This window comes from Rhineura floridana, chromosome 7 (assembly GCF_030035675.1).
Source record: "Rhineura floridana isolate rRhiFlo1 chromosome 7, rRhiFlo1.hap2, whole genome shotgun sequence".
Classification (NCBI taxonomy): domain Eukaryota; kingdom Metazoa; phylum Chordata; class Lepidosauria; order Squamata; family Rhineuridae; genus Rhineura; species Rhineura floridana.
In genome coordinates this window covers 97,462,022-97,565,507 of record NC_084486.1, presented here as the reverse complement: position 1 = coordinate 97,565,507, position 103,486 = coordinate 97,462,022, and the positions used below count along the sequence as shown (strand labels likewise).

At 43.4% G+C, this 103,486-nt stretch overlaps 1 protein-coding gene and 1 pseudogene across 1 annotated transcript; both read right to left on the bottom strand.

Moving 5' to 3' along the window:
- Positions 1-8,023: 8,023 nt before the first annotated feature.
- RAB6B (RAB6B, member RAS oncogene family) lies at positions 8,024-96,077 on the bottom strand. Its single transcript, XM_061636604.1, has 8 exons — positions 95,486-96,077; positions 46,110-46,168; positions 30,363-30,416; positions 25,902-26,007; positions 17,066-17,177; positions 16,710-16,803; positions 15,658-15,724; positions 8,024-9,619 (listed from the first exon to the last, which is right to left on the bottom strand). The coding sequence occupies exons 1-8, from the start codon at positions 95,553-95,555 to the stop codon at positions 9,555-9,557; spliced, it is 627 nt and encodes a 208-aa protein (XP_061492588.1). The 5' UTR covers positions 95,556-96,077; the 3' UTR covers positions 8,024-9,554.
- LOC133389791 (5S ribosomal RNA) lies at positions 72,393-72,511 on the bottom strand (annotated as a pseudogene).
- Positions 96,078-103,486: the final 7,409 nt, after the last annotated feature.

The window sequence follows — 103,486 nt, the reverse complement described above, 5'->3', positions numbered from 1 at the left end:
AGCTGCTACGTACATCTGAATTTCCATTTCATCTTTATTGTAGCAGCTGAGTCCATAATGCGTTGTAGCCTTTGGAGAAAGCTGCCAAGATGAAGCTGAAGAGATCAAAAACTGTGTTCTTTAGTGTGATTTCATTGCATTTCATCCCATTTACTTTGTGTGCAAAACGCAGAGGTAAATTTGTAACCTGGCTCACCTGCATTTGAAACTGCGTGATGTTTTTTGAGAGAAGGGGTGTTAATGTATGGACTTTCTGCAGAAGGTTTCATTTTTTAAAAAAGGTTGGAGTCAGACTAAGTTAGATGCACCTCCATCCTATTGAAATCAATGTGAAAAGTTAGTTCTGACTTCAGTGGGACTTAGGTGGAACCCAAAATAGCTAATATGAAGCCAAGTGAGGATATAAAGTCATATTCATAGAAAGTTATAACAAAAGTAATTTTGTTCAAGATATGGAAAAACTTAGTTACATATAAAATAGTTGTGCAGCTCTGTTGAGGCCAGAGTCAATCTAAAATTGCAGTTGGTTTATTGTCAGCCTGTCAAGGACTATAGTAAATGCTTGGAGATCTTGCTCTTATATGAAAAAGTATGTTTTCTCCCATTGCCCATCACTACTTGAAAGCACAGCTTGCTGCTTGTGGCTATTGAGCTAAGCCCCATTCTATCATCCACTCTTTCCCTTGAGAAAAGAACAGGATGCCATAGGTTCAGGAGCCTTTCCCCCCAACTTTGGCAACGCTTGAATAATTCTTTGTGGCAATTACATTTTAAGATGTCACTCTTACTGTATAGATGTAGACTGTAAGCAGATTGGATCAGGGCTTATTTGCTTATGTAACTCTGTAAATGTCATGTGGATGACACTACATAAATTTTAAAATGTTATAATGGTAAGGTTATATGTAAACAAGAACAAAAAAAGCCCAGTGCAATATAAACGTAAGATATTGAAAATATATGTTGCTTTTTTAAAAAAAAAAAAAGCTGGAAATATTCATGCATTTATTGTGAAGATTCTCCGTTTCCTACATGGCTAGCCATAGTTTCTTCCATACTTGCTTTGGCAACAAAGTGATTTTCTTTGGATGACATTGGTGATGGTTTTGAGAAGAATGACCTGCTTGAATAGTGAGAAAACTGAGTCGCTGAAAAACAACCCTGTGTTGGGTTTTTTTTGTGTTTTTTTAAATGCACTAGTGGATGTAAAGGGAATGATATAATAATTACTGTTACTTATGGCCGAGCTCAATTACAGCACAGGCACCATCAAAAGCTATCCCTGTGGGACTGTGTCCCCCCCTTCCCCTTTTTTGTCTACCTTGTTCTCTCGATTGGCAATTAGTTTAGTGGAGGACCCTCTCCTATGTGATCTTTGCAGATTGCTCAGGAGAATACGATGCTAGCTTTTCCTTGACAGTCCTTCATCTGAGCCATCCGTTATTAGTTCTGCCTTCTAGTTTAATCTTTTCAATTAACTCAAGGAGTCTGGTTGGAGAGGAGGGAAGGTAAGCACCACTACACTTTCCCCCCAGTGTTCTCTCCACATGTGTAAATGCAACTGTTTTCACACATATTGGATCATCACATGGAGCTGATAGTGATTCTAGCAAGTTGTATAGTCCATAATGTGAGGTGTTATCTGGTTGCAGCCTAAGACTATGGGAGCATCCATGTGCTCTTGCAAGTGATAACAAACTCTCTTGGTTCAGACTTACATCCTGTATTTCTCTTTTCCTAGTAGAGTGTGCCATTAGTTTGGCCTGCCCTCTGTTTAAACATATGGTTTGGCAAGGATAACTAAATGTATACATTAAGTCAAAGATGAGGAACCTGTGTCCCTCCAGATGTTGTTGAACTACAACTCTCATCATCCCTGACAATTGGCCATGCTGACTGGGGCAGAAGGGAGTAGGAGTCCAATGACATCTGGAAGGTCATGGGTTCTTCATCTGTGTCTAGTGACATTGGGATAAATGAAGCAGTTTGGGAGAATGTTATATACAGATTAAAACACACAGCTAATGGGGTTTCTCTGCATCAAGACTCTGAGACACTCTGGGCTAGACAGCTAGGGATGCTGCTCACATAATTAGCTATTGCATATGAGGTTTTTTCTAAAGAGCAGCTGTGTGTGTAGGGGGCAATCAAGATTGGCACCCCAGTATGCATTGAGGAAACCTTTGCCCTCAACTTGATTGTGATCTGGATGGAGGGCCCCAACAGCTTCTATTTTCAAGGAGAGGATCGCTTCCATTGTCTCCTTTAGTCTATCTCCTCCTTTGCTGAGAAAAGATGATAAAATCTTGTTCACTCTGTGCCTTGTTTCACAATGCACACATGGTGGGGGCCATACAGTACCCCTAGAGACCACTAGCAAAGTACTTCTAAACTCAACTAGGATGACTATAGCACTGCTGAACCAAATCCAAGATAGCAAAGCCACACATCTGGCTTTCTTGGCTTGAAAGAGACCAGCTGTGGGCCTCCACGTTATTAAATTTATATCCCGCCCTTCCTCCCAGAAGGAGTTGCTGAACTATAACTCCCATCAGCCCCAGCAAGCATGGCAAATATCCAGGGATAATGGGAACTGATAGTTCAGCAACATACAGAGGGCCAAAGGTTTCCCACATCTGGAATAGACTATTCCTCACAAAAGATCATGCTGCTTTAGTCTATAAGACACCATAAGCTGTATCCAATGCTGCAGCTCCTTTGACGCAAGTGGCTTCTGTGTGTGCAATGGAACATCCCCTTCTGTCCTGCTCCAGACCCCTGTGTTCCTTCAAGAACAGCTCTGGAAGGGTGAGGCAGATCTGGGGTGTGTGCGAGGGGAAGAGGGAAACAAGTCCCGTTGTGCTAGCAGAACCCTGCTGGCACAGCATTGGATATGACCCATGGCAATTTTGTTTTTTTAAATATGATTTATATAGCAAATATACAAAATGTTTTATCCTCACAACACCACTGGTTAAGTAGATGTGGAAAAAGCCCCATTTTGTGTCCCTTTTCCAGTGATTTTCTTTTGAACTCATACTATCCTGCTGCAGCTCTGCTGGAACCCAGTTTCTCTGGCATGTAGAACAACCACCCAGTTCTCACCTCTCCTCTCCTCTGTCTTTTGGGGATCTGCCAATTGCTCTTGCCAGTTTGACAATGGGCAATGGTATGTCTCCATTTGCCTAAACCTGCTTTGGCAACAGTGCCTTCAACTTCCATTGCATGGAGGCAAGAACCCCCGTCTTCACAACTAAGTACAGATTGGTTCACCACTACACACCCCTGACTTCACTATTTAAGCACAATATTTAAAATGAAAATTATTTTTGTCTGGAAAAATTCCGATTGGAATCCAGTTTAGCTTCCGCTCACGTTGACCTTCATGTGCGTATGATATAATTCTAGTCTTCCTTAGCTGGCCAGATGGTCAAATATATCGCCAGAATGTTTTCATTTCTTTTAGTTGTGCTGTGTTGAGTCCATGATAGTATTTTCTTTATCATTGTTTATTTATGAGTTGCATAATACAAAACGTCTGCAGGCGACTGATATACTCCCTCTTCTTCCCTTCCTGAATCCTACTCTAAAATAAACCTTTTTTCATCTGGGCATACAGGGTTTTGTCTGACTGGATATGGTCTGGAGATCTGCTCCTCCTATGTCCTACCTGTTTAGACAATCTTAGGAGAGGCATAGAGGAGTTGAAGGGGAGAACCTAAGTAAGCACCTCTATCCAGCAGACAGTCTGTTGTTTCTGACAGGCGGTGACAGTTTTATTTGTTAACATGGCCACTGGTGAAGCAGAAATTGGTTCTTGGGTTATAGTGGTCTTAAGTCACTACAGAAGGCTCTTAGAATCCCTGTTCTACAGGTAAGGAACTGAGAGTGCTATTTCACTCATGCTCTGCTTGTGGGCTTACCATAGACATCTGGTTGGCCACTATGGTGGACTATATATGGGCCTTTGGTTTGATCCAGCAGGGCTCTTATATTCTTAAACATGCATGAGTACAGGGCAGCTTTCCCAAACACAGTGCTCATCAGATTTTTTAGACTACAACTCCCATCAGCCCTTGCCAGACCTTACACTACCTGTATTTTCTGACTGTTCCTCCTCTCCCTAATTGTAGATGATTGATTGGATTTCTGATTGTGTATACTGCTCCAAAGAGCTCAGTGGGATAAAGTCCAATTGTCTGCAGTAACTGGATGAAACTGTCAGTAAGATGTGTGTTGCTTGAGTTTCTGAAGGCCTTTTATGAGAATAATGGAATTCTGAGGAGGAAATAATAATGGAGAGGAGGGAGTCTGCTGTTCGTTATGTGATAATTAATGCATGTATATGCCTTGGTAGGCCAGCATTACTACAGTGCTGATATTCCTCCTGTTTCTTCAGAAACTTAAAGGAGACTGATACAGATAATGCTTACAGCAACTGGAGTTGTGGTGAAGTTTTCAGATGTAAATTCCACCTGTGATATACTGCCACTGAAAAATTCTAGTCAAGAGACCATTTTCGAGAATAAGACAGTTTATTGTTAATTGGACTAACATGCTAAGTTTGTTTTTTAAATACAGCTTTATGGAAAGCGGACGTGGCAGTCTATATCCTCCACCACACTCATGAGAAACCGAAAGACCATGGCCTGAACTGCCTGCAGCCACTCAAAAATGGGTGTGATGTTTCGGCAGAGGAGGAGGAAGATGGAAGAAAGATGGAGAAAATGAAAAGGGACTTTTCAAGTGACAACTCACCAGTTTAGTTTAAGAATGTTATGGAACTTAAGTTCTTTGACAATTATCTGAGTGTCTGTGTAAAGAGTATGCCTATTCTTCCAGTGCCAGGCTTCTTTACATTTTCCTAGATTAAGAAAATGGTCTCCATGTTCTAAGGCCTAGAACAGTGGAAGGTAATGGGCAAGCTCCCAGCTGGTAGCCCACATAGCACAAAAAAGTATAATGACCCCACACGTGTGGGATTAGCAGGTTGGGAGAAGGGTGCCTTGTCTCTCAATGCCTGAAGGCAGAAGGCTTAGAGGCACTGTGAGTGTCTTTGGATATGGTTCAATATGGGAGGCCATGGTCTTTTAATACAATACACACTAAGTCAGGTGTGGCGAACCTGTGGTGCTTCGGATGTTGCTGAACCACAGCTCCCATCAGCCCCTGCAAGCATGCCCAAAGGCCAGGGATGTTGTAGTTCAGCAACATCTGGGGAGGTCCAAAGATTCCCCACACATGCACTAAATGATGTGACAGAAGTTCAAACCTGTAATTCCCATACCTATTGGTTATGATGAAGTACTTAATTTAATAATGCACTTTGTTTTTGTTATCCAGAACCCTCTCCTTTGAATGATATTAAATATGAGTGAAACTCCTCACTGTGATCTCTCTGGCTGTGCACAAAGCAAAATGCCCTCCCCTTCTTTCATACATCCAGTTTACAATAGGCCCCATTGCTCAGAGTGAATAAAGCATTATCAATTATGCCTGGATGAACTCTCAACTGTGCTGGTATCTGCTGCTTGCTTGTTTGGAACTAATTTACACAGCCAATTGGTCTGGTGGTAGCAAAGCCATTTGGAATGGTAAGGAGTCAACGGTGCCACTAGTTGCAAAGCCTTTGAAATGCATAGAGAGCCAAGTCACAGTAAGCTCAGTGTGTGCTTGATAAATCACTGGTTTTTAAAAAAGGAAATTTGTGATATTATCATGCCAACATAAGATCAAGCTATTTATATAATTTGAATGTTGGCTTAGTTGTGGAGAGCCAGTCTGTCTGTGCCATGGCTGCCATCTAGCTGTAGCCTTGCAAATGCTTGAGAGAGAGAGAGAGAGGTTAAAATTGTACCGAGTAGCCTGCTTGTTTGCATCCAATTTGTATCCACTTCTGGTCAGCCGAGCTCTTGAAGAAAACTATACTGAATCTCTAACAGATCTCATGTCTGTAGTGCTCGCATTAGTTAAGGTTTGGAACTTGGCAACAGTTGCTGCCATTCCTTAAAGCTGCCTTATGTTGCCTATAACGGCTTTTGCAAACCTTTGTAGAGCAATGTTTCCATACCTCAGTTGTCTCTTTAATGTAAAGTAGTCCATCCATTCCATTTCTTTCCCTATGGCATTACAGTAAAAGAATGCACACCTCTTGACCCCTCCCCTCCAATTTCTGTTTTGGTTTCCAGTGGAAACCATCTACATGCATGCATATTCTCAAAATGCAGCAATTGCCTTTACGAGAAGACAAGTTAAAGCCATTAAGTGAGGCCTTTGAGATCTCTTCAGTTTGTGACTTCTACACAGTGTGCACAAAATGTATTTTGTGAGGGTCTTCCTGCCAATGCATTTAGACCTGATCCTTTGGGAAATCTCCAGCTCTCACACCTGTGTCACTGTCATGACTGTTACGGCATTCTTCATATAACAAAAGCTTGGATTTAGCTCTTTTTTAATGTTTGGGGGAGATTTGGGGGGGTCTGTGTGAGAGGCTTTACTGATGCAAATAAATTGTTAAGATATCTTGAACTCTTAGTCTATGAAGAGAGCCAGTGTGGCATAGTTGTTACGAGTGTTGGACTATGACCTGGGAGACCAAGGTTTGGATCCCCACATAGCCATGAAGTTCTCTGGGTGACCTCTCAGCCTCAGAGGAAGGCAATAGTAAATACTGCTTACCATGAAAACCCTATTCATAGGGTCGCCATAAGTCGGAATCGACTTGAAGGCAGTCCATTAGTCTATGATAACTCTTTCAGGGATCTCTGGTTTTTCATTGGCAATTACCATTTGTAAGAGGTGTGTATGGTATGCAAAGAGACACTTCTATGTTTCTTTTTGGTTGTCCATTGACAAACGCATGCTGCCATTTAGCTATTGTTCTGCTCCCTGTTTTGTGTAAATGCTCGTCCATTTTGACAAGAAAAGCCCCCCCCCCCGGTTTCTTTGCTTGGTAGTAGTAATCAGCTACATTCCATGTAATTTAATCTGGCATTTTTATATTTCTGGACTAGTATCTTGCTTTGGACCTTCTCTTGACCTTTCCCTAAGTGTAAGCCATGCTTCTGTTTCCTTTTGATTACCAAATTCAAGCTGATTAGCTCATTTACCTTATATGCCTGACTTGCTTAGCATTGATTTTCTCCAACACACTTTCAGTTCATCTAGTTTACCCTTTGTAAAGTGCTCTCTTATGTTCTTACGAAGTATCCCTGCAGAAGGAAAATCTGATGGACTGTCATCTTTCAAATCAAATCAACCCCTGGGAATTTCCATACTTTTCCTCAGAGGTCTATATTCACTTTTAGATCATTGAACTCTAAAACATACAAAGTCTCAACACTTTTCAAGGCCTTGAATTATATGTGTGTGACACGACAACCTTGAAGAGAAAGCAGGAAATGAGTGGTACAAGAAGTTGAGGATGACATTAGATACAAATGAGTAAGTAATTAACTGCTGCCACAATGAATGCGGCAAAAAACAAAAGGCAGGAAGGTTATGGAAACTCTTCGAAGGATGATGTGAAAGGTAAGAAAGGGGGAAAAGAGGAGAAAACAGCAGGGTAGATGATGAATTAAAAGAGAGTTGACTTGGGCAGGAAGGAAAACTAGACATTTGATCACTCATTCTGGCTGCAGGCTACAGTTAGACAAACTAAAGTGTACATGGTACTAGTGTTTCTCTATGGCTACCAATGAGCAAAAGAGATCTCCCAAGTGTGTGCTGGTATGCATGTGAGGGTTTGTGGGATTTTTTGGCTATACAGGAATAGCACGTACGTAGCACTATTCCATCATGAAGAAAACAATTCAGTTATCACATAGTAGTGATCATTGTGACATTTCCTGTAACTTAGGCTAAAAGTTGAACTAGAAAACATCTAGGAACCTTTCGCTGACTGAAATGACCATGAGGTAACATGAGATCTCATGACAGCCACTCTTTCTGGAGTACTTCCAGAATATGACTACAAGCGCTACCACACATTGATTGACAACATCTGGAGATATGTCTCCGTGCATTTTTTTCTAGCTTCACATGTATCTGAGTTTAATTTATTGAAGACATGACAAATCACACTTTCTCCCCAACAATAACAAAAACCTTCTAGACCCAAACACTTCACCAACTGTAATTTTCCACAACTGTTGTTGGTTGCAAAGTTATAACAGTGGGAGATACCAAGCATCTATATTGTGCATGGGTGTGTATACATACACCTCCACAGTTGTGTGTGTCATTGTATGTTTTATATCAATATAAAACATGCATACACATGTTACAAAAATTAAATACATTATCGCATTTTTGTTGCCAAGGCAATCTTCATTTCTTCAGAGACTGGCTCTTTTGCTCTTTGTTCACTCATGCAGAAGTATTCATCACTTGTAATAATGATCAACCACCATGAATAGTACAGTTGGCTAAAAGTGAGGTGACCCCAAGAGAAATCCTCTTGAAGTTACAGTAATTGACAATTTTGGCTTAATCTTGGCTACCATTTTCAGTTGCTTCCTGAAAGAAATCTGCTTGTAACAATAAACTTAGAAGACAGCCTTTAGATAACCTTTTTATCTTATTTAGCTAAACTTTTTTGGGGGGGAGGGCAAACAATTTGAGTGCTCCTATCCAATTTTAGCTACAAAATGGCAACTATAAGGGAGTGTGGTGGCTTTTGCAGGGAATAAAGGCTATTTCTGGGCCAATAATCCATGTAGACAGCAATGCCATTGGTTTCACATACACGCTATTGCGTATATATGTAGTGGCTTATGGTAGCTAGTGTGACTTTTAAAAGTTGACATGCTTAGACTGCAATACAAGTGAAGGTCTTAAAAAACAAGTAGCTACCTATAGAAGTGCTAAAAGGAACATCTCTCACAGTATAGTAAAATAACACATGACACATGATCTTAAGCTGTGCATGCACTATAGATCCCTATGCATCTGGGAACTATGGAGATGCACTGCCACCGTGATGAATAAAATTTATCTAGTTGTAGCTCTCCTACCTATCCATGGCCATGTAGTCAGACATTTCATTGCACACTAGTGGTTGCATGCTTTGCCGGCCTGTCCCTGGAGTATGAATGGTATAGTTTGTGTTCAGGCAACCAATCAGGTGCTAGTTTGCTACAAGATACGTCTACAGTTCATGCCAAACATTAAAACTAGCCGGCCTGTATAATCTTGGGGTTTTCTCTGTAAGTTTACAAATATACAATTTAAAAAAAGGTACCCAAAAAGATGTAAGTCCCCATGGCTGAAAGTTGTATACACACAAAGTGGCTTGTTTAAGGTTCTGAATTGTTTTGGCATTTTTAATAAAATACATTATATTACAACTAAACCAGAAAAAAAAGAAAACAGAACCAGTGGTTGAATCATATATTCTGATACTTGCCACCCACCCCCTCCCTTTCCTGGACACAGAGAGAAAAGAAATCCTCCCCATTGAATAACTCAATTCATAGTATTAGGAAGCTAACCAATAGGAAGCAACACAACAAGCGTGTGGTGTCAAATGGAGCTGAGGAATCCGGCACTTTGCATTAACAAGAACACCCTCCTTCGCTGGCTGGTGGTTCCTGTGGTTTGTCCAATTTAATGTCGATCACTGCAGAAAAGGGTTAAGGGAGATAACAGGCAAAGGCAGAACTACCTGGTTTATGCTATGGCTAGTGTGTGTCACTCCCAGATAATTATCAGTAAGATGTCTTTACCAACAGCATCAAGCAAGTCAATGGCAGCAGCTAGCTTCAATACCATAGGCAAGACCAGATGCACTCCACGTCACAGCAATACGTAAGTAAATGATGACAGAGGGACTTTCTGATGCTATTCATAAAATACTAATACTTGTAGAGAAGCCCAAGAGGACAGACTACATCTCATAAATATATTTCCAGCCTACTTCTAACATATTAGGAAAACTGCCTGTAGTCACTTGGTTCCCACTCCAGAGCTAGTTTAATACCAATAGTACTGTGACGAGCTCCTGTATATTGATATTGAATTGTATATGGAATATTGAACACAATGTAGGGTTGATTTTAAACTAATAAAAAACTTCAAAAATATTTTTTAAATGTTATTAAACTCTTACTTTTATAGTTTAATGAGGCAATCCTTCATATGAATGAGGGGGAAAAGATGAGGTTGGGAATTGATTTTGTAGTCAGGTGTTATGTCTGTTTTTTTTAAAAAAAAAACCACTAGTGGTAAGGGTTAAAGTGCACACCTATATCTCATTGCATATGTGAGTCTCCCTGTCTTGCTGTGAAGGAGATATTAGCCAAAAGCCAATGAAAGTGAATAGCCAAACATGGGCTGTATCTAGCCCAGCAGCTATGCTAGTGCAATGGAACTTCCTTTTCTGTCCCCTCCAGTTCCCCATGCACCCTCAAAATCAGTTCTAGAGGGCTAGGGAAGGAGAGGAAACGCACTAGCAGCACCCTGCAAGTAGAGCATTGGAGACAACCCTGTATTTCTCCAGGCAGCGCTCTAAATACAGGCAACTTTAATGAATTACAGAAAGGACTGAGCACAGAGGTACTCTGTGCAAGTGCCCACTCCCTTAAAAACATCCAAGCCAACAAATGTATTAAAAGCATTTGGGTGATTCTGCGTGTATAAACCTTCATGCTGTCTTGGGTGTATAAAAATGTATCACTTGACAGACATACTAAGACTCAAGATGAATTCTTGCCTCAAAGAGCAGAGAATTGAGCCCTAAGGGCTCAGAGAGATGACATCACATCTCTGTCTTCCTTAATCAGTTGCAGACGGTCTCTCTCCCTTGGTGCACGGCAAGGGCCAAGCCCAGGCAGCGCTCTCTGCATGTGGCGCTAACATATGTAATATATATCAAACTCAGCGCAAGCCCCCAAGGGAGCTGACCTTTCCCAGCACAAGAGGCAGCAATTAGGGTAGAAAACGGCCGTCAGTCACATCCAGACACCCTTTCTCTTCTGCCACAGTGGTTTGCAGGCGCCATGTCATTTTTTTCTTCTTCAGACAGGCACTCACTGCTTTTGTTGCATATGGCCTCTGGGGCAATCAGGGAGAAAGGCTCGCCAATTGTGCAATTGCCCTTGCCTCTCACTGTGTAAAAGTTTACACAACCACCAAAATCACATGGCCTATATACTTCAGGTTTAGGGGGTGGAGGTTGTATGTCTGAATATTTCCCATAGCCAAATAAATAAATAAACCTTTCAATATATAAATAGCACATTTTGGAAAATGGCTAGGCTGAACTCTTCTCCATGTCATGGTACAGTAGTCATTTATTGGGGAGAAGGTTTGTGTTTTAAGAAAAACATTCAGACATGCAATCCCTTCCAGATAGTATTGCCCAGGCAAAGCTTTACCACTCCCTCTAACTGCCACTTATATATAAATTGGCCAGAAGAGGAGAAGAGTGTAGCTGAGTGGTAGAGCACATGTTTTGCATGCAGAAGGGCCCAAGTTCAGTGCCTGGCATCTCCAGATAGAGCTGAGAGAGAGACCTGCCTGAAATCCTGAAGAGCTGCGGTCAGTCAACATTGTTCTGAGCTAGATGGACCAATGGTCTGCCTTGGTGTAAGATGGTTTCCTATGTTTATAAGAACTGGAATACTCTCTAGTCTTTGGCTGCATGTGCCTTAGTGCTGACATGTCTCATGTTATGGCATATACAGCAGGGGGGAAAGGTGTCTAGAAATAAGGTATCGGGAAGGAACACCTAAACAGGAGAAATAAAGGGGGGGTCAAGACAATTTTGTATTTAAATCAATTTTGTATCTAAATTATCTGTATACTTATTTACTGTAAGTGACAGAGAAGTTTATGCTATGCTGGACATATAAATGATGTACACATATAAATAAAATCCAAGACGGTTGGTCTAGATATCCATGGGAAAAAACTCAAGGCACATGAATGAGCTCAGAGGGTGGGAGGGTTAGTTTTCTGCTTTTGAAATTGGGTTCATACAGGCTGTCCAAAATTGGAAAAAAATCCTGATTTATGTTCCATCTGCTGAGGAAGAGGGCCTACCAGCAGATAATGTGAGAAGCTCCTGCATTTTATTTATTTTAAAATAAAATAAAAGGGCCACTCTGGACGGGTGATTTATTGTGGATGTATTCTATAACATGTTCTTGATACAATAATAGCGCATTAGTGGTAGATTTATTCTTCTTTAATTTGTTTTGTGATGCTTCTCCAGTGCTACCACGTTATTGCTGTCTGGAGGAGCAATAGCACAACAAAATGGGGGTGAAATATACCAGAATATTTGTGACATTTTTACGGGATTTCAGCAAGAAGTTACAGGATATGCACTGATTAGAAATGAAGCAGTGTGACCTTCCCAAAAATCTCTGCAGCAGGATTGTGTAGGACCACCCCGATTGCACCATAAGCATATATCATCATGAATGCACAATAAAAAGGATGTCTGGAGGGTGCCAAACACAAGCTTGATAAGCAGATCTTCTGTAAAAATAAAGCAATCCAACATTGGAAATTGAAACTTGTAGGAAATACTCAAGATTATGAAGTTTATAATTTAGTGAAAACAAAATCATACAAACTTTGGCCTTGATTTGCAGCCCTTCAAAATGACTGACAGCCATTAATAAGTGTACCAATGTGAGAAGGGAAAGACCAGGTGCTAGCTAAGGAAGTGTAATTAACATCTAATAGCAACGGCAACAGATTAAATTAGAATCCAGGAGCAAGCACTGAACAGCATACTAGATCCAAAATTAGATATTTTGGAACTATTTTAAAATGAAGTTGATGTCATCATTCATTCTCTACTTCTGGACCTACGAAGCTCACTGGGACTCTCATCAAGATCATTTCTAAATCACACAGTTAGCAGTGAAGAAAAGCTTTTCAGGGCAGAAGGGGATAGTTATATGGACCTCCTGCATAACCTAAGCAAGGGAACATCTGGGGACATGGCATGAGCTGTCATTGTTTGGCAAACATTCCCTGTGTAACCATTACTTTTTATTTCCAGCCAGCCTCAAAGGCAAAGGCAGCCATTACTGCTGTGTTTAATTTAGAAACTATGAACTGCTCTGTAATAAATAACACTTAATTGGACCATATTCATTAGTCCTGCTCTGTGCTGATGCTTTCCTTTTGTGTGTTCATTCCATAATTGGAGAAAGGGGATTCTGGATTTAGTTTAACAAGACCATTTGTGTCTTGAAGAACCATCACAACAGGAAGGGAATAGCTGGTGGGTTCTTACATTTACATTTGCCCTCGGACAGCATTCCAGTACAAGGCAAAGAAGTCATTGAGACAAAATGTGTATTAGAGATGGGACATGGCTTGCATAACCTCAGTTTCTTCCAAAAGGAAAGAACAAACCAGACAATCTGAACCATTTTCTATGCATCACTGATTAAGGTTTTCTGGAGACACAGAACTCTCATTAGAGTAGACTCCAATATGGCATCAATGAATGGGCTTTTAAATGATCCATTTCAAAGCAGGTGCCTTCCCAAGTCCATGAAGTTCACCACAATAAGGAAATGGAAATGGGCTGCCTTCACGTCGATCCCGACCCATGGCTACCCTATGAATAGGGTTTTCATGGTAAGCGGTATTCAGAGGGGGTTTACCACTGCCTCCCTCAGAGGATAGTCCTCCCCAGCTGGCTAGGGCCTGCTCCGCTTGCCACAGCTGCGCAAGTCAGCCCCTTCCTTGTCCGCAACTGCCAGCTGGGGGGCAACTGGGCTCCTTGGGACTATGCAGCTTGCCCATGGCACGTAACCCCTGAGCCACTCTGTGGGGGTGATCTTTTGCTGGCCCTTGACACCCAGGAGACACAAGCAGGGATTTGACTCTGGACTCCCAGCCAGGCTCTCCTCCCTACTGTGCTATACCCAAACCAAATTCTTATGAAACTGGAACCATGAGACTAACCTAGGGCTCTTCATGAAATGTTTACTAATGAATTGAAATAGTTCATACCCAGCTAGCAGTGAAATAATTCCTTCTTTATGCAGGGATATATAGAGCTATAGAATCTCAATGTTAACAAAGGTTAATAGTTCTACACCAAGGAAAGTGGAGTTCTTATGCCCTGTCTAAATCTATCCCCAAATGAGCAAATTCTCATGATCTGCTTTGGATTAAATTCTGCTTTGGTAGGAACTATGTAGCTTTCTGAAACCCTGCCTAGTGCCAACTGGAAATCCTGTGCAATCTCTCTTCTGAGATTTTACTAGGCCTTCTTGCACATTTTCAAGCCTATCACTGCCACCCATAAGGCCTAGAAACATAGCTTTCATTTAACAACAAACAAATGAGATTTTCAAGCTGCCATGTAACAAAATCTGTTCAGTCCTGTGTGAGTGTTGTTTTCAGAGTGTGTGTATACTCTGTTCAGCAATAACGACACCCTCAAAGTGATACGATGCATTAGATAGCTCTTTTTAAGTTTACTTAATACAATTTATGTTTTCTTGAGAGAAGACAAGAAGAGCATCCAGAAGCCTCAACATCCTCACCCTAAATGTCACAGTAAGCAGCCCAGAAGGTTCGCACTCTTCATTAAGTAGATGTGACACCACAATCTAGAAGAGTCAGGAGAGGCCAGGAATTAGCAAGCAGTATTAGGAGGAATCTGGCAGTGAAAACAGGTAGAATGATTCAAGATATTAATATGCCTCACTCCCCATTAGTGCACTGAGGATCAAGGCTTTGCTGTACCTTTGTTAGGTGAGGGGGAAGAACAAGAACCCTTTAAAGGAGGTTCCTCTTCAGTGTGAGATGTGATGCAGGACTGTTGAAGGGTTTGGTACTTCAGAAGCTTACAGTTTTAATACTGAATGAAGTTTCGGTAGCGTTAGGTATTGCCAAAAAAAAGAGGACAAAAATAGGCACAGATTTGCACATACTAATTTATATGAATAGATGCATATTACTTGCTTGCTTAATTAATTATTATAATTTATAATAGAATACAATTTTGCCAGAGTGGGCCAAGTGACCTGCTCTGTCTGCTGTCCAGGTGCTAACTGTTGATGGGCAACTTCAAGGCCCTTGCTCTCACTTCTTATGTTATTTAAAAAAAAAAATTAAGCCAGACTTGATAGGCCAGTCCTTCAAATAGAGGACTGTCTTCTATAACGGTAGGACACGTGGCTATCCTAGTCCATCCTTGGAGGGGATGTGTATGGAAAAGTGGAAGGCAGGGGTGCTGAGGAGGAGAGAGAAGCTTAAATTCATCTCAAAGTCAGATTTTAAATCCAAGCTGGAGAAGAACTTTTGCTGATGTGATGCTTGCTCTATATTGAGGTGAGCTTTGCAAACCCACCTGGATTTGTCTTCCAGACTGTGCTTGGATAATGTTTGGATGCTGCACTAATTGTAACACTCTCCACCCTGATGATGGGGGCTAACGGAGGAAGGGAGAAGCATGCCACTTTTAGAGGCAGGAGTAACCTGCACTAGGCCCTACAGATGTTACTGGACTACAACTTCCATCAACCCCAGCCAGTATCTCAGGGATGATAGGAGCTTGAAACCAACAGTCACTTTTACCTTTCTCTTGAGAAAAGAACCTTATTTATCATCATCACTTGCAAGATCCTGGATGGGAAGGGTTGCTTGAGAAGCAAATCTTAATTAATTAACAAAGGATACTCCCTTCTTTGCTCTTCTCTTGGACACTCTCCATCCCTGGCAGAGCTGAGGCAACGCGTCGGAAGAGCTAAAGCATCATGTAGAGCATAGACAACAAAGGCAGACAGAAGGATGGATCAATGGGCAAGAGAAGAAATCATTGTTTTATAATTAGAACTTTCTACTGTGCATCCAAAATGCAACTGAAAACAATAGCAAAATATTACAGTCCGTGTGACACAACTTAAGGAAGCCCCAAGCCTTCTTCTATTAATACATCAGCCCAAGAATACAAGAAACTGGAACTATTCAGATGGGTTATTAGTGGAAAAGGGAAGCTGTTCCATTGTGTCTGTGAAAACAACGGTTGTGTATAATTCCAATTTTCAGGCAGGTTAAATGGGATGACTTGAGGATCAATAGAAAATGGGGGGAGGCTAGCCAGATTGGGGTTGTGGCATGGGGGGGAGCCTTTTAACCTCTTGCCTCTGCCATGGTCCTGATTGGAATTGCCCCCTGCACTTGCTATTCACATTGGGAGGAAAGCTCCCATTGTGCAGGGGGCAATTCCAATCAGGACCATGGCAGAGGCAAAGGGATAACCCCCCCCCCATGTCACTATCCTGATCTGGCTAGTCCCTTTCCCATTTTGGCTATTTATTGTTTTCTAATCAACTATGCAAGGACAAATGTCATGTCTAGTTTGACCCTGAGATGCAACTAATTACTGCTGAGAACAAAGAGAAATGAACTCTTCATAGATGCTATCAGTGATAGCAGGCTGGAAATGCCCACCAAAAATCTCACCATTATCAGTATAATCTGCTGCCACTTGAGGCTTCTTGATTCATTACTCCCAAAAATGGAGTCCTCTAGCTTGCCATCTACTAATGATCAGACACTTGTAGCCCATTTGTGTGTGAAAGTGCATATGCTGCCCAATCTTCATGTAGGGAAAAAACATGTGCCACATGACCTTCAGAAGAGGGCCTGTAGCATGCAAACTGAACCCAGAGTATCTGGCTAGGATCTTGACAGGCAACCCTCCTCATTCAGGGACAAAGGCACCTTACCTGTTTCACATTGTATCCTGTCTTCGCACTTGTCTCAATAAACATGACATTCAGTTCTTTAGCTCTCTGTTCCCCTTCTTCAATTGTTATCTGCCTAGGGTCAGATACACAGAAGAGGGGGAAATGGTAACTGTCTCAATGCAGCTGCGAAGGAATAAGGAAATGGTGTTTTTTTAAATAAATACACATATATCTGTGAAATGGGAGGAAAGAGAAGTTTTAATAATGCCACCAAACTGAGTCCTCTTCCTTACGGGGCCCAAGGGATTCAGAAAGGGTCAATGAAACAGGAGACAATGGAATATCTCTTATGGTATGTGGCTTAATGCTACCCCCTTCTCAACATATGTATTTACCTCTTGTCGGCAAGATCTGTTTTGTTGCCCACTAACATTATGATGACATCGCTTCCTCTTTCTGTTCTGACATCGTCAATCCATTTGGATGTCTGCTGGAAGGAATTGAGATCTATGGGGGAGAAGGAAAACAAGGAAGGTGAGTGCAAGGCAAAAACCAGCCCTCCAGTATGGGTGATAGTTTAAAAAAAAAAAAAAAACTTCTGAAAAGTAGGGATGTCAGAGCATTCAGACAAAAATGGAAAAGGAAGCAAAAATTGCTGCAGTTCATCTGTGGTCAGGAACGAAAATCAATCAAGAGAAATCAATTTATATTTGTTCACATTGCTGTTAAGTATGCAAACGATACATAGTTAATGACTTTTTTTTACATTAGTTTGACATTTCCTTTACATTGAAATGAACATAAGTAACATAAGTTATGTAAATAGTTGTTTATCTCACTGTCCACAAGTGACATAAGTTATATAACACAGTATTTGGTGGAAACGGAAGTGCAGTGGAATAGAAACAGCGCCAATTGTGACAAATACAGGTTGGAACAGATATTGCTGCCTTCTTACATCCCTGCTGACAAGAGTAGTTAAAACTATAGTAGGGTATACTCTCTGTTAAGCTGTTGAATGAGTCTGAAAAGGTCTGTGTGACTGACTCAAAGGTGGGAAACCTTTTTCCTACAAAGGGCCATTGACCCATGGGAACAGAAAATTGGGGGCCACAGCCCATAGTGAGTGGAGTCAGAGGTGATGATAGGCAAAGCCAGGGCCAAAAGTGGGTGGTGTTTGCAGCATTGCAGGTTTATATAGGTCTTTCTTTCTCTGGGTGACCCCATTCTTTCTATAGTTCTCTACCCCTTAGGCGTCTTACTCATGTGCACATACACACAAGCACAAAGCAGAAGAGGAATCAATTACCAGAGAAGTAGTCTGGAGACCATTAGCAGGCTTGCAGCATCTAGAGAGAGAGATGGCAACGAAGGCCATATGAAATTAGACCAAGCACTACATACAGCCCTTGTGGTCCCAGGGTATAAACTGAAAGCAAACGAGGCCACCAGCTTACTAAGCCAAGTAGGTCTGAATCTGGCCAGTACCTGGGTGGGCAACAGGCTAGGAACCACATGTAAGCTGCTGCCGTGGGTTTCATGATGGAAGAAAGGCAAAATGGAAGAAAAATAAATAATAATAAATTATGCTAGGCCTAACTGGTAGAGTACAGGAGCAGAGAAAGGCAGGGCCTTGAACTTTGGCTTTCTTCTCTGCTGTGTGCATGGCCATTGATGTAAAGTAGGGCGATAGTCTGTAGTGGCTGGTGCCCATTGGGAATGGTAGGGCAGAAGTCAAGGAGGGCAATAGTAGATGGAGCCAGAGCCAATGACAGGAGGAGCCAACTAATTCAGCTTTTGTCTCCTACAAGGGCAAAAGTCAGATTAAGAGCAAGGAAGCAGGCAGCCAGGGCCACCCTCTGGACTGGTTGTAAGTAAGAAGGCAAGTGGACTTGGAGAAATCAAGACTGTGGTGGGTGGGGCAGTGTCCCATTTGCCATAATGAACTAGCCTTCACTGGCCACAGCGGCATAATGACCATGTCTGACTGGACAGTCCCAAATTCAAATTCCCACTGAGGTGTGAAGTTCCTTGGGTGATCTTTGGGCCAGTCACTCTCTCTCAGCCTAAGCCACACAGTGGTCTTGTGAGGATAAATGAAAAGAAGGTGTGCACAATGGCCTGAGGTTCTTGGAGGAAGGGTGAGAGAAATGCAAAAAAACGAAGTTTATCAATAGCTTTGCAACCTCGAGAAGTGCTATAAACTGTTGTACCTGCCCTGGGACCTCAGAGTGAAGGGCAGGGTTTTTTTAAAAAAAAATTATTATTATTAACAACAACAATAATAAATGGAATGTTTTAATGAAGATGGAGAGGGGAGGGTATAAAAGTGAACTTAAGGAAGAAGCATTAAAACAAAAGATACAATGGCAGATTATTCCCTTCCCGGCTGCAGTCCTGATGAAAAATGTTCCTCAGAAGCTGCTATTTGTATTGAGCAGAAACCTCCTATTTGTGCCAGTGGGGAAAATTCCCCTAATGCATATAACAGTTTCTCACTGCTATGATCCTGAGAACTATACCCTCTCCTGACTGCTATTTGCATTTTTGAAATGTGCACATTAAATGCTAACACATTCAACAATCACATCTAATTTACCCTCAGATATTTATGTCAGACATGCATCCTGCACATTAACTCTTTTTTCCTCAGTTATGCTTAGAGAGCTCATTTCTCTCTCCTCTCCTCTCTCTCCTCGGAAGGGTATTTGTATAAGCATCCCACCACAGATGTCCATCTCACAGTGGTAAGGAGAAGGGGGTTTCTCTGTCATGGTACCTACCTTGTGCAATGTTCTCCCCCTGGAGATCAAGTAAGTATCTGCTGTTGGGTGCTTTCCCAACAATTACAAACAAAGATAACTCTGCATCCCAGCTTTTCCTGCTGGTTAATATCAGCTCCTGACATTTCTGGCTACTGTAATTGATACAGATGTCTTACTATTGTTTTATTGCAGGGCTGGGGAACTTGCGACCCTCCAGATATTGCTAGCACTACAGCTCCCGTCATCCCTGACCACTGGCCATCCTGGCTGGGGCTGATGGGAGGTTGAGTCCAACAACATCTGGAGAACCACAGTTTCCTGATCTTTGCTTTTTTGTTTAATTGATGCGAGTTTCATTTGTCTATTTTGCTATGCATTGTTGGCAGTTTTATTGTTCCATAAACTGCCCTGGTATTTCTTTGAAAAGAGAGGCAGCATACAAATAATTTAAACATACAACCCATTTCCTTCTATCTACAGATTTGACTGTATAGATCATGAAAAACTATGGAATGCTTTAAAAGAAATGGGGGTGCCACAGCATCTGATTGTCCTGATGCACAACCTATACTCTGCACAAGAGGCTACTGTCAGGACAGAATATGGAGAAACCGATTGGTTCCCCATCGGAAAGGGTGTGAGGGTTGTATTTTATCACCCTATTTGTTTAATCTGTACGCAGAACATATCATACGGAAAGTGGGATTGGACCAAGATGAAGGAGGTGTGAAAATTGGAGGGAGAAACATCAATAATTTAAGATATGCAGACAATACCATACTCTTAGCAGAAACCAGTAATGATTTGAAACGAATGCTGATGAAAGTTAAAGAGGAAAGCACAAAAGCAGGACTACAGCTGAACGTCAAGAAGACTAAAGTAATGACAACAGAAGATTTATGTAACGTTACAGTTGACAATGAGGACATTGAACTTGTCAAGGATCAATACCTCGACACAGTCATTAACCAAAATGGAGACAATAGTCAAGAAATCAGAAGAAGGCAAGGACTGGGGAGGGCAGCTGTGAGAGAACTAGAAAAGGTCCTCAAATGCAAAGATGTATCACTGAACACCAAAGTCAGGATCATTCAGACCATGGTATTCCTGATCTCTATGTATGGATGTGAAAGTTGGACAGTGAAAAAGGTGGATAAGAGAAAAATCAACTCATTTGAAATGTGGTGCTGGAGAAGAGTTTTGTGCATACCATGGACTACGAAAAAGACAAATAATTGGATGTTAGAACAAATTAAAACAGAACTGTCACTAGAAGCTAAAATGCTGAAACTGAGGTTATCATACTTTGGACACATAATGAGAAGACATGATTCACTAGAAAAGACCATAATGCTGGGAAAAACAGAAGGGAGTAGAAAAAGAGGAAGGCCAAACAAGAGATGGATTAATTCCATAAAGGAAGCCACAGACCTGAACTTACAAGATGTGATCAGGGTGGTTCATGACAGATGCTCTTGGAGGTCGCTGATTCATAGGGTCGCCATAAGTTGTAATCGACTTGAAGGCACATAACAACAACAACAGATTGTTTTCTGAATAGACACCTCATTGGCAACACTTTCAACTGAATTTTTTTGCCCAGACTAACAAACCATGACCGGAGGTATCAGCACACCACTTTTGCCTGCCCCCTCCTTGCATTTTTGCCAGGAGAATCTGTTGCCAATTAGAGACAGAGTTTAGTGTATCTATAGCAACCAGAGCACAGGCAATCCATTAAAGAGGGACATTTTTTAATGAGCTACTCTGCTCAGACTCAATCAGCTGCCCAGACCCGACCCCTCTGTGACTGCTTCAGCTGCTTGAGCCAGTAGGGACCACCAGAGGGAAGCAGATCCACTTTTCTGTCACTTTTCATTTCTTCTTATATTAATTGCAATAAGGACCATGGTAAGTCAGATTAAACAGCAAGAGGTGGCTACAGAAAAGGTTAGAGTGCTCTTGTCAGAGTGTAGCTTCTGGACCAGAAAGATCTGAAATATTTTACTTAGCTGTTCCATCAGTTTGAAGACTTACTAGATTCCTCAGGAGTGAAAATCTGTGGCTGCTGTATGAGAGTCAATGGTTTACACTGTTTTACAGTGGTTCCCATCCTACCTTCAGGGATGTTTTCAGAGAATAGCATTGGGTGATTGTCTTTCAGCCCCCTGGCAGTTGTACTGTGGGGTGCTGCAGGGTACCATTTTGTTCCCATGCTGTTTAACATCTATATGAAGCCCTTGGGAGCGGTCATCAGGAGATTTGGAACAAGGTGTCAGCAGTACGCTGATGATACCAAGCTCTATTTCTCTGTAACATCTGAATCGGGAGAGGCCATGCAAACCCTGGACTGGTGCCTGGACTCGGTGGTAGGCTGAATGAGGGCCAATAAACTGAGTCTGAATCCTTGCAAGACGGAAGCTCTGTAGGTTGGTGGTTCCCGAGTTCAGATAATTGGTCAGTTGCCTGCTTTGGATGGAGTCATACTCCCTCTGAAAGAGCAGGGTGGTAGTCTGGGGGTGCTCCTGGATCCATCTTTATTGCTAGAGGACCAGGTGACCTCAGTAACTAGGAGTGCCTTTTACGAGCTTCGGCTGGAAAGACAGCTGCTGCCGTTTCTGGACCATGATAGCCTGACCACTGTTGTGCATGCACTGGTAACCTCCAGGCTGGATTACTGTAATGCGCTCTATGTGGGGCTACCCTTGAGGTTGGTCCGGAAGCTGCAGCTGGTGCAAAATGCAGCAGCTTGACTGCTCACTGGGGCAGGGTATCACCAACATGTCACCCTGCTGCTGAAATAATTGCACTGGCTGCCCATTAGCTACCGGGCTAAGTTCAAGGTTTTGATTTTGGTGTACAAAGCCCTATATAGCTTGGGACCAGGATACTTGAAAGATCGCCTTACCCCTTATATACCCAGTCGATCACTGTGCTCTGCAGGTGAGGGCCTCCTGCAGATACCATCTTATCAGGAGGTCTGTTCCTCACAACACAGGAAGTGGATCTTTAGAATAATGGCACCTACCCCTTGCTATTCCTTCCCCTTAAATATTAGACGGGCGCCATCTCTGTTATCTTTTTGATGCTTACTGAAGACCTTCCTCTTTCAACAAGCCTTTTAAGTAGAGACGTTATCCTAATCTGTATCTGTGCTGGAACTGCTTTTTAAGATGTTTTGTTTTAATGTTTTTAAAGATGTTGTGTTTTAATTTAATGTCTGTTTTATGATGTTTTAGAGTTTTAGTGTTTTTGTTTGCCACCCTGGGCTCCTACTGGGAGGAAGGGCAAGATATAAATTTAATAAACGATAACAACGTGGTCCAAGGGCGAGAGATTTGGATTTGCCAGTGTGGTACAGTGGCGAAAGCAGCTTTTCCCAACTGGTGCCCTCCAGATGTTTTTGAATACAACTCCAGCTATATGGCCAATTGATGGGAGTTGTAATCGAAAACATTTGGTATGCGCCAGGTTGGGGAAGGCTGGGTTAACGTGTCTCTTTACAGCTCTGGAACCAAGATTCAAATCCTTACTCAGCCATGAAGTCCACTGGCTGATCTCAGACCAGTCAGTTCCTCACCCTCTAGCCTACCTCACAGGGTTGTTGTGAAGATAATATAGGGGCAGAGAAACATATACACCACCTGATCTTCTTGGAGGAAGGGTGGGATAAAAAGAATGCAATAAACATATATTTCAACAAATGTTAGATCTAGGGGTCCTGGGTTTGAGTCCTGCCTGTGCCAGCCTCACTTTCCCTCTGTCTCATTTTCTCATTAGTAAAATAAAAATAATAGCAATTCATCTCACAGGGCTGTTGAAAAGAGCACAAACAAGTTAAAGCATCTTACAAAAACCACAAGTGCCATGAGTTGACAATGTGCTTTTATTTGATTCTAAAAACTATTGTGGTGAAAACAATAAATAATGGGTTGTATTCAAACCAAGTCCTACCCACAGTAGATCCATTGACATTAATGAACCCAAGTCTATTAATTCAATGGGTCTGCTCTAGCACTGAATATCACTCATTGTTAGTGACATATTGGCTATAGGTAGCGGGGGAGTTTTAGTAGAGGCATCATAATCTCTAAAGCAGGGATGAGGAACTTGTTGCTGGGCTCCTGCTCTGGTCATCCCAGACCATTGGCCATGCTAGCTCGAGCTGAGGGGAGCTGGAAATCTGGAGGGCCACAGGTTCCCCAGCCCAAAAGGGACTCAAAAGGGTGGTTATCAAACTGCTCTCTTTTGGTTGGCATCTACATAGGTAAGAAGTCTTGCCATTGTCTCCAATGAGTCAGTTCATTCCTTCTGAAGAGGACTACCAAGTCACCATCCATCAGCCAACACCCAGAAACTGCCTGTATCAGAATTTCTCAAAGCAACATAACAGGGAGTCCAAATTTTACAAATTGAATGCATTATAAAACGTGGCCAGTTACATTATCAGCCAAGCAAAATTGGAGAGTAACATTACCTTTTCAGTGTCTAACCAAGCCAGAGATTATTTATGTAACCTACTACTCACTGCAATTTATAGGTATTTATAGATGTGAACACTGCATCAGTGGAGTGAGAAAGAGGAATTTTAATGAGAATATATTAGGAATCCATTTGATCAGGATACGAGAACAAGGAGAGTATCCTGGTTAGAGCAGGGATGGGAAACTTATTGGACTACAACTCTTATCATCCCTGACGACTTGCCATATTGGATGGGGCTGATGGGAATTAGAGTCCAACAACACTTAGAGGGCCACAGATTTCCCATCCCTAGATAAGAGCATTGGACTAGGGCAGAAGAGACAAAGAGGCTCACTGAGTGACGCTGGGTCTGTCCCTCTCTCAGTTCAACCTACTTTTCTGGGTTGTTGCAAGGAGAAAGTTAGGAGAGATGGGGGAAATCATGCACACCACTAGGAGCTCCTTGGAGAAAGGGTGTATTCCTGAAGTCCATGCTATCAGGGCCATTGCTAATGTGGCCTAAATGGCACCACCCACACCTAGAGGGAGGAATCAGCAGGCTCAGGGAAACCCCAAGGTTTAAGCAAGTATAGAAAATCATTTTTTTTAAAAATCTAAGGCTGGACCCGCCCCCCCATAACAGCTCAATAAGGATAAAGGCTACAATCTAAACCCCTAATCAGCTATGCATGTGTATATATTAGGGATGGGTGAGAATTTCAATTCAGTTTGCATTTCAAGCCAAATTTATCAAATACACACTTTCCGAAACAATATGAGAACCAAAACACAGCCATCCTTTTAAATTCGCACATTCAGATTTTGTGATGCGGTTCGCTACCAACCAATGTTTACAATCACTCAAATATCAGGGGAAAGAGTACATAAAAATGAACATATGAGAGAAAATAACATGCAAACATGCATTATAGGATGAGAAATGGCCTACAAAAATTTGCACATTAGTCAAAACTCCCTACAAAAATAGGTTTATTAGAAGAAATTCACACTAAAATGCTGGAGGCTTTTCATGCGGATTTTTTTTTAAAAAAAATTGCAGACTGCTGCAGAAATGTAGAGAACTGAATTTAAGATGGGGAAAAAAGGGAAACTGAGAGAATTGAAATTGATAGATCTTTCCATTAGGGATGTGCTCAAATTTTGCAAAATTTGAATTTGACACTGGATTCCCTATTTATTCGCTTTTTTGTTGTCGTTGTGGATTGGTTTTTTTTCCAGAGGTTTTCTGTGGCTGAAAGGGATTTTAAAATCACTTAAAAATAAAGATATGAATATCAATATTTTCCTCAAAATATCGATATTAATATTGCTATTTCATTTAAAATATCAATTTTTAATATATATATATATATGAAAAATAGTATTTTTGAAAACACTGATATTAATATTGATATTTTGTGGGAAAAATCAAATCAGTATTTATAGCAAACAGTGAACATTGATCCCTGATGAAACAGTGCCGGAAGGAAGTTCAACAGAGCGAAAATTGAACTGGCACCAAAATGCGAATCCCATCCCAACTTTTCATCATAGATAGATAGATAGATAGATAGATAGATAGATAGACAGACAGACAGACAGACAGACAGACAGACAGACAGACAGACAGACAGACGGACAGATAGATAGAATCACTAACTTTTTAAGGCAGTCAATTAACAGGGGTGCTACAAACAACATGTATTCCACTTGGCAATTGTTCACAAAAGAGCACAGCAGGTCTTAGAAAGAAAATTTCTTCATATAATCTTCTGTAGGACAGAAGCAACTCCTTCAAAAGAGAAGATATTGCAATGGTGGGGAGAGAGGGATGGGGTGGGAGTACAGGGTATCACTGGTATGTCAGTTTGTTACATAGTACACCAAAACGTGTGATGTGTTGTGCTACAGGTGGCCCTAGTGGATGATACTGAGCTGCAATGGGCAATCACAATGTCTTCCCATGCTTCCCCCATAGGCCACATATCCAAACTTAACTCACTTGTGATGTCATAGACCACCACGGCTACTGTTGAGTCTCGAATGTAACTGGGGATCAAGCTTCGGAATCTCTCCTGGCCTGCTGTGTCCCAGAGCTGCAACCGCACCTGCCAAGAGGGGATGGCAAAGAGTGGCAGAGGAGAGACACAATTAGGAGGAGAAACAGCCATGAAATACAGGAAGAAGGGAGAACAGAGAAGGAGCAGAAGGAGTATCCGCTAACTATTAAGCCCCCTGAGAGGTTTTTTATTTTAAATCAACAATGGATAATTCTTCATTTTTTGTCCTAACTTTCTGATTATACAAGGTATGGGGAAAATACCATGCAAGCTTGTGTGATGTACACACTAGCCCTTTTCAGGTGTTCAAAGGAGATGCATACCAGGGCTAGTGAACGGGATCCAGCTGGTGGGCTAGAACCTGGAGTCCTCTAAAACCTATGGGGTCACTTGCCAGTCAATTACCCAATGTGATGATGTCAGGTGAAGCATCAGTGGGGAATTAGGCCTGGCTGGGGTCCTAATGTGGCACACAAGGCCTTTTCCCACAAGCCATGCCCACCTGCCATCATATATAACATCAAGTGCAGGGCAGGTAAGGATCTGGTTCCCTGTCAAAAGCAGAGACACCGTGGATCAGCAACACCTGCAAAACACTGTGCCTTTGCCTGGGCGCTTTGATTTCAATTTGTGTGGGCAATGGAAAAAGTCCACCTTTGACCTATGCACATTCAGTAGGATGTATGGGGACAGCAACCACAGTGGGTACATCTGTATGTGCAGATGTCTCCCCCTCATGTGCATTCAATATACCTACATTGAGCATCTGAAAAAGGCTCCTTTATAAAACTTGTTTGGGAGTCTTGTGAACAAAAAGTATGATATAAGAAAAGGAGACAACAGGATAGTAAGGTGCAAATTGAAGGAAATATTAGGAGTAATAGTATGGCTTCATCAAATCAGCAGATTAGGCCATGCTACTATCACTAGGGGGCACAACCTTGTTCCACAAATAGGGAAAATACAGCCAGTGGTTGCTGTCATTGGATCCCACCCAAAGTAGATCTGCCTAAATTACATGATTCTAGCCAATGGACTACTCCAGAGAATTATGAATATGAAAAGCATAACCCAGATTTCCTTCTATAATCCCAGGTCTAGGGATCAACCACGTAGGACAGAGTTGAGTCTTCATTCACCTTCCATGATCTTTCAACTGAGGCTGCCAACAAAGAATTTCAGCTTGTGCCATTTATGATGGATGCTTCCGGAAGCCAGAATGTTTTTGGAACCAAATGGAAACGTCAACATTCAACTACATGGTGGAAGGCATTCATTCGGTTGAGATGGATTGTGTGGGATATTTGAGGCCACATTTGCATTGATGCATGCCCACAAGATGAAATTTTCATTGACCTGTGACTTGCGGTCTACACCCACATGCACTATGGGCAGGACTAGATAACTGTCATAGACATGATTGACATAAAGTACAATTGAGCAGACACATTTGTGACTAAGAGAAAAAGAAGAGTGCTAAAGATTAAAGAGCTTTGTCAGAGGAATATTTGGATAAAATTGGTTTGGATGCTGGTAATCTATTCGATAGTACATTTGACTTCATCATTTCCCCTAAAGGCACAACTGGTTTGGGGTATCTTTGGGGGGGGGAAAGTGATGTAAATGAAGAGACCCATTCATATTTCTGCCACTGGGTCAGAAATAAACCCTTGGAGAGCCCAAGGAAATCTACTGGTGCTTTTTTTCTTTTCCTCAGCTCTTACATCAGTCAGCCTGTGGCTTTCATTAGAGCAATTGGAAAGGCTTGGAAACAACCCATTAGGCCGGAGATGGATGTTGGAGAGTGCATTAACACTGCACGAGATAGTTAGCTGCTACTTATTAATGCAGCAGCTGCTGCTTCCATCTTATTAAAGCTAACTCCCATCTGTGTTGACATTGGGTTATCCTTGCACAAAGTCCCCCCAAAATCCATAAATCAAGACTTTTTTTTTTTACAGTGGGTTCTCCAACCCCCCTTCCCATGTCATTTCCGAGAAGGGAAGAGAAATGGTAAAATGCATGCACTTAGGAAGGACTTCCTAGGAGAGGGGATGACTGCCTGTCCTTGAAGAGACTGCTGTTCACAAATTTCCTGCATACAGAAGAGAAAGTAGCCCTGCCAGGGCAGTACCTTCCTAGCTTAAAAGCAAAACAGCACAGAATCACACCCTCTCTGCCTGAGGAGCTGCTGCCAGTCAGAGTAGACAATACTGGACTAGCTGGATAAATAGTCTGACTAAATACAAACCAGCTTCTTGCATTCCTAAACACAACAACCCCTCTTAAGTGCTGCAACCCCTTCTCTGCCTGATCCACGTAAGGCTTTCAACAAAGAGAATAAACTCGCAGGCATGCCTACAAAGATGGTCCTCACGAGTGGAGCACCTCCAAAGTGGTCCTGGTGGACAATAATTATGTTAGCATACCCTCTGAATAGAGCCATTGCCCAGTGCAATGAAAAGAAAGAATAATGCTTTCCCAAGGGCCAGCTTCATCCTACACTCCTAGAAACATGCATGCTACACCCTCCCGGCACTGTGTGCGTCTGGTGCCACAAATCAGTGCGGCCAGTATAGGGACATGAACTTCAGTTTCCCAAAGTGCTTAATATATGACAGAGGCTCTCACACTTGTTATGAATTGCCCATCTATGTGAAGTAACCTCAACATATATCTCCTGCACTTGCACAGTGGTTAGAGAAATGGTTTTAAGACTGTCTTGGGAAACCCTGGGGTTCATTGGAAGCTTATTAGAGTCAATCCCGGGTTCAATTTGTTTGGGGAAGGGCTGTGTCTCAGTGCTAAAGCATCTGCTTTCAATCTCTGGTTCAGTCTCTGGCATTCCCGGTTAGGACTGAGAGAGACCCCCTTAGAAACCTTGGAGAACTACTGCCATTCAGTGTAGACAGTACTGAGCTAGATAGGCCAGTGGTCTGACTCAGTAGAAGGCAGTTTCCTATGCTCTCCATGAGGTGGTCAGGAATGGCAGAGCTTCCTTGCACGACAGCTTGTCCATCACTACTACTCTTTCCCTGCAATGTGCAACTATATGGATGCACTGGGTGTGTTTAAGGTCACACACTCCATTCAGGTGGGGAAAACAGTGAGGTTCAGTAGGCCTGGTCAGTGCCCCGCATGAGCCAGGCATGCACCTAAGAACATGTCTTGTCCAATCCTCTGCAACACACTGCGATTTCAGTTCCGTGGAAGATGTTCAGTGGTTCCTCGGCAGGGGAGCTGATATAAGAAGAGATGAGTATGTTTAGCCTGGAGAAGAGAAGATCAAGGTGGTTGTGGGAGTGGGATGGGACACATGATAGCAATCTCCAAATATCTGAAGGGCTGTCACATGCAAGGTGCAACAGCCTTATTATCTGTTGCTCCAGAGGGCAGGACTAGAACGAAAGGCTGGATATGGCAGGGAAGTGGATTTTGAGTAAACATTAAGAGAAAGTTTCTAATGGCAAGGGCTGTTCCCTAACGAACAGACTGCCTTGGGAGGCGATGGGCTCTCTTTTGCTGGAGGTATTTAAGCAAAGGCTAGCCAGCCTTCTGACAGGGATGCTGTAATTTCATCCCCCATTGTAGATCCTGCCCTGAGCAGGCGGCTGGACTAGTTGACCTCCAACTCTATAATTGTACGAAAAAGGTTTCTTGCAAAACAGAAAGGTTGAAAACCACCAGGATAGCGAGGTTAGACAAAGAGGGGTGTCCAGTTCTCTGTTCAGGATTAGGATGGAGCTCAGGCATAGGAACCAGTGCTTTTTTTTGTGATGGTATCCATCGGTATGGAGTACCAGCACCTCTATGTTGTTGTTGTTGTCCATGGCAGCCATTTTGTGCTGGCACCAAAACAAACAAACAAGCCAACAACCACTGATGGGAACCCTTGACTGTGTACTAAGACTATGTCATCAGCCACTGATATGAGAGCTCTTCAGTGAAGCTTCAAGTCTCTAAACTCATATTTAGCCAAATCCATAGGGGAGAAAATGAATTTGAGTCTTGTGGCCAAACTCCATGAGCCTTGTGGCCATCACCTACTACATACGATGCACAATTGTTGCTAGAGAAAGATCTGTCCAGCCTTTCCAGTTCCTCTTCCTACAGACTGAGCAGGTTGTCTATGGAATATCACACAGGGGAAGAAGAGACCCGTGTGGGAAGAGTCTGATTCCAGCCCTCCTTAAAACACCCCTGCCCTTAAAAAGATAAATGATGCTCTGGTGAAAGGTAAACCATTGTGCAGATATGAAAAAGCATAGGCAGATCACTCGCTTATCAGTTTGGACAATTCAGAACACGGGTTTAGCTCCAAAATCTCCTCTGCATTTGCCCATTACTACTGTCTGAATACGTAGCTTGAAAATGTCAGCTCTTCAGCAACTCCTGCCACTTACTGTCCGGTCTTCCAAATACATGGTTTTAGATAAGAAGTCAATTCCAATTGTAGCCTGTGAAAAAAGGGAGAAAAACGCCAGAACAGTTAGCAGATGTTCAGAAGAAAATAAGTTTAAATTTATGCACCACGACTGGGATCCAGAGAACTATTTCAAGTGGACTCAAAGACTTGAACATTCCTAGTGGGATTTGGGGGTTACCCCATCCTGCTTTGAATAGTAGACATCCCCCACCCCACCTCATGTCATGTAACAGACTGATTTAAAAAGTCCATTCAGTTTTTATTTTATTTATTTATTTATTATTTGATTTATATCCTGCTGTTCCTCCCAGCAGGAGTTTTAAAAGATGTTGCTGGCTGCATGGGAGGTTGAAGGTCCAATGCCCCCATGGATATGGCACAACTAGATGCACAGCTTTCTAGATCTCATCTCACATGCGTCCAGTGATGTTCTTCTTGAAGTTGTTTGGTGGATAGAGACCACCTCTCTGTTAGCTCCCTTGCACTGATTTTAAATATCACAACAATGATGCTGTACACCATTTGTACAGCCTTACCACCATTTCTTCACCATATAGAGTGCCATTCAGGTGCCAACACAGGGTTTTTGCCATGCTTCTGTCAGATGTAACCAGGGGTGTAGTCATCCGAGGTCTCAGGGGGTCATAGATCCATTACTTTTTTAGAAACAGGGTTCCAGCCAGGTCCCTATGTATGAGCTAATCAGCTGAAAAGAGAGCATGTTAGCCATTGAGAAGAGTCCTTGTCCTTTTGTGCCGATTGGAGCGTAAGTGGAAGGAGGAAAGTCAACCACTGAGAAGACTCTTCTCAGTAGGTAATACACAGCCTCCCTTTTTATGCTGACTGGTTCCTAGAGATGTAGTGGAGTGTGGCCTCGCAAGATGATAGGGAAAGCAAAGGAGGTGAGGGAAATTGGAAAAGGGGGGGTGTCTGTGAGGGTGTGTGGCATGACTATCATGAAGGAACTCTGACCCTCTGAATTTGCCACTACACTACTGGATGAAACACACAATGACACTGGTTCTTTCTTTATTATTTTGCCACACTGACTGTTCATAAGATTTGATAAAGATCCAAATAGACTCTCCCATCACAGATGCTTTTGGTCTTTTCTCTGTGATTTCAGAGAACTGCAACTCTAGAATGCTGGGTGTCACCCACATATTTATGGATAGGCTAAAATAGTAGTAGGGAATCTGTGACCCTCCAGATGTTGTTGAACTCCAACTCTCATCAGCTCCAGTAAGGATGACCAATGAATAGGCACTATAACATTGTGGGATCAGTTCACTTGAAGGATTTCCTTACCCCATATATACCCACTAAACTGCTTTGATCTACAGAACTGGTACATTTTACAAATGCTACAAAATGTTTGTTCTGCATTTGCAAGGAATTGATCTTTTAGCATGGCCGTACCTACACTTTAGAACTCCCTGCTCCTTGACAATAGGCAGGCATCTTCGCTGTACTGTTTCATCTCCTGATAATATTTTTTTTTGTTTCGCCAGCTATATAAAGCTAACAGTATTTTAATATGTGGTTTTATGACATAATGTATATTTTAACTGCTGATTTTATATTTTCCCTTTTTTTAGACTTGTTTTAACTCTTTTATTGATAATTTTAATGTATACTTTATATATTATTATTATTATTATTATTATTTCATTTGGAAGTTGATGCATACCCAACAGTATCTAGTTGATTTACAAAAAAAACCCACACAATAAAAAACAGTGAAATGTAAACCACAACAGAGGTTTTTACAAGTAAATGGTATACAAATTCTGTTAAATAAATAAAATAAAAAAGATATAACTCCCCTTATCTGTGCTAAAATCAGGGCCGGCACCAGACTACTGCAGGCCCTTGGGCACCAGACAGCTGTGTTCATACATGCACTTTAATACACCTGGTTGTGCCGCCTCTTGCATCATCATGCATGCCTGTCATTACCCAAGATGGGGGGGGTATAAACACACCCTTGCTGCCATCCTGGGTGATGGCAAGGCATGTGTGCTGATGCAGCAACACCCCCATCGCCATCTTGGGTAATGACAGGCATGCAACAATGCAACAGGAGGTGCAACCAGGTATATTTACATGTGCAACACCATTGATATCGTGCACAAGCATTACTTGTGTCTCCTGGGAGAGTAGAGCTCCCTCTCCACCATCCATTTATACCCCACAACCTGATGTTGGCTCCACCCTCCTACCCGCAGGGCTCCTGCAGCCAGCTCCAGGGGCCCTTGGCTACTGTAGGGGCCCTCTGCTAGTGCCCAGCCTTGCCACCCACTGGTGCCAGACCTGGCTAAAATATCTTAGTAGTGAAAGCAGGATTGTTTTATTGCAAGATATAAATAACCTCTGAATAGCTGTGGTGACTGAATGGATGGTGTCACCAGTTCACCAGAGGATACTTTGCTCTAAAATGCACCCAGCATGGCAAATTGCGTGAAAAATCTCTGTGGATTTACATAGTGTATAAATATTAGTCCCTTTCTATTAACTGGGGTCATGTTGATTTCCATCCAAGGGTGGAAATTCCACCAGGGCATATGACAGATGAGCTCTAGTGCCCCTATGGCTGCAGAGCTGACCGTTGTAATTAAAAGGAGCTGCCTCCAGAGCTCGGGCACTGAAAAGCTCACAGCTCCGGGAGTTTGGATTTCAAGTCACATCTGCTGCTGGGTTTAGTTGATTAATCAAACAGTATGTACTGCAGTTTGCTAGGGGGCATCCTCTGCAGAGGGAACTGGCCAATATTTAAAAAGCAACACAGCACTGTCTCTATAGAGTCTATATAGTTAGTCCTGTGCACTGAGCTGAATTTGGCTAAGTGCTTGGGAATGCGAAAATAAGAGAATCTATCCATCTTCTACTGTCAAAATCATACTCAGTTATGTGCTGCCGAGCGATCAAATTCAGACATCTGGGAGTGCCTTCTCGATTACAAGTGTCACAGCAGAAAGGCAACAGTAAACAGATGGAATCCAAATGTCTGCATATCTACATATGCACAGCACCCAGCACAGCCTCTCTTATCCTGCCCTGCCCCTCGTAGCTGCCGAAGAGCTACATTTTGACACAGCAAATGAGGGAGGAAAAACAAGGTGAGACTCCCCAGTCTCTGCGTGAGAAGGGGGGGCATAAAAAGTCTTGGTCAGAAGGATTACATTCCTGCTTCTTAGATCTTCTGTCCATTGCTGCACATCTATCGCAGCCAAATGGGGTTCTCTAGGTCTCACTAAGCCTGTTGCATTTCAAGGGGGCTCAGTGTTTGCCTAATTCTCCTTTGACAAGCTCCCATGGCAACAGAGAGACGTGTCAGCATGAATACTGGGTAGCTGCACATTCTTCCACTTAAATATTAATGCTCACCTTATTTACATACTCCGCTTTCCATACTAATAGAGGGCAAATGTTCAACTTTTGGGGCCCGATGATATGGGCTTAAATCATCAGCGAAGATGAAAAAGCAGGAAGTGAGATGTGCAATGTGACAAGTGTATGAATGACAGAAAGAAAACAGCCTCCTTAAAACTTATGGGAGACAGCCCACCTGAGTCCCTAACCCAGTCTTCCCCAACCAGACGCCCTCCAAATGTTTTAGACAATAATAAATAATAATAAATTTAATTTTTGTGTCGCCTATCTGGCCGAAACCACTCTAGGCGACGTACAACATTAAATTCAACAATACATAATAATACAATACATAATAAAATACAATGCAGTCAACAATAACCATTTTAAAAAGCGGCAGTACAGGGCCATCAATAGACAATTTTAAAACAATATAAAGAAATTAGCCCACCCCGGGGACCCCAAAGGCCTGTCCAAAGAGCCATGTTTTTAAGGCTCAGCGAAATGTATCTAGGGAAGGGGCATGGCGAAGATTGAACGGGAGGGAGTTCCAGAGAGTGGGGGCCGCCACTGAGAATGCCCTCTCTCTAGTCCCCACCAACCTAGCTGTTTTCGTTGGTGGGACGGAGAGAAGGCCCTGTGTGGCTGATCTGGTCGGGCGGCTTAGTTGGTGGTACTGGAGGTGCTCCTTCAGGTAAACTGGGCCGAGACCGTATAGGGATTTAAAGGTTAAGACCAACACCTTGAATTGGGCCCGGAAAACAACTGGAAGCCAATGTAGATGAAATAACACCGGCGTGATGTGATCACGGCGGCGGCTGTTTGTAAGCAGGCGTGCCGCCGCATTCTGCACCAGTTGTAGTTTCCGGACCGTTTTCAAGGGTAACCCCACATAGAGCGCATTGCAGTAGTCTAATCGAGAGGTGACCAGGGCATGTACCACCAGTGGGAGCTGATGAATAGGAAGGTAGGGTTGCAACCTCCGTATGAGGTGTAGTTGATACCAAGCTGCCCGGCTCACTGCCGAAATCTGAGCCTCCATGGACAGCTTGGAATCAAGAACAACCCCGAGGCTGCGGACCTGATCCTTCAGGGGCAATTTTACCCCATTAAGATTCAGGTCAGCAACACCCAACCTTCCCCTGTCACCCACAAGTAGCACCTCGGTCTTATCAGGATTGAGCTTCAGCCTGTTTCTTCCCATCCACCCACTCACGGATTCCAGGCACTTGGACAAGGTCTCTACAGCCAACTCCGGTGAAGATTTAAAGGAGAGATAGAGCTGCGTGTCATCAGCATATTGGTGACACCGCAGCCCAAAACCCCTGATGATAGCTCCCAGCGGTTTTACATAGATGTTAAATAGCATGGGAGAGAGGATAGAACCCTGTGGTACTCCACAAGTGAGGGGCCAAGGGTCTGAAACCTCATCTCCCAATGCTACCTGTTGATGCCTGTCAGAGAGAAAGGAACGGAACCACTGGAAAACAGTGCCTCCTATTCCTAATCCCCCCAGGCGATCTAACAGGATACCGTGGTCGACGGTATCAAAAGCCGCTGAGAGATCCAGGAGGACAAGAAAGGTGAATTCTCCCCTGTCTAATGCCCTCCTCATATCATCTACCAGAGCGACCAAGGCTGTTTCAGTACCATGTCCAGTCCTGAAACCCGATTGGTATGGATCTAAATAATCCGTTTCATCCAAGTGTGCTGACAACTGGTTAGCCACCACTCGCTCAATGATCTTGCCCAAAAATGGCAAATTCGAAATGGGGCGAAAGTTGTTCAAAACTTGGGGATCCAAGGAGGACTTTTTTAGAATGGGTTTTATAATTGCCTCCTTGAGGGCCGGTGGCATTACACCCTCCTTCAAGGATGCATTTACCACCGCCCTGATCCCTTCGCCCAATTTCTCCTTGCAGTTCATAAGGAACCATGATGGGCAAGGATCAGTCAGACAGGTGGTAGGCTTCACCGTTGAAAGTACCTTGTCCACATCCTCAGAAGGAAGAGGCCGGAACCGATCCCACTGAACCGGATTGCAACTGGTTAACTCTGGATCCTCTACTGCATCCACAGCGTACAGAATCGAGTTCTTCAGGTGTTCGACTTTATCGGCAAAGTGCCTTGCCAATTTGTCACAGGAAGCCTTTGAATGCTCCAAGGGTTCCTGAGCGACTGGACCGACCAGGCTTCGGACCACTTGGAACAGCTTCCTGGGACAGCACTCTGCGGATGCAATAGAGGCAGCAAAGAAATCTTTCTTTGTTGGCTTTATTGCCACCTGGTAGGCAGCTATTGCTGCTCTAACCTGTGTTCGAGCATCTTCAGAGCGGGATTTCCGCCACCGGCGTTCTAGTCGTCTCACCTCCTGTCTCAGACTTCGCAACCGAGGTGTATACCACGGTGCTGTCTGAGTTCTGTTCAGGGGGAGAGGACGTTTCGGAGCCACCCGGTCTAATGCCCTGGTGATTCCCTCGTTCCACTCCGTCACCAGGGTTTCGACCGGACGACCTTCAGCAGGTTCCAAATCCCCAAGCGCAGTCAGGAATCCATCCGGATCCATCAGGCGCCTGGGGTGGACCATTCTAATAGGTCCTTTACCCCTGCGGAGGGTGTGTGGCATCGAGAAGTCAAAATTCACCAGATAGTGATCTGACCATGACACGGGGGTAAAAGAAATGGCCCCCAACTTCAGAACACTCCCCACCACTCCCAGGACAAATACAAGGTCGAGAGCATGACCGGCTACATGGGTGGGCTCAGTGTTACTAAGGTGCAGTTCCCAGGAAGCCATGGTTTCCAGGAAATCCCGAGGGGCTCCAATGAGAGTGGTCTCAGCGTGTACGTTAAAATCCCCCAGTACTAACAGTTCTGGGGTCAACGTTCGCACATCCGAGACCACCTCCAGCACAACAATTCTCATCATCCCTGACTACTGTCCATGCTGGCTAGAGGTGATGGAAGTTCTAGTCCAAAACGTCTGGAGCATATCGTATTGGGGAAAACTGTCCTAACCCTCACCCTGCAGCCATCTCCTTACAATTCTTGCCCTCCCTGCTTTAGGGGATGCAGAAGAGTTGGAATCAAAGAATTTGCTGGATACACAGTGCTGGATTCTTGAGGATCGCAGCTTTCCTTTTAATAAATGCATACCGTTTCCCTGGGAATGCTCTGAGAGGATTCAGATGATGGAGAAAATGTTCTCAAGTGGGAAGACAGAAGGCCTGAGATTCCACAGAGAAAGAAAAGGGATTTTGGGGTCCTTGTATTGATTTGTTTTACAGCTACCTGAAGGCAGATTGAGTGGGATTTAAGGAAGAAAAGTGTGGAAATCAGGAAACCAATGAAACTCAGTATCCTGCAACTCCCATCAGAAAAGCAAATAACCTTTTGAATTTCAAGGCCCCTGAATCAGTAGCAGCAGGCACTTGAAAAGAGCAGCAGAAAGGGCAACAACAAGAAGGCTGGGGAAAGCCAACGGCAGAAGGCTAAGAATGAAACTAAATTGTTTCCCTGAACTGCTCAAGTGGAAAGAGGGTGGGAGGAAGGCAGGCCATATAATATTTGCAAGCCATCCATTTAATATGGCAGGAGTGGGGAACTGGATTTGGCTGGCAGGCCAGATCATAATCTCCCTTACCATGTGGGCCACTTCAACAGGTGGGCGGGACCACACACTGATCAGTCACCTGAAGATGTCCAGTGAGAACTTCAAAGGGGCTCACTGTCCATGACAATCAGCACGACAGTGAGCTGAGCTTTGTCTAGTTGCAGGTGCAGTTTAGAATCAAACCATGCCTGCAAACTGACATTTTTCCTTTGCACACTGGCAAAACTATTGGCAAAGCTGGTCTGCAGAGGAAAAATGTCAGTTTGCAGGGCAGCTTAAACTTTCTTAGTAGCTTACAGTGCAATCCTAAACAAGTCTACACAGATAAAAGTCCTATTGAATTCAGTGAGGCTGATTCCCAGGTAAGCAGCATTAAGACTGCAGCCTTAGAGAGCTAACACATAGTGGAATCCATTTTAACACAGTGGTGAAGGGCCCAGCTATGAGCCAAGAAGCTCTTCTCATCTATCTAATGAACTTACTCTTTGATAAGTTCATATGTGGGGCCTCAGAGCATCTACCAGAAGCTGGAGACAAACCTCAGGAGATGGCTATTATCATCCTGCCCTGCTTATGACCATCCCAGAGGCATCTGTTTGGCCACCATTGGTGATACACACATGCTACATTAGACAGACTAGCATGTCAATTCATGTGTGAAATCCCTGCCAGATTAGATGAGCATCAAAATGAGCCTAAACTGGAGCTCTTTGAAGACTCTATTCAAGAGTTCTTTTTGTATTAGCGTTCTTAAGCAACAGGAATGGGCATTTTCACACACAAGGTTTAAAGCAACTCTTGCTTCAGTTTATAATGTGAAATTTCAAACCAATATTGGCCAGGAAACTCATTTATGTGGTAAGAGAGACTCCTCTGTTTTTACTTCCACATTTAATCAAGAATTAATTTAATTTGTTTAGTAAAGTTATACCTTGCCCTTCAAGGGTAAACCCTGCCACGGTGGCTTGCAAAATAGGCATACAATACATTGCAGACCATACTCAAATTTAAAATATGGTCAAAACATGGCCCTCTTCAGGCATAGAATCATAGAATAGTAGAGTTGGAAGGGTCCTATAAGGTCACCGAGTCTAAGCCCCTGCTCAAGGCAGGAACCCAAGTTAAAGCATACCAGACAGGTGTCTATCCAACTGCCTCTTGAATGCCTCCAGTGTTAGAGAGCACACCACCTCCCTAAGAAATTGATTCCATTGTTGTAGAGCTCAAACAGTTAGGAAGTTTTTCCTGATGTTCAGTTAAAATCTGGCTTCCTGTAGCTTGCGCCCATTATTCAGTGTCCTGCACTCTGGAATGATTGAGAAGAGATCCTGGCCCTCCTCTGTGTGGCAACCTTTCAAGTACTTGAAGAGTGCTATCATATCTCCCCTTAGTCTTCTCTTCTCAAGGCTAAACATGCCCAGTCCTTTCAGTCTCTCTTCATAGGATTTTGTTTCCAATCCTCCTGATCATCCTTGTTGCCGTTGTCTGAACCCATTCAAGTTTGTCTGCATCCATCTTAAAGTGCAGTGTCCAGAACTGGAAGCAGTACTCAAGATGAGGCCTAACCAGTGCCAAACAGAGGGGAACTAGTACTACACACGATTATGAAACTATACTTCTATTAATGTAGCCCAAAATAGCATTTGTCTTTTTTGCAGCCACATCACACTGTTGGCTCATATTCCACTTGTGATCAACAAGAAATCAGAGTTTAGAAAACATATGAGGGGATGAGTACACTAACTCCACACACACACCCTCTGCTGTTCTGATTGCCCTCCAGAAGATGCAGAACTTGTGGGGAGTTTTCTGTACTTGCAGAGGCTCTTGGTGCTATTTAGAACCCAGATGTTCCAGGGCGCTGAAATAAGCAGGGAGCCTCCTTGAGTACTTGTGAATTAGGGACCCTCCAATACTCACGGAGGCTCCACACGCATCTTAGAACCCAGAAACTGCAGCAGTGTTTAACTAGAGACTCAGTCTAGTGTGCTTATGCAGCGCTGCTCCTGTGATGCATTTTAAATTGCTCGTCAAGAGGTGAAAGGAAAGTTTGTTTACCTCACTTAAATTGCAACACTGACCAAGTCAGGTGACTCTTCAAATATAAAATGAGAGAGGAAATAACTGCTGAAAGCCAATCGCCTTTTGGCCTGGCTGAAACATGTTCTGTTTCAAATCGTAACCTGTAAGCATACTGCCACAGCAATGCCTCCCTTTCCTTCAGTGAGATGGTGAACATGCTCTCTAGCCCAGAGGTGTAGAAAAAACAACATACAGAGGGAAATTGAAGTGAAATGGGAACTAAAGCTGGCTTTTTTATAATCTTTGTATAACAGTCCTCCTTTATTAAGTACTGGATGTATGAGCCATCCCCCAGACGGGATGTACAAACCTACTCTTGCCTCTTGCTAGTCCTCAGTGATTTAGGGAGAAGTCCCCTGATCAGCAGAAATAGAGGCCCTATCTACACTACAGACCTCTGTAGTTTGGGAAGAGGCTGAGAGTTCTCAGTTTGAGATCCCTGCCCTCTTACCCCAACAGCTGCAGCACTGGGGGACTGTAGAAGACTTGCCCTGGGGATGAGTACCTGAGCATTTGGGTGTTTGGTTGCTCACCCCTCTGGGTTGCTGTCTCTTGAGACAGTTGAGGTCCCAGGAAAGTACTGCAAGGACTGGGACCCCCTGCCTGATCCTGGCTCCAGACAGAGGCTGCAGTCAATCTTGCAGCCTCTTGCATCAGCTCCTGGCTGAGTCAGGGGGCATAAAAGCCAGCTGCCCTTAGGGAGTCCCAAGGGCACTACCCCCTGCTATCTTTTTTTCAAACCAATCTAGAGGTGATTAGTAGTGGGGAGGCCATATGGTGCAGATGTAGTTCCTGCGCAGGGTGAGAGCCTGTGCAGTGAACTGAATGATAGGAGAAAGTTGCCAGATGCCTTCAGAGTGAGAGTCTGCAACTGGCAGAAGGCTGGCCCTCCTTGGGTGTGAGACAGAGGGGGAGTAGATGTGCTCTGTGTGAAAGATATTGAGTGGATCTGACTATTCCCAATTCTCTCAGAGGCCTATTGGAATAACTGGTTCAGGAAGGTTTTGTTGGTGGGCTCTTGATGTGTCCATATCAGGTGTTTAGGAGGAGACTTAGTAAGGAGGAATATGGGTAATGCCACCCAATTTTAGTGTGGTATGGCTATGGGGAGGTGGTGCACAACCATAGAAAACGATGGCAAGGCTATCTATGCCTTGTTCCTCTCTTCCACTCCTCTCATGGATGGGTTCCTCACTGCTCATCTGCTGTGCCCACTGGCCTGCGTGTGCTGTTATTTAATGCCAGATTGGTACACAATAAGACCACACTCATCCATGATTTCAATGTGGATGAAGATGCCAATTTGGTGTGCATTACTGAGACCAGAGTGGGTGAGCTGGGAGTAGTTGATTTGACCCAGGTTTGCCCACCTGGATACTCGGTGCAAAACCAGCACAAGCAGCAGGGATAGGGGAGAGAAGTTGCCGTAGTCTACAGAATGTCAACCTCTGTCACCAGGAAACCACTCTGTCTTGGAGCTGGCTGTGAGGGCCTGCACCTGGTGTCGGGCCAAGGAGAAAGGAAACTAGGGTTGCTGTTGGTGTACCATCCACCCTGCTGTCCATCAGCTGGTGTACCATCCACCCTGCAGCCCATCTGACTGAGCTGGTGGAAGCCGTCTCGGCTGTGGTATTGGAGAAGCCCAGAACAATAGTCCTGGGTGATTTCAATGTCCATGCTGAGGCTGCCTTTAGTGTTCTTGCTCGGGACTTCATGGTCTTTATCACAACCTTGGGCCTGTCTCAAGTTGTCACTGGACTGACACATAGGGCAGGACACACCCTCGACTTGGTTTTTGCTCCAGATGAAGGAAGGGGTGATCTGGAGATGAGGGGGTGGATGTCACCACATTGCCATGGTCAGATCACTTCCTAGTGAAGTTTAGACTGATGACTCCCATCCTCCCCTGCAGGGGTGGTGGACAGATTAATATGGTCCGCCCCCAGAGTCTAATGGAATCCACAGGATTCCTGAATGCCTTGGAGGAGTTCCCAGTAGATAGAGCAGGAGACCCTGTTGAAGCCCTTGTCATGCTGTGAAACAGCAAGGTGCGTCAGGCTCTTGACACAGTTGACCCTGAGGCCCTCTCCGGCATTGTACAGCCTGGTTTACACCTTAGTACACCTGTGAGCTGAGGGCAATGAAACAGGCTGAATGACGGCTAGAGCGCAAATGGCAAAAGACGAGCTGTGAGGCTGATCAGGCATGAGTAAAACATCATAACTGTGCCTACTGTATGGTGGTGAGGGCAGTGAAGAAGGCCCACTTCTCTGCCACCATTGCATCCTCAAGTAGTTGTCCAGTGGAGCTTTTCCATATTTTCAGGGGTTTGTTGACATCAAATCCAGAAAATGGAGTTTTAGACCTTTCGGAAGCCCACCGTGAATTGTTTGCAAGGCTCTTTGAAGGTAAAGTGCAATGTCTGCTGCAACTTCTTGGGATCAGTTTCAGTTGTTGCAGTCTGATGATGTGGACAAGTGCTTGTGATGATGCAGCCGGCAACATGTCCTCTTGACTGTTGTCCTTCTTGGCTTATTAAAGCTTGTTGAGGGGGTTTGACTGTGTGGATGCTGGGTGCGATAAATGCATCATTGTGGGAGGGAGTGGTTCCAGCCACCCTGAAAGAGACAGTGATCTGACTGCTCCTGAAAAAGCCCACCCTGAACACATTGGTTTGTGGCAACGACTGACCGGTTGCAAATACCCCCTTTTCAGGGATGGTGATTGAGAGGGCTGTGGCGCAGCAATTGCAAGTACTTTTGGATGAAACAAATTATCTTGACTCATTCTAGTCTGGGTTCGGGCCTGGTTATGGGACTGAATTGGCCTTGGTCACTCTGATGGATGACCTCTATCGGGAGAAGGACAGGAGGAGTGTGACCCTGGTATTCTTACTTGACCTCTTGGTGACTTTTGATACCATTTACCATGGTATCCTTCTGGGCCAACTTGGTGAGATGGGTATCAGAACCACTGTTTTACAGTGATTCAGATCCTATCTCCAGGGTCATTTTCAGATAATAGCATTAGGTGATTGTCTTTTGGCCACCTGGCAGTTGTGGTATGGGGTGCTGCAGGGTACCATCTTGTCCCCCATGCTGTTAAACATCTATATGAAGCCCTTGGGAGCGGTCATCAGGAGATTTGGGGTGAGGTGTCAGCAGTACACTGAGGATACCCCACTCTATTTCTCTGTAACATCTGAATCTGGAAGGGCCGTGCAAGCCCTGGACCGCTGCCTGGACTTGGTGGTGGGCTAGATGAGGGCCAATGAACTGAGTCTGCATCCTAGCAAGATGGAGGCGCTGTGGGTTGGCGGCTCCTGAGTTCTGATAATTGGTCATTTGCCTGCTTTGGATGGGGTCATTCTCCCTCTGAAAGAGCAGGTCCGTAGTCTGGGGGTGCTCCTGGATCCATCTTTATTGCTAGAGGTCCAGGTGACCTCAGCAGCTAGGAATGCCTTTTACCAGCTAAAGGTGTGGCCGTTTTTGGACTGGGATAGCCTGACCGCTGTAGTCTATGCACTGGTAACCTCCAGGTTGGATTACTGTAATGCACTCTATGTGGGGCTGCCCTTGAGGTTGGTCCAAAAGGTGCAGCTGGTGCAAAATGTGGCAGCGAGGCTGCTCACTGGAACAGGGTATTGCTAACATGTCACCCCGCTGCTGAATGAATTACACTGGCTACCTAATAGCTACCGGGCCAAGTTCAAGGTGCTGGTTTTGGTGTACAAAGCCCTATACAGTTTGGGACCAGGATACCTGAAATATTGTCTTACCCTTTATATACCTAGTCGATCACTGCACTCTGCACGTGAGAGCCTCCTACAGATACCATCTTATCAGGAAGTTCATTCTGCACAACATAGGAAGCAGACCTTTAGTGCAGTGCCACCTACTCTTTGGAATCCTCTCCCCTTAAATATTAGACCGGCATCATCTCTGTTATCTTTTTGGCCCCTACTGAAGACCTTCCTCTTTCAGCAAGTCTTTTAAGTAGAGACCTTATCCCAATCTGCATCTGTGTTGGAATTGCTTTTTAATACATTTTTAAAGCTTGTTTTTTTAAAAAAAGATGTTTTTAAAGATGTTTTGTTTTAATATATTTTAAAGTCTGTTTTTATTATGTTTTAGAGTGTTTTTAGTGCTTTTGTTTGCCACCCTGGGCTCCTACTGGGAGGAAGGGCAGGATATAAATCTAATAAATAAGTAAGACATCGTCTACTCCCATTGCTCCCCGGGGAAAGGAAATGCTAATAGATTCAAGCAGGGGTGGGGAAACTCAGGCCTGGGGGCCAAATGCAGCTTTCCAGGTCTCTCTATATGAACCTTGGGACCAGTGGTGGTTGATGGCTCCATGACACTGGGGCAGTGGAATCCACTCTGGGTTTCACTCTGAACTTTGAAAGTTTGTACTAAAACGTGGAGTGGCTCTCTCTGCCCCACTGATATGGAGCCACCCAGCACCACTGCTTCGGACTCTCTCCAGACCAACCCCTCCTCGGCCACTCCCCACCAGCCTACTTCTTACCCTCCTTACGTGTTTTTGCCTGGCTGGAATGTCTTCTTGAACTCTTGGTTGCTTCAGTGGAGGATAGAGAGGGATGTGTGAGTGCTTTGCCCACTTTTGCCTTTGGCTCTGCCCAACTCTGCTATGTCGCCCCTGGAAGGCTGCCTAGATTGAGAATGTGACTATCCATCTAAATCAGGTTTCCTACCTCTGGACTAACATCTGTGTGATGCCCCTGTAAATGTTGTACAGTAATTATGGTGTCAGTTTTGTACGGTAAATGTGGTAAGTAGAGTGAGTGAGGGGGGGAGTACATGGGTTGGAATGTTGAAGAATGCTGAGTTGTGATTGACTGAGCATCTGGGTGGTTGAAGGTATAAATGAGAGAATGACACTTGGAGGTTGGTTAGTTGTTGCTTCTGGTTTTTGGAGGGGTGGATTTGTGTTTAGTCAGGTAGTGAGGCAGGTTTTAGGACTAAGAGATATAAAGAGAAAACTATTTTATGTAACCACACGCGTGTTGACTGAACTTAAAGTAATCTTGTTTTTTCCTTGTGTTATTAAATCGATAGTTTTAGTTTAACATCATGCTTGATCCTTGGCTGGGATATTACAGACCAGAAGGGTGGGCAGGACAAATACCAAAGCTGGGAACAGTATCAATGGTGGCAGCAGTGAAGGGGTAGTGTAACAGCAGCAGGTATCCAAAAGCAACCCAGGGCTGTAATCTTTAAAGGCAGAAAGATACAGGGGGGTTGTGGCCTGTAAGCACACCCAGACACTACATAGCAATCTGTGGAGGGGACTAAAGTACAGTCTCAGGGCAGTATTGTGTTACAGAATGTCAGCTGGTGGCACCTAGTAGCGGGATTGTGAGAGATCTGTGCTGGGGCAAGCGTGAGAGATCCATTACGAGACCAGACTGCAGGTGGGGGTCTGACAGTCTGCACTGTATTTGGGCTGGCATCAGCACCTAGCCTCCTTGGGTAGCTATCAGGTCCACCACATCCTGGCAGGGTCTATGCTTCTTCTTGCCCTGGGCCATTTTAATTTTTTTTTCCTGGCCTGGCATTCCAAACAACATTAGATGGCACCACCATTTTAATTTCACATTAAGAAAAGTACAAGAGCCTGATGGATCCACAAACACTAACTCACAATAGGGGTTGCACCATTCTTGAGAAGAGATCATTAGTTTGGTGCATATGTTCCTGTGAACAGATGCAGTCTTCAAGATAGATGTTGGTATCATTGCCATTGATGATAATGCCATTTGGAGATTCATCCTGAAAGAATGGCCTCTTCTCTGCACTAGGGAACATGCTATTTCTAAGAGCACAGCATTGTTTTCATTTGAGCATATGCAATGCTGGTCTGCACATAGACCAATGAAAACCTTCTGCAAATGTGTAGACTCAGTGGCTGATGAGAGACTGGAACTGTGGCAGCAGGTCCCGCACCTGAGCAAATACATTCCCCAGAGGCTACCAGGCCTTTCTGTCTTCTGGCATGGTGCAATAGGCACCAGAGAGAGAAGGGATGCAGAGATCTCCATCCTTCTCTTGCCATACCATTTCTTGCTACTGTTGGCGTATGCTGCCACTGCCAGCCAAATAAGTGGGTTTTAAAAGGAAGCAGAGAGGCTAGGCCGAATTCAGATTAGGTCAGAAATGAGTGGAACCATTTCCCGATTTCTGAGAGAAATGGCTTGGCTTATTTCAGAGCCAATCCAACTGAAGCCATAGGTGGGTCATGCACATCTCTGGGGTTGTGACAAGGTTAAACTGGGAAAAGAAAGCACAAAAATGGTGAGGCTACATCTGTACTGATAGGAGCAGGTAGTCAAGCAGAACTATGTTCAAATTTCAACTCTGATTTGTTGTTGTTATGTGCCTTCAAGTCGATTATGACTTATGGCAACCCTATGAATCAGTGGCCTCCAACAGCATCTGTCATGAACCACCCTGTTCAGATCTTGTAAGTTCAGGTCTGTGGCTCTGCTCATTTGTCAAAGGAAGAAAATGTGAGCGTTTTGTGTGCTTTTTGCAACTTGAATTATGTGACACTGCTACCAAATATAATTTTAAACATTTTTAACTTTATTCTAGCACCCATCATGAAGTTGGCTGCATGGCTAACAAAACTCACTTGGTATGTGTTGTCAAAACTGTCATACATGAACCTTGTGATCAACGATGTCTTCCCAACTGGAAAGGGAAAAAGAACACACACAAAAACATCAGATTAAATTAAAATCATGAATGCTGAGACCACCAATAATGTCAAACTCTTCACCCAGCCATGGGGCAGATTTTTTTTGTGGCACTCAGGGCCAAAGTGGGCATAGCCCATAACATCTGGAGGACACTACATCAGAATAGACCTTAGAAGCACTTGCAATTAGGGATGGAAAGATCTGCCAATTTCAGTTCTCTCCATTTCTCATATTTCCAGTCTTAAATTCAGTTCCCTACATTTCTGTGGAAATTTGCAAGTTTTTAAAAAATCTTCATTGAAATTCTTCAGCATTTTAGTGTGAATTTCTCATAATAAGTTTTCGTACGTGGTACTGACTAATGCACACAAGTAATTTCTCATAATTAGTTATTTTACCAATATATTTGTTTTATGCATTTTCCCCAATATATGCAGTTTTTGAAACACTGGTTGGAGACTACATAGCAAAATTCAAATGTGTAAATTTTGAAGGATGGCTATGGTTCAGTGCTCATGTTTTGGAAAATGCAAATTTGACAGATTCGGTTTAAATGTGAACTGAATTGAATTTCTTCTCCATCCCTACTTCCAAGGCATAACAGTTCCACTGTCAGACAGATCAGTCAAATGGATCAATGTGGAAAGGATTTCCTGAGTGTAGGGAGTTTCAGTTCCACTGACTTAGGCATACTCAAACCCATCCCCATACATACTGTAGGATGTTTCAGGGATGTCATATAGCAACCCAGCTGGAAGCAGGTAGTACTTAAGCACCCAAATATAAATGGCCACACTTTGAGGTATGCTTTAAAAACAGTGTAGTTTGCCTAAGAATCAAGATGTGAAACTCACACAGGACAACTCATGGGTTCCCTTCAAATTAACATATGACATTTTCAACAGCTGTTCAAACAGCATGGAGATAACAGGTGTCCACTGTGTGTGTCAGCACATATGTTTTACACTGTGTGCAATGCATTGTGCTGCAGAGAACTGCAACTGCATTAGGACTCTTTGTGGCAGAGAAAAGCATGGCTCTTATTCTATGGTTCAACCTCCTCTGATGCCTCTCAATACCAGCTGATGGGAATTGTCACTGGGGAAAGCACTGTTGGACTCAGGTTCTGCTTATGGGCTTCTCATGGGCATTTGGTTGGCCACTGTGAAAACAGAGTGCTGGACTAGATGGGCCCCTGACCTGATCTAGCAGGGCTCTTCTTATGTTTTTATAGGTACACACAATATACAGACACATAATCATTTTCATAATGGGTGAAGCATCCTTAAGTACCTAGCAACTCTTAAACTCCCAAGCTACCAGACAGTGAATGCCTCCCAGGCCATTTATTCTTAAAGAGACTGGAAAGATTTCCCTTCTGAAAAAGGCCTGGGAACTGGAGTAAAGCTAAAATAATTACATTATTGCACAATGAAGGCCCAGGCAAGGCAGAGAATAAGATTAGAGGACACAGTACAGTGGAAAACATCAGAATTGTAGGAAGTTGGAACCAACGTGTTATTGTAACATGAGAAAGGGAATGTTAGATTATAAAGTAAAAAGGAGGAACTCCCTGATGCCACATAACCAGACTGACTCCAATACTGATGGTTTCTAAAAAAATATCAGTACCCTATCTTGTCTCCAAGGAGTTCAGCGCAGCATTCCACAGTCTCTCATCTAGCCACTAGCTAAGTACAGACCTGTTTTGTTAGTTTCAGAGATGGAACTACATTGGGTATATTTTACATAGGGCTTTGCATAAATATTATTGGCACTTTATAACAATATCACTTATGACAATATCATAACAATGACCAACAACAACAACAACTGTACTACGCTTTAGTTTCTTCCTTGTTTCTCACTTACATCTTATAACTAACTTTGGTTTATGGAATGATTCCTTATGATAGTTTTATTGTTGTTACTTTAGAGCAGAGACAGATAAGAACTCTGAATTCAAGAAGGAGTTAATAAAAATGCTTAGTTAACTCATAAGCTCTGATTTTAAGTGTCTTATAAGGTGTAATGGAAAGATCGAACATCTTTGCGTTGAATCTTCAGAAATGATTGAGCATTTCTCCATTTTGTTAACGTGGGAGGTAACTTATTTATTATTCTGATAATGTAGGAAGCTGCAACCCAAGTGCAGTAACATTCATAAATAGAAGAATTAACAGTATTGCTGACACTGGCTGTACTGATTTTTTTCTTAAGTCAGTGAAGCTTCAACCAAATGGATTTAAGTGAATAAGCAAGTCACAAGGCAATCATTCCAGACATATAATTGGTTTTTAGAACAATCCAAATTAGACATAGGCTGCATTTAGGTGTAAAAGCAAAACCATGTTTGATATCATGTGAACATAGTTACATAATACACAGTGGCAGACCGCAGGCTGGTTGGTGCACTCTCTTCTTCCTTCCCTCTTATTCCCTAATGTGCTGTGATGCCCTTGGGGACTTTTGGTTTCTTGGCAAACTATGGTTTGCTGTTACATATAAACATATCACTATGGTTAGCTCATGCTAAAGTTTGCTTGCAAATCAGAATCACATACACAGTCTGGTGTTACAGCTGAATGTAGCCACAGTTGTATTGTATCTTTATCACATTTTCTGATAGAGGGCCCTAGGGGTAAGAGAGGGAAAGTTTGGATTCTGGCTGCATGGGCTCACATCTTTGTTATGCAAATTTAAGCAAGTCATTGGATTTCTCCCATGTGTTCCAGTTCCTTCAGCAATGCAAGGAGGAAACGATACTGTGGCCTAATAATAGAGCGATGGCCTGGGAAAGTCTGGATTCCAAACCTAACTTATTCATGAACTCAATGGCTGGCCTAAGCAATTTTTTCAGCCAGATTTCCAGCCTTTCAAGCTGCCACGATAGTCATGTGAAAGCGTGTATACCTCTTTGCCTTTCTTCGTTATTAGCAGAACCATGCAAACCACACATATTTGCATATGCTTAATCTGCATAATTTATACCTATTGCATAGAATTTGGAGTTACCATTATGCAGGTTAGATTTTGTCTTCCAGCATACACAAACCTGATAAAAGTAGCCCTGCCCCTTAGGACAGCTGTTTTCAAACTTACAGACACACCTCAGCAGAGCACTCAAAAACTGTGGTCTCAGTGGACCATCTAATAAACACTTTTTCTTCAGTGTTGGCACCCTCATCAACACCAGTCCTACGTTATGAAAATCAAAGCCTTAGGTGATGGCCTTGTTAGCCGTTCAATAAATCTGGCCCTAGTCAAAATGACCGTATAACGAAACCACTTGTTGGGATCTCTCATTAAATGTGTTATGGGTTTGAAGGAGTTAATGGAATGCCTGGGAGTATGAGTGATGTAAGACTGCCAGGTGGGAGGGGGTGTGTGAATGAGAGTTCTAAAAGAGGTTTGAATAAAAGACAATTGGTTTGGACAGGTAGGAGTTTTGGTTGTTGGGATTTGGAGCGGAAGGAGGTTGCGTTGTGGGAGTGAGCTGGGTGGAAAAGGGTGGATTACATATTAGTTAGAGGGGGGTAGGACAGGTAGGGATGGTAGGGACAATACATCAATATACTATTATTTAACATCTTGTATTTTAATAAAGTTATGTGGTTCATTTAAATCCTGTGTGTCTGCCTGGTCACTTGTGCTACCATATGGGGGTCCTGTTCAGTTCCTGTACCTACATCCTATTGTGCTAACGGGACACCAGTGGTCACCTTTTGGATGGGACAAAAGGTGGAAGGGCTGAAGCTTGTGGTGCAGAGAGCATATCTGACCCAGGCTGAGGCAAGCGAGCCGCTTGATGGGGATTTCCTGAACCAAGCGTAGCGTGTCAGGAGGGATAATCCCTGGTGAATGGCGGGATTGTGACAGACCTCAATCACCATTATCAGAAAAAATATAAACCAAGACAGGGCCAAGTACAGATATCCTTGACTGCTCAATGTTTCCCTGAACCACCTGAATGGAGCTTGCGGATTACAGCTTCAGAATCTCTGTCACAGGAGGAATGGGAGGTTAAAAAAGAAACTGGTCCTGATCAATAGGTCATCATTCCATGAAGTAACAGGCTATTGCATATTCATTGCTGCCTGCCAAACATGTGGCTGGGCCATGATAGCTTTGGGGTGGAGGAGAGGATGTGCTCAACTACAGTCCAACCATCCAAAATAGAGGTAATTTTGCTGCCAAGGTTGACATTACTGTCCACCTACATACAGGTTGGGCAGAAAGTAGCAGGGCTGTGGAGTTGGTACGCCAAACCTTTGACTCTGACTCTGACTCCTCTATTTTTCTACTGTCCGACTCCAACTCCACCCAAAATTGCTTCCAACTCCACCGCCCTGGAAAGGGCTGTAAATGTCTTTTTAAATTGGAAGCTCTCATAGGAGCATTTTTATCGCTGCCTGAATATGCGCTGATCTTGGCATCACAGCATTTGTCTTCATCTGGGTCCTGTGTCATACATCTTGAGTTATAGTGAAATGCTCAACTACAGCTGACTTCATGGGAAGCTTCTTTGACATTTTGAATTTATATTTTAAAAAATTTGTCAATCAAAATTTATTTTGAAGCCAGAGTCGGTATCGGTACATTTCTACCGACTCAGACTCCAACTCCACCCAAAATTGCTTCCGACTCCGACTCCATGACTCTGACTCCGACTCCACAGCCCTGGAAGGTAGAATGGGATCTACTGGTGGATTTCTGGGAGATCTGAAGGAGAGCAGCAAGGATTTCTGACTCCCAATTGTTTAACAATGGCAATAACAAAAATGATTCCCTCCCCCTGAAATTACACTGCTGAATCAAAGAAAGCTGGGGTTAGGCAGGAGTGAATTTGTGTGTAGAAAAACTATAAGCTCCATTCCACTACTCAGCTCCTGGGCTCAGCATTCTTTAATTCTGTCATTTTCACCTCAGGGCTTGAATAAAAAAACAAAACAAATCTCAGAAGCTTGAAGTGTGCCCAGCACTGACCTATATGGCAAGCGTGCATGCAATCTTGATGTACCAAGACTACTGGGACATCACATGCACAGCTTCAGGGGCTGGGTGAGGGTTTTTTTTTATTTCTTACGAAACATATGGTATTTTTGTATTTTCAGAAGAGGATGGATTGAAGCTAGGCAATTAAGGTGAGAAGCCAAAACAATGAGAACTCTCAAGAACAACAGATGCCTCAAAGACACCCATGGGATCTCCTCTTCTCTTGACGCACATTTCCACATCTAGCTATCTCCACAGAAAAAACATCTCTCTATACACAACAATAAAAACAACAGGTTTCCTGATTACAAAATGCACATTAAAAAGGAAAACATTTAAAGCAAGCACTGGTTTAAGACCTTTCCCCTCTCCCCAGAGGACACATTTGTTAATTAAGAAACTTTACAATGGCATTCATCAGGAGTCTTAATTAAGTATGCTAATTCCGTCCATGGTATGCCTTCTGAAGGGATCTGTCTTTAGGTTTAATGAGCACCCTGGTGCTCAGTTCACACCAGAAGGAAAGTGAGGGTCCTTAATGGAATCTTCTCTCACACACAAACCCCTCAGAATCCCAGCAGAAGAAAGTGGGGGCTGCCTCAAAGCTACTCTGTGTGGTTGTGGCTCAAAGCTGGTCAGTTTAGCACCTAGGCTTAAGCATTCCAAGACACTGGAAAACTACAAGACAAGAAGAAAACAAGATGAAAGCAAAATGCTGCTGTATCTTACAAATAAAACTAAGTGTACAAAACAAAGAAAAATTAAGTCAGAATCCATTGTATGCATTTCTAACCATATTTATCCTAAAATAGGTATTTTAATGCACTTTGGAGTATTCTTTGAGCTGAGAACTTTATTGCAACTTTCAAAGAAGTGCAAAATCCAAAGGATAATTACATTCTAATCCCTGTATGAGACTGGGAGGTGCAAATTAGGCTGATTCACTTAAAAATTATAGACCAAACCAAAATTCTTACAGGAATTACAGGAGTAGATGGGTGTGCTCCCCAATGAACTATCTTTACTGAAATGCAGACAAGGACAGATAGTGTGATCTCCAGCAGTCATCACTACCTATCACTGAGCCTATTACCTTCTTCTGGAAACTAATAGAAGCTATGGGGAGCCCAGTTCCGTGTTTAGCACTAAAAAGGGTCATGTTTAGCACCAAGCAAGGTATAGCAGAGTCAATAAAGGTATCAATAAAGGGCAGCAAACTGTGAACAGTTTCATTTTCTATTATATTTTACACCATGGGCAGCACCATTTGGATTTTCTGCCTGTCATGGGCTTCCTCTGAAAGTAGCAAATGAACAGCAAGAGATAATCCTGAAGGGATCTCTCATTTCTGGCAACACAGTTGTCAATACTATATCTCTATGAAGCAGCCCATTATAACTCTTTAGTGGATGGTGTCAGTAACCATCTGACAGAAATGGAACGGCAAATCCCAGTTCACACTTGTGCCTTTGCAAGTAGCTAGGGGGTATCAGCATAAAGCTACATACTAGCAAGGTTTCGAGAATTCACATAGGATTGCACAGCACCAGCTGATATAGACACAGTGGATGATGGGACAAGGTGAGGGCCAAGCCTCTCTGTTTTCCAGTACGAGACTTAGGGAGCAGGATTTAAATTGGGGAAAGCATTAACACTCCCCCTGCCACTGCTCCAACCAAATTCAAATCTCTGCAGTGGTTGCTTTTAAGTAACAATGAAAATGTCAGGCCATCCAATCATAAGTCTCCTGCATCTCAGCTGGTTTGGCCCTGCAACTGGATTCAGATGTGAACATTGTCAGATGGAAACAAGAAGCACAAGCGGTGCACAGTTCCAGGTTTTGTGCTTCTTCTGTGCATTGAAGAAGAGCTCCCAGCTCTCCTGCAAAGACATACATAACCTGTTCCCACATTTGCAGCTAAAGAACATCAAGTCCTATTCCCGAAGTGACTAAACAGATGCCCCCAGGGAAGCCTATGAGCAGGACATGTGCAACAGCACTCTCCCCACTTGTGATTCCCTCCTTAATCGTAACTCTATTGTGGCTGGTGAGGTCTTCTCGCAAATTCCACAACAACAAACTAGAGACAAATTTGCAGTGTCCCCTAATTTGGATGATGTCAGTAAAGCCATCAATCAAACGAAGAACAACAAAGCCAGTGGACCTGATGGGATTCCTGCTGAAGTCATTAAAGAAGATGGGCCTGAACTTACACAACAACTTTATAAGATCATCGAAAAAATCTGGATGAGGAAAGAGATCCCAGAAGACTTTAGGGACGCCATAATTATCACCCTTTTTAAGAAGGGTGATAGAACAGATTGTGGGAACTATTGAGGTATATCTCTTCTTGCTACCGGAGATAAAATCCTTGCAAGGATCCTCACAAATCGCCTCCTACCAATCTCAGAGGATGTCCTCCCCGAATCTCAAAATGGTTTCTGCCCTTCCAGGGGGACAGTGGACATGATCTTCACTGCACAACAGCTTCAAGAAAAATGTTGGGAGCAGAATTGACCTTTATTTATTTATTTATGACTTTATTTGTTTATTGCATTTGTATACCGCCTCATAGCCGAAGCTCTCTGGGTGTTTTTCAACAATTAAAAACATTAAAAACAAATATACAAATTTAAAAACACATTTTTTAAAAAGCAATTTAAAAACACATGCTAAAATGCCTGGGAGAAGAGGAAAGTCTTGACCTGGTGCCAAAAAGATAACAGTGTTGGTGCCAGGAGCACCTCGTCAGGAAGATTATTCCATAATTTGGGGGCCACCACTGAGAAGGCCCTCTCCCTTGTTGCCATCCTCCGAGTTTCCCTCAGAGTAGGCACCCGGAGGAGGGCCTTGGATATTGAGCATAGTGTACGGGTGGGTTCATGTCGGGAGAGGTGTTCCATCAGGTATTGTGGTCCTAACCGGTGTTATATATGGCGTTTATTGATCTGACTAAGGCCTTTGAAACTGTGAATTGAACCACTCTCTGGACCATCCTTCTGAAAACTGGATCCCCTGATAAATTTGTGAATATTTTGCAACTCCTTCATGACAACATGACAGCAACAATTTTGGATAACAGTGGCTTTCTTCTATCTGGAAACCTATGTCCTCACTGTGGGAGGCTGTGTGGATCCAGAATTGGCCTCCATAACCCGCTGTTAAAGACCTTACCTTGGAAGACAATCTTACTCGGCCACGAGTGATCGCCAATGAATGAATGATTCCCAGCAACTGGTGTCCAGAGGCATACTGCTTTTGACAGTGGAGGTGAAACATAGCCATTGTGGCTAGTAACTTGTGCATTTCACCATGGCAAAGATACCAAAAATGTATCTCACTTTGGAAGATAGAGAAGTGCAAAAACAGGATGCCTAAATCTCTTTCCCTTCCTGACACTGCTCCAAGATACAGTATCATCAACAGATGCCCTCAGTACATAACAGGGGTCACCAACCTTTTTGGACTGGTGGGCACATTTCAGATTTTGAGCGTTCTGGGGCACCAGTCACAAAATGTTTGCCATGGAGGAATGGCATTACACAAAATTAGAGAGCAGTCATGACGATGCTGTTCCTATAACTGTATTTCTATATGAGAAAAAGCTTGACCTGTTGAATTTCTGCCTACTGTACAGCTATTAAAGGCACAAGAACTGTTTTTCCCCAATGCCAACCCTAACTCAAAGCCTAGGTGGCCATCATGTACTCATTTACCTGGAAGTAAACATGAAACATGAAACACAAGGAGCATTACTTCTCAGTAGACATGTATACCACTGTGCTGTAAGTTTAACTACACAGTGTTTTCTTAATGAGTCCCTGGTCTTTAGCTCCTGCAAAGCAGGAAACATGACTAAGTCTCTTTGCAAAGTTGTCACATTTGTCTTCTGTGGGGAAGGGGATTCTTTAATATTCACCCACACATTATGTAGTAGTATTTGCAGAAAATAACTTCTAGGCACTACCTGATCTCAGGCAAAGCCAGTACTAGAAAGATGCTTTAGGGGGAAAGGAAGGGTAAATTATGGAAATTCCAAGGACTAGGGGGAGAAATTAAGAGCTATAATGCAAGGTCTGAGCGAGTTATATCACTTGGAAACCTATTAACATAACCATCATCCAAGTCTACACTCCAATGGCAAATGCAGAAGAAGAGGAATTGGAGACATTTTATGCAGAAGTACAGGAAGAAATTGATCACACACCAAAACAAGATGTGCTGATAATCATGGGGGACTGGAATGCAAAAGTAGGGAACAGAGAACTAGGAATTGTGGGGAAATGGGGCTTAGGAGATAGAAACGAAGCAGGAGACAGACTTATCAAATTCTGTGAAGCCAATAATTAGTTTCTCGCAAACACATTTTTTGAGCAACTGAACAGATGACTGTACATGTGGAGATCACCAAATGGTCTATATAGGAATCAGACATGCCATTGCATCCGCTTACTGCTGACTTGTGCAGTTAACATCTGTGTTGGAGGGGAGTAATGTGCGAAGAGGGAAGCCCGTGTGTTCAACGCCTTGTGTGTTTTCCCACCAGAGTCCCTTCCGTATTGCACTGAATGAGAAGTTGTTCTGCTGCTTGGGAGGCCCACCAGATATTTAGGTTGTTTTTAACTGTTTTTAATTATGTTTGTTAAAATTGTTGTAACCCGCTCTGGGAACTTTGGGTGAAGGGAGGGTAATAAATAACAACAACAACAACAACAATAATAGATTATATAATTGGTAGCAGAAGATGGAGAAGTTCCATACTTTCTGCGAAAACAAGACCAGGAAGAGACTGTGGTACAGATCATGAACTAGTCATATTGAAAATCAGAGTAAAGCTAAAGAAGAACAAAGTAATCAAAATGCCAAAATACAATTTAAATAACATCCCAGAAGAATATAAAGATCAAATAAGGAACAGATTTGAGGCTTTAAAATTAGTTGACAAAGAACCAGAAGAACTATGGAGTGAAGTCAGAGACATTATCAGGGAAGAATGCAAAAAGACAATACCTCTAGTTAAAAAGAGAGAAAGACCTCAATGGATGACTCACGAAACTCTTAAAATGGTTAAAGAGAGAAGGAAAGCAAAACCAAAAGGAGATAGAAACACAGTTAGAACCGTAAATGCAATAATACAGCGACTAGTACATAGGGACAAAGAGAACTATTACAATAGTTACTGTATAGAAATAGAAGAGGACAACAAAAAGGGTAGAACAAGAGCCCTGTTCCAAAAGATTAGAGAAATTAAAGGGAAATTTAAACCAAGAGTAGGGATGTTGAATAATCAACAGGGGAACACACTGACTGACCGAGATGAAATAAAAGGAAGATGGAAGCAATACACTGAAGAACTCTATTAAAGTGATGCAAGGATGACAGATTCATTCATGGAGGAACCGTATGATGAAGAACCAGAAATTTTAGAATGTGAGGTTAAAGCTGCTCTTAAAGTACTTGGAAGAAACAAATCACCAGGAACAGACTGCTTAACAATAGAGTTGCTACAAGCTACTGAGACTGAATCTGTCCAAATTCTGACAAAACTTTGTCAATAAATATGGAAAACTAAACAGTGGCCCACAGACTGGAAGTGTTCAATATACATCCCAATTCCAAAGAAAGGAAATCCCAGGCAATGCAGTAATTATTGAACTATTGCCTTAATATCCCATGCAATAAAGTAATGCTCAAGATGCTACAACAAAAGCTCTTACCATATATGGAGCGAGAAAGGCCAGACATCCAAGCTGGATTTAGAAACAGAAGAGACACCAGAGATCATACTGCAAACGTATGTTGGATAATGGAACGGACCAAGGAATTTCAGAAGAAAATCACCCTGTGCTTTTTAGATTACAGCAAAATCTTTGATTATGTAGAGCATGAAAAACTATGGAATGCTTTAAAAGAAATGGGGGTGCCACAGCATCTAATTGTCCTGATGCGCAACCTATACTCTGCACAAGAGGACAGAATAGGAGAAACCGATTGGTTCCCAATAAGTAAGGGTGTGAGACAGGGGTGTATTTTATCACCCTATTTGTTTAATCTATATGCAGGGCTGGTACTAAAGGGTGGCCAGGTTGGGCACTGGCCTGAGGTCCCCGGAGCTACAGGAGCCCCTAAGGGGCCCCTGAGGGGCCCTCCGCTCCCCTTCCGTGATCCACGTCCCCCCATGCCCCCCACTTATCTGTCAGCCGGCTTTTTAGCATTGCCCTTAATGAAGATGGCGGCCGCAGCTTCTCTAAGGTACTGAAGCCGCTGCCGCCATCTTAGTTGATGGCAGAGATGTGCATGCATAGCACACACATGTGCCATCAACAAAGATGGTGGCGGAGGCTTCATTCCCCTTAGGGAAACCACGGCCGCCATCTTCATTAAGGGCAATGGTAAAGACTAGACAGGTAGGGGGGCCGTGGGGGGGCACACGGGGGCAGTGCGCACGCATGTACGAGCGCACATGCACACCCACCCACCCGGGGGCCAGGGCAAGCTGATGCCCAAGAGCCCCCGCATGCCTGGAGCTGGCCCTGTCTATATGCAAAACATATCATATGGAAAGAGGGATTGGACCAAGATGAAGGAGGAGGGAGAAATATAAATAATTTAAGATATGCAGATGATACCATACTACTAGCAGAAACCAGTAATGATTTGAAATGAATGCTGATGAAAGTTAAAGAGGAAAGCACAAAAACAGGACTATAGCTGAATATCAAGAAGACGAAGGAAGATTTAGTAAGTTTAAAGTTGACAGTGAGGACACTGAACTTGTCAAGGATTATCAATACCTCGGCACAGTCATTAACCAAAATGGAGACAACAGTCAAGAAATCAGAAGAAGGCTAGGACTGGGGAGGGTAGCTATGAGAGAACTAGAAAAGGTCCTCAAATGTAAAGATGTATCACTGAACACTAAAGTCAGGATCATTCAGACCACAGTATTCTCGATCTCTATGTATGGATGTGAAAGTTGGACAGTGAAAAAAGTGGATAAGAGAAAAATCAACTCATTTGAAATGTGGTGATGGAGGAGAGCTTGCGCATACCATGGACTGCGAAAAAGACAAATAATTAGGTGTTAGAACAAATTAAACCAGAACTATCACTAGAAGCTAAAATGATGAACTGAGGTTATCATATTTTGGAGACATTATGAAAAGACATGATTCACTGGTAAAGACAATAATGCTGGGAAAACAGAAGGGAGCAGAAAAAGAGGAAGGCCAAACAAGAGATGGAGTGATTCCGTAAAGGAAGCCACAGAACTGAACTTACAAGATTTGAACAGGGTGGTTCACGACAGATGCTATTGGAGGTTGCTGATTGATAGGGTCACCATAAGTCATCATCAACTTCAAGGCACACAACAACAACAAAGGGGGGAAAAGACAGAAGCAGGAGAAGAGCACTAAAAGGGAAGGCAAAACAGCAGCTTTTTAGAATCCCAGGGATTCCTATTGTCTGGTGTCCTAACAATTCATTTATCAATCAGAGCTCTGACTTTACTCATTGGCTAATAACACTGACAGGAAGGAGCAGGCACGCTGGCTCATTTCACATAAATGCTTTGAAGAGTATCTGCACATTTTTACCTATAGTTTTATTTCTAGGAGGACTAGAGACTTTTATTATTTTTTTAAAAAGGAAGTTCTGATTCTGGGCTACCTGCTCTGGGCACCACTGAAGTCATTTGAAGGTGCAACGGCACCCCCTGGCACATAATATCAACAAGCTGATTAAAAATGCCATAGTCTTATATTCCATTTCTGATCTTCAGGAGAAAGTGCCCACACTTCTGTAGCCAAAACATCAGCATCCACACACAAGGTAATATTAACAAAAGAAAATATTTAAGAAAAATCCTTAAGAGGAAGCACAACTTCTCCCCCAAACAGCCTGATGAGGGTTGAGTGTACTCAGGGGGCACCGAATGCCGAACACAGGTTGGGGGGGGGAAGAAGGTAGGGGGATGGAATGCAGTGGCTGAAAGAGGAGGAGGGAGGAAAAAACACATAAATATAAAAAGGGTAGAGAGAACCATCTTATTGTCTGGATAGGCCATTTCCAGCTTCATGTTGAGAGGCTATTTAAAAATGTCCCCAAGGAGGAAAGTGAGATCTGTCCATAAAAATCAAATGGAGAAATCCAAGATTCTAATGTATCTGGACTGGGCACCAGTGTATCCACTTTGCCCCTCCCCATCCCAGATCTCCAAAAGGCAGCAGCAAAGAGAAGAGTCCCTGCTTTGCATTCAATATTTCATTTGCCAACCTCTGGCAACAGCTGCCCAAGTGCTTCTAAGGATGTTTGGAAATGTATAAACCTAAGTCCAAGAGCAATTTTTCCTGACTAACCTTCCTGCTACTGCTCTCCCAGTACTCAGGAGACCAGCAGGAAAGACGGATGAAAGGACTGCAGACGTGAGCGAGGAGCAGCATGCTTTCAAGGAAGAAAAGGCAAGTCTCTCGAGGCCATGTGGGGAGAGGCACTGCTAGTTTCTTGCATTTGCATGGAATGCATCAGTAATTGTGGCTAAGGGACCTTTCATCAATTTACAGCACCACTAAAACCAATTTGATCTGGATTTTTTTTTCATTGTGTGAGATCAGCCTTCCCCAACCTGGTGCCCTCCAGATGTTTTGCACTACAACTCTTATCAACATCCCACCAGTGCTGGTTGGGACTGATAGCTGTAGTCCAGGCATCAGGAGAAAGCTATGCTAGATGTTTAGTGCTCATAGCTGTAAGATATCCAGTCCACCTGGGTCATCACTACAGAAAACAACCAAAGATGACACCCTCTGTCCATGACAGTAGAACCTCACAGGCATCCCTTTTAATAGCTAACATAGTTATTATTCCTTTAAAAAAAAGCCTCCTATTGCATACTGTGTGGTTTATGTGCATGCACAAACGCTTTGTAAACTATATGATCTTATTACAACACTGGTCACATCTGCACTATTCATAAGAGTATGCCTATATTGTGAAAGAAAAAAGATGAACAAAAGAACCAATCGAAACCAAACAATGGATATTTATAGAGCAGCTCTAGCCACTTCAGCAGAGGATATGGGCCTGGTGCGGGATCCTAATTGGCTGCTGAATTCTACAAGGCATTGCCTAATGCTTGCTCCCCGGAGATGCTCAAGATATGTAGAGCTTCATGGAGCTGCCAAACGTCCTCCCTGCCTGCCTGCCTGCCTTCCTCCTCCCTCCCTCCCCCCCTCTACAAAAAAAATCTGTTGCTTTGCAGATGATGACAGGTTTCTGGGACAAATAATGCAGAAATAGAGGAGGAAGGCGGGAAACTGTAATTTGGATTGAATGTGTCTTCCATTATTCAACAGCAGTGCCAGCCCAAAACTTTTTACCTCCTCTATTTCATGTACAGAGGATGACCAAGTTGGCAGTTTGATCTTATTTCAACACTGGCCACATCTGCACTATTCATTTAAAGCACTATGATACCACTTTAAACAGGCATGGCTTCCCTCAAAGAATCCTAGAAATTATAGTTTGTGAAGGATGCTGAGGGTTGTTAGGAGACCCCTGTTCCTCTCACAGAGCTGCAATTCTCAGAATTCCCTGGAAAGAGGGATTGTTAATTGATTGGTGGTGGCAGCAGGGCCAGCACCAAAGGGCGGCCAGGTTGGGCCCTGGCTGAGGGCCCCGCGGCCCACAGGGGCCCCTGAAGGGCCCCTCGTTAGGGTGGAGGAGTAGCACGTCCCTGCCGCAGATTGCAGGAAGAGAGCTTCCAGGCCACGCACCCGTTCGCTTGCTCCACCTACTTCTCTTGCCTGTGTTCTGCTGCTGCGCACGCAGGGCTGCCATCAACCAAGATTGCAGCAGAGGCTTCTTTAAGGGGCTGATGCACCTACTGCCATCTTGGTTGATGGCAGGCATGTGCGTGTGCATAGCATGCCGCGCATACATGCCATAAACCAAAATGGTGGGGGGGTATCAGTCCCTTAGAGAAGCCTCCGCCACCATCTTGGTTGATCACAGCAAGCGCAGCATCAAGACACAGGACAGAGGTAGGTGGAACAGGCAGGAGCAGCAGGCCCAGTCATGCCTGGCTGCTTGTGTGAGTGCATGCAGGTGATGGGGCAGGCTGGGGCCAAAGGGCCTCAGCATGCCTGGCACCAGCCCTGGGTGGCAGCTCAGTGTAGGAGAAACAGGCTGATGTGCAGGCTTGACTCTTATCACAGGGCTGGGGAAACTTTGGCCCTCCAGACGTTGTTGGACCAGAACTCTGGGAGATGTAGTTCAGCAACATCTGGAGGGCCAAAGACTCCACATCCTACTTTGTAGCAGAGTCAGAAGCCCTACTTTTGCTGTCCTGGTACCTCACAAGCTCCCACAGCCTGTGCCGCACCCATCAGTTCAGGTAGATCAGGGATAGCCAGTGTGATGCCCTCCAGATGTTGGGCTCCAGTTCCAGCAGGCTCTATGTGGTATGACCAATGGTCAGAGTTAGGGGGTGGGGGAGAAATTCAATTCAGTTTCACGTTAATTCTAAATTTATTGAATTTGGACTTTAAAAAAAAATGAAACCCAAAACATGGCCATTCTTCAAAATTCACACTTGCCTGAATTTTGTGATTGAAGAAAGCTAGGATATACATGTAATAAATAAATGAATACTAAAAACAAAGGTCTTGTGGGCTGCTCCCTCAGCTCCAGCCGTTCTTTCTCTTAAAAACATGCCAAATTCCAATCTTTCAGCATCTTTTGGAACCGTTATACTTCTTTGGTGGCCAAAGTTGAATATAAAAGTTTAAGATTTGATGGTTTGCTTTGGATGCTTATCTACGTTCTTGTTTTTAAATGTATTATTACCTTTTCTGAGCCTTTAAGTTAAGACAGAATACAAATGTAGATTTTTAAAGATGTTCCTTGTTTGACATCCAAACAACCTCACATATACAAACCAAGTTACTAGTCCTCATTTTGCAGCCTGTGCCATATGTAAATGTTTACAATCAGATTTATATAGTTTATTTATACGACACTTTTCCACAGTGAGCTGTGCCCGAAGGGGCTCACAAGAAACATCTATTTATCAAAATACAAAATATTTTCAGATATTGCTGTATTTATTACTTGTATCCATTACATATTTCTACTGTGAAAAGATAAATTTATAGCTAACTGTTTTTCAATCACCCTTGTGGGTTGGTCCAATATGTTGAAAATGGTTGTAGCAGACAGAAAGCTGCTCTTTTTCTCTGTGTTTAATAATAATAATAATAATAATAATAATAATATCCCGCCCTTGCTCACAGTAGGAGCCCAATGTCTTTTCAGTCCAATTAATTAGTCCAACCCTTGGTCAAGTAACAAATCTAAAGAATACACATAGCTATGAAAGATCACAGGTGTCACTTCAGCGCTAACATGATTTACAGATATGTAATACAGGCATACCCCGCTTAACATTGCCTCGCTATAACGTACATGCTCCATTTGTCCCCATACCCCGCTTAACGTTCGCGCTTCGCAATAACGTATACTTTATTGGCATGACGCCGCTTCCATCTAGTGGTGATTGCGTGCAGTACAAGTGAAGACAATTGCTTCACTTAAAGGTTATTTTCGCTTAAAGTATACTCTCCGGTCCCATTGCATACGTTAAAGCGGGGTATGCCTGTAATTGGTGAGGAAGGGCAAAGGAGAAGTTACACAGACTATTTCCCAGAACTCAGGTTTCCCCTTTAAGTTGCACACCCAAATGGACATATTCATAAGAGCATTAAATATGGAACACTGCTGTGCCTTTTGTACAGCAACCTTTTAGTGGAATAGATCTTGGCATGGAATTTAATGTTGACTATGTATCCTCGCTCTGCAGAAGCCACAGCAATATTGATGCCTGGCAGTAAGAATATTACAAGCAGATGACAATATGAAAATCAGCATAAAAATGTAGCAATAACTATTTCCAAGGTAGCTTGAGCTAAATAGGTATCTGTCAGTGTATCTGGATGGGAAGAGCCATAGCTTAGCGACAGAGCACCTGCTTTGCACGCAGAAGGTCCCAGATTAAATCCCCAGCATCTCCAAGTGGGGTTGGCAGAGAATCTGAAATCCTGGAGAGTCACTGTCAGTCAGTGCAGACAATAAAGAGCTAGATAGACCAACAGTCTGACTTGGTATAAGGAAGCTTCCTATGTTCCTGTATCTAGAGCCATTTAAATCATCCAGGAAATGGGCACTTGGGAAGACAGTCCTTTGGGTTTCAAATGAGAGAAGCCATGCATAGCTAGCTAGATTTAGCACAGATGCTATATATTGTTGTATGCTCCTAATGTCTCTAAGCAGTGAGAGGTATTAAGGGCAGCGCTACTGGGTTGAGTTGTCTTTGGATAAGAGAGCACTGGAGACTTAAGGTGTCCTTGCAAGGCAAAAATTGTGGCAGCAAAAAAGGCACCCCTTCAAGTAGGGAGTGAAAGTTCCATCAGTTTCAGTTCTCTCTGTTCCTCATTTTTCCAATCTTAAATTCAGTTCTCCACATTTCTGCAGCAATTTGCTTTTTTTACAAAAAAAAATTCTCATGAAAACTCTCCAGCATTTTAGTGTGAATTTCTCCTAATAAACAAATTTCTGTAGGCACTTTTGACTAATGTACACATTTTTGCAAGCAATTGCTTGTCATATAAAGCATTTTTGTATGTTATGTTGTATTTCTTTTTATGCCCATTTTCCCCTAAGATGTGCATTTTTGTAAACATGGTTTGGTTGGTGAATTGCATTGCAAAATTCGAATAAGGGCGAATTTTGAAAGATGGCTGTGTTTTGGTTCTCATATGGTCTCGGAAAGGACAAATATGATAGATTTAGCTCCAAATGCGAATTGAATAAAATTTCTCACCTTTCCCTACCTTCAAGGCAGTAGGATCCATTAGCCTACGTCAGATCCCCACAAAGAGGCCAGTTACACTGAGGTGCCTCACCTTCAACAAATTCCCTTGCACTGACCTCACCACTTCCAAACTGTAAGCTGCTCTTTGAACACCAACACATACAGCATGTATATGACCAACTCTGAGTTCTGATGAGCACATCATTTAAATCCACAGCTCTGCTACCAATGAGAAAAAACATCTAAAAATTAGCTTTTATTGCTGAGACACCAACTGATTATAATGGGCTAGTTGCCTAACAAAGATACAATCAGTCAGCAGCCCTAAACAACATCATCATCATAACAACCACCTCTCATCTGAAAGGAGAGTTACCTTTAGAACAGGGGTGGGAAACCTGTGACCCTCCAGACGTTGCTCCCATAATCCGTGATCATTGTAGATGGGAGTTAGTCAACAACATTTGGAAGGCCACAAGTTCCCTATCCCTGCTCTTAGATTAATCAGACTGAGTACCTACAGGGCAGTGTATACTTGGCTGTAACAAATCAAGCTATGTTGGGGTGGGGGATTTAAACTTTTCAACCTGAATTCTGCAAATATTTACTGATACCTGTATCAGGACAGCAGGGGGGGGAGTGCTTTGACCACTACCAGCTCTGTTCAACATACTCTGGCTTCTGCAATTTCACAGCTAACATGTTTTTCTAACTTTTTTCATGTAGTACACAAACCAGGGCCACAACTGATACCAAGTGTATTGAATAAGGTTGAATGTGATTTTTTTTTTGCAAGATCTGTATCTCAGTAGTTGGAAAATAGGTGGTGACCTTTGCAGGTACCACTGTCTTATGTGTTTTTTATGATGTTGAATTTGGTACCCAGTTACTTTTCCAACAGATTACTGTGTGAACAACGTAGATAGGTTATTTGACCCTACACCACAGTCATAACACCCAATATTACACATCTCCATCACCGGGAAACTCTCCTCTTTAAGGTGCATCATCATTCCCTAGGGCAAAAGGTGCTGTTTTTGTGCAAAGCACATCAATGAGCAATGGCCACAATCTGCACTTATGAATAAGGGAACTGTGGCTGTGTACCCCAAAATAAGAATTGGGCCACCCCAAATGGCACTTCCACACCACAAGGGGAATGTCCCCTACAGCATGCCTTAGAGTCCTACCTATTGCTTTCTTATTGTGCATGGCACTGTCAGCTATAGCAACTTTTTTTCCTGGGTATATACGGTCTAACTTGTTCATTTTCAGATTAGTCAGCATTCGTCTCCTCCTCAAACAGATGTTCGCCATCCTCTGTACTCAAGTCCTGGTTACTACGATTGGGGAGTTTGCACATATCAATGCACATGAGCCCATTATTTATGCAGACACCTTTTGGTAGCTCACACTTCTTTGTGCAGTTGCAGGCTAGCAGCTCAAGCATGGTCTGAGGCGCTGGCAGGTCCTCCACCCAGTGTACAACTAGCTGCTTGGTCCCATCTCTGACTTCCAGCCACTGCCGACAGGACTTGCTGTTCTCAGGTCCTTCTCTAAACCCCTTCTCCATGTTAATTGTTCACTGACATGCTCCTGACATGCAAAAAGGTGAAATTTCCTGTTATAGGGGGAGATGATGCCACCTCTCCCACCATTGTAATGTGAGAACTGAGAGAAGCCACAGCAGCTATATTTAACCTTTTTCACAGCAACCAAAGGCGCAGGAATCCTATTGTACATTGAATCTGGCAATACTGATTAGACAAAGAGCTGGCGTTTAGGACCAAGATGAATTAAAAATACAAAATTGGAGAGTCTGCATGGCTGAACAGACTGTGCTGATTACTAAAAATTAACTATACAGACACAAATTTAACAAATACATAAAAGGAGCCATTAGACATGCAGGAACATAAAACCACAGCTAATAAAAATTAGGTTCTTTTGTAATTTGATTTGTGGACTAAGTTCAAGCCATTCAGTTTAAATGTCACAGCAGCAATCTGTGCCAACTAATCTTTGTATGAAAGATAAAGAATATGCTGCATTCAAGTACTCCTTTGCTACATGCTAATTCAAACCTCCATTTTGGGTTTTAAGGGCAACCACAGTTTACCATGATGACCAAACTGGGCAAACTATGGTTAGTACTAACCAGGAATTGCTTTCAAATCACAATTTGAAACCGTGGTTTGAAGTATGCTTGCAAACCATGGTTCAGAGGCAATTAGTTAGTAAGGTTAGTACTCACCACTGTTTGCTTGGTTCAGGCAGACATCATAGCAAGTTATGATTACCACAAATCATGAAAAGAAAGGTACAACTGAGATTAAAGAAGGATGGAAGAGGGAGCAAGCACATGAGCCTATTTCACATTACCAATCCTCCAAACAATTATGTTAATTTAACTAATTTCTGGTTTACTTTAATGCACACAACTGGGACCTGCAACATAACTATCAATAGTCTCAGTATCAAAACTTACGTATCTGAATATTTGTGTTCTCATTTTGCACTGTACATTCCTTTTTCATTTCTGTGTTTTGCTTCCCATTCTGCTGTGAAGGTGTTTCTTTAATACACCTTGAATAACTATTGTTGAGGCATTGGCAAAGGTATAATCTTAGCACAAGATTCAAGGGAATGGTTCTGGCAATGAAAATATGTACAGAGCCAACCTCCAGTAAACTGAGAGAGGCTATTAGGGTGGCTTCCTTCTCAGGATTAATCTCATCTCAGTTTTTAGATGCTTTGGGAGCATGGCATAGTTAGTTGTAACAGCTACTTTTTCTATTCCATGAATATCCTACTTGATAGTTGATGGTAATATAGTGGGTGTTTCCCTCTAAAGGATGTTTCCAGCTACCTGTGAATTCCATTCAGCAGAACAAACACACACACATTACTCTAAACCCTTCCAGTAAAACAGACACTGGAAACAACTACATATTATGGCAGATCTATTCCTTTATCAATATTTGCTTTTGTAAACTGCAGAAAAACTGCATTCCTAGGCCACACCCACGCCAGACATTTATTCCACTTTAAATAGTCATGGCTTCCCCCAAAGAATCCTGGGAAGTGCAGTTTGTGAAGGGTGCTCAGTCTTATTAGGAGACTCCTATTCCCCTGACAGAGCTCCAATGGCCAGAGTGGTTTAACAGTCAGCCCCTCTTCCTGGAGATTTCTGTTGGCTGTAGCTCTGTGAAGGAAAAAGGGCATCTCCTATCATCTCTCAGCACCCTTCACAAACTACATTTCCCAGGATTCTTTGGGGGAAGCCATGACTGTTTACAGGGCCGGTGCCAGGGGGCGGCCAGGTCGTGCGCTGGCTGATGGCCCCTGGGGCCCTTCTTTAGGATGGGAGGGTAGCGGTCCCATTCTGCGATCTGCAGCAGTGGCTCCTGACCCTGCCACGGATCGTGGAGAGTCCCCCCCAAATACAGTCAGTGCAGGTTTACTGAAGCATGCATGCATGCATGCCCCATCTACCTCTCTCAGCCAAGATGGCGGCAGAGGCTTCCCTAAGGGGCTACTGCCCCTGCTGCCATCTTGGTTGATGGCATGCATGCATGCATAACACACAGATAATTTACAGGGACAATAGAGGTAGGTGGGATACGCAGGTAGGTGTATTAGCCTGTGGGGGGTTGGACTACGGCGCCATGGTGCCCAAGGGTCCAGGCATGCCTGGAATCAGCCCTATCTGTTTTAAAGTTAAATAAATGTCTGGTGTGGATGTGGCCCTAGTGACTGGTGAGTTAAATTTTCGAGTTTCACTAATATTTTCTGAGACAACAATCACAACATTGAAAGCTGATGATGATCAGACAGACAACTTGCAAACCTGAGATTTCCCAATATTCATTATTCGTTCATCCCATTTATTTATACCTGTCCTTCCCTCCAACAAGAAGTCCAGAGGAGGTAACATCATTAAACAAACCAGAGCTTGGAAGTAACTAGTTACAAGTAACGAATTACTTGTACTTCATTCCTTTGAGTAACAAGTGGGTAATTCATTTACATTTTGATTGTAATAGAACTAGGAGTAATTGACTACTTTTGTGGAGTAATTGTGACGTTTCCAGAATTACTTTTGGGCATTACTGGGGGGGAGAGCAGGGGGAAGTCTTCTGCTTCTCTGATTTGTGGATGAAAATCATGTGCCTCAAACTGGGCTTCTGTACAGCGTCGTTCTTCCCTCATGCTCTGTGGGTGGGTAGGAGGCAACGAGGGAGGAGGCAGAGAGTGAGATGGGGTGGAGTGGAAAAAACAATTATTTAAAAAAACGGATAGTGGTGGTGAAGAATGGAGTGGAGGGAAAAAGGGTCCGGAGGTCAAGAACATGGATAAAGGAGGAGAAGGAGGCAACAGCAGAATGGAGATAAAGAACTGTGGAGGTGAAAGATGACAACATGTTTTGGCACACAAAGTGGCCTCCACCACCGGCTACTGTGCTGCATTTGCAGTATTTTAACTTTTTTGCATCTCGGGAAAATGTTTGCTTGAGTGAGTGTCCCTTAGTTGGTGGCAGGGCAGGGTCCAGGAGGTGGTTATGTGAGAGAGATTATGCTTGCTGGCTGAGGGGGGGGGGGTTGCACTTGGTTTAACATGCAAAGATCTGAGTAGTGGCTTCAGCCTCCCTCCCCACCACCCTTACCAGTGGAGAGACCACCATTGCTATCTTATGAATAAAAATAATTATTCTACTGCCTCTGTATGTGTTTGTTTATTTTTAATGTTGTTTTAGGCTACTTAGATGTGCAGCAGCCAAGGCCAGCACCTTGTAGGCGTTTTTTTTAAAAAGTATCTGAAATGTAATTGTAGTGATTACTTTGGAGGAAAAGTAAAGTAATCAGTTACTTTCAAAGCAATTGTAATTGTAATGGCAATTACTGCTTTTTTGGGCCATGTAACTGTAATTTATTACTTTTTAAAAGTAATCTTCCAAGCTCTGAAACAAACATAATAATTTCAAAAGACAACTAAACAGAAATATCTGGCTGTAAAGATGCCATGAAAAAGCTGTAAATAAACTTTCCAACCAGTCCTTAAGATAACACCATGTTAATATGTATAACATTCATAAACATCAGTGAACAATTGGACACTAAAACACAACCCATATTTCAGCCACACACACCACACTCAAGCAGCCAATATAGATTATGCAAACAGAATGTTGGAGACAAAATCACCCTGGAGTCAGCAGAAAGCAAGAGAAGAACTAGAAAGAACCAATTACATATTGATAGCACAGGATACAAAGAGTCACCATATTCCCAAACCCCCTCATGTCCTGCCCTATGACTGTAGGTTAATACAGCAGCAGTCTGCGCTACTCTCATGCAAAACTGAAAGCTGGCCTCCAGAAATGGTAGGGATAGTAGGATCTCTCAATTTCAGTTTTCTCAGTATCTCATTTTTCCAGTCTTAAATGTTATTCTCCACATTACTGCAGCAATATGAGTGTCATGAAAATTCTTCAGCATTTTAGTACAAATTTCTCCTAACAAACATTTTTATATTGCAGTTTTGACTCATGTACACATTTTTGCAAGCAACATTCTCTAATATAATGCATTTTAATATTATTTTCACTAATAAGTTAATTTTTATGCACATTCCCCTAATATATGCATTTTTGTGAACATTGTTTGGTTTGAGAACTGCATTGCAAAATCTGCATAAGTGTGAATTTTGAACGATGGCTGTGTTTTGGTTCTATTGTTCTGGCAAGTGCACATTGAATAGATTTGCCTTTCAATGCAAACTGCATCGAATTTCTCCCCCATGCCTAAGCAGTGCTTATGACTTTTATAGCTCAACCTGAAGCATGCTCACAAGATGCCAGTTACACATTTCCTCCAGGATAGAGAGCAGGCACTACAGTCTCAGCCACTCAGTAAGCAGATCTATTCAAGAGTCAATCTGAGAGTTTAACTAGTATTACTTTAGGCAAAAACAATAACCCATCCAGAGTTTCTCCCAGAAAGGATAGTATTCAATACCCTGTTATAAGTCAGCTTAAGAAAAAATAAATCTCACTACTGGGTTTTGGGGAACTGGGGGAGAGTTATAAAACCAAAAGGTTGGCAGAAATTGTTAAAAGAGCAAAACAAATTTGGAATGTATATGTATATGAACATTCTTTTCCTTTTTTAAATTACCAGCACTTCCTAGAAAAGCCTGTCTGTGAGATGCCTAGTGGTTGGGGGTCCTAGTGCAGTTCTCAAAATAAGGCACCTTTCCCCCTCCCCAAACATGTGCAGTTTTCATGTTTTCAACTCACTTAACTCATCATTGTTTCTGCTTATTTCCTATACTGGGCCAGTCACCAATTTTCAACCTAACCTGGCTGCTGTGAGATGCCAATTTGCAGAAATTCAAGTTCTCTCTCTCTCTCCCCAATGGGCATTATTGCTTTAAGAGTTAACTTTTTGTTTTAAGTTGCCCTCATAGGTGAAGATTTTTTTTAAAAAGTGTTCAAAATTCAAATGGTCAGATTCTGACATTTTGAAAACTGATTCAAATTTTCATTTCAGTTGTGTACTGGGCACATAACATTCAGCACTGCATACACACGCACACAGTCTCACAAGACAATTCTGGCTCAAACCGATTGACGGCTACATTCTCTATATTTTAGATGTGTAACCATCAGTAGAACATAGATCCAATGAGTAAGGAGAAGGATGAGGTGGTGGTAGTAGCGGTGGCGGGCCCCTACAGCAACAAAGATGGGCAGTGGTGGCCAGGCCCAGAACTGGGGATGGTGAGAGGCCCAGCGCTGGGGATGGTGGGGGCCCCCTTGAGCTGGCCCTAGGGCCAGTGCCTGACCTGGCCGCCCACTAGCACTGGGCCTGGATGTGACTATAGGCTAATTAACAGAGTGGAGACAAAGTCCCTAATCAACAGCTTGGTAACTTGCTTAAAAGATCAATGGGTTAGAGGGAGAAGAAAACCATGTTATATAGGAGGCCAGACAAGAGTTGCCAAAAGAAGAGTCCAGGAGCCTAGGACATAAGATAACTACTGTTAGATACAAGTTCATCTCTGTCAGCTGAATCTGCAGGACAGGTTTATCTTGCTGAATATGTTGACTAGTTAAACAGGTTTGTTAGTGGGTAAAAAGTGTGGAGATGTGTGTGTTATGTGAAACTTTGTATTAAGGGTTTCAGGGTGATTTAAATGACAATTTGTGTGTCAGGGTTGTGGGTTATTTATCAGGATTGCTTCGTTGCTCACAGTGAATCAGTTAGGTTTCACAAGTCAAGACAATTTAGTTTTTATTACTGTGTAAGAACCCTGGATCTGAAGGGCGTTAAAATGTCTACTGCTTTGATGACAGGGCTTTGTTTAGAGGAGAACAACATCCAGATATAATACTCAACTTTGCTTTTACTGACTCCATAAGTACCGTTGTCCACATCTAAAATTAACTCCCAGCTTTCCTAACAGAACTACCATCCTCCCCCACTTTACTTCTGCTCTCTTCCTTCGAAGAGACTTGTGAGTTTCAACTACTATTGACCAATTTGTGAATATTGGCTATTTCTTCTCTGTTCTGACAGGCAATGCTGTAACCTGTGATCATTTTGCACTGGAAGCAATTGCACCTAACGATAACGCTTTGAATGGTGATGATAAAAGCCTATCAGATATTGAAGACTGGGCTTCCATCATGCCCTCCCTGATCAGCAACATCTTTTCCCCCCTTCCCCACTTGTGGTGAAACCTCATCATGTGTGCGTCTCACTTTGACTTGGAGGAAAATTTCCGTGAAACTCAAAACCTTGCTCACTGACTATGTCATGATTTTTAATTGGTCCTTATAAAAGGTATTAGGTTATATCCAGATTAAGATAGTTGAACTGCAACTATGGCCCCATTGAAATCAATGGATCAAATTAGTCATGATTAAATACCATTGGTTTCAAACAGGAAACAAGTGCTGCTTGGTCTGCATCCAACCCGTTATGTTTCTGTTCCCATTTGGACTTGCATAGAACTGCTACATGTCAAATAAAGGGAGTAATGCTACACAATAGTATGGTATACTAAGCTACGAATCAGGAAGTTCCCAGCTCAAATATCATCTCTGCCTTAGATAGCCTTAGGTAAGCTGCTCTCTCAGTCTCTCTGCAAACAACAGAGGGGACATAACAATACTGACTTACCTTACAGGGCTGTTGTAAGGATTACAATTAGATAATATATGTTAATTAGGTGTTGTTGTTATATGCCTTCAAGTCGATTACAACTTAGGGCGGCCCTATGAATCTTTTGGATATATTCATAGGGTTTTCATGGCAAGAAGTATTCAGAGGTGGCCTTCCTCTCAGTCTATGGCACCTGGTATTCCCAGGCGGTCTCCCGTCCAAGTACTAACCAGGCCTAACCCTGTTTAGCTTCCGAGATCAGATGAGATTGGGCATGCTCAGGGTAGTGTAGCTGTAGGTGAATTAGATAATGTATATGAAATGTCTGAACACTTGGAAATGCTATCTAATGCTATTAATACTCTTATCCCTAAATGATTGCCTTTCCAACATATGCAAAGGCTGTCAATGCCTACGGAGCCCAGGTCTCTCTGGAAAATAAATAAATAGAAAACAATGTTGCATTACCCACCCACCCCGCAATAGCAAGGGAATTTGAATACAGAAATGCAGAATGGGAATCTGACCAAACCTACCTTTGTCCCTTTGCAACTGCTAAAGGAAGATGTGTGTATAGCTATTCTAAATAGGTTTTGGGTTTGTTTTTTTAAAGCAAACAAATCTTCGCTATCTTCACTTTGAGTTGCTTCATGCCTTCATTTTAATTTTATTATGCATTTATTTATTTATTATTTGATTTATACCCCACCCTTCCTCCCAGCAGGAACCCAGGGAGGCAAGGGAATATCTACTCTTACAGAATAAATCCACAGAATAAATACCAGATTTGTTTTTAGTGGACCCCATTTTGCAAATGTTGGCCAAGCAACGTTTCCTAAAAAAATCAGGTGAGATGGGAATTTTGCACAGGGCATCCACATAGGGCCAATGAGGATTTCCCCTGCACTCCCATTCACTTATGCAGGCCAGAATCAGTATGCAGAACAAGATCTGTGCACTGGACCCAGGAAGTGATGAATATCCAATCATTACTAGTGCTAACATTTGCATCCACAGATGCAGCTTTTCAAAGCCCAGTTAAAGTGGGGAGCTGGGGGTGGGGGAGAGAATGCCACTCAGCTCTGCACACAAAACGCCTGAGAAACTGAGCAGTTACTCAGCAAACATGAAGCAAGCAGGCTATTTGTATTCCGATCCCATGAGCTGCCAGCATCCTGCTCAATGTTTCTGAAGGGAAATGTAGCCCTTAGAAGAACCCTTTGAAACATGCCTTGGAAAAATAAATTGAGCTATAAGATGCAATTCCTGGGGCTCACACACAGATCTAACAAAGTATAATGTGGAAAGGGACATAGGAACGTCTGTAAAATAAATTATGGTAGTGTTGCACTTAATGGTGCTTCTTCCACACAAAGCAGTGCAGTTGAAAGCAACACTGTTGTTATGTCCCCCACCACTGCTTCTGAAATCATAGATCTATCCACACACCAACCCAGGCAAGCTTCCACCTGCTCTCTCATGCTTTGCCTCCAACTGCACAGAGATGCAAGCAAAGCGTCAGGCTATCTGGCTCCACCCATGTTCAGTGTCTGACTTACTGAAAGGCCAGGAAGGTCTGCCCCACTAAGCTATTGCTTTTAACAAGGCAGTGGTTGATTTGAGTAAAATTGGGACAGGCTTTCATTAATGTGGATTTCACGAATCCCACCACCACCCTTTGCCCCCTTATACTGAGTCAGACCATTGGTCTATCTAGCTAAATATTGTTTACACTGACTGGCAGCGGCTCTGCAGGGTTTCACACAAGGAACTCTCCCAGACCTACAGGGAGACACTGAGGATGGAACCTGGGACCTTCTGCATGCAAAGCAGATGCTCTACCACTGAGCTACGACCTGTCCCCACTGATGTACTAAATCAAGACACTGCTTAAGAGGTGGTGATATCAGGAAGCTCACACATTCCAAGAAAAATGATGTCCCTGGTAAAGGGCCCCCAAATTAACAACAACAACAACAACAACAACAACAATAATAATAGTTATGTGCCTTCAAATCAATTTCGACTTATGGCGACCCTATGAATCAGTGACCTCCAATAGCATCTGTTATGAACCACCCTGTTCAAATCTTGTAAGTTCAGGTCTGTGGCTTCCTTTATGGAATCAATCCATCTCTTTTTTGGCCTTCCTCTTCTTCTACTCCTGTTTTCCCCAGCATTATTGTCTTTTCTAGTGAATCATGTCTTCTCATTATACGTCCAAAGTATAACCTCAGTTTCATCAATTGAGTTTCTAGTGATAGTTCTGGTTTAATCTGAACCAGATCTTGTAAATTCAGGTCTGTGGTAATAATAATAGAAAAAAAGCTGCTGTGAGACCCAGACAATTTATGCAAGCAGCTTCTGAGGCATGAATGGACATATCCACCTGGAAGATGGAGACCATGGCAGAAGTGCATGCCTCCAAGCCAGTCTGTGGCTTCTTTGAGTCCTGCTCAAGGGGAGGGGCTTGGGACACGCATCAAGGCGTTAAGCAATGCTACTGTGGGTGCTGTCCGAGGCCTGGAAAATCCTGCTCCTCATGGTGAATAATCTTTGCTCTTCTGCTGTCCAACAGCCTTCGACCTGCTCTAACACTTGTTTCTTACCCACATGCCTCTGCCGTGTTGGCAGAGTATTTCACTTAGTAACTGTGGGGCCCCAAGCAGCTACAACAAGACACCAACACATAAGACATCCAGGGGCTACAATATTGGGTAGAATAAACCGTATCTTGATTTTTGTTATGATGAGTAGCACCTTCCAGCTTCAGACTTTGTGTCTATCTCGAATAACTATTTGTGTGCCTCCACGTCCTCCTTCCACTGGAAGAATAATTGCATTAGAACTGTGGCCTCAGCCTTTGTCAAGAGAGAGCCAGTTTCTTTTCAGAAGGGAGCCAAAACCTTAGAAGAAACCCAGAGAGAATTACTGCCCCGCTGCTCTCATTGGGAAGCCTGTGAAGATGCTGAGCAGGGCGGGGGAACCATTTTTATCCATTAGCCAGGCAGTCCAGCCAGATCAATACTAGATCAAAGGTGTCTAGCAGAAGACAGTCCCTGCAATCCATCATGATGCTCTCAGGGCTCTTCAACATTATCCAGGCAGCACATGGGGAAAGCTTGGACTGACTGAATGGGGGCTGACCAGAGCGGAAAGAGACACTATAGCTGCTTTGTAGTCTATCTATAGACAATTGCCGGCTTGCAAAAGGCTCCACATTTTGAACACAGAATATCCCTTTATGTTTCTGAACAGTATCTAAATACAGCTGGTGGTAACATTCTGGTGGTGGTGCTTTTAACTTAGTGGTGCCTAAAAACCCATCATATCACTCACATGATCTGCAGAACCCAAAATGACATTTGGCTAACTTAAGAGTGGGTTCACTCGAGATGTTTTTCCAAATAGCTCCTTATTGTGCAGCCCATTTACAGGCAAATGAGTAACTTGAGTATTGCTAGATCCTGCTAGAATCGTGAATTCTGGGCCCCACTGGTGCAGCTCTTGCCAGTAATCTGTTTGTAGCAGGAGGTAAAAGCATCTCACCTTATACTAGGCTATTATTCCCCATAGCACTACCAATTTAATCTGACCAGGAGCTCATCGAGGGCCCTAAGGTGCTTTTTAAAGAGATTAAGGCAATTACAGATAATGGATAGCTAAGCCTTCCTGGCAGGAGGAGCAAAGGAGAGCTATAGCTCAGTGTTTTGTATCCAGAAGGTCCCAGATTCAGTTCCTGGCATCTGCAGGCAAGGCTGGGAAAAGACTCCTGAACAAAATCCTGGGCAGTCACTGCCGGTTATTGTAGAATGGGGTGGAGGAATTTATGCCCCTCCAGTGCTTGTTGAACTACAACTCCCATCATTCCCAGCTACTGGTCATGCTGATGGTACGGTTAGTGTTATTTTGCAGTACTGCTGCTCCTTGCTTGCTCATGAGTTGCCAGACACATTCTTCAACCTGTAGTAATACTAGTACTTCTGTCTCTTTCTACTGGGATCAGGGCTGGTGCCAGGCATAACTGGGCTCTTGGGCACCAGCCTGCTCCGGGCCCACAGTGCCATAGTCCAAAACACACACACACACAATACAGGCGGTATGGGGCTAATAAGCCCACCCGCACACTCCACCTACCTCTCATGTCGTGTGAGTGACATGTATGCACAATGCGCATGCCTGCCATCAATCAATGTGGCAGAAGGAGCATTAGCCCCTTATGGAAGCCCCTGCCACCATCTTATGTGCATAGCATGGACGGCATTCACACTGGCAGGAGGGGTAGGTGGGGCGTGCAGGTGGGCTTATTGAAGCCCATGCTGCCTATATTGGGGGGGATGCCTGGGAGCAAGCTCTCTGCGATCCATGGCAGCTTTGGTTGCAGGACTGATGCTGCTGCGGATCACAGAACCAGAGCACCACCCTCCCACCATAAGTAGGGGCTCTTCAGGGCCCAACCTTGTCGCCCTCTGGTACTGGCCTTGACTGGGATTTTCCAGACCTGTTTATGATGGCTTTTTTGCTTATTGCATTGTCCTTGCCACTTGATTTCCAAGTGAACCAGCAGCATGCCAAAATTACTATTATTGATGGGCGTGGCTTCAGTCCTACAGTCTAGTACCCCATATTTAGCCTTAATGTCGGGCAGATAGGAAGGAATCTATGGAACAAAAGTTTTATCTTTCAATGGCTGGACCATTTTCTTTAGCTATTTCTAAACTTGCACTTGCTTAATTTGAAAGCTCATACCTTTCCGCCAAACCTTCATTTTTCACTGGATACATTATTATTCAACACCACCTGGAGATATTTGAATGACAGGTGGTACATAAGTATTTTAGTAAATAAAATACTTTTGATTAAACTCCATTTTTTTAAAGATAATTTAGATAATCTGGGCCTGTACTTTTAGTCCTCGGGGTGTAATGAGTTCTGTTTTGTTGGTGTCTCCCCCCCCCCTTTTTAAAGGTTTTATGTTTTCTCTTGTATTTCTTTTTTTTAAAAAAAATATTGTAAATTACCCAGAGACATTTGTTATGGCGTGGCATACAAAGAGCACTCCTTTTTAATATGCCCTGTTCTTCACAGTTCTCAGCAGTTAGAAGCCACAAATGGAAAATGCTGTCAGTGTCGCAGATTACGGTGAGTGTTCATTAATATGAAATTAATCATGCATTCAATATCCAATTGGTGCACATCCTTTTGCCAGTAGCAAAACCTGAGCAAAGAAACACTACAGTACACCACTGTCCCCCCTACTCAGCCCACCCCAAATCGTATCCTTATCAGTAAGGAGAGTACAGAGATTTCCATTTTAAAATCATACATTTAATTAATGTTTAATATTTAAATAGTCATGTGTGGGTGCACATGCATTCATTTTTTAAGAAAAAAAGGGGAAGGCACACATAATTCTATGCACACATGAGTGTCTGGGCAGGCGCACATGGATTTACCCAAATTAAAAAAAAGATGACATTTCAAATACCACCTTCTTCCTGCACTTTACACAATTCCAGTGATATGCAGTGCAGAGTTGCATGATACAGAAAGATGATATAGTGCACTGACTGAAACTCTAATTTTTAAAATTGCACTTTCCACTGGCATGTAGCATGGAATGACATTATAAATGAAGGAGACACAGTGTTCTAGTTTATGCAGTGTGGCCTCTGAGCAGCAACTGCGCTTGTGAAAAACTCCAGCCTTGCAAATAAGGACTTCAGCGTGGATTGCACAGAACACAGGAAGCAGCCTCATATAGAGTCATTGGTCCATCTTGCTCAGTACTATTGCACTGACCGGCAGCAGCTCTTCAGGGTTTCAGGCAGGAGTCTCTTCCAACCCTACATGAAGACACCAGGGATTAAATCTGGAATCTTCCGCATGGAAAGCAAATGCTCTGCCACTAAGCTATGGCCTTTCCACATCTTGGAGGGCCACAGGTTACCTGTGCAGCCAATACTGAGGTAGATGGACCAATGGTCTGACTCCATATAAGGCAGCTTCCTAAGGTTGCAGGCCACAAGGAAACCTAGAAAGGGTATGTGTTTGTTTGAACAACTAGAAAGGAAGAGCAGAAGTACAAGAACAAAGAGAAAAGAAATCTAAAGATGATACCAAATGATTCCAGACTGCATCTTTAAAAGAGAAGGAAGAGTTAAGTAATGCTATATTATGTATGACTGAATAATGCTTTGAATGTGTCACCTGCTGTGTTCTGTCTAAATGCCAACCAGCATTACAATTAGAGATGCACCAACATTACAGAATATGTCATTTAGGTCAGTTGCTCCAAATTAAAAGTTGATGCAGCTACTAGAATGACTGCCTTAAAAAGTAGAAGCTTTCTTCAAAATTTAAATGCCACCCAGACACGCTTCGCTCTTCAATGGGGGGGAAAATGCCCCTGCATTGATCTATGCCCCAACTTTTCCTATAGGCAACGATGCCTACATCAGCGGTACCCAAACTTATCCCCCCATAGACCCAAGCCCAACACCAGCAGGCAGCTAATTTGGGCACTGGCCAAGGGCCCCTGGTGCTGAGAGGGGCCCCTGCTACTCAGGTTGAGAGAATGTAGCTCCTGCTGCATGAGCCATGCTAACATCAGGTTGCAGAGCATGCACCCCGTGACCCATTGTGGACACAGATCGCGGAGTGGTAGCCATCCTCCTAGGTGCCCCACTGCCGCTGGTGCGGGCTAGCTCCACAACATCCTGTGGTGGCTCTGTGATGGTGTGTCAGCATGCTGTGCACGTATGCCTGCCATCACTCAAGATGGCAGTGGGGCAGTGTGTATGCACAGGTGTGCACACACAGCACACTAATCCGTGATGCAGCCAGACCTACTTAAGCCCCCGAGGGCACCTGCAGGCTGATATTAAAGGTCCACTGCAGGCTGGTGCCAGCCCTGCAAGACCACATGAAAATTACTGAAGATCTTGGCAGACCACCTAATGATTTGTCTGCCTATTGTAGCAATAGTAATGTGCTGTGCTAGATGCTGTATTATTTTTAGTTTTAGCTTCTTTTATTTCTATTGTATTTTATTGCATTACCATTTGAATTCCATAGAACTCAGATTCTATTACAATAGTATGTAACATAATAAATACAATAAAATACAATACATACAAAATAAAAGCAATAAAATACAATTAACATCAATATTATTTAATGTGATGGATGATTTCCAGCAGCTCAGGCTGCAACCATACCTGGTTATCACTATCCACAGTCTAGTCACATCTCTAAACAAGTGCTGTTACACAGCGTACTTGGTGTTGTATTGAAAGACTTATTGGAAACTGCTTGAAACATATTGTTGGTACCACCCCAATCTGAGAGCGGTGAGAGATCCCCAGGGGTCCCTGCGTTTATCCAGTGTTTGGTTTCCTTGGAAAGAAGGTCAGCAGAGACTGTGGTGTCTTTATGAAATATGGTTTATTTATTTACACACATTCCAACCTGAGCTTAAGATGGAGGGGGTTCAAAGCATCAGCAGTCCAATCGCTTGCTTTTCCATCAGGCTTACAGGAGGCACCCTAAAGCCATGGTGCAAAGCCAGCCTCTCTGCCTGCCTCCAGTTCCCAGCCTTTCCTCAGACTCCATTAAAAACACAAGTCTCGCCCTTAGGCCCCAGGAGGGGAGGGGGGCTCTCCTGAAGAGTTTCAGTAACAATAGGATATCCCTGGCCCAGTTAATGGACACTTGATGGGCCCATTAACTCACCTGGCCACTCTGTTAGACTGACAAAGGAAACTCATCTGACCAGTGGAGCTTGTTTCTCATCCTCAGGTGCAGGGTTCCAAATCAGAGGCTGCAAGAGGACTCGTAGAAATCATCCATCTCAACCCCAAACCCATAATAATATCTTGCTGCCAGTTTTGAAACCAGACTGGCTCCCAGTTTACTTCAGAGCACAAGCCAGTGCTGGTTTGTTTGTTTGTTTATTTATTTATTTATTGCATTTATATCCCGCCTTTCTTTTCATGATAGAAATCCAAGGTGGCTTATATACGGTTCCCAGGCTGTCTCCCATCCAGGCACCGACTTGACCACTATAATCAGTGGTGGCTGCATGTCAGTGGGACAGTGGCATCTGCTCAGGGATTTAGTCTGAACTTGCCAGCTGGGGGGCAACTGGGCTCATTGGGACTATGCAGCTTGCCCACAGCTGCACAGGTGGCAGGGCACATAACCCCTGAGCCACTTTAGCTGGCCCTTGACACCCAGGAGACACAAGCGGGGATTTGAACTCACAGACTCTGGACTCCCAGCCAGGCTCTCCTCCCCACTGTGCTATACCAGCTGTATGCTCTAAACAGTGCAAGCATTTTTATTGTGGATACTGCAAAGGATGCAGTTTTGTGAGTGCAATGGGCTCTTATGAGGAATCACTAGTAGTGGAAATATTCACAAAACAGACACTCTTGCCACCTCAGAGCTGCCCTATTTTGTGATTTAGTTGTATTTTATTTCTTTATTTTTCACACCTTACAGGCAGACCATTTCCACTCAATAGCAGGGACATTTATCTACCTGTTTTTCTTTTTTTAAGTAAAAAGGGTTGAACTAGCAAGGCTACTCTGTCCTCCCTGCCACCAATTGTGCCCTCAGAATTGGGGAGAAAAACATGGCTGAAAAAGAGAAAAGACAGACTCAGTTGAGGGAAAGGGGAAGGGAAGCACCATCTAGAGACGTTTGAGTTTGTTGAGAGAGGGAAAGGGTTAAATCATAACCAGACTACTGACAAAATGGCAGATGACACGAGATAACAAGAGGAGGGGGTGAGGAACAAAGAGAAGACAGAGTGCACCAGAGACACGCAAAGGGGTAAAGTGGTGTTGTCAAGCATCCTGATGTATAATTAAAAACCATCCTGATCTCCCACTGAGTGGAAACTACTCTTTCCCCATTAGCCATGCTTGGGCAGCTGGAGCATACGTCACACTTAACAGGGGTCCCTAGAGGTATGTGCATGGCGGAAGCATTGCGATAGGGACTGCTGGTAGCGAGACAGCCACCCAGACAAGAGTTGGCAAGGGAGTGACAACCAGCTGGTCCCACTGCCAAAGTAGCACAGAATCGGGGTGGGGGGAGATGGAAAGAGCTGGCAGCCATAACCCAGAGGTGATCCACACAGTGCCACCAGTGGCTGCTCTCTTTGTAGTGGGTTGGAATTAATAATTCTCAAGTCAATACACCATGCCTAGCAAACTGGGCACCTTTCCACATCGTGCCAGCTGGTGTGCAGCCTCTTCAGCAGAGCTTCCGCTCCATCACAGTAGGAGAGACCATCCAATTCGCTTTGTGTTTGCCGTTGGCCTTTTTTTTAATGTGGTCCTGACAGCAGGTACAGCAAATACAGAGTGCTGCTATTCACAGTTGCCAGGCAACGGACAGCAAAGTGAGCAAGACAGCCTAAAGGGTCAGGCAGAGCTAGCAGTGGCAATGAGCTTCAGGCCACAGCATTGAAGTATGGACATAAATACCACACTAACGTGCAAGCCAAGCCAATGTCTGTCCGCTCAAAAGGAAACCCCACTGACCTAAAACGGCAATTGCTCCCTATCATATGAGCGCATCAGATTGGAGCTATAAGCTGCATATTGCTAAAACACACACTTAGCAGGATGTAAGCCCCATTGGACACAATGGTATTTACTTCCATGCAAATATGTATAGGGTTGCACTGTTAAGTCTCTCTCTCTTGCAAAAGCTAAATGGGAATGTGACCCCAAAGTATAAAAAGGCCACATACAGTAGTGAAAAGATGAGTTATGAAATTATAAGGATTTTCTGAAATTCTGTTGAAAGGTTTGCAAGTCACATGGATGTAATAGAAAGGCACTGGAACAATCCAACACAAAGCAAAAGATAGTCTTGATTTCTATGGACTTGAATGTATGGATTTCTATGTTCTGTGCTGAATTTAATTGTGTTGAATTGTAGCCTCAGTGTTTTAATATATGCAGATTTGACTTAAGCCATTTTCCCCTGATGAAGAGCTATAAACTTCTCTAAACACAATAGGTTCACTTGCTGTTTTATAAGACATATTTTCTATATCCAGTGTGGCATAGTGGTTTGAGAGTTGGACTGTGACCTGGGAGATGAGGGTTCGAATCCCCACATAGCCATGAAGCTTACTGGGTGACCTTGGGCCAGTCACTGCCTCTCAGCCTCATGAAAACCATACCCATAGGGTCGCCATAAGTCAGAATCGACTTGAAGGCAGTACATTTACATTTACTGAAGTTTCATCACATGAGGTTGCAGTGCTGCCCTTCAGCACAATTCCTCAGTAAATGCAATGGAATAAGTGTGTCAGAATGTAAACAATGAATGAAGGACTCAAAGATATAGGTTAGGTGCAGCTCACTAAATGAACATGAAAGAGAAGCCTTAAGATGAGACCAATAGCCTGTCTGGGCTGGGATTCTGCCAACTATAGAGGAAATGTGCATGAGATCAAGGAAATGAAGGAGCAGGAACAGATGGACTGACTTGCTGAATCATTCCAGAGCTCCATCTCACCCAGCATTCCAACTGCAAGCAAGTGGACATCTCCAAGAAAAAGCTCACAAGCAGCATTTTCAGATAACAGACCTTTGTATCCTAGTATCTGGTATTCAGACATAGTCTGCTCAAATAATGGAGATTCCATTTTTAGCAGCCATGGCTTATAACAGGGCTGGGTAACCTCAGGCCAGCAGGCCATATAGGGACCTCCAGGCTTTTCTAACTGGCCACAACCCTCCCTGGGTTGCTTCAAAGCCTCTTCCAGTTCTTTTGAACTGTAATAAAGCCTCTTCCTTGCCTGAATGGAGAAATGTACATGTAACCTACTGTGCATAGATAAGAGTCACGCCCATTGCTCCACCCACCACTGGCAAGTGGCCCCCTGAAGGCTGCCCAGTAGGGAATGCGGCCTTCGGGCTCAAAAGGGTTGTCCGCCCCTGGTTTATAACCATCAAAAAAGTTCTCTGTGAATTTGCTCAATCCTTTTCAAAGCCATCTAAGCTAGCAGCCGTCACCACCACCTTATAGCAATGAACCCTTGGTTAATTAAAGATGGCATGAAGAAATACACCCTATTAATAATCCTGAACCTGCTTCCAAGTCAATGAAAATGGATGACTCCAACTTCCACTATTTTGGAAGACAAAATCCTCTCTATTCAGCACCATTTTTTGATTTCCTGTGGAGTTTCATTCTGGGGAAAAAAGGAACACGAAAGAGCCCCATCCTCTTAGGCCTTTCTTTGTAGAGACTGCCATTTTACGTGCTGTTTCTGACACCTTCTCCAGCTCTGCAATATCACTGTAGAACCAGAAGAGACCACAAGTGCATGTGTACTACAGGATTACATTGTTTTATTTTCACTCCCTTTCCCTACAAGTTAGCAAAGTAGAAATACAAACTAATAATTTCCACACAAATAATGCTGTTTATAGGGAACCTGTTGTAAGGTAACATGTTAAATTAAAATATATTAAATTATAGAAAGGTATCACTATGGGAAAATTTAAATACTCCAAGAGGGTGATTAAAGTAAAGCTGGTAGGTGCTTTATGAATGTTGTGCGCTGCTTAATGTAAAGTGCAGCTGATGAAACAAGCTGTTATTTATGCCAGCCTGCCATGATCTCATTCTGCATATATAGCTAAGGCGTATGGCAAAGGCTGCAATCTTAAGCCCACTTACCTGGGAGTAAGCCCCAGTGAATTCAACAGGGCTTACTTCCAAGTAGGCATGCTTAGAACTATGCCCTAAAGCACTAGCAGAATGCTGTACTGACATCGGTTGATTATGTAAGGATAATGCTGCTGCACAACACAGAACTTTGATCAAGAGTCTCACCCCTCTTTCATGGGCTTTTAATATCCACATTTTGCATGGACACCTTTTGCCCTTAAGTCCTTTTTTTATTTTGTAATTTTTGCCAATGGCAGAAAGTTTTAAAAGTTCAAACAGGGAGGAATGCTGACTTTTCTATTGTCTGTAGCTGGAAACAAAATACAGTTATCAATGACATTATGGCTGCGAATACATTAGTCACCAGAACAAAGTGTTTCCGTTACCTGCACCTGGTGGGAGAACATGTTGATCTGCCGATCAGTTCTGAAATCTCTTTGAAGCTGAATTTTTAAAAAATGCACTCAAGCTGCTCCCACCAGGTTTACAGTAAAAAGGGGCAGGTTTGTTTAGCATCATGTGCCCACATTTTTGAAGATAGAGGTGGAAACGCACTGGAACCAGCAGAACAGCGAGTGTGTTTCTACCCTGAATGTTGATGTAGTGAGCATCACATTCACAATGAGAGGAAGATAATGGCACAGAGACTTGGAATTATTTTTGACATTGTTTTGGATCTTGACTGTGTTTATATACAGAATCCTAAGAAATGATAGGTCTGTTAACGGTCAAGAGGAACCTGCAACAAAATGTTGCAGTGTGGAGTGCCCCTATTCAGGAGGACCCTCCATTTTGAGCTGGTATCCAATGTAGTAGGCCAGCAAGCTTTTGCCTGCACAACTTAACTTCCTCTCCTCCTTTCCCCATGTGCCCCTCTGAATCTATTCTGGTGGTTCCCACAACCCTCTGGAGCAGATTTGGGAAGGATGCAGGGGGTACACACGGAGAGGGAGGGGAACTAGAAGATATGCTTTGTTGGATTCAACCCTCTGTCTGCCCCCCCCCACACCAATCATCAGCATTCTGTGGCCAATGACCATGATCATTCTTCATTAAGCTGTGATTTTGGTTTCCCCTCCAATTAAAGAATTTTAAACTTCTGCACATCCTCAGGGTTCCCCTAAATCTGCCAGTACCTCTGTCCTGTGGGTGGGTGGTACCAGTTTGGCTATATTAGAAGTGGTTTGTAGAAAATTGAGTTTCTGTGTAAATATGTAATAGGGATGGGAAACCGCTGGCCTATGGGCCAGATTAAACCCATCTGGAGTCCCAGTTTGGCCCATGAGGATGTTTTTCCCCTGACCACACTCATCTGCCCCACACCTGATGTCATATGACATCAGGTGTGGGGCAGGTAAAGACAGCTGCAAAGGTTCAATCAAAAGCTTTGAAGTACACTCCCAGTTGCTCCTTGGCTTGCATTCAGTGTCAGAAACAAGCCCTGCTGGGATTGGTTCCCAAAGCCGATCACTGCCAAAAGCAGGGCTTGCAGTTGGCACCCAACTATCAAAAGTGGCCCACTGAGGAAAGCACATCTGGACCTAGGCTGCCAGCTGGGTCCAATTCCCTGCCCTTAGTATATAGCATCATATATAGCTAAATGTAATCTGCAAGCATAGAGGCAATAGTGTTGGGGCAGAATCTGGGAGCAAAAGCCCAGGGCCCCCAAATGCAGCAGGGCTGGCTTACTCAGTAGAAAATGGTGGCTCTGATGTTAGTGGGGCAGTGAATCCACTCCAGCTTTTACTCCAAACTTTTAAGGAGCTGTCCAAGTGCTTTCAGCACCTTGGACTGCTTCTTGAAAGTTTGGACTAAAACCAGGAGTGGATTCATGGCCCCACTGACATTGGAGCCACTAGACTCCTCTGGGCCTACCCCATTTTGAAGTGAACATTACCACCCAGAAGAGCCCCGCAACCCCATCCCTGTGAGACCATTAAGTCCAGGTACTAAAATTATTTAACTGCACCACTGCTGCCTCAACTGCAAGATTTAAAAAGGGCTTTGTAACCCCACCTGTTTTGAACAGCTTTTAATAGATATGTTTTATTGGTCATACTGCTGCGTTATTGCTCTGGCTTTTTATACTGGTCAAATTATATTTCAATGTATTGCTGGTTTTGATATTTTTGAACTTTTAAGTTATTTCAATATTGTACTGTCTCTTTTAATCCCTACGTTTTGTTTGCTGCCTTGAATGACTTGCTCCAGTAAGGCAACTTGTAAATCAATAAAGTTATTCTTACAACAGTTTGAGAGATTGGCTGAACTGAGAGATAAGTGATCAGTCCAAAGTCACCCAGTGAGCTTTATGGCCAAGCAGGTATCTGGACCTGGGGTTCTGCAGCTGACACTCTAGTCAAAGTAGAACTAACAGAGAGCTTCCCATGGAGTCCTTGGCATTTCCCCCCAACTTGGGCATTAAGCAGAGAGAGTGATCTCGGATATTTGCTACTCATTTACAAGAACTTGAAACAAATCAATTTGTTTTGTTTGCTTCAGCAATTCATTAAAAATTGTGTTCTTTATTATTTTGTGACAGTTGTTTTAAACTGCCTTTCAGATCACACTGCACAAATCATCATATTATCTAAAAGCACTACACGAAAACCACAGGTCACCCTCTAAAGTGAGCAATAAATCAAAATACAGCAGTTAATCAGCTGCAGATTATAGTTAAAATGTGTTAAGAGCTCTCATAAAAACCAACAAAGGGACCATATGTGTTACCTGGGAGAGAGAATTCCACAAATGTGGTGCCAGAACCAAGAAAGCACTGTCCCTGGCACTTCTTAATCCATCATCTCTTATCAACAGGCCAGAGAGCTGGGCCTCCGTAGACGTATTCTGAGCATGTGCTATAATTTATTTGCAAGAGCAAGGGATCTGAAGGTGTTCAGATGTTCCCCTTGCTATCTCGAGTTACTTTCAAGTCACAGGATGCTGTTGTAAACTGTGAAGGCAGCCCATAATTAATCCCAAGGGAATTAAAATGGTATTGATTATTGTTATCATCCCGAGGCAAATCAGAGGCAAGCAGAGAGCCCATAGCAATGGAGAGAGGGAGGTTTTTTTCCACTGGGGTTCATCATACAAGCGTATAAGCAACTCAACTTTAGAACAAGCTAATAGGACATTCACTCCCCCTGATAATCTCTTAAGGGAAAAAGAAATGGCCACAGGATGGTTTTAACAGAGATTACATTCACAATTCTCAATCCTACACATAGGATATTTCCTGAAGATCAGTTTCACTAAAATCATCATGACTTGCAGTAAATATCCAGGGACACATTTAGCTATTATTTTTCATACCATAGTTCTAGCTTTAGTTACCCCAAGTCAAATTTGCTGAATTTGCAGTACAAGGTATCCATTCCCAGCAATCATCCTTTGCCAGCCTCTTACTCAGCTTGCTGAACAGTATCTCCATACCAGCGTGCTACAAAATAGGAGTTGCTGTGTTTTGTTTTTCCTCCACAGTCAGTAACAAGGCTACTCTGGCAATTGCCAGACATACTTATTTACCAGCCATTTGAATGCCAGTTCATTTGTCAGTCCTGCTCCCTCCCCCAAATGCTTTCTGCTTTTTACAGCTACCTTAAAAACACAATCAGTACATTTATGCAATGAAAAGTTCCATTTGTTGCCTCCCCCCAAATTTCAAAACTGTTCTGAACCGCAAGTATCTGAGTGAGTTTGTAGATTCATGATGTCACAGGCCCAGCCAATTAGCACTGTGCACACAGCCAATCTTCTGCAAACTCAGGAGAACTAGTTTTCCTCATACCTACCCTGGAGAAAAACTTTTTTTTAAAAAACAACAACATACAGCAAGTGAATACCCCCCACTTCCTAAGCAATGTTTTGTTTCTATGCAGCCTGTGTAACATAATGTCAACTACATTCAGAGAAAAATCCTCTAGATGTTAATGTGCATAAAATCTAAGGGAAGCCCTTCAGAATCAGCACTATACACAAATTATCAAGCTGCAGGGTGGAATAATGTGCAAAATGTCATAGTAGCAATAGAAGATCTGGGGAATCTAGAAGTTGGTGACTGTAAAATTTTAAAAAATGCCACCACAACAAATAAGTACCACAAATTAGCTTGATTTGCATTACTTGTTCTCAAGGTTAGAGTCAGCACCTGTTGTCCTAGGGCAGGTGCCAGGCTCCAGCAGGGCTCACCAGCACACCAAATGGCTGGGTCTGCAAGCCACCATTTAAATTTGCCAAAATTCATTGGGATTTGTGGGAAAGTAAAAGGTTAGTTCACAAGCTACTGGCATTGCCAGATATGCCTGAGGCAGTTCATCTTTATAAGAGGCAGCACACAACAGGCCGCTTTGCCTCAAACCTACCGCTGGCTGTTTGTTCTTTATATAAAGCTAGAATGTATCTGCACATCTCTCTCTGCAAGGTAGAAGTGAGGAGTATTTTGGTCAGTGGGGATCAAGCTTCCGCCACCGTCACTGTTCAGGGGAGTCACCATCCTCATAATGTTATGTAGCAGCCGTGCAAAAAGCTTTTCGAATATAGACAGCACAAGGACGTCCCACTGCCAGCCATTTCTATCTACAGGAAGGCTGGAACCCTGTCGCCCTTTCAGAAAGACACAAACTTGCTATTGCTGCTAATAATCCTACTTCCTGCTTTGTTGTCTTTGTTATCAAGCCCTGCCAAGCATCCTATCCTGGCATCCAAACACACATAGATTACACTCCAGTTCCATACAAGGAGTGATCCAGATCCTGTAATGTCACAACTATCACAGTCCAGCTAAACAGCTCTGTTCTACACATGCAAAGACTCAGATTTCAACATCTCTTCACAAATCTGATCCCCACTGCTGTTACTAGGACATATACATGGTCATATGAAAGTTTAGCATTTAGTCCACCATTTTGATATTCGTTCCTCTCTGAAAAAGCACCTAGAGTCAAGGCGACACCTACATGAAGATGCCTATAAAAAAGAATGGGGGGGGCAACAGGAGTGTGAAACCCTTGCATAAGGTATACTCAGACCAAAAATAGTTCAATGCAAAGGTTATTGATATTAGGAGGCAGAGTAAATTCAGGTAGCCAAGTTGCTTTGGTCAGTATTATCTAAAGAGCTACAAATTTGCTTCCCTTCCCAAATGGTGCTATTCTGTACAATCCCATACATGTCTACTTTGAAGTAGGTCTCATTAAATTTAATGGGGCTTGTTCCCAGGTAAATGGGTATAGGACTGCTATCATAACTATCTTGCAGTTAGGAACTGTTGTTTGAACCAGGCCAGTGGCTAACAGGTGAATACGAATTGCTCATCAAGTCAAAATTAAAGAGCATCTGTTAATACTTGAACATACAAGCAAGCAGGTTGGCAGTAAGACTGTAGATGACACAACTTAATGGAGAAGATAAGCAAATACAGCTTTGCAAAAACCAAGGGTCTAGAACAACCTTCTCCAGCCTGGTGCACCCCAGTTGGTTTGGACTACAATTCCCATTATCCCTGACCACTGGCCATACAGGCTGGCAGCTGTAATCCAAAATATCTGGAGGGCATCAGGTTGGGGAATGCTGATCTGAAACAAAACCCAAATTTGCTTGCAAGACCTCAGGTCCTCTGCACATTATTCAAATCAGGCAAGCAGACAATCCACTGTGCTGTGAGAGAGTTACAAAAATGATGCTCAAAGCTTGCATTTCTAAGTTTCTAATGAAAAGAAAAGCAGGTGCAGAAACAGGGCAATAGATAACAGACTTGAAAAGTCCCCTTCCTACCTCAATTTTAGGACAACCTTGCAAAAACAGTCCACAAAAGTAACTGGCTAGCCATTGTTTTCGCTTTTAGTAGTGGCCTTCCCTCACAGATCTACCAATTCTTTATGCCCTAAACTCTGCACTTGGGTGGGGTCTGAGGGTCAGAATCTCTAGGGCCCAAGAGTGGAGCTCCATTGTTTGGGGGTGGCAGGGACACATTGTTTTGAGTAGATCTCAGCCAGCATAAAAACTACCTATTCTACCCTGAACATGCCCAATCTCATCTGATCTCAGAAGCTAAGCAGGGTCAGGTCTGGTTAGTACTTGGATGGGACACCGCACAGGAATACTGGGTGCCATAGGCTTAGAGGAAGGCAATGGTAAACCACCTCTGAATACCTCTTACCATGAAAACCCTATGAATATATCCAAAACAGATTCACAGGGTTGCCATAAATCGTAATTGACTTGAAGGCATATAACAACAAATTCACACAAGATGCACAGGGGGAGGGGGGGGCAGGAAGAGAATGCTTGATGGCCCAATTTTCTCCTTAGCTGGCAATCTATTATAAGCTGGCGGTACTAAAAGAAAAAAAGTTCATCAATTTTAAAATTAATATTTCAATTTATGAAAAAAAAATAGAAACAAATTGCTACCATTTATTGAAAACTTTCCTGGCTGATCACCAGTGAAGGACAAAGTAACCAAGAACGTAACTCTGGATCTGTGCCCTCAAGTGCAGAATTGTTTGGGCTGTATTCAACTACACCCTACTCAGAGTGATCTAATGAAATTAAGGAACCAAAATTAGTCATGTATATTAACTTTAATAGGTCTACTCTGAACAGCACTAGCACTGAATATCACCCATTTGTTATTCAGTCACAGTGTTGATAGTGTAGTGAGTGTGCACTCAATTTGGATTGGGACCCAACAGAAGGGTAGGAGGATTTTAACCCTTTGTCCCCCCCCCCATGGTCCCGATTTAGATTGGGGCTTCCAGACTGACAATTTGCATAGGGAAGGAAAAAACTCCCATTGAATTCTTACTTGCCACAAGTGACCAGGTCAATGGTTATTTACTAGGGATGGGGTTCGGTAGCTGGTTCCTATCCATTTTAATTCCAACAGCCCGGTTTTCAGTGCAGACTTTTTTGTTCCCCTTGTTTTTGAAATTGCCAGTCTGCTGGGGGGGGGTTAAGTGAAAAAAAATGTAATTTTTAACGAAAATGCTTATGAAAAAGCTTGTGTGTTAGGTGCTTGTTCTATCTTTTTTCCCCTGAGAATAAACAAAACAAAGAGAAAATTGGAGGGAGGTTAATGGATGTAAATGGCAATCGTTATCACCTATACAGCAGTTAAGAATGCATCAGTTTAGAGGAAAGCCAATTACAAAGACAATAATGTAAATTTCAGAGCTGATTTTTTTAAAAAAAGTGCCAATGACAGCTGCAACCTGCTTCAAGAAATCAATGCCAGTCCGAAAACAGAGCGAATTGTCGAATTATGTCAAAATCTGGTAGTGTCTGATTTAGCGGATGTTTTCCCCCAACCATATTATTTACCAGCCTGTTTTAAGATTTTCAGTAAATGCAGCTCCCCAGACACTCTAGAGCAGGAACGGGGAACCTGTGGCTTATTCCTTAGGGCCAGGGCAAGTAATAATGTTTTAAAATGCAACCTGCAACAGCAAGGTGTCCTGAAGAGTGACAAAATCAGGAGTAGCAGTGCATGTGGCAGGGCAAAGCTGGCCTCCTGACACTGGTGTCATTGCTGTTCACCGAGGTGGTGGGGTCAGGGCTGTGCAGGACTGCAGCAGCCAATCCTTCACTCCTGTTGGTGCACTAGTATAGTGGCTCTGCCCTACCACACATGCCACTACCGACAGACTTGAGCATGGAATCTCAATGTCTATGTGATCATAAAATGCCCATGGAAAATTGCAAGGTTGTTGACAAACTAAATTCTATGCTGTAGACCCATTGAAATTAAGGAATCTAACTTAGAAATGTCCATCAGCTTCAATGGACCTACTCCAAGTATGAGTAATGTTGGATACAGCCCATAATCTCCTTTGTTCCTTTACTCCTCACCCAAGGGGACCTTCTCAACAAAGCTGCATTTATCTGTAAGGAAGAATAAATATTTTTTATATATTTGTTATAATAAATGATGCCTTCTTCCTTGCTCTTCACTCAGAAAGAAATATTGGGTCCTGGAAAGAAAATGATATCAACCATTCTCTTCTCCCATCCTTGAGCTAGAGCATGGGCGCATGCACGCACTCCATTTCCTGCTTCATATCTCTCTTCCCTGCATTTACTCTGCTGAAGTGCCCAACAAGGAAGGGAAGAATAAATCCCCAGCCAATCCAAGATTTTTCTGCTGACCTTGCAGGAGTGGCTAAGGCGGATCTCCCACCCTTTGCTCATGGGGAGGCTGGGGGTGCAAAGCATAGCGCTGATACAACTATCAGTGGCTACTAACCCTGATGACTATGTTCTACCTCCACTGTTAGAGGCTTCAGAGTTCCTGAGAATCACGAGTTGGGAGAGTGCCGTTGAGCACATGTTCTGCTTTTGGGCTTCCCAGAGACATCTAGTTGGCCACAATGAGAGCAGAATGCTGGACTAAATGGGCATTTGGTCCGATCCAGCAGGGCTCTTCTTATGACCCTAACCATCCACCACCTTCATTTGCTCAGAAGCATCTATTGCATATAAATTAGCATATGCAAATTTTATGCAAACTTGGGTCATGGGCATGTGCCCTGAGACTTTTAAGTACCTAGCCATGCCACTGCATAAGACAACCTTGGCTCATGTCTGCTTTCCATCCAAATGTCATTCTTCCCTTGGTTTCTCCCTTCTTGATCCACCATCTTTTCCACTCATTTATTCACTTCTCACCACATCTATAGGGAAAGAGCAGAGTCTTTGTCTCCAACCATAAACACCGGCCATGGGAAGTGAGGCATTTCATAGTAGCTACTGGGGTGGGGAGAATGGCATACTTCATGGATGGAGAAGCCATCATCCTCCAGATGCTACTGGATTACAACACCCATAATCCCTGATCATTGGCCATGCTGGCAGGGGATTATGGGAGTTGAACATGATCTGGAGGGCTACAGCTTCTCCACCCCTGCCATACATTAATCTGAAATGTGTGCCTCAAGATCTGACCAGGAGAGAACCATGCCTCTGTGCCCGATTTTTGTGTCAGGTAAGCCTCAGGATGTCCTCCTAACATGTGGGTCAGCAAGCATTCCCCCTTCTGCGGCAGTGATGGTGGTTCACACAGAACTGTGCAATTGTAGTTACATTTTGAATATACCGCATAAAAACCATGTTGCAGAGAAGACAAGCCAAATGACCTTGGCATCAAACAGGCACCTGCATTTCTGACAGTTGTTCTGGTTTTATATTATTGATCAAAAAAGAACTTTCAGTTGATCAATTTCTGCCATCCATGATTATTTCCCTGCCTCCCAGCATCATACCTGTCCTCAGGGAAAACAGAAAAAAAAGCTACAGCAATTGGCTTTATCTTTCTCTTCCCTTATCTTTCTCCTCGGATTGTTGCATCCTCCTGTTGCATCATGCTTTGAGACTCTTGTCTCCTGCATGCTTATGGAATTCCAAAGATTAAGCTTGAGAATGAGACACCTAAATGTGTCCACTACTACATCTGTTACCTTGCTATGAATACCTTTTCCCTCCCTACAAAAAACATGTGCTCCTGAGGAATAGGAATGCAGTGGCCTGGAAGGATCAAGAGACTATTTGTTCCTCAACAGCAAGGATGAGGAACCTGTGACCCTCCAGATGATGCTGGACTGCAACACCCATCAGCCCAGCAAGAATGGCCAATGGTGAGGGATTATGGGAGTTGTAGTCCAGCAATTTATAGAAGAGCACAGATTTATTCTAAGAAAAATGCAACAACTTGATCTTTAGAGATACAAATTAAGAAGCAATTGAAACAGTTACTGATGGGGGCACCTATCAAAGCCACACTATGAACTCTGTGTGTTTGTGTGTGTGTACTCTTAATTATAGGAATGGCTGGTTTTAAGGCACTTGCTCCAGAAGATGGACATTATTCAACTAAATTTTAAAGGGCGGGGCTTGATTACAGTGGGATGAGCCAAGGATGGATTGACCCCAAACACCCCTCGCCCCATTAAACCCCTCATCATCATGTTCACAGAGATGAATGCCCTCCCCTTGGTAGTAGTTTTAGATGTCAGTTACTCAATTTCCCCAGAGAGGCAACTAGTGGGCTCAACCTTCCTTGAAACCACATGCTCTCAGGTGGAAAGTGTGCTCCCAAAATGTAGGGCTAGTCTGGTTACCAAGCAGTGGGAGAGGGTTAAGCTGTATGCCACTGAATGCCACTTGCTGGGAGGGCAAATAGTGGGAGGAGCCTGCTGATGCACTTCCCAGAGGCATCCCAGAACCACCCTCGGGGAATGGGGATGCTGGGGCAGGTGGGTCTTTGGTTTGATCTGGGCGGGAATATATTCTTATATTACAGTTTCACACATTCCAGAGCCGAACCCCAAACCTGAATTGGGAGGGGAGGGGGAAAGAGTAGAACGCTTATCGGCGATTGCATGAGTCTTTTTATTGCGCACTATAATATTGCAAGAGCCTTAAAGTCAAGTTAATTACACGTTTAGAAAAGTAAAGAGCAACTGATCCTGGAGATTGAGGCTTCAGGCCTAGCCTAGGTATAAGCCCCTCCAGTGCCTGCCCTTCCTTTTCCTTCGGGGGCAAACTGGGCCAGGCAGACAGCTCACACATGCAGAACGGCCACCCTCTCCTCCGAGCTCGCTGGGGATCTCTGGACCAAGGAAGGGATGAAGGCCTGAGAGGGAAAGCTGGGGGAGCATCTCCAGGTCGCGCCCTCTCACTCGGCTCTGTCTTGGGAGCCCGGGAAGGGATCTCTCAAGTAGCCGGGTTTGAAAAGGAAAGGGGGGAGGGGAAGACTTGGCCAGCAGCAGGGTGTGTCTTCTCTCTCTGGCCTCGCTCCTTCCTTGATGTCCAGAAAAGCCATCCCGTTAGGATATTGGCTGTTTGCGGGGTGGGGGTGGGGGCGGGAAGAGAGTCCCAAGGAGAGCCCCGAGACGGCTACTTCGACCCTCTCTCCCCGACACCCCTTTTCAAAGGTCGTGGGGCTCCTCCACCAAAGCAATCGTCCCCTTACACCTCTAGGGCAGGGGGATCCGTTTTCCAAAACGGCAGCAGCACTACAGCAGCTCGAGCATCTCAAAGGATCATTCCAGCCCCACACCAAGATTTCGATTTTTCCCGTTTATCCTTGCAAAGTCAGCTGCGATTCCTTGGCTACCAGGCTCTCCCCACTTCCCCTGGGATTCGCTCACTGCCAGCTTCCTGGGGCGGGGTTCCCCTCCGCACCCAAGAACAACGTCACCACCCACAGATCAGAGGGCGAAGCAGGAGTAGGGGTTGGGGAGGGGGGGTGGAGGACTGCGAGCAGCGCCCAGCAACAGAAGCGCTCCCACAGGCAGAAGTTGCCGCAATATAATAGGCGAGGACCTTTCGTCAATATCACCTTCCGCTTTTCCAAGGAAAGCGAGGCGAAGCCTAGTCAATTTTAGAGCGCGGGGCGTTGCTCCAGAGCGGGTGGATCCAGCTCATTCCCCTCGACGGGTAAGAAACGGCCAAGGCTTGGCAAGGCACCTGCCGCAGCGAGCGAAGTGGGAAGCGCGCACACACCCTTTGCAGCTGCTACTTTCAAGGAAGGAAGGGAGGAAAGGAAGCAGCCGCGCCCGGCAGGTTACTCACCGCTTTGCTCCCCTAGGAAGACCAGTTTGAATTTCCTTAGCGGGTTCCCGAAGTCTCCTCCCGTAGACATGGTGCCTGGCTCCGGGAAGGGGTGCACCCGGGCGGAGGAGAAGGAGCACGAGGGCTAAAGCGGGGAGGAGGGAAGAAGCAGCGATTGCTTTTTGCTCAGGGCGACCAGTAGCTGTTGCCCGTCTTCCCGGCTGTACCTCTCGCTGCCGGCGCAGGCTGCGATCTCTGCGCTCTGCAGGGGGAGCGGCCCGAGCGGGGCGCAGCCTGCAGTTGCCGGGCAAGGGCGCGCATCAACACTCGAGCGCGACTGCTGGGGATGCTGAAGGCAGCTCTCCTACTCCTGGAGCTCGCCCTGCCTCGCCTCGCCTCGCCAGTCCGCGGCGCCTGCGCTCTGTCCCTTTCCCGGCTACTCTGATGTCATGCAGGAGCAGCCAGCAAACCAATGCGCTGCTGCAGGAGAGGGAGTTGGAGTGTGGAGGGTGTGGAGGCATGAACCCGAGCTGCTGGTGGGGCGGGCCTGTCTGGAGGAGGCGGTCCCGCTCCGAAGAAGAGCTGCCCCACCTTCCCCACCGGGGCCCACGCGACTGTGCCGCCGCCGCTTATCGCCCAGCAGGTGTTTTCCTGAGGGGCACCTGCTGGGCCGGAGCAGGTGGGAAGAAAGCAGCCACAAGTGTCTCTCTCGCGGGGTGCGGGAAAGACCCGCAAACTGGCATGGCGAGATCACCCCCGTGGAATCCGCGTTAGTTAATCCGGATTTACAGTCTCCTCCTACTTTCTTGGTTTTATGAATACAAATCCCGAGCAGGAATTCCAACGATGTAGGTGGCGGTAATAAGGCTTTTCCGCGATATTAAACCCGAGAAGAAGCAGTGGAAGATTCCAACTATTCTTAAGCACGCGTTAGAGTGGAGGAGATCTGCCTTGGAGTCTTTCTTTAGGAGAGGGCTTTAGCTCAGTGGTAGAGCACCTGGTTTGCATACAGAAGGCTCCTGGTTCAGTCCCCTGCCTGAAATCTCTGTCGGAGAGCGGCGACCGCTGGGAATGGAGATTTCTGAGTGAGCCTATATGTGTGTTTGGATCTTTGCTAAAGATTATACCTTCCCTGCAAATTAGTCAGACAGAGACTTTAAGCTTTAAAATAAGAAATAACTACTTTATTCTGGAAGTACTTACTTGATAGGAAAGAGGCCTATATCTAACTAACTAGCTAAGTTGGAGATGCAAACACTAAGGCTAGTGTTTGCCCTCATGCTTGAGGAGAGGGAGAGACAAAGAAAATATGTCTGCTCTCCCTCACAAGAGAAAGAAGAAGGAAAGAGGGAAGGAGATGTGATCAACATCCTATACATACCAGTCTAGCAGGATGGAAGAGACAGCAGGAGATCAAAGGACAGGTATTATCCTAGCGATCAGGAAGTCTCCTCTCTAGCTACACTTTTTAACCCCATGCAGCCTCAACCCACAAGTTGGAGTTGAACCACATATTCCAACAATCTTGGAGAGCTGCTTCTGGTCAGTGGAGACCAGTGGTAGCCGCCCAGGCACCCTTCAGATGTGGTTGGACTCTGGATGCGCTTTTGTGTTTTGATTTGTTGTGGTTTTTGTTAATACTTGGGTTTCAAAGTTTGCAGCTTTTTGTAAGTTGCTTAAGGTCACTTTTCATGGAAAAAAGCAACGAATAAATGCAATAAATAAACCACATTTTCAGTGTGGGCTGGGCTGAGCCGGGGCATCAAAATACTAAAAAAGATCACCCACTTCTTAAGAGTAATCCTTTGATCACCTTGTGGTACTCACAGTCCAGACGGTTATCCTGTGGCAAAGGTTCCCCCTCTTATGCACCTCAGTAATGCATGTCAGCTTCGGTCAGCTCTCTCATCCAGGACCAAATCATGACAGAGCAAGGACTTATTGTGAACTGATCTGACATTGCAAAGGGATACCACCACGCTAGTAGGCACAGAGACAGAACGATCAGGCACCCAAAAATCACAGGAAAAATGAGGGGTAGTAAGCAGGCATGAGTCCCTCTTCTTCTATCATAACTGACTACTGGCCCCGTGCTACTCCTGTCCTGTAACTGCCAGAATTAAAGTTCTTCCCACCCCTAACACTAATATCCCCATAACACGTCCCAGTGACAGAATCCAACAGTAAGTTAGAGCACCCTGACCGGCCACCTACCAATCAGATAAGCGCGCATTCTAGGACGGCAACCCACTCCCACCTAGCCTGTCTCTCTTTGCTTAAGCTCTCTCCGGAAGAAAGGGTTCAAAGAAGTCACAGGTGTACCTTCCCTAAAGGAATTCTCCCTCATCAAGGAGGGCCAGCAAATCAATCTGCCAGTCATTCAAACACTCCCCCTCCCTCTGCTATAAATACCAATTAAACAGAAAAGGAGGGTAGCACTCTTGTCACAATCCAAAAGGTGGTCATTAAATAGCCTAGAACCAGGTGTTTTATTTGTTTATTTATTGAATTTATTAGTTGCCCAGCTGGCTGGTTATCCAGCCACTCTGGGTGACGTACAAAATAAAACATCCAAATACATTTACATTAAAACATTTAAAATCTCAAAACAGAATAATAAAACAAGCCAGGGTTTCTTATCTTCATCCTCAGGATTCTGCTAGGACTCAGGAATGCAGAGGCTGTAGGCAGAGCTGACCCTAAGATAAATGGTGACCTGGGCAAAGAGTGCCTCTGGCACCCCCTGCTTGTAGCCAGCTTGGCAGGGCCACCTAGAGGGTTTATGGGGCCCGGTGCAGGTGTGATGTTGGTGGCCCTGCTGCTGCCCCCTGCATGGACCCATTTATGTGTGCAGAAAGCTGGGGGCCACATGCGAGAATTGTTGCATGCACGTATCAGTGAGAATTCTTGCCTGCAGCACTTCCTTGCCCTAGGATCAAGCAGAATGATAGATGTGCTTCATTTTTTCTTCCATGGGGATAAGGGTGTAGAGATCAGGTTGTGCTGCTCTTGAATACCTCCTCCAAATTCCAAGGCCCTTCTCACAGAGCTTCTTTCTGCTTCTTGGGGCTCAGTCTCACAGGGCTTCTGGTTCTGGCCTGCTGCTGGCCTTCTCCACCACACAAGAAGGATTCTGCCCTTAAAGCCTGGCCTCTCACCACTCCTTTGCCTTTCCCAGTAGTAACTGCCACAGAAAATTACTCTTCAGTAGCACCTTGCCTGGAAATCTTAGGTGGCATTCACTCATTCATTCACCACTTGAACTCTTTCCCTGGCAGGCCTGGAGTTTTTTCAGCGCCTACTCTGCCACAAAATCCTTCCTTAAAGCCTTCCCTGTTCCTTCTCTCTTTACAACAGACACAGTCTTATATCTGTTGCTGCCCAGAAATAAAGATTTTACTTTACTGTGGTTGATTTAGACTACCTTACAGTTGAGCTGCAAAGCTAGCTAATAAACAGACCCTTCCCTTCCAGCTTTCCAAGGACACATTTTGCAGCCAGCTTAAACCTCAAATTAGCATATATTCTGTTTCATTCACAACTATGTAAAACATTTACTTCATCAACGCCAGGAAGAGATCCCATTATGTCACAATTACATGTTGAGATTCATTGTCATCTTACACTCCAATGTACCATTTCCTCTTTTTATGAAAACTTTAAATAAAATGCCAAGAATACTACTGAGCAATATGGCAGGGCCAGGGCAGGCACCAATAGTATGTGGGACTGAGGCTGGGGTCCCTTGCTTTGTGGTGGTCTGGGGCAAATTGCTTCGCATCGTTACCAAGTTGTATGGCTTGTACAGGATTGCAAAACACAAAATGGCTCCTGCTGCAAGCCTGTCTGAACTCCAGGTCCTCCTCAGCTTTCACATGTTTTACTTTATATATATTTGGTAGCAGTTTCTATCTTTTGATAAGTATTATCTATTTTAGAATGGCCATTCTTCTTCTCTGATAGAAGTGTATAAAATTATGCATGGCATTGAGAAAGTGGATAGAGAAAAGTTCTTCTCCCTCTCTTATAATACTAGAACTCGGGGACATTCTTTTTTTTATCATTAATTTTTATTCAAATTTTCAAAGACAAAAAACAAAACAAAACAAAAATAATTAAACAATAAAATAAAATGTTGACTTCCGATTTGTCGCAGATCAGTTATAAGTCTACAATATATAACAATCCTGTCTCCTAAATTATATTATAAAATCACTTTCCTCCAGTAGTTATCTTAATTAATCATCAAATCTCATAAACATTACTTTATTCTGTCCACAAAAAGTCAAAGAGAGGTTTCAGTTCCTTGAGAGATATATCTTTCAATTTTTCTCCAAATAAACATGTCGATTAATCCATCTCGTTCAAATCTGTTAGGTCCAATAATTTCAATAGCCATTCTTCCATTATCAATGTTAATTCCATCTTCCATCTTCAATAATCCTGTTAAGTCCAATAATTTCAGTAGCCATTCTTCCATTATCAATAATCCTGTTAAGTCCAGTAATTTCAGTAGCCATTCTTCCATTATCAGTATCCCATAATAATCTTGTTGTCATAGCCATAGTCCAAATAAACATATAGATTGATCCATCTCATCAAACCTGTTAGATCCAATAATTTCAATAGCCATTCTTCCATTATCAATATTAATTCCATCTTCCATCTTCAATAGTCCTGTTCAGTCCAGTAATTTCAGTATCCATTCTTCCATTATCAGTATCCCATATTAATCTTGCTGTCATAGCCATAGTCATATAATAAGAGTCTGATGGGAATTTCCTTTATCACAAATATTTCCTTGCCATCAATTCTGGATATGTTGCTGAAATATTGTTGTAAAGTCATATCTCTGTTCTTTTTTACAAAATGCACTGGCTCATCTCTTAAGAATTTTTCCATTGTCACATATCTGTAGTTAATTCCATAGATTTTTTCTATGTCAAGCTCCATCACATCATTCCAGTCCAAAAAATTATCCAAGACATTGATAACTTTATCTCTAATATCTTCATTAATTTCTTCAGAGACAACGTTAAATTCCAAACAGTAAACTTTGTTTCTAATATCCATAAACTCCAGATCTTTTTCCAATTCCACTTTTGTTCCAATCTCCAGGGCTTGTATCTTCCCTTTAATTTTTCTTTTCTCATCTCTAATCTCATCAATCCCCTCTCTCACAAGATCGCCTATTTCTTTAAGCTCCTGCATCATTTTGCCAAATTCAATTTTCATCTCCTGTCTACCCTGTCTCAGGGTTTGTTTCGTTAACTCAATCTCATCCATTATTTTCTGAAACATAATTTCTTCCATGGTCTCAGCCACTTTCCTGATTGCCATTCTTAAAACCACAAAAACAAAAATTATTTCAGCCACAATTGGGTTAATATTCCAGGCTTGATGACATCACAGTGTAGACAGTACAGCCTGCCTTATCTCTTATATGTTCAGGAATACAAAACAAATTTAGTTCCCAGCTTCAAAACAGTTAGTGGCGTCGTGAACAAGTAGATTCGTCAAAATGAAATAGACCAAAAAGAAAATAGTCCCAGACATATAATACTCCAAAGTTCATAAATCAAATTTATTTATTTTTTTCCCTCCTCGAAATAGAAATCCCTCTTCCGTTTGTATCTTTAGAATGCACTTCCAGGCCAGCTTTTTGCAATAAAAACAAAGATAGGCTTTTTCAATTTCTTTCCTCCTTAATTTTGTGAATAAAAAAGAAGAGTTATAACTCACCCAGAAATTCTTTATAGCTGATTCATTGACAAATCTCTTTTTGCTGCAACGATTTAAACCAAGTGAAAAAAAAAATAGAAAGAAGGATGCTTGCCTGTTAAAGTCCGTTTTTCTTGAAGAAAAGATAAACGTGTCGCTTAATCAGTTAGAGCTTGTTGGAAGTCCGTCCGGCATTGCTGGCTGAACCTTCTCTCATAAATTAATGAAATCCAGTCCTCCCAACAAAAACAGGCTTTTGTGGTTAATCTCTACGTTTCTCCCTGCCCGGGAGAAAATCTTTACCAGTCAAAAAGAACGTTCTGACTGATTTTAAAACTGAAAAAGCTTCTTCTGAGACGAGAGCTCGTCTCAAAAAGCAGGCACAAGCGAAGTCACCCTTCCCGGAAGTCAGAACTCGGGGACATTCAAAGAAGCTGAATGTTGGAAGATTCAGGACAGACAAAAGGAAGTACTTCTTTACTCAGCGTATAGTTAAACTATGGAATTTGCTCCCACAAGATGCAGTAATGGCCACCAGCTTGGATGGCTTTAAAAGAAGATTAGACCAATTCATGGAGGACAGGGCTATCAATGGCTACTAGCCATGATGGCTGTGCTCTGCCACCCTAGTCAGAGGCAGCATGTTTCTGAAAACCAGTTGCCGAAAGCCTCAGGAGGGGAGAGTGTTCTTGCACTCGGGTCCTGCTTGCGGGCTTCCCCCAGGCACCTGGTTGGCCACTGTGAGAACAGGATGCTGGACTAGGTGGGCCACTGGCCTGATCCAGCAGGCTCTTCTTATGTTCTTATGTTCTCTTTAAAAATAATTTTTAAAAGTCATAAATAAAAAAAGGTATCCAGCTGACCTCCTACAGTTTATGGCTTTATTTTATTTTTACTAATGTAGTGCTTATAATGTTTATAGTATTTGAAGTGCTAAATGCTTGGTAACATTGCCTCAAAGTAAAGCTGTGTTCCACTGATTTTTACGTAGTGCAAATGACATCAAAGTGGAAACTGAAAAATAAACATACTTTATCATGGAAGGAAGATCATTTTTGTAGTTAGTACCCAAACAACCTGTAGAACCTTGAAAAAGGGTTACAGACACTTGCTTTTTGCCACCCTAGCTCACTGCAGACAGTTTATTAAAAAAAAATAGCCAGTTTGCTCAGGTAGATGCTGTGGGCAACCACCCAGCTCATCCACCCCTAAGGCTGACCCTGGCTGTAGAGTTGTCAGGGAGATGTTGGGCAGATAATTGACATCCTTTCCCCGTCCCCCACTCTCCTTACTGGTCAGGATTTTTTCTCCTTACAAAGAATCCTTGCAATTCAAAGATTGTGTACACCTTTCCAATTGAATAAAGATTCTACTGCTTATTCTACATGTAGCAGTGAAATCTGGGCAGTTTTCCATGCTGGGCAACAGCTAAGAAAACAATGTTATACGATTAAATGCTTCTGGATAGTTCACAAAATCCAATCAGTTTTATGTTGACTGTTAGGCAGGGTTGGGGAATTAGTGGCCTTCCAGACGCTGCTGGACATGAACTCTCATAAACTCTGGCCACTGGCCATGGCTGATGGAGGCTGGAGTCCAATAACAACTGGTGGCCATAGGTTCAAAGTGGAGCCCTTTTATTCTGTTTGAAGGTACCTAAAGGCTTGAACTTGATAGGAAATGCACAAATATGTATATTTTCTTTCTCTCTTTAGGAAGAATTCTTCTTCTTTAAATACTAGTCAATGATAGACATGTAAAGGAAAATGCATATTTTAGGTATTAATAACCACAACCAGCATACGATTCTTTCCAACATGTTGTCAAATGCTTTGATTGGAATATGAGAGCCAATGTAGTATAGTGGTTAGAGTGTTGGGCTACAACCTGGGAGACCAGGGTTCGAATCCCCACACAGCCATTAAGCTCACTGGGTGACCTTGGGCCAGTCACTGCCTTTCAGCTCAGAGGAACACAGGGTAAACCACCTCTGAATACCACTTACCATGAAAACCCTATTCATAGGATTGCCACAAGTCGGGATCAACTTCAAGGCAGTCCATTTCCATTTTTGATTGGAATAATTGAAAGTGGCTTTGGTGATAAACTACCCTCATGTCTTCCAGGAGACATATTCAGTGGCTTGTTTGCTTCATTAGGTTCCCCTGCCATGCCCCGCTGGCATTCAGTTCACAATCTCCTTTTATGAGATTACTAGAGCATCTTCTGAAATATAACTAGGAACGTTCTCATTTGCATGCTTTCTATATTTATTAGCAAGATGCCCACCAAATGGTGAGA

Coding starts and splice junctions, on each gene's coding strand:
- RAB6B (XM_061636604.1), bottom strand. CDS start 95,555: ATGTCTACGGGAGGAGACTTCGGGAACCCGCTAAGGAAATTCAAACTG. Junction 46,169..95,485: donor CTTCCTAGGGGAGCAAAGCG/GTGAGTAACCTG, acceptor TTCCCTTTCCAG/TTGGGAAGACATCGTTGATC. Junction 15,725..16,709: donor CAGGATACAATGTGAAACAG/GTAAGGTGCCTT, acceptor ATGATGCTTTAG/CTCTTCCGACGCGTTGCCTC.